The 116,078-nt window shown below is 38.2% G+C and overlaps 3 protein-coding genes across 4 annotated transcripts; 1 reads left to right on the top strand and 2 right to left on the bottom strand.

Annotated features, from left to right (window-relative positions):
- Positions 1–2,185: 2,185 nt before the first annotated feature.
- Positions 2,186–16,882, bottom strand: LOC134789934 (neuronal acetylcholine receptor subunit alpha-7). 2 transcript variants are annotated; one of them, XM_063760661.1, is made up of 11 exons: positions 16,468–16,882; positions 11,828–11,967; positions 10,972–11,016; positions 9,386–9,495; positions 8,602–8,782; positions 8,173–8,248; positions 7,737–7,931; positions 5,258–5,454; positions 4,573–4,820; positions 4,237–4,342; positions 2,186–4,160 (listed from the first exon to the last, which is right to left on the bottom strand). In XM_063760661.1, the coding sequence occupies exons 1-11, from the start codon at positions 16,544–16,546 to the stop codon at positions 4,008–4,010; spliced, it is 1,530 nt and encodes a 509-aa protein (XP_063616731.1). In that variant the 5' UTR covers positions 16,547–16,882; the 3' UTR covers positions 2,186–4,007. The 2 variants fall into 2 exon arrangements, with proteins under 2 accessions (XP_063616731.1, XP_063616732.1); XM_063760662.1 differs by having other exon boundaries at positions 4,609–4,820.
- Positions 16,883–46,457: 29,575 nt separating this feature from the next.
- LOC134789916 (uncharacterized) lies at positions 46,458–100,390 on the top strand. The gene is made up of 8 exons (XM_063760608.1): positions 46,458–46,816; positions 58,409–60,189; positions 80,373–80,440; positions 94,358–96,693; positions 97,074–97,199; positions 97,576–97,657; positions 98,296–98,466; positions 98,911–100,390. Exons 2-8 carry the CDS (start codon positions 58,463–58,465, stop codon positions 99,072–99,074), a joined length of 4,674 nt encoding a protein of 1,557 aa, XP_063616678.1. The 5' UTR covers positions 46,458–46,816; positions 58,409–58,462; the 3' UTR covers positions 99,075–100,390.
- Positions 100,391–107,455: 7,065 nt separating this feature from the next.
- LOC134789881 (inaD-like protein) lies at positions 107,456–111,396 on the bottom strand. The gene is made up of 4 exons (XM_063760555.1): positions 111,203–111,396; positions 110,221–111,056; positions 109,554–109,698; positions 107,456–107,750 (listed from the first exon to the last, which is right to left on the bottom strand). The coding sequence occupies exons 1-4, from the start codon at positions 111,360–111,362 to the stop codon at positions 107,614–107,616; spliced, it is 1,278 nt and encodes a 425-aa protein (XP_063616625.1). The 5' UTR covers positions 111,363–111,396; the 3' UTR covers positions 107,456–107,613.
- Between the last annotated feature and the right edge of the window lie 4,682 nt (positions 111,397–116,078).

The following is a 116,078-nucleotide window of genomic DNA, read 5'->3' as shown; positions in this document are numbered from 1 at the left end:
TCCGGGCTCTTATCTGGACCTGAACCCGGACCTGGACCCGGACTTGGATCTGAACTTGGACCTGGACTTGGACCTAGACCTGGACCTCGATCTGGACCTGGTCCTGGACCCGGAACTGGAACCAGACCCGGACTCGGACCTTGACCCGGAAAACCACTGATACCTAAGCTAAATAAACCACTATGATTACCTACCATAACATGTAGGTATAAAGTATAATGATGCCAAACTTACTAGCCCCTCCCGCTCAAACCCCCGTACACGGCACCGCACGCGCCGTTAGGTGGGTTAGGTTAGGTTTGAACTGCGATCCTCACAGAACCGAACAAAAGTGGGTTAGGTTAGAACTGCGAGCCTTACAGAAACGAAATGTTTTACCTCCTTTTCTACATAGTGCACCATCTATGTAAGTACAATAATCTTTCACTGGCCCCCATAGAAGTCGGTTTTTTTTCTTGAAAATTATTTTCTACTATTTTATCGAACTATACGAGTAAGTAGGTGCAATGCAACAAAGTCTATCGCTCTATGTATATAATTTTTGGCAAACGGCGAGTTCTCAGTTCGGGGCGAACTACTAGTTCTATATTTATCTATGCTTACGTTGAATTACCATATTGTTTTATCGCATTCATGTACTGCCAGGGGGCGTGGCCTAGGAACAATTAACTTGTATCATACAATACTTGTATGACGACCGGTCTGGCCTAGTGGGTAGTGACCCGGCCTGTGAAGCCGACGGTCCTGGGTTCGAATCCCGGTAAGGGCATTTGTGTGATGAACACAATTATTTGTTCCTGAGTCATGGGTGTTTTCTATGTATATAAGTATGTATTTATCTATATAAGTATGTATATCGTCGCCTAGCAGCCATAGTACAAGCTTTGCTTATAGTTTGGGACTAGGTTGATCTGTGTAAGATGTCCTCAGATATTTATTTATATGACAGTGAACGCATATTATGCGTTGGTGGCAGTGAATGAGTTATACTGCCTCCATACCTACATGTACCTACGAGTACAAAATAGGTTTATCATAGCATAGTGACAACGGGAAGATTTTGTGCTCTATATTTAACCCAATGTCGTTGATATAGGTTCCATTATACTTAACTTTCGAAAAAAAAGAGTAAATTTTTTTGTGTGTACCTACGATCTAAATGTCCGTTTCGCATTGCCTCGCTAGCTTTTTTACTTAGGTTAGGTTTGCGTAATCAGTCAAATCGGCATCCAATTTAATTTTACAGAGTTTATTTTCTTCGAGTTTCTGGTTTATAGTAGGTATTTATTTATTTTAGGGCGTCCGCTACCTGACGTGGTTGCACGAAGCGGGTTAACGGGTTAACGAAAAATTGTATGAGCAACGCTAACTGGCGCATTATTTATTCTGTGTTGGGGCGGACGCGTGCGACGGATTTTACTCGTACATGATAATACTAATTACTTATTCTGTGCTCGTACTAGGGAATGCAAATCGGTTATTTTTTGTATGGAAATAATCGGTTTTTAACCGAAACCGCGGTTATTTCCATACAAAAAATAACCGATGTGCATGCCTTAGCTCGTACGGCTCGTACCTACATCTACAGTGGCACCCGCGTGCGTGCGTCCGCTCGGTGTAACCGCGTCAGCTAGCGGACATAGGTAATCGCTGAACAATCTCCAGTTCAAATCAGAGGTTTTTTACGGTTGCCATTAATAGTGATCATTAACTAGAACTATAGGTACCTAATATACATACCTTGTACTGAAAATATAGGTTCATTAATTTAAAGTTTTTGTGACTTCAACATACTACATAATTATATTGGCGTGTTATCCTTTTATGGCATCCTGCACACCTAGAGGCATTGAGACGGAACATTTAAATTGTAATCTATAAAATAGCTTGTTCTTGGAAACATCCATAGTATTTCTTTTACCAACTAGTTTCCCATTAAAAACAGAATTGAATTCGTTATCTGCATTGCGTTAATCAGGCTGAGCAGTCGAAGGCATGCACGGGAGCTCGCCCGGCGGTGCTGAGGCCCTCTGCGCATGTGCCAACATCCCACGGGATAGCATCGATTGTCTTCAACCACGGTGCTCAATGCGTTCCCTAACCGACTGCCAGGAATAAATAGGTCAGGGTTGCTCGGTCACACAATAAAATCTACGAGGTCATCTGATAGTAATAAAACTTCACGTTCTCATTCGTTTATATTTAATAAACAAAATGCAATTCAGATTATTAACCCTAACAATTGTACAAATCATTGGGACAGAGGTCGTCCGTCGCCGTCGGAGGCCGCGTACCGCGCTGGCACCAGCGGCCGCTGGCTAGTGGCCACAGGCGCCGTGGCCGCGCTACGCGGCAGCCACCACTCGGCTCGCTCTCGTCACGCAACCGACACAGAGTGGTCGATGATACGATATTTACAACAATAAGTAAACAAGGAAACTGCGTTCCCGAACGAAAACATTGGCTTCATAATCATAGACGGTCCGCAACTTCCAATGGGCCGTTTTAGATTATATACAAGCGCTGCCTTGCAGAAGAAAAACATGAAAAGCGATGCGAGGGTACATTGCTTTCCAAACGTGTATCCGCGCACTCGCTTTGTTATGCGATGTTTTCCTCCTAAAAGGGTAACAATGTTTTGTAGAACTAAACATTAAAGTATAAACTGTATCGTTATTAACATGCCTTTTAAGGATTTTATTACATAATTCATCGAACAAAATCGTTATTGCGTCGTATCTTAAGAATAATAATGTTACTTGATGAGGTATAGCCGGTGGCAGTGAAATGGGTAAGATGGTAATACTTATGCGTTGACTCATTGTACTATGTCGTCAGTAATAGGCACGTCAGTCGTACATTAGGTAATACGACAACATAAAATGGATGTGAGTAGACTGGTTGATTTTTGACTGATTCATATGAATAAATGTTCAAATTCGTTATGTTTACTTAATTCTTAGGATAGGTAGTTTGTTTATTAATTGTCAAAAATTTAATAATGGGGAGCGCAAAAGCTAAGATCCGCAGTTTACGAACTGCTCGTTATTAAGATACGGTAACGGTATTGAAAAGATGTATAAACGTGTTATCATGTATGTTAATTTATTATTTGTATAACTCGCTCCGAAAGACCAGGTACGATTTTAATAAAATAATACTTTGTTTAACTACAACTTTTAACGAATGTTTTATTAAGCTATAAGCCATGGATATTTTACCATTTATAACAATATCGACCCGTTCACAACGAGGCATATCACAACCTGTACCAATTGAATCAACATTGTTTGTAAAGTTCTATACTAGCTACGGACACAAATACATCCGAAAATAAATAAGGGTCGTAACCACGATTCACGGAATCGAACAAGAATAAGGAAACAAAGGGCCATTGCCTTACTGCCCAAATCCTAAACTGTACAATAGATTTCAAGAATCGAGAAAGTTTTAACAAAGTTTAAATTTTAAATGCGAACCAGGTCGTTCAACGGTATGAAGGAAGACGTTTTTGTGCTAACATTTTTATAATCGGCCGCCGTATCGGCTTGCAACCATTCTCAATTGTAAGTACTCTAGCGTGGACCTCTTGGCTGCCGCCATCGCCACGGTGTCTCGGACAGGATGGTGAACTTGGGACCACTTATGTAAGAAGGGCATCGCGCTGTCGCCGTGCTATGGCGTGCACGCGCACCAGTCAGTGAAACCTTCCCCTAGCGTGACAACGATTCATAGATTCTTCAGTTAACAAGAGCAAGAGCTGCTGGTGGAAGGAAGAAAACTTGAAGGGGATTAAGATGGGCAGTATTCGGTTGAGCGCAGGGGGATGGCAGTTCGATCAGCGTTAACTTATTACTATAGGGAGGCGCGGGGGCGGAGGCGAACGGCGGCAACTTCATCGCCGCAGCGGCCGCGCCCGCGCCGACTCGCACATCACAACTTAACAAGTATTCGCGGTATCACAGAACGTTACGCACGCGCAGCCGCAGCCGCAAGCGGGCGGGTCGCTACGACACCATGATGTGGGGCGCGGACAGCAGCACGGCTAGCGTGGCGATGATTGTGAACAGGGTAAAGATAATAAGGCACAGTCTGTCCACGACCATGGCGGCGAACTTCCAGTCGCGCGAAATGTCCGCGTCTTCGTCATCTTTGCGCATCTGGAACAAAGTAGCCAATAAGTATACACTCATATTGTCAAAATTAAAGTTCATCTATAACAGCATTAACATTTACCTGATCTGTGATGACTCGAATTTCTTTGAGAATGAGCGAAAGCTCATAGTCGACACCGAAGCAGCTGTGCGCAGCTATCCCCGCCCCGTTCTCCTCTCCGCCCCCCCTGCAACAGTTATGGCTCTGTAGACAATGCGGATGCCTGCGCTCTACACTACAGGTGGGACCGAGGATTCAAGGGAGCTACAGGAATTATGCTCAAAAATTTAATGAGACCCATGACCCACAAAAGCTGATAAATTACTGATTGATGACTGATTCGACTAATAGCTATTAGGGCCAGGTGACTGCGGAACGTTCAAGGCGGGGGTAAAATATCGAAACCGTGCTATTTACGGCGGCGAGTAGTGTTCGTGTAGATCGTCGAGGGACCTGTAGTATCGGCAGCAGGGGGGCTGCTGCGCGTGCCCGTGTCGGAAGTCGTCGTCGATATCGAGCACGTTGGCGAGCAGCGACTTGGAGGAGCGCTCGCGCAGCTCCAGGTCGGGCGGCGGCGGCGCGCGCGTCGGCGGCGGCGTCGCTGCCGAGCCCGGCCGCGACATGCGCAGGACCCAAGGCAGCCAGTACAGGAATACGCATCGGATCTGCGTAAAACCACACGTATAGTTAAATACTTATTCGAGCACGGTTTTCATAATTCGTTTAGTTATTTTATGAGAAAGGGACGACAAATACCGTAGGTAATACTTATTTAATATTTTGCCAGCCCTGGCTATCGGAGACCACATTGTGTTTTATTTACATTTATGACATTGTTTTCATTTTATAAAATATGTACCAGCATGAAGATTTCAAATTTAGTACCTATCGTATCGTGAAATATAAGTTGAATGTAGAGTTCTTCTTAGTTAATTGCACCGATTTGAATATAACAAAGTTAGGGTGTGTCCTTATAGACGTCATGTTTTCATAGGAATTTGATATTAATTATGACATGTCTACATTTTGAATGCCATACAGATTGAGCTTGGTCCGACTCTACCTATAACACAAAAAAAAAGCGCAATAAAACCAGATTTACCCAATCGCTCATTTCGTGTGTGTCCGCGTGCCGATGGTGGTAGTTGAGGATGAGGATGGTGGAGACGACCGAGGAGGCCACCATGAACATGATGCAATTGAAGTACGTGCCCAGCAGCGGCACCGCGTCCGACGTCGCCGGCATCGTCTCCGCCACCATGTTCAGGAACACCGTCAGCGACAGCAGAATCGTTACACCTGAGACGAGACACTGATGTACTTATAGGTACTAAGTAAGTACTTGTAGGTATTAAAAAGGGGTATTTACTATGTATTTGATTTCGAGAGTTTCTGATATGTCGGCACGGTTGCACATGCCATCTTCTCGGAGTAGCTGATTGTTATATACTGGTAATCTAAATCACTTAGCTTGAAATCGTATAAAGTGTTGTAAAGCGTTACCCTTTAAAACGTAGTGAATAGTTTAAACTGTCCTTATTTAGCACTGTAATTATTATGTATTAATAAGGTTGTAGTTATGCCTATTGCAATTCTAAATAAATTCATCCGTTTCTTTTGCTTTTCTAAAGGGATTTTAGATATTACAATTTGTAATTTATTTATTTACTTGTTAGAATCATGGTTAACACAGATGTTACATAGAAATATTAGTCCAGCACAATTCTGCCGACTTACGGCGTGCAAATTTTACTATAGGTACATACTTAATTACTAACATGTATTTATTCTATATTTACATTTCACGGATTAATTATTATTTAGAGTGTGGCTACTGAAATATTACACAAATGTTTGGCGGGAAATTCAAAAAATCTTGGACTGGTCACTCTTTGTGTAGTACGAATTATAGTTTTGATACTAGAAAATATTTATGATTTTCTGTGCACATGTAAGGTACCTAAGGATATGAGTTAAATATACGCTGACGTGCACTTAAAGTCAGCTCACATAATTTCTACGAGTATGTAAAGTACAGTCAACGATAATAGTTATTTGTACAACAAGAGATCAAAGTTTGATATTTCTTCGAGTGCTTATTTTGAGTCCCGTGCAAGCGAAAGATTCTATTAGAATCTTGAGCGTAGTAAGGGACTCAAAAGCGCACGAGATGTAAATAACTTTGATCTCGTGTAGTACACAAAATTTTTCACCTGAGCAGTGAGAACATACCTATTATAGACAACTTGAAAAATGTAATCCTTCTTCGTCACTTAATACCTATGCACTGATGTTTACCGCAGTCGAACACAAAAACAAAACGTAATAATAAATTTTAGTAAAATAATATGGAAATAAAGAACATTAACTGACACTTGAATTGGCAACTTTTTTTTGTAAAAAAAAAACTTCGTAAGATACAGTCCGAATTGCGGATGCGTACTATTTGTCAACTATAGTAAAAAGACTTAAAAGTAAAATAATTAATTTAGCTTGATAATCTGTGTATTTTTTGAGTTCATTATTTTAATTGTACAATACAATACCTAAAATATTGTGGTTTTATCAGAATTTATCAAATCTTAAACTTTATTTTTATTAATTTATTATTAAGAATTCATACTCGTACGTGGTTTGCAACGATGCGTTCTGACGTTTTTCGGGGGTCTATTATAAACCGTCAATATACCGTTGAATGTCGTTTGAACTTTTTTTGTCTATTTCTTTTTGCTAACAGTGTGAAAGGGACAGAGATAATAGAACCCAAGTATTTCGAACTTGTATTAGACCCCGCAAGTTGAAATGACATTTGACTATAAAGGTAACTTGAATGTCATTTTGTCTCACTCAGTGAGCAAAATGCGATTTTGCTCACGTATTTAAGAAGCAAAGTACCCTTGTTCGAGCTGCTGAGTTGAAAACACATAATATATGTTAACACTTTCTCACCGTATACCATTGTAACAAGGCGAAAAATGAAATGTAGTGTAAATAAGACCTAGCTCGATAATACCGTAATATTAATCCATCACCAAAAAAAATACATAAGTACTATGCCAAATATGCTTAATGCTAATGTATCAAAAATGTCAAAATATTTATAGAGCACCAACCTCCTAATTTGTTTACATTTGTTTAGGAGTTGTAAACATTGTAGTTTTTCGTTATACAACGCTACACGTCGACTTCGCACATTGTCGTAATTATTTACGAGCTTAAATAATAGTTTGCGAACCTCACTCAGTATAGACATTATTAATATTATTTAAAATATACCCCTTATAAACCGCAAACAATTTGAATGAATGACATAAATAAAATTGAGAACTGACTTTTAGTTTTTTTTTTGAAATCATAGACAATTGGTGATACAACAACGAAATATCTGTCAACAATTTTTGGCTAGCCAGACTAATAACAATGTCAATATTTATAAACTGTTAATTACCAAAGTGAGTATATTAACGGATATCCTTCAAACTTTAGTGCTTAAGCATTTTATTTCATTGATCGATAAAAAACCCTACCACTGCGCATGACGCATACGCTGCTACAAGCTACGGTGTAGCAGACAAACTTACCTAACGAAAGTTTCTCGCCAGAGTCCGGCGGCAGCGTGAACCCGAGCAGAGCCATGGAGGCGATGAGCACGCACGGCACGATCAGATTGAAGAAGTAGTACAGCGTCTTGCGCCGGATCACCACCGCGAACGTGATGTCGATGTACGGCTCCGGGCAGCAGTTGTAGTAGATTTCGTTGCGCTTGCCCGGCACACCTGCGTTATACACAGATTTTGGTTTCTAAATTTGTCTTTACAATTTCGTATCAATATAATTTTACTAATTAATACTTTCAAATAGGTGACTTTAAAGACAGGGGTATAAGGTTGTCTCGCTTTTACCCTCAAGCCCAATTTATTCAATGTTAACCACTCACTATGGAAAAGTCAAAAGGAATTGGAGCAAAAAAAAAATCTAATATACTTACTTATACGATATATTACGCTTGACACTCACCTATAAGCTCCCATTCACCGTTCGTGACAAAACTGCTTATGTCCCCACCCGCTTCGTCTTGAAGTTGAAGGTCCAACTGTTAAGAAATGACACAACGATCAGTAAGTATTAGCGTCACATTTTTTGCAGATTTGTACTGTATTAAATACTTATTTTAAGAAATATTTATATACTCCCAACAAAAATTAAAATTGTGTCTAATCTTTGTTGTGAGTAGGTACCTAACTAAGTACATAAGTTCAATGCCAACAAAAAAATCCGTTAGTATTCCAAATGACAATGTTCCTAGGAACAAAAATGTTGATAAATGATTTCTTAGAATAACAATTTCTCATATCTTATTATGCGGTCTTCTTCCTCAGCGAGTATGCGCCTACTGTTGGCCCAAATTATGCGGTAGCAGTTTGGTATTATGTAAGAAGAACTCACTTGATATCCATCGTAGGTCCAACTGCCGAACTTCATCTCGCAGCGCTGGTCGTCGAAGGGGAACCACGTGATGTCGATCTTGCAGGTGCTCTTGAAGATGCCGGGCGGCACGTACAAGCACGAGCCGTTGTTGCGCACCACTACGTTCGTCGGGTATGTGCTGTCGAAGCCTTCGTCGGCGCTATATCATACAAAATGTACCTGTTAATTAGGTTCTTTACGCCTTATTTAAGGAATCTATATCTATCTTTTCATCTGACACTTTCTGCTCATGCTGCTAAGAGCGACTCGTAAATTTATACCTAGTTCTTGTATTAATTATTATTATTTATAAAGTTAATTACAATGACTTAGTTATAAAAGTTTCGTTAAACCAGTAAGGTTCCATTCATCTGCAGTAGATTGTTTATGAGTATGTTATGAAAGGGAAAATAGGTTGATGAACAGCAATTTGTTAGTTTAGTAAGAAAAATATTTATACACTTTTCTGTCTTGTGGTTTAACTACATAAATCCGTATGGGAGTTCTGTCAAAGTTATCAGATTAACAAGCTTAGTGGCCGTAATTTGTCTGTTTCGTAACATAACTAAGCTGACGGTTTAGACAGTATTTAGAACGTTTTAATTAACTTCAAGCCAGACAAGATATGACGGAAATGCCCTACTTACTGGTACTAAGGTTTATTATTTGTTATTGCGGTTTAGAAACCATTTTTTTTTAATAAGGGACGATTTGATTAGTATAAACAAGGAGATTTATAAAAAAAATTGTAAATGTTGTTTACCTATTGTACATGAGGACATCTGGTTTCCATAGCCTGTGGGGTGGCACTCTTAAGTCTTTGACCCCGCCGAAATCAGAAGTGTTCCATCTCAAGTTCATATCATTCCATTCCTGTACGGACAAACATATACATGTAAATAAGAAAATTAATTATTTCCTCGGGTTGTAAGTAAATAGGTACGTTTTTAACTGAGTGTCTTTACATTAGATTAATCTCTAAACTCGTGCACATTAAAGATCATCGTTCATCGTTTATCAAAATAATTAATTTGATTCAATTAAATTTTATTATTTATTTTTTAATAAGTACATGGTGTTCTTATAAAACTCCGTTAACTTCGGCGTATGGCTAAGTACCTACATTTAAGGAAACTAAATGGCGTAATACTTTATAACAAAACTCCCGTGAGACACAGACATATTAAATATATTAACGCAAGCTCCTGATGATAATCCTCGGTACGGAGTGAAACATGTCGAGCATTTTTCGACTTAAAATACGTGAGTGACCCGTTGTTAATATATTTAATATGGCATAATACTTAGTTAATTTACGTAACATTTATTTTTTATTTAACTTAATTTACCTACCTACATTAAATTTTAATTATTATATAGCGTTGTTCTAACACGGGCATTATATTTAATCCATCATGACAATTGAAAATCGATCGTTTGAGATAGTAGTCGGTTGGGCAGGCTAACGCACCATCGCCCAATTAAGCACGGAATTTTGAAGTTTCTATAAGCTTAAAAGTTTGTTGACGATAGTGACCAACTGTAGTCTCGATCTCGCATTGTAATATGTTAAAGCAGTGAAGAACCTATTCTTGGCACTCAACTTTCCGTCAAGAGAGAGAACCTATAAATGTCCCGGAGCGGGACAGTGGCAGACGAGCCGATATTCCTTCCTGGCAGTAGCGGGAGTACGGCAGAATGCGAAGCGTTATACAAACTAATTAGTGCCTTGTTAAACAGAATTATGTATATTTACTTATTACGCTATTTCAGATGTATGTAGACCCGGTTAAAAGAGGGATTAGCGAGATGGTTTTTAGGCTTCCGTACCCGAAGGGAGACAAACCCTATTACAAAGTCTCCGCAGTCCGTCCGTCTGCCTATCCGTCTATTAGCGGGCTGTATCTTTAGAACTGTGACCTAGACCGAAAATCCTGTGATGGTATGGAATCCATGGGGCGCGAGTAAGACTCCTACTTGGCCGGTTACGTAAGTAAATATCCACGATTATATCATGAGTGTTTTATTTGTGTACATTTTAAAACTATCTACCTACAATAATTAAAGCATCAACATAAATGACATGAAGTTTAATTCGATCTGCAAACATGGATACAATAGGTAGTTTAATCGTGTAAAGTGAGGGCTAGTCGTATAGGTAACTAAGTAAATTACGGCTTTTATAAGGAATAGTAACAGCACTCCATATAAGCAAATATAAGTAAACATACAACAGTTAATGGACACAATAACTAATTGCGTAATTGCTGAACAAACAGAAAAACACATTAGGTCATGTCAGGTGAAATAAAGAGTACCTATAGCTACGTATGTATATAATTCACTCACCAGTTTGAGCCAGATGTTCGTTATTAATAGCTGGTTCTTTTCATCCTGCGAACGAAATTGAATTTGCTGAATATACATGCCAAAACATATGAGCGTTTTAACCGCTGACATTACGTTAAACGATATTAAATTGCAAGCAATTACGTATCACCCCACAAACCGATCCTTAACACCCATTTTAATCAAGGCTTAACACAATTCCAACAGATTACCACGAGATTTAAATGTCAGGTAATTCACACATTGTCAGTAAATCATGCGAGTTTATATTTGTTTACCATTTTTGTAAGTCGAATCGAAAAGTGGAGACACGTTTTAATTTAATCGATTGATATAAATAATTGGTGTATACAAAAACATTTGATCAAGACGGCTCTCTATCCCTTAAAATTCAGGCTACTGGCAAATAAGATACGCGGTGATTTTCAGCTTGAAGGAAAGATAATATTGAAAATAGGGATACTTAAAAGTAATTTTCAGAATTCAATTTTGAATTTCTTGACCCTTTATTTACATTTAGCCTTCACCAAGCTAAACATAACAATTCCTAACCTCTATTAAGTGGTAAATCCATTTGACTACACGCTATGCTAAACTCAAAAGCTCTTTTATTATTTAGGAAGAAAACGGTGTAACTCAAACATGTAAATAGTCAAGTACCTACCGTTGGCGTACATTTTCAACAACTAAAATTCATCTTTGCGCTGTTATAATAGCGTCCTTAATTAAGAAGCAGGGAATGGTAAGGTAATAAGTACAACTGCAACGTCTTTAGTGGACCACGGTTTCTCCCACACGTTCTAGTGGTCAGGTGATGATAGCAGCAGTTACAATGTTAGAGGGTAGTTGTACGTACCACGTCAATGATCTGCATGAGCGTGAGGCCGAAGGAGAGCTGCAGTGGGTCGCTCTCGTTGACCACGGGCCTCTCCAGCACGTTGTAGTGGTCGAGCAGGTGGTGGAGCAGCCGCTTCTCGTGATAGCCGCCGCGCACCCCTGTACAAACAACACCTGGCTTAGAGCTTACACAACTATGTATACACCTATATGTATTATTTGCTTTATATGTAGTGGACGGTCAAGTTACTTTTAACATCACCTATTCGAAAAAGGGCTTTTTCTTCTCCGCTAGGAGGGATCAAAGTGGCACTTTTCTTCCCTGCCAGGAGGGATCAAAGTTGGACTTTTCTGTTTTAGGACACGATTTTTTCTTTCTTGCATACTATTTTTTTGGTCAAATAATACATATTTTGGAACATAACAATTTCTTCATAGTTGATGTGAAAAGCAGTATGTGTCACACGGTATCAAAAATTTCGTCTTGGGCGTTAACACTTGAATCCCTTATTACGCTCAGGATTCTATTTTAGAATCCATCGCTTCATTCAGGATTCAATGTACGCCCTTGACGGAAATATATCATTTTGATCCCTTGTAACACAATAGTAGTTTGTGTTACAAGGGATCAAAATGATATATTTCCGTCAATAATAATAATGAAGCGATGGATTCTAGAATAGAATCCCGAACGTAGTGACACATACTGCTTTTCACATCAACTATGAGGAAAATAAAAAAATCTTAGTGTTGACACAATCTGATGTTAAACAGATTATTTACGCTAAAAAAATAATGTGAATCCTCTTTTCCGAACAGGTGGTGTGAAAACTACTATTAGTGCTTTATCATAGCATTCATTAGAGATGCCACGAATATTCGGCAACTATTCGGTATTCGGCCTATTCGGCCACTTTGCCGAATATTTGGTATTCGGCCGAATGTTGTCTACTATTCGGCCGAATGCCGAATATCTGATGCGCCTATCTAAAAAGAAAAATTACACAAAAAAAAAATACCAAAAACCAAAAACTAGGTATATTTAATATATATAATGTATTCTTGGAAAGCAGTTAAATACGAAGGCACGTTTTTGAGCATTTGTTGATTACAAAATATTATATTTTTATCATGGGTCTGATTTGATTGACTCTAACTACATTCATTAATTCTGTTCAACATAAAGTATATCTTAGCAAAGGTTGTGCTTTGTTGGCGAACAGTTTTCATAATAATTGTGACTCAAAACGTTCGCATGTTATGCCGAATATTCGGTATTCGGCCGAGAGAGGGGCCGAATATTCGGTATTCGGTATTCGGCCAAATTCACTATTCGGGGCATCTCTAGCATTCATACTCGTAGGCCTTGTAGCAAACTTTACGAATTCTTCTTTATTAGAAATTGTCGATTTATCATTATGTGAAAATCCAAATAGAAAAAGGAAATATAACACAACCACTTAATGAAAACATTTGCAGGTTCTTTAATTAAACACGTCGAAAACATAAAAGATGAATATGAGGCCAATTCGAACGTACATTTTGACATCAAATTGATATATAAATAATATCATTCCTGCGTCCATTTCCCTCGTACTTGTTCGTACAATGTATTGGCGAAAGCGAGACGCACGGGCGAATTATAACAAAGTGATATCATCTTAAATTGTTTATACGACAACGGTTTCACTCACTTGAATTTTTAGTCGCTATTGGCGACATGTTTCGGGCCCGCACATGTCTCACGAAAGTTTAATATCGATGATATCATCTTGATGTCAAAATGGAAGCGGCAGACATTTTAAAGGTTTCAGTGAAATATCAAAATTTTCTATTAAGTACTTGAAATGTCGCATAATTTTACCATATCTACCTACAACGAAATCAATCTTGATTTCATTACCTGCCTTACATCAATTGATTTACACTATAAAAGCGACTGGGGTGTACCCTGACACAACAGCTCCACCTGAGTATAGCTCTTTCGATTGTGGTTAAATGAAGAAAGTTTAAGTTGTTGTAATATTGTCATACCACAACAACCATGTCATAAATTTGCGATGTAACAGTCAAACTGTCAAAACGGAATGTCGAATTATGCGCCTGACTATTCAGACTATGGAATTTGATAGACAGCTATATAAAATGTGTCACTTCAGTGATAGTACTGACAAAAACGGCCAGAAAGTTTTGCAATTATTGTGCTGGTGAAGGTAATTCCGGAGGTGTGCTTACATGATGGTCTAGGCTAGGCATATAAGGACGAAAGACATACTAATATGCTCATGAGGTAAACAGGGTAAGATAAGAGAGATAAACTTTCAAACTATTTATCTCAAGGCCCTGGTACATTTAAAATATGATTTAAAAAAGTCTAAGCAATTGAGGGATATATTTATTAACTAAATATCTTAGGTTCCTTGTACCTACACGAACACAACACGATGTAAAAAACTATACGCCATAATTTATTACTATCAATACGAAACTGCTGTCGGGCTTGAAAGTCTCGAGGTAACCACTACCCATTTCGAGAAATAATTCTTGGGTAAAAACATCAAGAATTTTTGAACAACACGTACAATATTCCGAATATCGGATTTTAATGCTGCTTTCATCTACAGATAAAATGATTCAAGAGGTAAATTGGGTGAAATATTATGATGATTAAATATCTTTATTGTACTCGTACGAAACCGGGCCGGGTCGCTAATAATTACTGATGTAGCCAAATGTAGTAGTACTTAATAGTCCATTTGATAATAAAGTTAATAAGGAGATTAAAATACGAGTCTGCAGGTAGATACTTCAATAAGTACCTACTTATGAATTGATGTGTTGAGTTTCTACGAAAATGTATGGGCACCGTTCGTTCAAACAGATTAAGTTTAAGATTAATGAAAAAAAAAACAAGGCTGAATAGAAGAATAAATAAAAGTACATACCTAAATGCAGTCTTTGGCAGCTTCATAGTTTACAATTAACAAGCATTAAGAAATAACGTCGCGCTTTGACTGATCGGTAACATCCGGTCATCGGTCAAAGATTAGAATGATGAATGATTTTTCGCTTTTCTACCATGACATTTCTGGACTAAGCCCAACAAAAAAATAAAAGGCTTTTGTTCTAAAATCCGGCTGCGGCTACTAAAGCACTTTCAGCGTCCTGTTACCCCACTATAGGCCTCTTGGGGGCGGTTAAATGCTCGTTACGTACATTATCCGAAAGACTCTTGAGGTTATTTTCATCAAGTGGAACTCAAGGCAGTCTTTTGTGGAATTACAGCTCGTAGTCGGGGCGGGACGAAAATCTTTGATGTTCCGTGCGTGACTAAGCGTTTGTTTGAAAAAATGGCAGGACATGTTGACGCACATAATAAACGATGGGATCACGATGGAATAAAAATATATTAAATTAAGCTTCAAAGTGGTTACCTATCCTGTTAACTAACAACTATTCTTAAACATATAATATACTGGAAGATACCTAGGATAGGATATCCAGAAAGGCGATTGCTCGAATGGAAATAATGTTGTCTAAATTAGAAAACAAAGGTAAAAAAAGGGTAGGGGTAAGAGTTCAAATTTAAAGTAACGCAAATTTATAATCTTTTTTATACACTGCTGTTGATGTCTGACGTGTAATCAATCTCTGTCCAAGGAATAATACCAACTTACACCTATTTATGTAATAAATTGGATATTTCGTCCAAACGCGGAGATCTGAACTATTGTAGTGTGTAACAAAGGATAAATATTGTTACCGATGAAGAACACTGAGTACTTTATGGCCCCGAAGTGAAAATAATATTAAATAAAATATTCCAAGAATATTTTTAGCAAAATCTAAGCAAAATCCGTGGAATGGGAATATTTTCTTAAAGAAATCGATGTGTAGGTACTTAGGTAGCTGAGCTGGGCCAACCCAATGCGAAGTGCTGACAAATGTTGCACCACACTTAACATTATGGTTTAAGATGTCGCGAACTAGAATAGATTACGTACGGGAGGAACTGATGGTCTGATGGGTCACAACCCCCAACATTAGGGTATCGACGCAAGGAGGAGGAGGTGGTAATGTGTTTATACAACGAATTGGGATCCGAGAGCGCAATTAACGAAGGCCTGGAAGCTGAGAATTTTCAGGATGTTAACTATAGATACGATAAGTTTTAATTTCATAAATGCGTGTTTTAATGTTCGGATAAAATATTCACTGCTGAACTGTGCTACGAGCGCTACGCCGTAGCTCGTAGCAATGCATAGCAAAAATGGTACAAACTGTGACAAAAATGTACCAAGGCCTATACGCTTTATATTTAGCTTATTGATGTAACTGACCAGGAGGCCAATTCAAACTTACATATTGACATCTACAGGATGTCATTTTGTTGTCATACGCCCTTGCGTCTCGCTCGTGCCAAATGTACGGACATCTATTATGTTTATTATACACTACGAGCGAAATGCACGTGCGGATGATAACAAAATGATATCATTAAAGATATCAATATGTACGTTAGAATTGGCCTCGATAAGACCTTAAACTTGTTTCATCCCCAAATTTTCATGTAGGTATCGCTTTCAATGAGTCTGCAAATGTGCTTCAACCGTGATTTTAGGATGACCGCTTAGGTACGGAGGTGCGCTCGTGACTCACCCCGCGGCCACAGCAGGCCCAGCAGCAGCAGCAGGCCCGCGGGCGCCGCCAGCAGAGCGCGGCGCGCGCGCCCGCCCATGTCAGCGCCGCGCCGCCGCCGCGCCGCGCGCCGCCTCCCCGCCGCGCCGCGCCATCGCCCGCCCGCGCGCCCGCGCCCGCGCCCGCTTCCGCGCGACACCCACCCTCGCGCTACGACAACTACACTCCCGACCCTCTGTTAAACACGATCAGTTTAAAATTTAATTCTTTTGCCGTTAACATAAATTAGAATGATCACGACCGCTCGCCGACGGCCTCGCTCGCCGCCCAGATCTCGAGCATCGCCGACTGCGTGACGGTGAGGTTTGTAGTTACGGTGTGTTTTAAAGCATTGTTGTTTAGCGGAGTGCGGCCGACCGTGGGGCAGCGGAGCCGCCGGTGTGCGGACTGGCGGAGCGGCGGTGGGCGCGCAGCCGCGACCCCCGCGCCGACCCCGCGCCGCTGCCGCCCATTCAAGTCGCGCCGCCGCCAGCGAGCCGCACGCAGCCTCCGACCTTGCCATCTCCCGCCAACGACGGGGTTGCCCAATACAATTTTCGCTGAAACCGATATCAACAATATCCCGATGTATTACGAGAGTAGATCTAGGCCTTGATGCATTGGCAGAACGAATAAATATCTGAAAACTGTGGTCCCTTGTTTCCTGATTAGGCACACATCACACACAATGAGATACTTCAGTTAGCCGCATTTATTAGGTACAGTTTTAAGCTTTTGCCGTTGGGTTAATAATGTAGTCAATGTTAGGCGTATGGTCCCGTGGTAATGTCTAATAAATCAAGTTAAATAAATCTCTAAATTAAAGGGCAAAAAAGCGCGCGGAGCATGACATCCCCTCCTACTAAGCTTACGCTTCACCCGCACATTGTCGAAGACCTTCCGACACTCACCACCTAAATTATGCTAATTTGCTAATAGGTATTGCTTTTCAGAGAACATTTGATTATGCTTTGCACAGTGCCAAAATATCATTACTTCAGTACGTTCAAGAATAGTATTAAAGCATAAATCACGCATTACGACTGATAGTATCACTGACCTGCATCAAGTTTTCATAAAAGTAGAGAGCTTATGTGATGGATACGGTGTGCGAGTGTGCGTATCTATTTTTAATGAGGCGGATACAATTTTGATGGGGTATGGGACTATTGGGACTACTATTGCGATTCATGTCTATTTAACGTAAAGTAATATTTTACAGTAGTTCATATCTTTAAGGTGAGGTACGCCAAGGCGCACAGTTATCCCTCGTGTATCCAGTTTTCATATTGATTTCTAGATTTATAATTAATCTAGGACAACAATACATCCAAAAACTAAATAATAATACCTTAATAAATCGAACAACCTTGATTTAATTAATACACGTTGTACTCGTATTAATTGATTTTGAAAAGCTGTTACAAAATTTTATTGTTGCTAAACTAAGAGAAGCCTTTGAATTAAGAACGTGAATGTCGCCTAAAATATGCATGAAATACGTTTGATTTGTTAGTACTGTGCGCCATTAGGAGTATTCCTAATATCCAGCAGTTCTGTTGACGTTGAGCCGAGCGCGAGCGGGGCTGCGGCGTTGCAGGCATTGCTGGCACGGGCGCGGGGCCGGGGTGGCGGGGGATGCTGCGCGGGTGCGATCAATGAGGGCCCAGCCTCCGGCCCCGCGCCGCACCGCACTGCCTTAACCCCTGCGATTGGAGTTCTCCGCACTCGCAACATTTGCCGAGAAACTTGGAGTGCCACAGATTGCTACTTTATATGTGTATGTACTTTTCGACTGGGTAAAATATGCGGCAATCTGTACGGCGTTCATTATGTATAAAACGGTGCCGTAAAAAACAGAAGGAAATTTTCGGAGTTGTAGGTACTTTCTGTTAAAATTCATACACAAAATGTTTGTTCGCCTGTTTCAAATTTTGATCCAAGCCTAATTTAAATCATTTTCTAAGAATTTGGTCTACAGATCTACTGACAATTCAGTGGGTGAGTTAGGACACACCTACGCTGTTGGAGCGATAACCATACATCTTCGACTCTATTCACGTAGTAGTTAACTTCGATGTTATCAGCTGATAAGCGTATATCATCGCCTAATGAGGGGAGGTTAACGTGATCATCTAATTACGATAGCGCGAGCTGTAGTTCCAGTTGATTCACGTCTAATACATTGGTACACTGACCTTTCAATTTATCTTAACCGCTTTTTTGTTGCCTGTCGCAAACCAAGTTCACATGACAACATTATAAATTCCGTACCTGAGAGGCATAACACTGTAAATCCATTTGTGGTGATTTTCGATTTTTTACAGTATCGTACATAATTTTTGATTCTCCATCGATCCATAAAGATGGATTTTCTGAAAATACAACCAATTCCAAGTTTTTGAAATGCATTTTACTGTAAGTGACATACAGTAAAATGCTACTAGATGTTTAATAAAATCATTATACGGTATGTTCATAGTTCAATGTTCGAAGCGCACATACAGTATAATGCTAGTCATATTGTGAAGCACTTACGGACTTACAGTATTATGCCTAGTGATGGGCAGTTCTCGGGAAGTTTCGGAAACAAGAGAATATCGCGAGAAGTTTCTCGAGAAATTTCTCTCGAAAGGAAATTTCCGAGAAAGTACTTTAAATATAATAAAAATTAGATTATTTGTTTTTTGTATGTGTTTATATTAGTAATTTAAAGGTATTCGCAATACATTTTAGTTCTTCTAAAACCTTTAAAGGCAAAATTCTCTTCGTTCTGGAGAAATTTCCGCGAAATTTCTTGAAAATGTTCTCCGGAGCACTTTCTCGGGTTCATTCAGTACCGTTTAAATGGTAAATAGTTAATAAATAAAACACATTTTTGTTAAACAGGTAATTCGCAACTCGTGTCGATTTAAAACATTCCCTTCGGTCGTGTTTTAATTATTTATCACCACTCGTTCCGAATTTTCTAATATTGCACTTCGTACTACTTTTGTATCGTAATATACTATTATGTATTAGCTACTGGAAAAACACATTAAAGGTTACCTCATTAAATGTATTCCCTGTAATATGGGCTCATCCAAAACACTCCAAATTGATTAATCACTTCAGGTTCTTTCTTTCCTAATTCGTGTTTTACTTCAACCGGACTTTTTTCGCAATTTATCATATGCCGTACCAAATCTTGTGATATTTTTGCATCTATACACTGCATCACTAAATGAACACACGTCTTTGATACATCCATCGTCCGACAAAGTTCTAAAGTACCTACTCAAACAGTTTACCTTTTTAATTTTAATTTATTAACACGTTTGATTTGTCACAACCGTCCACTTTCTTAGCATTGATGCCACTGAGAGAAAAAAGCATTTGTACCCTTCCCTATTCAACGTTAAGTTTGCTAATAATTATAAACTACCGTCTAATTTAAGTTTATTCTTTGTTGTAGTTTCCCTCTTATTGTATGACTGTATTTTGTAATCTGTGTTGAAGTGCGTGTTGTCACTCGTTTAGTTTTAGTTTTTTTAGTTTTAGTTTAGGTGTAGATTATTAGTTTTAAGTCAGGTACCCACTAAAAATCAGGGTCATGGCTTGCCGTGGCATTATGCTGAGTGGGGATCCTGTTTAGCATCTAATTAGTTTATGTAACCTGTTTTGTGTGTTATTACCCAGATGTTAAATAAATGTATTTCTTTTTCTTCTTCTTCTTCTTCTTCCTATTCAAAAATTACCTAAAGAATAAAAAAAAATCACATGCAAATAAAACAATGGAGTATTATTGGCGATAAGCGTTATGTACAGGGTACAGGAAAGTTTGGCGGCTTTCTTTTGTTTTATAAACTAACTAGGTACTTGAGATAGTTCATGACATGACCATGATTCTCTGCCAAATATTTCAAATCTGTTTTATTAAATATTTACCGTTCATTTAATTATTGAGTTGAAATTAGTCATTTTGTATTAACTCCATAATATTATATTTTATTACAGTTTGTCAAAACAGTTTTCAAGTTCTTTAATATGAAACATTTTTTCTTTTATTATTGCACAACTAGCTTCTGCCCGCGACTTCGTCTGCGTGATGATGATGATTGATAAAAACTATCCTTTCTCGGGGCCCAATCTATCTCCATACCAAATTTTGTCCAAATCGGTCCAGCGGCTTAAGCGTGAAGAGGTAACAGACAGACACAATTTCGCATTTATTTATAATAATATCGGTATGGATTGGCTGTTTTACATGAACGCCAAATGTAGTCGAGAACAATTTCAAGAAATTTCTCGGGAACAAAATTAAATTATCGCTTAGAACGTTCATTTCATTTGGCAGAAACCAACTTATCAAGCCAACAGCTGTATATAACATAAATCCAGACTATTTGAGCTTCTAAACAATAATACTCGAAATAACCAGTATTTTTTCTTAAATATTCAATCCGGAAATTTTCTCCTGGAAAGCTTCTATGGAGAACGTTCCCGAGAAATTTCTCGAGAACAAAGAGAAGTTGGCCTTTAGTATCGTCTAATTGGTTCGAATACCTTACGCATAGTTATTAATCACTAACAGTTATTTTATTAAAAAAATATGAATTTGATATTGTTTTGATTATATGTACTTTCTCAGAAATTTCCGTCCAAGAGAAATTTCTCGAGAATCGCTGAGAATTTCCAGGGGAAAGAATTCTCGAGAACGAGAAATTTCTCGCCGGCACATCACTAATTATGCCTCACATATTTTAATATGCAGAGGAAACTGGAGGGTAGATTTTCCACCATAATTCGTGAATGTTACCTTAATTCTCATAACACAATAGCATGTTCACTACAAATACGCGTTTGTGATAAAATTAATTGATACAAAATCAGTGGTTTTTCAAAAATACCTCGAACAAATCGTATTGCATGATGTGGAATGAAGTTCTAGGTGGCAGAGGTGCTAATGAAGTTGGATCTTGTGTCATAGAATGGGCAATTAATTACTTGAATCCTTTAGTGGCAGAAGTCACAATTTGGTCTGATAACTGTTCGGGACAAAATCGTAATATCATCATGGTATACTGTTACTTCTGGATTTTGGCAAACTCAAGCGGTAATTTGACGACAATCAACCACAAATTCTTACTTCGAGGGCAAACACATTCTGAGGTAGACATGATTCATTATATTATTGAGCGGAAAAAGAAAGAATTTGACATAATTATGCCTCGTGATTGGGAGCAGTTTCGGAAAATTTGTAAACCGACAAACCCTGTGATAGTTCATAGAGTCTGTTTGGAAAGAGAAGAGTCGTGGAATGTATTGGGCCCCATACATTCCACGACTCTTCTCTTTCCGCACAGACTGTAGTATGAATTTAAACAACATAAAAAATATAAAAACTCTTTCGAAACTTCTCAGCTAAAGACGCAAAAATTGCAGTGACGAATTATTTTTAATTTCAAGATGCGTGTGGCTACAAGTGAGGAAGAGTCAGCTAGGAATGTTGTTTTATAAAACGTCTTTTGATGATACCGAATTTTCAAAAATTGATTTGCGGAAGAATGTGAGGCAACAGTTACAACTGCCACAATCGATACCACAAGTAAACAAAAAAGAACGTCCTATCAGTAATCCAAAATATAAGGACTAACACAATGGATGACTGATGAGACTGTCAAAAAATACTATACTGACTTACCTCATGGCAACGTACCTACCCGATATTGTCGAATCGGATAATGAAGACTGACGTAACTATTGATAAGTAAATATGTACTCGTATTATTTCATGTAGTTTTTGGTGAAATTAGAAATAACTCTCTATTTGTTCCTCGCAAGTTAAAATGTTAATTTATAATTAGTTAGAGTCAGTTAAAATAATCATATACATTAAAACTACTTACTATTCTTATCAAAAGCATGGTCAAATAGTATTTGTATATAATTTAATATTACTGTAACTCCTCAGATTTGAAATGAGTTTAGAAGCAGAACACTGTATGAGGGGTAGTTATTTTAGTTTTTCCTTAAAAATGTACCTTAAATAACTGAATAATATCTCATAAAGTAATAATTGATAATTTCAAATATATTTACTATTGATTAATAAAAAAATCTGTGACATAAACCTCTCGTGTATCATTTTATAGCCTTCGAAAAACCTTGCAAGACAATTTTTTACACAAAATCGACTCTCCTGTAAAATTACTAAAATGGCACTTACAGTGTTATGCCTCTCAGGTACGGAATTATATTTTTTTTATACGTTTTACTGCCTCCTTCATTAATAAATAAATATTTTGTCAATTAAAGTTCAGTTGTCCGTTATTAATTTCACTATAATGAAAAGACTACTGGCTACTGGACAATACCAGAGAAAAACAATGAGAATGAAAGTAGGCAAGTGTTGGACAAGAAGTGAGATAAATAGTTAGCTGCTAAGGACAATCGAGCATTCGACAGGCATACCCGTACCCAAGTAACGAAGGTCTCCGTAGAAGGTGTCAAGTGGGTCGTAAACCTCAGCCGTCAAAAGCAACCTCACCTCACCTTCGCTATATTACGTATTTTTGCTGCTCTGTCATGGATCTTGGACGTGGGTGTACTTATAGATACGTACAGAGAAATCTTTGCTAGGGCTGAAGCTTTCTCTCTGAAACATGTATTTTCACAATAACAGTAAAAAAAAAAACTTGATCCGAACACCTTGAAAATAAAACCAATGTTGTGTGATAAAAAAAAACAATTTAGGAAAAGTGAGCTAATGAGTTTTTTTGGAAATTATGTACGAAATATAATTTGATATAATTATTCAAGTCGCTTTTCGGTGAAGGAAATTAAGCATCGCGAGGGTAAAGGACTAACCTCAAGGCAGTTTCCTCTCTGGGTTGAACGGTCTGATGGCATATGCTTTTATAAAAACTAGTAGTTACTAGCTAGGCCAATTCCTTGGGAAGAGTGACCGAGCGGACGCGGACCCAAGGTTCCCATGAGCCGTGGCGAGAAGCCGTAAAAGTAGAAGTGAAATGTGCACTGTTTAAAGTTCGCTGAGCACTCTTATGAGTTCAAGGTACAAAAAGCTTGCTAGAAAATGCGTGCTTGTGTGCGTCGCAGTGGGTTGCTTGCGTACTGTAAGTAGGTACATAGTTACATACTTATGTATGTGTTTCATTTATACATAGCCTGGTAGTTTTCCAATGGGGCATAGGCAAAAATAATTATACTGTATTTTTCTTATGCTAATACCTATTATAACCCCAAAAAATGGTTGTCTGTAAAGTTGTTTTACGGACGATAATTTTGCGTGATAATGTCATAAGAAAACGTAACGTTACCATGGAGATCTGTCCACAACGTGACACTTTTTCGTGCATGCTACCGGTGTTCATCGATTTATAAGACGTTACCACCTCAAAAGATTGATGCTGTAGTTTTTTATTCTACTGTTACTGATAACTTGCTTGCTTATAGCTTAACACTTTGAGTGCCGGGAATTCGCTCGGCGGGTTCTCTGTTCGTAGTCGCCTTCCTCTACAAAGCGGGAAAACGCTGGGATCGGCCACGAGCCTAGCACTACGAAAACGTTGGCAGTGAATGCGTTAATAACTATCTGCCATTGCTAAGAAGAAAAATCGTACAATTAAAGTGTGCGGTATCGTGAAAGCGGTAAATGTCGGGCAGCGGGCGCGGCGCGCTCGTAACGAGCGAACACCCTTCATTATCAGTTTCCGCGACATTAGCCGCGCGACATTCCGCGACTCGCTGCACTCGATCTACTGTGACTCTGCGTTTTTTTTAAACTGAAAGTTCTGACGCTAATACTTTTTTTTGCTTGAATCACGAGATAAACGTTGGACTCAAATAAACATTGGAAGGGAAAATCTTACGCTATTAAAGCTTAATATCTGGGAGATCGAGCTTTGCTCGGAAAACATATATAAACTCAAAAATGCGCGTTTTCCCAGAGATAAGACCTAGCTAGATCGATTTATCGCCCCCGAAAACCCTCCATATAGCAAATTTCATCGAAATCGTTAGAGCCGTTTCCGAGATCCCCGAAATATAATATATATACAAATAAACAAGAATTGCTCCCGTGAGACACAGACATATTAAATATATTAAAAACGGGTCACTCACGTCAAGAATTGCTCGTTCAAAGGTATTACCTAGAGTCCTACGACGTGTTAAAATCGTAACGGGAAAGTGCACCCTAAAGCAAGGAAAAAGGGTATGGTTAAGTTAATTGCACAAAGAAAAAAAAAAGTCAGACAACCTTAAGGTAGCAGGATTAAAAAAAACAGAAAGTGAACGTTCTAGAGTCAATAATTGTATACTTACGACCAAAGTGACCCTTAAGTGTATTTTTTCAGTCAATATTATTTGTATAGGTACTTTTAATTGACCGGGTGCAGAGAGTTCTTGTAGAAAATACGAAAACGATCGCAGCGCTTGATGTGGCCAAAACTGTTCAACAGTTGACGGCTCTGTTTCTGTAAAACGGCATATGTGTCCGTTATTTTCATAGCCCAGACTGTGCAAGTGTTATTTTAACCCATATAAAATATCATAGTTTTAACCATCAAACTTCTATGAAATTATGATGTTTAAATAATACTTGCACGGTCTGGACTATCAAAATCGCTGCCAACTTTGCTTGGTCTAACTCTAGCCCATTATTAACTTCATTACAGTAAATATATTGAAATAGTTTTATTATATACGACTAGTTTGGCGCGATGACCCAAATGAGTTTTTTTTTATGTTGCGTTCATTATTTCTTAGCGCCGTCAAACCCGGCCACCATGACCGTAATGAAAAAGCTTCCACTTAAATAGACTATGTAAGGGGACAACTACAAAGTTCATATGCGCGTTATGAGGGTCGTAAGGGCCGGATGCGGTATTTTGACAGCTCAAGGGATAAATCTAGGGCACTATGTACTGCGGGCACAGAGCCTAGGGGCATAGCAGCGCAGGTGTGAAATTTTGCCACAACAAGGAGGGCAATTAACTGAATTAACTTACCAGTTTCTAGTAGGTACGAGTACCTAAAACGAGTATGCGCATGACGGGACCTTTATAAAAAATGTAATGTCTCCAAAGTGATAGTTAAGCAATCAACATTGATTGGATATTATGACATTGATAACTCGAATTTGCATTCCGGGAAATAATCAGAATACTTTTATTAGACAAACAGTATTAGTCCTGATACAGGTTTTATTACTTGATCAAACAAAAAAATATTTTTCTTAAACATGGGGAAATATAGTCTTTATGTTCGTGATAATAGGCTGCAAATACCAAGCTGTAGGCATTTTAATGGATCGCCGGAGAAAAACACTATACATATATACCTCGACATGAAAAGGATTGCCGGCCTCCTATTTCTAATTAGCCGACAATACTTGTTCCCCGGCCTCGGTAGTAATGTAGGTAATGTTTATTTAATATTGTAATCACAGCAGCCTTAAAATTAGAAAATAGTTTCAGGCTATGCATTTATAAACTACATATAAAAAGATAAGGCCGACAGGTACTTACCCAAAATGGGCACAATTTAAATAGCGAAACTGTTCGTAAATGTGAATTCGCAATCAAACATGCAATTGCATCGACTAGGAACAAAAAGTGAAGGTATTTAGGTAGTTGCTAAATTAACTGTCGATGGATTATAAGGAAATGGATGCAATTGTCGAACGCAATCTTGTTGGAAGTCTTTATTAGGCGAATTGAATCAAATGGTAAATGGCAAATGCGTTCTGTGCTAGGAAGTTTGCGAAACTTGGAGAAAGCGCCTAAGGAGTAGCTAGTGAATAGCCCGCTTCGAACAAAAGCGGTTCATTTGCTGGAAACTAGGCGCAATAATGACCGTCCCATAAGTGAAATGTCAAAAGTAAAGGTTAAATGTTACGAGTGCACGGCGTGGGCTATGGACTGCGGCCTGGGGTGATATGCCATGCGCTTGCCAATTTGATCGTTTAGGCGAATTAAGTTTAAAATCACTTTTCGATCTCGAATACTTGTTATGGAAATTGAGGTCAAGTGTCTATGGTTCGTTGAAGAACTCGACTCGCCTGGGCTCGCGCAAGCAATGCGAATAGACGGCTTGGAGGCTGCAGGGCTATTGCATAGCGGCGCCGGGTGCGGGCTAAGTATTGAATACCTATGGACGAAAGCTTGGCCGGAAACTTCAAGTTAACTTACTAAATTATTATAATTCAGTCGTACGTTCTTCAAGATTAGTTTAGATCTTTTCATCATCAGCGCATGCTTAAAGTATTGCCGACAGAAACAAAATGACGAGTTAAGAAACTACGACTTAAAAATCAATAATAGTAGTGTAGTAAATAAAGGTAGTGGACCCCGCAGTAATTCCTCAGCCAGAAAAAACTTTACAGTATGATAAAGTATCAATGAATAAAAATTATTGTATAAATTTCCAAAGAATAATAATAATAGAATTAAAGTAAATACCTAAAGTCTTAAATCGTTAATATCTTTTTTCGGAAAAATGCTCCGTTCAAACTTTCTTCACCAGACATATTCATGTAACGTATTGCAACAATATATGAAATATCAAAAAAATATCCCAGCAGAAATACCAGTATTAATAAAATAAAAATTTTTGGCGTGTCTTGGACCGGAAAATTGCTCAGTCTAATTTTTTCACTGGAATGCCATTTTATTGCCGTTTTATACCTACAAAATGAAAATCTAAAAATTTTCCACTCTCAGTTTTTAATAGTTCTATAATACATACATTTCGATACGCATTTTTTTTGGATTTTTTTACCCACTGCGCCAAATTATATTCTAAGATCATCATATAAGAAGAAAAAAATGACAGAGCAATTTTCCGATGAAAATGAGCGTCAAAAAAAGGAAGTATCATAAAAAAATATTCTCATTTGACATAACTTTTAGATTTTTTTCTAGTATCACATACTGATACAAATAACTTATTTTGTAAAAAAAATTTGGACTGAGGAATTACTCGGTTCAATATATAATCAGATTTGAGTTTTTACCTAACTTAGGAGTGTTTTTTTTTGGATATTTATAATGTTAGTCTCGGCTCATACTATACAATAACCAAGCTAAATTTCATCGACTGAGAAATTAATGCATGGGTCTCCATACAACAACTTGCTTCATTTACTACACTATAGGTAAATATGCGAGTTTCTATGCGCAATATTTAATAAATTAAGAAATACACAGTTTAATTATAAATACTTAATCTAGGTTTTAAGTAGGTTTAGTACACGTAGTATTATGATTGAATAGAGCTAACACAATAAATATTTTATAATGATGTTAATTTGCAGCTATTGTGTATGTGTATCTTGTAATTCGTGTAACACGAAACAGGGTCACAGCTTTATTTCCCAGATGGGTCAGGCACGGGCACGACGACAGTGCCCAAAAACTCGGGTTTACTTTCTGATTTATAGACGTTACATTTCTCATTAGGGGTCATCCATTAATTACGTCACACGAATTTCAAGGTTTTTTGACCCCTCCCCCCTCCTTGTCACACTTGGTCACATTTGGCAAACCCCTCCCCCCCTGGTGTGACGTCACATTTTTTCAACGAAATCGGCAAATCGAATTAAGTATTATTAATTTTTTGTCAAAATATTAGTAAATGTAGGTATAACCCAAAACTGATTATGAAGAAAAATTAAACTAATAAAAACGTTTATTGTTCCAAAAACTTGTTTTTGAACCCCCCCCCCCCCCCTAAACGTGTCATGTAATTAATGGATGACCCCTTACTTAAAGGATGAAGGGTTCATGTTTTATTTTACGTTGCACTATTAGGTACCTGCACACTAAACGGGACGAACTTCTAATCTAGGAAATGTAAAAAAGAAACTTAAGTACTTAAGTTTCTTTTTCCTACTGTACTTCGTGGAAACTTTTGTTTCTAGGTAAGTAGAATCAATTATTATTAAAATATTTTCAAAAATCAACAATTTAACCATCGAAACTGCTTACAAAATTTCACCAGAATCGGTTGAGTTGATTTATTTCCCAGATGGGTCAGGCACGGGCACGACGACAGTGACCAAAAACTCGGGCTTACTTTCTGATTTATAGACGTTACATTTCTCATTACTTAAAGGATGAAGGGTTCATGTTTTATTTTACGTTTCACTATTATGTACCTACACACTAAACGGGACGAAATTCTAATCTAGGAAATGTAAAAAAGAAACTTAAGTACTTAAGTTTCTTTTTCCTACTGTACTTCGTGGAAACTTTTGTTTCTAGGTAGGTAGAATCAATTATTATTAAAATATTTTCAAAAATCAACAAAAAACAACAATTTAATCATCGAAACTGCTCACAAAATTTCACCAGAATCGGTTGAGAATTGCGACCTGTAGAGGAGAACATCCGGACATACGAAAGCATTTTTGCTCAAGCTGAAACGGAGACGTCCTTTTTTGTGAAATCTGTACAAAGGTCATTTACTTAAACTTATCTTTCATATTTAACCAAGGATAAAAATAAATTTCCAAATTCTGAAAGAAGTAGGGCTCCGATTTTCAGAACGGCCGAACTTTGTTTACGCCAGGTGGATTGTACAACACCATAGTAATAGTTTACACCAATTTATTCTCTGCCGACCACCGCAGCCGGGATAGCTTTTATTTACTTTGTTTTGCCTAGTTTCTAGTTGTGTTACCATTTGGAGCGCTAACATATTGTGGAGCTTTCTATGTCGGTGCTGGCATCTCTAGACAGCCGCGCTAGAATGTAGCTTTTAATGGGTTTGAACGGTTAAGGCAAGTAGGCAAATGTCTTAATGAGATTTTGTTCAATTTTATCCATCTTTAATAAGACTTTTACAAAAAAGGACGTCCTTAATACTACTGCATATATTACAATAAGTAATTAACTTATAATGGACATTGTAAGACAGACAGACGGACAGATATGGCGAAACTATAAGGATTTCTAGTTAACTACAGAACCCTACACTGAGCGCCCGACATGCTCTTGGCCAGTTTTTACAAAGGGATGTTTTATTGCGATAACTTAAAATGGCTTTACTGATCATGATGACATTAATAGTGATGGTGCCACACTTTATCGAGGCTAACCCCCTTATTCATAAACACGCCACAAACCTCAATTAGCTAATAATCGTTGTCTTTATCTGTCATTTTGACTTATGTATTTGTAAGAAAGGGATAAAACATAATTTAACTAAATCAGGCCCGTAAAGTTTTATGAATAACGGGGGTAAGTCTGTACAAAGTTAGCTTGGAAATGAACTCTGTCTTACCTATGAATGTACATACATATATCAAATTATACTTAGGTTTTAGTTACATTTGTTAAAAATTAATTTACTAACCTTATTAATTCATCAACCAGCTTTTTCTGTTCTGTCAGTTCACATGTATGTCAATTGTCAGTAGGAGCATCTACTACCTCGAAATTTTGGCACACGTTTCAAGTGTCACAACTAAATTAAATCTATTACAAGCACTATCTGAGAATTTTTAAGTCTAAGATTTGGGGTGTAGACATAGTTGAGTGTGCTCAGAGCATAAAAAGGTCAATCACGGCGTTGCATGAACAAGAGATTTCCTTTGGCAGGATTGGTCCTTAGGACCCAAGGATGGATTTAAGAAGTGGAGCCACCTAGATTTTTGATGCAGGTGGGGGGTGGGGGGGTTTTAAGCGTCTGCGACGTCTGAGGTTAATAATTCTTTAAGTTTAGGTTCTAAGTCAAGTTCAGTATCATTTTCAACTAAATCAAAGATGTAGACATAGATGTCATCCAAATCGGTTCAGCGTTTATTGATTTCCCATACAATCCTACAACTTACCTTTCATTTTTAAGGGACTTTTTTTGGAATAAAAACTATCCTATGTTCTTCCCCGGGACTCAAACTATCTCTAAGTATAACAAATTTTATCTAAATCCCCATACAAATTTCTAGTATTTCCACCTCCCTTTTTACACCCTTTAGGGATTATTTTTGAGATTAAAAGTACCCTATGTGCTTCCCTGGGACTCAAACCATCTCTATACCAAATTTCAACTAAATTGTTTCAGCAGTTTAAGCGTGAAGAGTGGCATCCCCGATACGAAAACGATACCAAACTTGGCCTAGTAACTAAAATGATATATATATCAAGATAAAGTTGAAAGCCCCCCCCCCCCCCCCTAAAAATCTCGTTGGCTCCACTTCTTAAATCCATCCTTGGAAAGGAAATCTTTTGTTCGTGCAACACCGTCGTCTAGTTTATTGTTACCTCAAATACATATATACGTGAAATTCGAAAATACGGAACACTCAGTAATTCATAGTGTCCGACCGAAGGTTCGGTTTCGGTTTCGGCCAGTTTCGGCCAAAAAATCATGTTTCGGCTGTAGTTTCGGTTTCGGTCAAAAAACGGCCGAACCTTTCGACCGGGCCGAAACTTACGAAATGGTACTTCGTACTATGAAACTAAACTATGTGACAAAGACCAAAAGTTGAGGAATAAGTAGGACAACAATATTATTATGTACCTACATATATACTGATTCATGTATAGGTAGGTAGGTAGAAATTAATTGGTTTATTATAAAACACAATTCCACTAATGAGGCCGCCACTAGACGGTCGACGCAGTCTTAAGAGGCTGTCAATACCTATAACGCGCACACTGTCTAATTGTATCGGAGTAAATGAGATAGCACTGGCGCATATATGTTACTGGGCCCGTGCACAGGAATAATAAGAAAACTCAACATCTTCCTCGCGTAATCCCGGAATTTTGGTCACGGCTCATGGGAGCCTGGGGTCCAATTGACAACTAATCCCAAGAATTGGCGTAGGCACTAGTTTTTACGAAAGCGACTGCCATCAGACTGACCTTTGAACCGAGAGAGTAAACTAGGCCTTATCGGGACTAGTCCGGCTTCCTCACGATGTTTTTCCTTCACCGAAAAGCAAATAGTAAATATCAAATGATATTTCGTATATAAGTTCCGAAAAATTCATTGGTACGAGCCGGGGTTGTACCTGCGACCTTCGGATTGAAAGTCGCACGCTCTTACCGCTAGGCAACCAGCGCTCAAGGAAATATCTCGTTTTTTAATACAATGGACATTGGTTGGAGTCTGTGCTCAACTACTTATCCTGAAGCCTGAAGCACGGCTTTGACTTCGCATGAAAGTTCGCATGGGGCACTTCGGACGTTTAGGCCCAGGTAAAGATCGGTACCCGGCCTTGCGATATTGTCAACAAAAAATTCGCGCTTTTTGACCCTGTATCAGTGTATCTACATGTTAGTTTGACTGGTGAATGAATAGAGTTAGACTATAAGAAAATTCTGCAATGATTTTGATAGCATACGCAGTGCAACTAGTGCAAATGTTATTTATACGTCATAATTTCATAGAAGTTTTGACGTTTAAAATAACACTTGCACTGCGTGTGCTATCAAAATCGTTGCAGAATTATCTTGGTCTAACTCTAGTAATTTTCTTCAAAAACTGCTTAAGTAACATCAATTTCAAGGACATTGTGTGTTGACAGCCCCATAATATGTGTGTAAAAGCGGTTTTATGACATTTTTTCAACGATTTTAACAAGTCTACAAAAGTTTCGGTTTCGGTTTCGGTTTCGGCCGAAACTAGAGCCAAAGCCGAACATTCGGTTTCGGTTTTGGTTTCGGCAAAAAAACATGTTTCGGTCGGACACTCTGCTATCGCGGCAGGTGCTTAAAACCCCTCGGCCAGTCGGGTCACGCCGACATGGGTCGATTTTTTCCAAGTATGTACCTATATATGCATTTTCTGAGGGTTTATAATTTATATAGCAGTGTTTCTAGTTGAAATAACACAAACTAAAATATAAAAAAAATTGTTCTAATAGAATTTATTAGTCTTTATCAAAATCATGCAGTAGGTACTATACCGGGGTATTGCAGTTCATTGCTTTCCTAGCAAACATTTTTTTTACATGACGCGTGTAGTAAAGTGACTGCGCACGCGACACACACACGAGGCTTTTCAGCTAAAGCAATTTCAACTTTATTTCCTATTAAAAACAGTTCATTAATATTGTTTTGTGTGAGGTTGAAGTCGCGTGACCGCTGAATGGCTGCCCGCAAATTGCACATTACACGCATTCACCTCTGCAACCGGTCATTAGTGCATTCCCGCTGATTACTTCATAACTAAACTGACCATAGAAAATGTTACATTTTTTGCCCTAAAGCAATATTGATTTCTACCTATGAAACGGTAAGTTATTTAAAGGACACAAGTTTCGCAAATTTTAGTGGGCTCCGAGTTATTTCGGATACTGGGAATGGGAATAGATAATTAATGCGCTTTGAAGTTAGATATCGTAGGATGGCGTTGAAGTAGTTTTTTTGTCTATAATATGTATTTTCCAAACAAATTATAGTAAACAACTAATCCCTTATCTAGTTCTAGTCTTATATAGTTAAAATGTTGATGTTAACATCGTAGGTAAGGGAGTGACCAATTTATTTTTATCGACTATCGATAACTGACGCAACACGACAGTTAAGGATGGACTGATTGCCAGTTCGCCGGACGATATCAGCCTGTTAGTTAAACATAAAATTTTACAGCTCCGAACACCTGACAGGCTAATATCGTCCGGCGAACTGGTAATCTGTGGGCCCCTTTAGAGTACCTACCTAATGGCATTTTTTAAATGTATTTTATGTTTAATACCACATATGGGGGCCTCAAATATTTTAAAGACATTTATAAAAAAAAACTTTTAACTATTCTGTATCCAAAAAACGTCAATAAACTTAGAAAAAGTTTAAAACGTTTTGGCCACTAGGCATAATCCCAAAACGCAATTAATATTCAACAAAAAACCTCGATCACTGGAAAGTTCGATAAAATGTATTTTCTGAACAGTCTGAAGAAATGAAGAATGCCTTCTATCTCATTTATTTATATTATTTTATTAAAGGTATCTACAACTTGTTAGACGTGCTGCTTTAGTTATCGAGAGAGATACGTACCTGTTTTTTCCAAATCATATATTATAATGCTACGCACGGCTACGAGATTCTTTTCCGTTTCTCTCATCCCCACCATCTAAGTAACTTAACTGGTAGGTAAATGCAGAAAATTGTACGCGTGAAACCCTGTTGTGAAAGCAAAAGCTGTGTGTATAGGTAGTTAATAACCTAAGTTGCTACTTGTTCGTTGTTCGAAAATTTTACGAGACAAATTAAAAGCTACTTTGTTCGTTTCAATGAAGGTAGACATTCCATCAAAACTGATCGTATATCGTACCTAACGTACATTGGGCGAAACGAGGCAAGAGAAAAATGCGAAAAAAGGCATCTAGGGGGAGATGTTAAACATCAATCGAAGTTATGGCTAATTATCAATAAATACCTACTCGCAACTAGGTACCTAAATATACAAAATGTCCCAACCAGAATAACTCCCGGCTGACAACAGCAGGCCAGCAACCCAATTCCATTACGGCGATTATCTAAATCGGCTGATGTGGGCTGGAAGGGTTTCATCAATATTGCATAAGCTGTGAAACATTATACGGTTTTGTCGTTATTGGCTGGCGAGTGGTGCAGGTCCCGCTGATTACTTATTGACGACTGCGGTCCGCGGCGCCGCTGAGCAATGATAAATTTGGACCAACTCTGTCATTGATTAAAGAAGAAATTTTATCATACCGACAAACCGACCGCAGGAGACGCGCGCGTGGTTTACTGCCATCCATATTGCGGGCGGAGAATGTCTTGTTAACTGTAATAGGGTCACGATCTATAGGTAAAAAACTATAAAACATATTTGGAAATTATTGACTCATCTCATTCTGTAGGTACCTGAGCACTCTGTAATGAGCCGTCAAGTGTCGGGAAAGTTACAGTGGAATTTTCTTAACAAACTTTCGGCTTGTTAGCTTTAGGTGGGTAGGTTGTGAGAATGTTCTGGAATTTGTTTTGTTTCCTAGAATAACGCTCTTGCCGGTAACCGACTGAAAACAAAGTTAGCATAGTTCATATATTTTTTTTATATTATTTAATCACTACAGCACATTCCAAGAATTGCTCGTTTAAAGTATAAGATACATGGGCGTTGGGTAATTGGCATCTTTTAAGTAAGTAGGTATACAAATATAAATGGTAGCCGAAAAGGGAAACGAGGAGTAAGGATGAATTTAACGAGAAAAAATCCTACATATTCTTAAGTTTCTTTATTTAGAAACCCAACTACCACCACAACCTATATGGTCTGGACAAGATGCACCTACTGTTTGTGGACATGTTTATCAAAATATTGATCAATTCCTGATAACCCCGTCGTGCTTCATTTATATCTTGGCTGCATAATAGTTAGTATACTTAAATGTAAAAAATAATAATAGGGTATTCATTCAGTAATAAACTACCTATTGAACTCTCAACGCCCAATATAGCCGACGATAGCAGTTGGAGAAGGTAACTGGTCTACTGGCGCCTCGCTCGAAACCGCAGTCGCCCCAGCCTACTAGATGCCCATGTGCGAAGCCCTCGACGAATATCTTCAACCGCCTCGCGATAAAGAATAAACTACACGATTTAAAAAAAACTGACTTTTATTACGCGGTACAAATATAAAAATACTCCTACAACGATTAGGCGGTACAGCTTCGGATCCCTCAGGTCTTCCTTGGTTTTCTTCCTTTGGTTTTCTTCCTTTTGGTTTTTCCTTTTCGGCTGCTCCTGGTGTACTGTACGATCCGAAGCGGTTCCGTCTTACTTTTATACGAAAAATCAAGAAAGAGAGTCACCTACGATAGGGAGATAAAATCATGTCTTAATTCGCGGAATTAATCGGCCTGTGATTGGTCGCTTACGTCATACGGTCATTTTCGGGTGAATTTTCATTATCCCGCTATCGTTCTGCGACTCATATTACATACATCCGATTAATTACTGACTTAAAACTATTACAAATAGTTAACTACGTTCATTAGTTATAAAAACAAACGATAACAAGTTCACTAGTCCTTACGACTTGGCTTACAATAGATAGGAAAGCGGCCGAAATGAATACAATGGATGGTTTATGGCCCTTTTGCCGACTCGCAGGCCTTTGTCTACCTGTGACTGCCTTATGATTCTTATCTAACTAGGTGACTAGGCTAACGACCTATAATATCTACAAATATTGTTATGATGTAACTTTAACAGGTTACGAATTAATTAATGAAACGTGTATGTTTCTAAGTGAAAATTACGCTGTATCGGAGCGCTGAGCTCGAATTTGGCCGACCAATGAGAAGCGGTCATTCAGTCCCTTTCATATTGAGACTTCCTTGTCTTGATCCGCCTTTCTTTGGTTAACCAATGACAGAGCCTACATTATTTTACTAAGTTTATAGTGATTACTTGGGAATTGGGAAATAGGTTTAACCATGTTTTTTTCCTAACTTACTGGGTGACCTAAAACTTATTACGAACCTACGAGTTAAATAACGGATATTTTGAATACTTATGACTACTGACAATCTAATCGCGGTTTTCCCTACCTATCAAATAAATCTTTATTGAGAATACAGTCTTAATCGAATTTGATCTTAATCTAACTTATAATTATCCGCGTCTTGTCGTAGCGTCGCTAACATTTTGTCCCCGCAGTCGAAGACTCCTGGTGCATGGGTTGCGACGCGATGACCGCCAGCTTGCAGCTCGGCCTGCGTAGCGTCCCGTGCCTCGTTCTGACGTCTGCGGAGCGAACCCTCCCGTCGGGTCCATGATAGACGGTCTCGACGACTCCTTTAGGCCACACGCTGCGTGGTCCGTTGGGTTCAGAAATGATGACAACATCTCCCGGCTGGATCTGTCGCCCTCCGTCGTCGGATGATTTGCGTGGTGCCAGCAGTGGAAAGTACTCCTTGGTCCAGCGCCGCCAGAAGTGGTCTGCTAGCGCCTGGGCAGCCCTCCATTGTCGCTTGTCGTTTTCCTCGTAAGCGCCAATCATAGGTAAGTTAGCGTTATGAAGTAGAAGAAAGTGCGCAGGTGTGAGACTTTCTTCGCTCTCTGGGTCGACGTTCACGTGTGTTAACGGCCTTCTGTTAACGATATTCTCGATCTCTGCCAGTAGAGTCTCGAACACTTCGGTTTTCGGTGCTCTAGTGTTGAAGGTATAGAGCATCGCTGTCTTCACGGTGCGTACCATTCGCTCCCAAGCTCCGCCTGCAGATGGGTTGCCGGGGGGAATGAATTTCCAATCCATTCGTCGCTGCACGCCGTAGTGTTGCAATTGCGGAAGCCATTGCCTGTAGGCCTCGCGCAGCTCGTTCGATGCCGCCTTGAAGCAGGTTGCGTTATCGCTATACATAACGCTCGGCCATCCTCTTCGTGCGGCGAAGCGCCTTAGCGCCAGTAGAGCGCTATCCGTAGACAGGCTATGTACAGTTTCGAGGTGAATAGCCCGAGTTACTAGGCATGTGTACAGACACACCCAGCGTTTCTCTCGTCGTCGTCCTATGGTCACGTACATAGGCCCGAGGTAGTCTTGCGCGGTGTAGGTGAATGGCCTCTGGTAAGCCTGTAGCCGCTCGGGTGGTAGATCGCCAAGGGGCTGCGCTCGCGGTGAAGCTCGACGTAGCTTACACAGCGCGCAGTCTCGCGCTACAGCTTTCACAGTAGGTCGCAGTTGTAATATCCAGTAATGTTGTCGTAGCTGATTTACCACTGCCTCGTTATGAATGTGCGCCATTCGCCTGTGTGCGCGTTGGACCATTAGTCTGGTAAATGAGTCCTTGCCGTCCAATATTACGGGTCGTACCGATGTGTACAACACTGGAGCGTTTCCTAACCTCGTCTTCATTCGCAGCACGCCGTCGTCGCACAGCTCGGGTGCTAGATTGTATATTCGCGATTTCTTGTCCAAATCGCGTCCTGCGCTTAGAGTGCGCAGCTCGTCCGGGAAACTTCTTCGTTGGCTATTCTGTAGCCACATATGCTCGGCTCGCTTTATGTGGTTCACTTGCAGCTGCAGCGTCTTGTTCTTATTTTTCATCTTATCTATGAAAAGTAGAACGTAGGCCGTCGAATTCATTAGCCTATCGTAATTACTGAAGCGTCGTATGTCAGGTAGCACGCTCGACGGATCTGACTTTGACGTAGTAGTAGATAACGTAGTCTCTACTGTGACTCCGCTTTTCCTTTCAGGAAGGTCTTCAGTCGGTCTGCCTATTTCTTGACTCGGCCACTCCACTTCTGGTCGGTGAAGAAATGACGGTCCTTTGTACCATTCGTCGTGAGCGGTGATTTTCCTCGCCGGCTTCCCTCTCGTAGCGTGGTCTGCGGGGTTCACGTCGGTTGGCACGTACATCCACGCCCGCCGGTCCGATTTTTCAGCTATTTCAGCCAAACGGTGTGACACGAACGGCTTGTAGTTTCTTGCGTCGTCTTTGATCCATCCTAGCAATACTCGAGAGTCCGTCCAGTAGATAATTTTCTTGACGTTGTATCGTTGCTCCTTTTTAATCGTCTCGGCCAATCGAACTCCGATTACTGCGGCTGTAAGCTCTAGTCGTGGTACTGACAATACTTTCAGGGGGCAAACTCTGCTTTTGCCCGCTGCTAGGCTGACTCGTACATCTTCTTTGTTCTCGATACGCCAATACGCCACGGCGCAATAGGCTTCAGTTGACGCGTCGGTAAAAACGTGTAACGTGTATCTCGTAGCTCCGCCCGGTGACTCATACCTTCTAGGTATGCGTAGCGCCGCTACGTGTTTCAGTGCGTTCTGCCACTGAAAAAAGTCTTCAGCTTCTTTATCTGGTAGCGGTGCGTCCCACGTAGTGCCTTTTGTCCAAACTCGCTGAAATATCATTTTAGCGCTGATGACGTAGTGAGCGATAAGTCCCATGGGGTCGTATATGGACATTATCGCGCTGAGAAGTTCCCCTTTTGTCGGCGGCCGTTCTTGCGTCTTCACAGCCTCGGGAACTCGCAGCATTTTCGTGTTGTAGCCCAGAGTGTCCGTCCTAGGGTCCCACGTCATGCCTAGAACTGTGGGTTGACCTTCGCCCAGATGCGTCGGTCCTTGCGCTGCGTGTAGTTCGTGCTCGACGCTTGCCAGCATTCGCGTACTGTTGCTCGCGTAGCCTCGTAGATGAAAACTGCCCTCCGCGTGCGAGTCTCGCACTTGTTGTGATACTCGTAGCAGCTCATCCTCGGTCTCGTACGATGCCACGTAATCGTCCATATAATGATTATTGTGGATGTCGTAGACCGCGTCCGGATATTTGTCCTGGTTGTCGAGCGCGTTCCTATTACGCACCGAATGCGCGAGGAAAGGCGATGACACGTTGCCAAAACAAACTCTGTTTAGTTTGTACACCTGGGGCTCCATATCTCTTCTAGTGCCGCGCCACAGGAAGAGTTGGCTCTGTTGATCTTCTTCTCGCATTTGAATTTGCAGGAACATTTCTTGTATGTCCGCGACCACCGCGAAATTCCATTCGCGGAATCGTAGCAAAATTCCTAATAGGCTTCGTAGTAGGTCTGGCCCCGATAAAATATAGTCATTCAGACTATTTCCTTGACTTTTTGCCGCGCAGTCAAAAACGGCTCTTCCTTTGCCTTTATTTAAATTAAATACATTAAAGTGCGGCAAAAACCAGGTTCGGTCGGTCTGCGGCGGCTCCATGATACGTTCCGCGTATCCTTTCTGTAGTAACTTCTGAATTTGGGCTTCGTAGTCTTCAGCGAAGTCCTTGTTGCGCCGCATTTTCATCTCCAAGTTGTGTAGCCTCGACCGCGCCATTACGTAGCTCGGTGGTAGCTTCACGTTGTCCGACGCCCACAGTTGACCGACCTCGTACCGGCCCCCTGCAGTCTTGCGTACCGTAGCGTTGAAAATGTCGATGGCTCGCTGATCGCTCGGACTGACGTTTTCTTTATTCGTTACTCCTAACGCTTCGATCGACCAATGCTTCTTAACTTGATCGATTAATTCGTCGTCCTCTGTGCGGCAATGAAGTACGGTTTGCTCGATCGTGCGAATGATGCGCGGCATTCGCCCAAAAAATACCCAACCCAAGGGTGTCTTCATTGCGCAAGGCTCGTCCTCTCCGCCCTGCCTGATCTCGATGGGAGTCTTCAGGTGGCAGAAATCGCCTCCAATCAGCATCTGCGGTACTCCTGTACCCACGTAGCATTCGTCGCCCAAATCTTCTAAGTGTTTGTGCTTCATCAATTCGGCCTTGTTGAGTGATTGCGATCGTATGCCAAGTCCTTCTACGGTCTTCATGACGATCTCGTGCACGGTGCCTCCTCGCAGCGGTCCCACTTGCGCCTTTACAGTTTGCGTGATAGATGTGTGCTTCAGGTTTCTTATCCCACGTAGACAGAGAGGTTCGTCTTCGCCTACTGCTCCGATTTCATCTGCGACGTCTTGATCTATCATGGAAAGCGTTGACCCGTCGTCGAGGAAAGCGAATATTTGAGCCGTACCCTTCGGCCCCGTGACTGTTACAGGCAGCACCTTCAGTAGCACGTTGAAGTTTGGGGTTGACGACACGTAGACGCGCGGATCGTTGTCCTCTCGTTCTGTAGGCCGCGACTCCGTTTCGGCCGCTGCCGCAAACGATGACGTCACTCTCGGTGAGGCGACCGCTCGATGCGTCGACTGAGCTACCGCTATTGTAGCCCCACTGCTGTTGTTCGCCTGTGTAGGCTCGGTGTGCAGCAAACGGTGATGCGTGTGCGGGCAGCCTGTCACGCCGCACCCTTTCGCGTTGCATTGCGACTTCAAATGTTTCGCGTCCATACATCTGAAGCATATACGATTGAGTCTTGCCCATTCCCATCTAGCGCCTATACTCTGTGCGGCCAGCTTGCGACAATCTGTAGTAATGTGATTGCCACCGCAGTACAAACACGTGCTCTTCGCTGTGATTTGTCGAGCCGCATACGTCGCCTTCTGCCCTCCGCTGCATCGATTTGCGGCCGGAGCTGGAGTGGGGATGGGATAGCGCGGCGCGGGCGCGTTCAGTCTAGCGCCAGGCGCGCGCGCGTACGGTGCTGTCATCGGTCCCTGCGCGCGCTTCGCTGGTGCGCGCGCGTGACAGAATGACATCTCTAGCTCGCTCTCTTCCATCAGAAAATCAGCCAACTGCAGGATCTCGGGGTCGTCAGTATCGCGATGTCTGTTGGCGTAGTCGCACCATCTGCTTCGTAGATGAGGCGATAATCGATCGGTTACTTCCCGTATCAGCATCGGGTTGTCGGCGTAGTGTCTTCTATCTATGTCCATGATAGTAGATACGACGTTCATAATCTTGATCGCAAACGTATTGAGGTCGTTCGCGCTCGGCCCCAACGGTGGCAGTCTTCGTAGGTCCTCGATTGCTTTATCCAAAAGCACCTCGCTTCGGCCAAACTGCTTCTTCAAAATACGTATAACCATGTCTGGACGAGTAGCTGTAGACAGGACATGTGACACGCACATCTTAGCGTCCCCGCGTAACGCCATACGCAGTCTTGCAACGTTCTCGTAGTCGGTGAACTTGTAGCGCTTCGATGTCTCGATGTAGGTATTGTAAAAGCTTCGCCATTCGCTCACATCTCCATAGAAGTGAGGTAGCTCGAAGATATCTTTAGGTGCCGGACGAGCCGCCATCTGCATCTTCTCGAACAAATGCAGCATAGACTCCGCAACTGTGCCTTCTTGCGTGTGTTGCGTACGCGCCGTGTGCGGCGTACGGGGCTCCTCCGGTGGCGATTCCGATCGCCGTTGACGTTCCACGCGGCTCGGTGAGCGGCGTCGCATATGTCGCTCGTCCCGCAGAGGCCGTCTAGGAGTCTCGTAGTCCGGTGGTGGCTCGTTGGCTAACCCCTTCTTAACTGGTTCGGTTATAGTCTTGTCATCCTGAGAGTCGTCCATCCACTTCAGGATTCGTTTCTGTTGTGGCTCGATGTCACCCGCATCTGAGACTGCGCCCGTGCTTCCTTCCGCTATAATCTGTGATTTCTGCGCCTCTAGCCTCTTCTTTATTAAGTCGGCTTCGATCCGCAACTCTTTTCGCTGAATTTCTGCTAGACGTTCGCTCGCCTCAAGCTCCACTTGAGATAGCCTTGCCTCGATGACCGTACTAGCGCATGAGTGCACGGACTGAGCAGGGGCAGGTGCATACGGAGTGCTCGACTCCATAGTGCCTCCCTGCTGCGTAGCTGCGACGTCCTTAAGTTTCGTTCTCGCCCGTCGCAGTGGTAACGGTGTGGGCCTCGCAAGTCGTCGTAACCGCTTGCGGAGCTCTCTGCTCCACAGCAGTGTATTTACTTGCGAGGGAGACCCCGGTGGCCTCGTGAAGTCGTCCGCCCTGAGGGAGTGCTGTGGTGCGGCCGCTACGCCAAACGGCTCGGCGCTAGCCGCGCGCGGACGCTCGCTGAGCGCGTCGGACGACGTTACAGGGGTGAGGAGGGGGCGCGCCGCCTCGGCGCCCTCTGACCTCTCGGCGTCCGCGCGGGCAGCCCTCTGAGCCGCTGCCGCGCCCTCCGCTAGGTAACGCCGCCTATCTTCGTCGCTCTGCATCGACGCAGCCTTTCGCGAACGCGTACCGACCATTTTATCGGTCATTTGTGACGTTTCTTCGCAGCAAGTGTAGACTTGAGCACGACGTCCCGGTGCGCTGACAGTAGATCCGGCTCGAAGGACCAGAAAATATTGAACTCTCAACGCCCAATATAGCCGACGATAGCAGTTGGAGAAGGTAACTGGTCTACTGGCGCCTCGCTCGAAACCGCAGTCGCCCCAGCCTACTAGATGCCCATGTGCGAAGCCCTCGACGAATATCTTCAACCGCCTCGCGATAAAGAATAAACTACACGATTTAAAAAAAACTGACTTTTATTACGCGGTACAAATATAAAAATACTCCTACAACGATTAGGCGGTACAGCTTCGGATCCCTCAGGTCTTCCTTGGTTTTCTTCCTTTGGTTTTCTTCCTTTTGGTTTTTCCTTTTCGGCTGCTCCTGGTGTACTGTACGATCCGAAGCGGTTCCGTCTTACTTTTATACGAAAAATCAAGAAAGAGAGTCACCTACGATAGGGAGATAAAATCATGTCTTAATTCGCGGAATTAATCGGCCTGTGATTGGTCGCTTACGTCATACGGTCATTTTCGGGTGAATTTTCATTATCCCGCTATCGTTCTGCGACTCATATTACATACATCCGATTAATTACTGACTTAAAACTATTACAAATAGTTAACTACGTTCATTAGTTATAAAAACAAACGATAACAAGTTCACTAGTCCTTACGACTTGGCTTACAATAGATAGGAAAGCGGCCGAAATGAATACAATGGATGGTTTATGGCCCTTTTGCCGACTCGCAGGCCTTTGTCTACCTGTGACTGCCTTATGATTCTTATCTAACTAGGTGACTAGGCTAACGACCTATAATATCTACAAATATTGTTATGATGTAACTTTAACAGGTTACGAATTAATTAATGAAACGTGTATGTTTCTAAGTGAAAATTACGCTGTATCGGAGCGCTGAGCTCGAATTTGGCCGACCAATGAGAAGCGGTCATTCAGTCCCTTTCATATTGAGACTTCCTTGTCTTGATCCGCCTTTCTTTGGTTAACCAATGACAGAGCCTACATTATTTTACTAAGTTTATAGTGATTACTTGGGAATTGGGAAATAGGTTTAACCATGTTTTTTCCTAACTTACTGGGTGACCTAAAACTTATTACGAACCTACGAGTTAAATAACGGATATTTTGAATACTTATGACTACTGACAATCTAATCGCGGTTTTCCCTACCTATCAAATAAATCTTTATTGAGAATACAGTCTTAATCGAATTTGATCTTAATCTAACTTATAATTATCCGCGTCTTGTCGTAGCGTCGCTAACACTACCTTTACCTAATAAAATAAAATTGTAACATACCCAGGTTTTAGTTAACTATGTGCAATTAAAACAAATCTCCGATTTCACGAGAGGGGAACTTAACTAAAATCTATGAATATAGACAACACTACATCATGGTTAATTCAAATTTATACTCTTAGTTAATTAAACACTATGTTAACAACAAATTTCAAGAGAAATTGCGTTTTTAAATGCAATTCGCAAACATTAACAAGAGTTAATGTTTGTGAATTGCATTTAAAAACGCAATGCTTCGGTGTAGCGAGCTGTCCTCGGCAGATGCGTTACGACAGCGTCCTCGCACAGACTTTCCATCATTGTAATTATGTTGTATATTTATTGCAACTGTTCGTTTATCTTTATAATAAAGTTATAAATAAGAATCATGACTGGTTTCACCAGATGTCCTACTTCCCTTGGAGTCAGACTGTGAAAGGGCCTTTTTACAGGCACTTTCTTGAAGAATCCATTTTGACTTTTAACTGAAATTTACGTTTAATTTACGATTGAAATTTTGATTCTTCTTAACTTGACAATAAATGAAAAAAAAAAAAGACTTTTTAAAATTGATTCAAAGAATAAAGTGAATGTCTGATATAAAATGGTAAGAAGGAAATTTATTGATGATAAAGTAGCGCCTACGTTATGCAGATTTTACGAGAGTACAGTTAGGGCCGGTTTATGTGTAAACACACACACCTTCCGCAGACGGTCGCTTGAGTCTCATTGACTGCATTTGAGTAAATCTCACTCGCCCGGTACGGCAAGTCGACGATATTTATTAACCTGAAATGAGAAAAATGCCGATAGCCTCGTTCACTCCCCGTTTAGAAGGGGATTACTTGCTTACCAGTCGATAATGTAGGACGTTTGCGTATATGGCGCTGTAACATTCAAGTAGATTTCGTATGAGACATAAATGCCGGACTGCCTAAACTTTGCGTGTACACTGAGTTTACAAAAAAGTATTACCTTCCACAGTTTTTTCTTTAAAACTTCGTGCAATAAGGTAGTCGGTTGGAAAAAAATACTTATACCGGGTGTGGCCTGTAACATGAGCAAAAAATATATTAAACTGTAGGCTGTACTCCTCATACCGACCAACGTTTGTTCAGCGACTTTTAAAAATAACTTGTGGTTTGATTTTTAATACACTTTAAAGTTTATTCTAAGACGCAATGTATTGCGAATTTTGTTACGTTTGAGGCGTGACAAGTAATGTCAATCACAATGATATGGCGTGGCGATGGCGTCCATTAAAGATAATATTTATTTTGTATGAAAAATAGGGAGTCTAAATACTTCATAATTTTTAAAAGTTGTTGAACAAAAGTGTCACGGTTTGAGGAGTATCTATGTTTTAATTCTTTGCTCGTGTTACAGGCCACACCCGGTATACGTAATAAATAATCAATGTTACAAACGGGTCTAAATTAAATAATGCAATATAATCGCGTTAGACCCGTTAGTAACATTAATTATATGTACAAAGCGCGAGAGTTTAAAGTGTTAGGTAATAACTATTCTATCGGCCCATATAAATAAAGAGTAGGCATGCTGGTGCCTAATCCAATCTGAATTTTAACTGCGACCAACTTCTGTTTCCTGTATGTCAAAATCAGGCCTTAGCTGGCGTTTTCGTTACAAGTAATTCACAAGGTCATTCACCTTTAAAATAAATTGCTTACAATGATACCGAACAGCGGGCAGTGCTTTGTTACGGCCTGAGGACCTGTCGGCGTGACAGCCTGTGCCGATGCAGTCCCATTCACGGAACTGATTTGACTGACAGCTTTATATTATAATAATTGTATTAGATATCTAGTATTCAATATGTAGGTACGTCCAGCTGTAAAAGTGCATACCATCCACTTTTGATTTTTTAAGCTTATAGTACCTACTTGTGACAATAAAAACAAATATTTACCGCTTACATGAGTTACAAGGCAATAAGTACTTATACTACATACCTATATTCGGCAAATCGTGACAAAATATCAGTGTGACCGAGAAAACTCTGTACTTACCTAAGTATACAGGATTTTTCAAATAATGTATCCGTATTGTAAATTTCTTTATTAATACAAATATTGTTAATTGATAACTACTCATTGTAGGATGGAAATAACATTTTAGAAACTTTCTATACTTATGTATAACTATAATTAGTACCCAGGTGATCAACTTGATCAAGCCGTAAAATCTGAGGAATCGATGTAGACTATTTATTATTGTTAGAATCTTTAAATAATATGTAGGTACGTATGCGTGACAATGTCGAGATGAATTTTAAGCCCCGTGAGAATGACTCTTGATTTGAAAGCTAAATCTTTACCTAATTAAACACCTACCCATTACAAAAGATCCAAATTAACGCGTCATTATGATACGCCGAAGAGAAATTTAAAACAAAACTACGATGGTTTGTTACGTTAGGAACCCGTTACGTACGATTAGATTATGCTCGTAGTCAGGTAATGGAATCTACTATTCTGTTTATTTTTTGTTTTAGAGGTGTATTAGCACTTAGAGCGTTGAATGATTAAATTAGCAATTGATTGGTCGACACGACAAAAAGAAAGAGTGAATACAAAGTTATCTTTCATGTTATCTTTGCGAGAGAATGCTTTGTATTGTACTTGTACTATCTACTTTCACTGTTTCAGTTCCTCAACACCTCGGAGCACCTCGGTCTAAAGCCGCAGGACGGGAGCAATGCGGAATATTCTAGTCGTGGCGTACAGTTCGATGCATGTAAATATGCAATAGATGTATTTATACCAAGAACAGCGAAGCCAACCCAATAGGTAAGTGTTACGGAATTACCTAATTCAATTAGAGTTGTTGAGTCGGCTTCGAAACGAAGGTAAGTTACGCCTCGTTAGTCGGGTGAGCAAGATCGTGAGGAAAAAGTGTTGATTTACTGATATAGAAAAACGCCGGGTATATTGTTGCCCTACTTGAGCTAACTATATTAGAAGAAAACTTAGGTTTACCTCTGAAATCTCATCTCATCACAAGGGGATTATAGTGTACCAAAGAAAGATGAATAGAGAAAATGAAGTTAGTCAACCATCTCTCGTCGGGTCGGGTTAAAGTGACATAGAGAAATGCGAAACTTTCATTAAGATTGCGCGCTGCACGGTGTCAAGTGCGATTATAAGCAACTTTGTGGCAGGGCGCGCGGTGAGAGCGCGGCCCGGTTGCGACCGGTCGGCCCCTCCAGCGGCGTACGCGCACACGCCGCTCTGCGCCGCCGACGTCGCGACGCTCGCTCGCTGCGCACCCGTGTGCGCTACACACTTACCACCGCGATTCCCGGATTTTCTTCGCTAATGTGTGAAGTCTGACCGACAAGTGATTCGGAACGTTGTTGAGTGATATTCTGAAATTTACATTTGGAACAAGAAATAGGGTGAGTATTCGACACTTCCAGTAGTTGTTAAGGGAAGCAGAACGTAAACAAAACAGGTACGGGTTGCTGCGGCTCGGGAAGCGGGCTAAGGTCACCGAGGCGTGTACGGCTGTGCGGTAATGAGATTAGGGCGGGCGAGCGAGCCTGTGATCCCGCTCGAGCCCGCAGCGCCGGGCGCGCGAGGGCGACACGTCGCCCGGGTATCGTATACGCGGTATACGCCGTGCCCGTATCTCCCGACTCCTATAACTACACAAGTATATATATGGCCCAGCGACGCAGCCTCCGTTTTCTCTTCGAATTTTCCCTCGTCGCATTTTACGTGACTTATATTGGCGAAAAATGCCCTTAAATTAATTGTTTTCACTTAATGACATAACTCTTCTCGCAATATAAATTTGGTTCATAATATTATTTATATTTGTAAGTGACAATAATCTCTATGCACTAACTTTATAAGTCTAGGTTGGGTTCTGTAGTTGCCAGGTAAATAATGGTTTTTGAATGAAGACCGCTATTTACCAAAATATTTATATTTATCTACATATTTATTTCTATTACTTGTTATAACATTAATTTAATCAGTGAAGCATTGTTTCGGCATTGTTGTAAATGAGCATTGTTTATTTTGTTGATGTTTGCCTTACCAAGTATAGGTATGTTAGAAGGATTTTTCTTGTTGCACGCAAGAAGCAAAACAAGTAATTACCTTCTATGATACAAAAAAATATAAACAAAATGTTATATTGTAAATGTCTTATGCTGAGTCGCAAATAAACCGTGCCAAGGTAATAAATGCCGATGACATGTCTTTAAACACGCAATAAATGACATCATGTTCAAGATATTCACTGTATTTAGGCAAATATTCCACAATATCCGTCTGCGGCACTTCTCTCATATGCCACTGTCCAGTTGTTCGACGTTCTTGGCCTTTTATTCAATTGTCTAGATGACAAGTGATGTTTAATTCTTATTGCAATCCTCGCATAATGACAGAGGTTCTCACGGTATGTTATTATTAACTAGTCGTCGATCTACTAACTGCATATATGTATAGCAAAAACTGGTGCGATAACTACCAGTTTGGCAGACCTTTTTACAACAAAGCGTATAAATTAGTACTAACTATAATTAGTCAAAAGCATGGAAGTCCTGTTGCCATATTGTCTGTTTACAGTTTGTTTTGTACTCGTTGTATCGGTTACAGGTTTCCTCTTTAGGCAGCGAATCAGCTTTTTGTTTTGGAATAAGAGGTACTTTGCTAACAATGTACTTACCTACATAACTGTTTACAACAGCTATATTCACTGTATAAGTCATAGAAGTAATTCACAAAATATAAAAGTAGACTAATGAGTTGCTACCTACATTTCAAAACAAACTTTAAACACAGGTTCTTTCATCCGTTGTTATTTTTATTTATATGTTTATGTTCTTAAGCATACAACGCGAGATTCAATTATCAATCGCGATCCAACTACTTAGGAGGAAGAAAAGTTTCCTCGTTATATTACCAACACAAACTCGTTATCATGTTTCGAATAAAAAAAAATAAGTAAAAGAAATAGGTACCTAATAGTTCAGTCATTATAGATTTTGACCTGTGAATAATCAGTTCTTGGATTTTTTGAAGCGACAAATTCAAAATATTTTCATCATCTCGTTTATTTTCAACTTTACGGCATAAATGAAGAGGACTAAACTTGTAGAGAATTAAATTTTAATATAATAATATTTTGAATTTGTCGCTTTTTTCAAATTTAATTTCCAAAATATCGATCCTAGAAGAAAAATTGTAAGGACCAAACTTGTAGAGAATCAAATTTCCTACAATTTTTGTCCTCACGGTTTTACTGTAAAATCAAAAATGGCCGAGTTATTCAAGAAAAACCGGTTTTCGAATATACACAGGAGCCTGATTCAGTCTACTTTTTGAATTTACACTCCCAGTGACCCCCCCTGAGGGACCTACGAAAAAAAAATCCAAGAACTGATTATTCACGGGTAGGGTCGGTGTTTTGGATATAATGACTGGTCTATAAATGCACTTGTTTTTAAGTAGGTACGAAATACTGTTTTTCTTTTGAAATACATATATAATTACATTGTTTTGTATTCCGTCTGCTAATACATAACAATCAAGATGCCGCTATAAAAAATGTTAACAATTCATTCAAGTCGCCCGTCTAGTTCAGTTACAGACGGCGTGTTTTTTGCGAGTTTGTGAGAAAACTTGTTAGCTAAAAACGGGCTGTCGAAAGACAGGCTTTTTTGGTGTTTGCCTTTGATTCGAGCTCATTGGTCAAGCACGGATACTAGTAGGATGTTAACCCCTGGAGGATTCGCACAGCCGCCGCGAGCGTCTGATGTCATGCCAATACGCCCACTTTGGCAAACCATTCAGCTGTCACTTAATTGCCATTTACATTTTAGAATAATCCGTAAAAACTTTTTATTGATTGCACGGTGTGAATATAATTTTAGAACACACTAACGATCCTAGTCTACTTCCCTAATATGTACCGTTATTGTAAACACTGCCTAGAAAAATATACCTAGTAAATACATACTGAGGTAGGTCGAAGCCGATGTAAAATTTTCGATTCGTGTTTAACGAGTGAACTTTACAATCGTTCAACCGCATAATATCCTAATGGCCACACTACCTTAAAAAAATAACGATACCGGCTTTTCAGTTACAATTAGGTAGTGGATGAAATATATAAAACACAACACAAGCTATCTTAATTAAGATGATAGACAGGATAGAGGGCGACCGCTTCTCCATACAAACGTAGTCCCCGTTTTCCACCCTAGGATGTTGATATTATGGGCAATATTTTTATACAAATTTATTTTATACTAGTAGTTCGCCCCGAACTGAGAACTCGCGCTTAACCAAAAATTATATAGCGATTGACTTTGTTGCACCTACTTAGGTACTCGTATAGTGCGACATAAAATAATAGAAAATAAATGAGGGCGCCACTTTCTACGTAACTGTCACATTTTTGACGTAAAATGCTTACACATGGGAACAATTTAGTATGGACATTTTTGAGTTCCATTTTATTTAATTTCTACTATTTTATGTCGCTCTATAGGCGGCAATGGATCAAAGATCGCGTGGATTTATTGCAAGGTCTGTGGAACCCTTAACTGATAGATTTAAGCAAAGAGTAGTATGTATAATATAGTTGGCCAAGCAGATCTTGTCAGTAGAAAAAATATAGGCGCGAAGGGATATGGTCTCAAAGAAAATTTGAGTTTCGCGCCTTTTTCTACTGACAAGATTTGCTTTTTTGCATCAATTTTGAAGCGCCATTTACAAGTTTAGCGTTAAGTAATATAGATGGCGCTATTTTTTCGAATAACGGGCTTCGTATACGGCTGTCCCTCCCCTGGATTTAAGTCACCACCATAGAGATTAAAATAAGTTGTATCTGTGCTAAGCCGAAATATTTCCTGTCAAATGTCAAATACATATATTATGTTTATTCTATTTAATTTTTATCTTGCTAATTATTTTAAAATGGTAAATTTGAAAACGATATTATAAAAGTGTAAGTCGAGCACTTTCATTTGATACTAAACTCGACCATGTTTCTTGCAAAAAAATGACCAGAATAGCAAGACCTCTCACAAACAGCTTTTTGGCCTTCTAAGCTCTTCTAGCTCAATAACCCCTTGATCGGGCCTGCTCATAATTTAATGACTAAAATATAATGCCCTCGACTACACGTTTACCCAATTTCATTTAAATTAGAACAAATTTACTTAAGTTATTGAGTATCAAACTATCTTCTGACAGTTCAGCTTAAAAACATCGAAATACCGGGACGTGCCGCTAGCCAGCAGCGTGTTCAAAGTCGAATGTAAGAACTTCGCTTCGCTTCGCTTCGCTTCGCTCGCTCGTTCGATTAACCATTGTTATGCCCCTTCATTAGATTTTTTTTCGATTTTGATTATTACAAGAGTTAGGGGCGTGAAACTAAAAGAACTACGCGTTATTGTATAGTGAAGAAGTCGTCCCCTTTCGTCTTAAAGTCTTGTCGTTTCTCTAGTTAACATATGTATCGGCCCGATTCGAGCTTTAAGATACGTCAAATATTACGTCTAGATACGATATGGATTAGATATGCGAGTGTCAAAAGTGACGTTTCTTCAAACAAAAACATATCGTAACACTGACACATCTAGACGTAATATTTGACGTAAGTATCTTAAAGTTCGAATCGGGCAAAAAAAAGACTACATATTCCGTAATATAGGTATAACTATAATGATTTCTTTAATATGGGGTCCCTTTGTTTCCCTTAAAGTTTTAAATCATAATGTATTGTTTGTCATATTATCGTTAGTCATAAAACTGAAACCGTTAACTTTTCTGGATTTTCGTAAGGTTGTTCTATAGATAGGTTAGGTTAGGTTAGGTTAGGTTTGTTTTATGGCAATCCTGAAAAGTTACGCGTTTCAGAGAAAAACCAATTATGACTAACGAAAATTCGGACAAACAATACATTATGACTTAAAACTATTTGGGAAACAATAGAGACCCCTTTAATATGTGTATAACTTAGCATAGTACCTTATTGTTTTGACGAAAGGTTCCTTTTTTCAGTATAATAGGTATTATGTAGTAGGAAGTAGTCTAATCGCTCGATGATGTTTTTATGCTTATAATTTAGTTGGCAGTCTCGTGGGCGATATTGCGCCGCGGGATACCTGCTTATTAACTTTTTCGTTTTGTATTCGACCAAAACAGTAAACTCAACTTTTATATTAGTCTTGGCCTGATGCTCGTGTCCCACGTCTTACACGAAAGCCATTTTAAGGAGCTTGCTCTTCCTAATGTACGGCAGCGGTGACAAATGTTAGGCACTTTGAAACTTTTCCCGCCTTTCCTATGTAAAATTTATGGCGAAATTCAATCTCGCATTAAATGCACAATTCACCTCGAATTTTCAGACGAAAGGTTTAATGTTCAAGCCTTTGAGAAACGCGTTTTAAATTTAAGAAAGGCTCAAAAGGTTATCGTGGACGGGATCGGTTGTTATGCCTCTGAACTCGCTGTTTTTGGCGACACATCTCGATAACGTCTGGACCACTCGTCTCGAGGCGGGTTCTCACCGAGATATATTATCTAACTTATTTCAATTTCGTTGGAGATAAATGCGGGGGAGGGCGCTGCGTGATGAGATGAACTTAGAGACGCTGACATATTGCCGACTTGCGGCTTGTGACGCGCCGACTGGCCCCGCTGCTATGTAAATGTCGAATACCGATGGAGTCATAGGTTGTCTCAATATGAATAAAACGGCGAATTTGTATAGAAAATCTCGTTTTTACATAATTTTAACGGGTTTTTGAGATGCGGTTACGATTTCGCGCATCATACTTAAAAATAGATTTAAGCACTTTCTAAACAAGAGAAAATAAATAGCTATACGATTTTACACATAAGTAATTAACCATGAAACCTACACTGTACAAGTCTAAACTCTGTATAAATAGGACGGCCGTCATCGGTTAGTGCATTGCTATGAGTAGGTACTAAGACACGACCTACAGCGATAAATAAGCAGAGCAATCAGTTACCTAGCGAGCGAATTCCATGGGCTGTTACTGCATGTAGCTTGCACAAGCGAGGATCGCCTAATTAGATGTAGATAGCGATTGCCAACAGAAACAAGTCAGTAGCAACAAACTTGTAGGTATTGCATGTTTCGTTTTTTATGCACCCATCGTGGAAGGTGAAATAGCTAAACGCCAGCGCAATCGGCTGGCGCTGTGGCTAATCGTAGAAAGCGCATAAGTTTTCAAATAATTGGTTATTCAATATCCTAACAACGAATCTTTGTTTCGATGCTATTGCAGGTGAAAGTTCAATGACCTATCAATTGTTATGTTACATTGTGTGGGTAGTTTATGGTGGCAGATAAAAAGACAAATTGTGCTGTCGTGTCGGTATAGCCGTATAGATACATATTTATGAATGTAATACATAGTTAAATAAACATTATTAAAATTACACCGGCCTAATCTAAAGCTACTCAGTATCACTTAAATTAAGTATGTCTCATTTTATGATAATGACTTTTATTAAAGTGCCACAATGGGTAGGTATAGGTACTCAATTACTCATCTAAATATTGTCAAGAAAGCACCCAAGAATGAGGTAAGCCGCTATAATTAGATTCTTGGACAATTGTGATAATGAGAAAATTTCAAAGTCTGATAAAGTTTGTTTGCTGGATAAAGTGATAAAGTTAAGTGGAATGATAATGAAGCACAGGTACTTGATTCCATTGTTGATAAACAAGCGTAAGTCGCACGCGTGAGAACATAAAATGTTTAATGCAATTGCAACTGGTTAAAATTTTTGAAACAAATTAACATTACTGCTTTCTCAACACACTTTGAATCAAAACAAACATAGACAGTTATGTTTAAAATTTCAAACTTATCAGACCATAAAAGAGTAATGTATTAACCTCATTTTGCTCCATATATACAATACAATATTCTTACAATTTTGATAACCTGCCTGCCACCTAGATACGCAGGTGCTGTGTAATTGGCAATGTTTAAAATGATGCGCGTACACTCGACACTTGATGAATATTCATGCTGGCGCTAGCAGCGTCACCGCGCCCGTTGTATCGGTGCCGCTGCCGTCCGAAATAGGGTTAAATTAATGGCACGAATGCAGCTTTTTCAGATTTACTGTTGATGATGCTCAAAAAAAAAAGAATAGACAGGAATAAACAGGAGGACTGGTTTGATGAGAATGACGAGACGTTCACTGGGGCCTTTAACAAACACAGAGAGCTTCTCAAAAGGCAAAGTTTTGGTATCGGACAAGTAGGAGTTTCAGATAGCATTAAAGAGAGCAGCGCTAGAATTTACTACTATAACTACTATGAATACTTAAATATGGCATGGTAATCGAATTAAAAACAAATGTTACTAATATGAATTTAATCTCAATGCATTACTTTCGTAGTATAGAGGCATAGGTAGAGCGACGATTAGGTATCCGAATTTCGGAACTATGGAGTGTCGTTTTTGAAGCTTGCTTTACATATCCGCCTGTTTCATTTTAAATATTTTAAATTTACATTTTGTCCATTCTGATGCAAATTAAGCATCAATAAAATGGTTTCCGGACGTCGTATAATTTATGTTTGTAAAATATCGATATAGTTTTCTAGTGCTAGTTTGGATTTGTGGCGTGGGTGGGCGTAAATTTATAATAACCGATGGTATTATTCAGAGTTGCATAAAATACGTAGCAATAATAAATATGAATACTAGTGTCTATATCAAGGTTAATGGTTAAAGATTACACTGCCATCAACCCATCACGAACAATTTTCCATACACGGTCGAAAGTAGGCAACGGGTCTCAAATTGTAAAACACTTTATGCTGCGAGTAAAGATTCAATTATGAGATATCGGCAAACAATACCATGTATGATAGCGCAATGTTTCTTTGTATACGATAACAACAGAAGTGACGGTGCTGACTGTGCTGCTCTCTATTGGCAAATCGAATGCGAACCAAGATTAATCACGTACGAATTACATGAAACCATCAATTAGTAATTTTATACGTGAGAAATGTTTTTCGCACAGACTCACGAATTTTCTGCAATATGTGTATATTCAATTTCATCTTTTATTATCTGCTTTGTCTCTTGATAACTTAAGAAATATTGTTCAGATATCAGTGAATGGATGAATGAATGAATGAATCTTTATTTGCATCAAACAAGCGTTACCTATATATAGGTCGCAGTACGATAGATAAAGCCGTTATATAGTTATAACCCTAGGGATATAATTATATGTCGTAACATAGTTATACGAAAGCGATTCATTACTATCTTACTAGGAATATAACTATAATACGTCTTTAGTTTAGTGATATTGATATAGTTATATTACTGGATTAAGTTTAGTGAAATAATTGTAGGTAGGAGTGCGGCGGTGCGGCGGAGGTATAGTAATATCCCTAGGGATATAGTTATATGCCGTATAATACGTATTATAATCATATTCCTAGTAAGATAGTAATATCTTACTAGGAATATGATTATAATACGGTATTTGACTAAACTAATGTGGTTAAATGGTTATAAATCTGCCAGGGAATCAAAGGAAACAGTAAGTATATTTACCCCCCCGCCGCCGACTCCGCCGCACCCCCGCACTACATTGCTACAATTATAATACTCAACATAATCCAGTAATATAACTATATTACTAAACTAGAAACGAATTATAGTTATATTCCTAGTAAGATATTACTATCTTACTAGGAATATGATTTTAATACGTACTATACGGCATATAACTATATCCCTAGGGATATAACTAGACCTCCGCCGCACCGCTGGACTCCTACCTACAATTACTATCTTACTAGGAATATGATTATAATACGTACTATACGGCATATAACTATATCCCTAGGGATATAACTAGACCTCCGCCGCACCGCTGCACTCCTACCTACAATTACTATCTTACTAGGAATATGATTATAATACGTACTATACGGCATATAACTATATCCCTAGGGATATAACTATACCTCCGCCGCACCGCCGCACTCCTACCTACAATTATTTCACTAAACTTAATCCAGTAATATAACTATATCACTAAACTAAAGACGTATTATAGTTATATTCCTAGTAAGATAGTAATGAATCGCTTTCGTATAACTATGTTACGACATATAATTATATCCCTAGGGTTATAACTATATAACGGCTTTATCTATCGTACTGCGACATATACACAGCGTTTTGTGTTTTGAACGGTCCTTGTTTTGCCATGACTGGCAATTTGAATTTGGTAATACTTAGCATATTTAAATTGAAACAAATTTTCCTTTACTTAGCTTTTTAAGATATCTCTTTTTCTATAATAGGAGCTTCTTTTTTTATTTAAAATGTACCTATATCACATGTGGTAATTCTGTACCTCAGGCACATCATTAATATATTTTTAAAAATAACGTCACACAAAACATGAAATTCCCAAAATTTAAAACCTTTTTCCGGTAAACGATACCTAACTACTTGTTTACAGTATTTGTAACAAGAGAAATAAAATATGCCAACAACACGCAAACAAATGCAAATGTGGTACCAAAAGGCGAGTCAATTTCATGCAATTATGGGAAAGGCCAACACATTGCACAGGTCAAACTGGCAGCATTAGAGTTGCGTAGTCAAACTAGAGACAATAATACAAATAGGTATATATAAATGCGTTAGTAATTCTCTTGACTGATCCAGACTACTTAAATGTGGCACGTAGGAAGCTTAAATGGCATCCGAGGATAGAGTTAAGCTACTTAATTTTTAAACTTTTCCCCGGAGAAGTGGAAGGACGTCGGAAAAGGGCGAAATGCAAATTTTTAAAATACGAGCGATAGAAATTGGAAATCTAGTGGTATTGTATTGACCACTCGTTTTCAATTCTATTTGTAGAATTTAAATGGCTAGCAGTACACGAAATCGGGCGGTCGAATTTCAAAAATCGGCCCCCTGCTGTAAGATATTTTATATGTAACATCTGACAGTATCTTACCTACTTTATGGAGTTACCTACCAGTTATAGACGAATGTTAAAAAATGTTAAGTTACAAAAATAGACAAAACGAATTTACGCAATCTTTATTATTACATACCTATAGAAAGGATAGCCATCGCTTTTTTAAATGTTCTGTTACAATGTATGGTAATGGTGACATGAGAAGCAACAAGACCACGGAACCGTACATACATATTCCGAACTAGTACACTTATGTTTTTATATACCTGCCTTTCTTATTCTTATTACGCAATGTTTATATCTAAAATACCTGTCTGTAATATGTAGTTTCACTTTTGTATTCATATAGTGGTCAATCCCGAGTATTGTTGCAAGCCAATAGATGGAATATTTTCATTGTGGCTCAACATATGCCCATTAATCATCATTAGCTGCCATATTGTGGTATCTAGTACAGATTTGTTACTTATAGCCAAGAGGTTATTGACATCTTGGTGTCTGATACAGGGACTTAGTATCGTTGATTCATGTGTATACCATTTTACATACGTATTGCAATTTGATTGCGCAATACCTAAAAGTACAAATGGTCTACCGCTGATTAAGGTCACCATTTATAAATAATTATTTTTTCATCTCCACTAGTTAATTCATTCGGTCAAGTTAATTATGTTCTAATGTATGGGGAAGACAAATTATAGTCGGCATAATATGATATGAATGTATATGATACCTTGGGGTATCCTTAAAAAAAAACTGTAAACCGGGACATATTTCATGCTAAAGGGGAGGGGGGGTTGCGTGAGGGGGAGGGGATGGGACACTAGTGTGCGCAAAGCACCATACTCAAAGGTATCATACTACATTAATTTCAAGCTGGCTATAATTTGTTTTAAAAAAACACAATTTGACCGAATCAAAGACCGAAAATGGTTGGGTTACATAGAAATATTGTTTGGTGCATGCAGTATCTAAACATAAGCAACAATAAATCGAATCAAATAATTATGTATTTTAGAGAGAAAAAACCGTCCCTATTTATTGTTTCGGGTTAAGGTTAAAATGGAAGGATTTCAATTTTGATAGTTATCGCAAAATTGCCGAGAGCCGTGAGAATGAGCGGCCCTTCGGAACGGGACCCGGGATAACGGACCGGACCGGCCAGCCCCGGGCAATATGCTAATGCTGCTCCGCGAACAGCAGCGCGCGCGCCGCGCCGCCTCCGGTGCTACTAACCCACATCTCGCTATGATGAGACTGCTTGTGGTCAGCGCATTCCCAAATAAGCTCGTTATACTTTCGCATCGATCGACGAAAGTTTTAAACGATCGGACATGTGGGAAGTAGGTACCTAGTTACCTACATCATTATTTATTAACAAATCTCGTCATGACGCTATAATGTTACCAAATTGGTGATTGGAAGATTGTAGGAATATTTTATTCCCTCTCTTCTCCGGGCAATTTTTTTAAACATTACCACTTCTTATCTTATTGAGAAAAAATACATCAGCACTGTACAGGCTGGAGTTTTGAAATAACTGAGTAAGAGCAACTATAAGATTACGTTTCGCTATGAAATAAATATCTTAGAAGAACTTGAATGAGTTAAAAAATATGTAGATACAATCAGCCAATACATTTTATGTTCGTATAGCAACAAGAGATCTTAGTAAGATAGCTAATAGTGACATATTTAAACATCCATCCTGTATATGTAGGTAATAATTAGGTACTTGAATTATAATTAATAGATATTTATATTTTATCCCTCCGCGACACGGTACCGTAGATACCTTTCATATTTACGTCGCCATTGAGTATTCGGCAAAGTGCAGACGTTTAATGGAGTTTATTTCCGATCTTAGCTCATCTTGTACCTACCGTACCGTTCAAGTGCAGCAACAGTGAAAGAGAGAGGCCAGGCGTGCCAGTCCTCGCGTGCCATCCAATGCGAACGCAACTCCAACCATTCATGCATTTTTGTTACGCAAGTTCATGAATATTTTTTGCCTACAGATTCGAGTCTGAGAGCGGTGTTCGATAACAGCGCCGTCGCGCGTTGTACGCGGCATGGCAGCGGACGTGGTTGGCGAGGACTTTGTCACCATAGTTCCAGTGGGCGAGAGTCGGCCCGCTCCCAAGGAGTCTCCAGAGTCAAGAAGTACTTTTGTCACCGTGTTGACGGTGGGAGCAGCGGCGGGCGCGGCGGATGTGGTCGTGCGCCGGCCGCGAGGCGCGCGCCTTGGGCTAGGACTCAAGTTTGAAGGAGGATCTGCTGCAGCGGAAAAGGTCAGAAGACTTCTAGTTCAGTCATGCGCCGAAGACAGCCCAGCAGCTAACGCTATCGCACCATGGGGTAAACTAATACCGGGTGACGAAATACTTGCGATCGATGGCATCTCCGTCGCAGAATTGACTAGAATAGACTGTGTTCGCAGACTAAAAGATTCTGACGAAAAGCTGACCTTACTCGTACGACACTTTGAAACCACGAACGAATCTGAAAAAGATATGACAATGGTGGACTCGATAGCATCAGGCAAACAACCGATAGAAATAACAAGACCTACAACTTTGCCGCCACCAGTTCCACCAAGAAAATTGGGCAAGAAAAACTCATTTAAAGACAAACCAACTCTTCAAACTGTTGGTGAACAGAATGCAATTTTGTACACTGGGGGACATGACAAAGACAATATAATAAATGGACAACAGAATGGAGCTACTTCTAATTTCACAAAATTATCAAGAAAATCTTCTTTTGATAGCCATATACATCGGCAAGGCAAAGAGGGAATAGCTTACTTAAAAAAAGGTTCCCCGGAAGAAGCTAGACGCCTTGTGCGTCGTCTGTCCGACGGTAAAACAATGCCTCCAGATGCCGAGGTCTACATAGACTTACTTTCAACAGAATGGGAACGCTGTCTAGCACTCGCAGATGCAGAGTCAGATGATACAGGCAGTTCAATCTCAACGGTGGTAGACCGACTGGGATCTATGGCTAACTCTGTAGAAAACAGTATTCCGTCCACTCCTACTATGCAACCGAAGACCATAGATATACAAAAAGTCTTAAACTGCATTGAAAACATTGATTCTAATATTTTAAACGATATATCAAGTACGAGGTTCCTAGAAAAGGACAAATTCGATATTAAGGAAGAATCTAAATTCAACGATAAAAATGCAAATATCAAAAGTTTTAGTAACCACGAGACTTTGAGACAAATTACTCAGTTGTCAGATGATACGACTACACCGGTTAAAAAACTTGAGTCTAATGATAAAAATAACAACAACACTATTCTCCACAGTACTGTAGAACACAGTGAAACCTGTAAGACGACAGAAAAAATGGAAATCAAGACTGAAACCATAGTTGAAAAGCCTAAACCAATGCCAAGAAATACTAAAATTGAGCGTTCTGTGAGTGAAAAGAAGCCGAGACCTATTCCTATTCCAGAAATTCCTCCGCCGCCAGTACTGGAGCCACTTTTAACACCAACAAAGAAAAATTGTATCGAAACGTGGTTGCAACGATCCGAAGCCGAGATGAAAAATAAGCCACCTGTAAAAATGGAAGAGGCTCCACCGCCTGAAGCCTTACCTCGATTGATAGACTTTGTTCCCAAGACCCATTATAAAGAATGTGGCACCGACTCGGCGCCATCGCTGCCGAGACCGACCACGGCGCCGCCGCCGCCGCCTCCACCGGCGGACCCACGGGAGGACGGCTCCGGCGCTTCTCTCGACACCATTGGCGACTTCGACGAGAGCTGCGATGTCACTGATAATGCGTAAGTACAAATAGCTATTTTTAACCGATTTCCAATAAGGAGGAGGTTAACAATTCTATTGTATTCTTTTTTGTTAAATAACACAGTACCTAAAGTAATTTAACAAAAAATAATAATGTATTAATGCATGTGTATTTGCATTGTATCTATGAGCTTTATCAAACATGACTAAATTATTTTTAACACTTCTTTATGATTCCGTGGTAATGTAACCATTACATTACCTACATCACTTATTCAAAACTATAGCGAACATGATCAGTTAAGCCGTTTTTAAGTTATCGCAATGTAAGCCTTTCCCTCTTAGTGAAAGACGCATTAAGCGCTGTGAACTCCCTTTGGCTTATTATATGTAATCGTACATAGACATGATACCCACAAAATATTAGCCCCTGCTCAAGGTAGCCTCTTATGACGGACGGTTAACTACAGAACCCTACACTGAGCATGGCCCGACTTGCTCTTGGCCGTTATTTTAATACAGTGGACAACTGGACATCTTATATAATATGGTTCATTTAAGATATTTAGGTACTAAATTAGTCAACTCCTATTTCTCCTAGAAACAATGAATTCTTTCATGTACGATAAATGTAGCTACAAAATGTTTGCTCCGGCGTATCTGTCACCGGCTTCGCTTGCTTGTTAAATAAATACGAGCCATTCAGATATAAACCTGCCTATTCGTCCTCGCGAACCGCCGCTCGTCGTAAAACGTTCTTCGTTCAGGTTTAACTGTATTCGTACACAGAGGCACCTAACCCGTAGGGGAGAGGACCCTAAAACTGATACCCCGCCTAGTGCTTCACTGCTTTATTGCAAAATTAAGTGCGAATGTCAAATAATGCATATTATTATCTAATGATTGTTTGAACACTCCTTAGTTTTTGTAAGTTCCGATCGGGCACCAGAGTTAAGATATAATTGTATGATTTAAGGGAAATTGATCAGTTTGTTATAATAATGAAAGAAATGTGTCATCGATTAATTCTAAAACTAGTATATCTACCATAAAGCTCATAACTCCATAATATATTTGGTACTATTGAACTCCAAAAGATGATAACAGTTGGAGTTGTTCTTTGCGTTTTTAATTTTGTTGTTTTTTAACTAAAAAACGTGCTCGGGTAGGGTAAAACGGTTACTCGTCACTACTTGCTTGTTCTGCTTTAATACAATTCTACGCTTATTTTTTCATACCTATCATTCAACAAATGACAAAAAAAATGGAAATATAATCTTGAACGAGACGTTATTGCGAGTTTCCCTTAATTTGCTCCAAACTGATAAAATAGGTATAAAATTATTATTTGAATAAATATAAATAATTATTCGAATAAATATAAACACAACTAAAGTATCAAAATTTATAAAACATTTATTTACATACAATATATATGTAAATACAGTATCAAAATTAGTTTTGTGATTATATTCTTCTCGTTTGTGATTACCAGCTTTAGGCTAAGGGGTAGAGCAAAACGGGTTTTTGGGAGTCTATTTTTTTAAATAAATAATTATTAGATACTTACAACATGACAGTCTTTTTTTGTCTTATATATCGAAGTTCGATAATAATGTCGAATGGAATGAAAATTCATTTGTGAAAACTAATACTATAGGCGAGGGCCTATGGGTAAGCTAAGGGAGAGGTCCCTTAGCTTTCCCATAGGCCCATTTTAGGCCTCCCTCCCCTAACTACTTGTAATTTGTAATCATATCAACCATTACCGAAAATTGCTTCAATTTATTCATATTTACTTACCATCTGATACAGTTTGCCTTTCAAATAATTTGACTTGGTAATTCATTACTTAGAGTGGTTATGTTTAAACTGCTAGAGAAATCTTAATTATACTGGGCCGTTTAAAGGGCGACTCGAGATAAGTAGTTAGAGTTAGGTATTATAATTAGCAAGTCGTTGTTGTGGAAACAGTGCTTGCGGCTATAAACTAATCTCTACCCGCTGCCTGCGCCCCTCCACTTCCACTAATTATCCATACTGTTGTGAGCAAAGGGGTTTGCAGGTCGGTAGTTCTTCGATTCGATGGTCCTAATATTGATTTTCCTTGCACTTTCCTGTACTGAACACACATTTTACGTAGGTTTCAAATTTACAACACAAATCTTGTAAATATAGGAGAAGTTTCTTTTTAACTACTAGGTGCAAAGTAGTAAGCATAGGAAAGTCGCTTTTCACCTTGGGCGAAGTAATCGCTGGTGTGCAATTGAAACCGTCCGTTTACCGAGTAAAGCCAATTTCTAGAAATGTTAGGTACTTTCGCTACCAGTTATTAAAAATATAATACATGTACAATATTGTTTATTAATAAGGTAAAAATCCCAAATTTTATTTCAACAATTGGGTCTTCTTATGCATTACCTACTTGAATATTATGGGTAACGCAGAAATTTTATAGAGATTTAAGGTGACGTTCGGACATCCGGATGATACATTTAGGTTATAAAATATGCTTGGGTACCTACTCGTATAATTAGGTCAAAAGTCTAGTGTTCATAATCGAATAGATAAGTGACAAAGAAATGCAGTAAGCACCGGACTATAATTGATACCATGTGTTTATATTGGTTGTAAAAAAACAATAGTTGTTTTCACTAATTGTTTGTAGTGGCTGTTCATTGATTTGAAAGCGAACTCTTTGTAGAATTTCAGTAGGAATGTGACTCAGCCGATAGAACATAATTGTTAGTTATTATCGTGTTGGTTTCTAGCTCATAGCTACGAGTCATAACTAACGTTCAGTAGGTAATATGCGCCTCAGATTAAACCATCCTTATTTATGTCTTAGTTGCTAAATGGCGGCTTTCATTTATTTAATTTAAAAAATTGAATTATCTAATGAGAAAGTAAAAAAATATGGTTGTCTGTAAAGTCGGTTTACGGACGATAATTTTGAGTGATAACGTCATAAGAAAACATTAGCATTACAGTACGTAACGTTACCATGGAGATCTGTCCACAACGTGACACTTTTTCGTGCATGCTACCGGTGTTCAATTATTCATCGATTTATAAGACGTTATCACGTCAAAAAAACTTGCCGAACGGGCAGGCTTCAAAAAAGTTTTATTATTTAAACGCTAATCGCCAATGCAACAATATGTTCATTGTTTTTTTCCGCAAACAATACTTTTCCCAGTTGCACAGGAACAAAGCCTGAAAGAAAGACGTGTATATTTTATTCGGAACGGTTACACACATGGAAAGTTTTCTCTATTTTCATGCAAACTAGTGGCAACAATGGCGGTGGTGTGGCACGGCACGGGCGCACCCGGTGCGCCCTCGTAACTCACTCCGCAAATGCATTGCGAATACTGAATATTGCGTATATATGTATATACATCCTCGTACTTATACCATACCAATTTTAAACTAGCTCGCTCGCCTAAAATCGTCATGAAATTGAGCAAAAGAGTTCTTTACCTTTATGGTATCTAAGTATGATTGGTATTTTTAGTGATATTTAACGATTATTTTACTTTACTCATATTTTATACTTATTTCTGAAATTAAGTATAGGCACTTAAAAATAAAATCTAACCAGATGCAGACAATTTTAAGTAAGTACTCTGGAATTGAATAATTAGCAGAGACTTCAGATGAAGTGCCCAAATTATAAGCAAATTCGAAAATTTAGATTGAGTGGGTCAACGAGGGTTGTGAAATTTAGGTCAGCACAATGTAAATTGAGTCATGTTAGATTCGCTCGCGGACTTGATTGAAATACGGCTTGAAAACTTATTGCAGAAAAGATTTATTCTAAACCCTTAATTCTATAAACGCCTATTTATTGTAATAGGTGCAATATAATGAAATGATATGTATATAATATTACGGGTTGTCGAGTTAGACACAACTTTTCACTCCAATAAACCAACAGATTTACAAACAGGTCGCATTTGAATAATATTGCATTTTGGAGGGATAATAGAATATTAGGGACGAATTTATTATCGGAAGTATCTTGGTCGGGCACAGCAGTGCGCGAAGTCCTTTATATCAAATGTATTTTTGTTAGGTACAGATTTAATAAAATGCTAATATTGTGTCAAGTGGGAATGTTGCATAAGAAAGAACCCCTTGATTTGTTGTTTCGTACAAACATGCTGAGTAATATTGTTAAACACTGATTTAAACTTTCACGATTATTAAACATTATCAAACTGCACAACGGGACTTAATCGCGTATTTAAGTTTACCACCACCACCACCACGGGGACAACGCCGTCCTCGAAACGTCGGAGGTAAATCTTAAAACTTAAATACGCGATTAAGTACAGTTGTGCAGTTTGATAATGAGTAATATTGGTTATAATAACCAACTATAAAACAGAAATTAGACGCACCCTTATTATAATACCCACTCTATAATACCGAAATGTATGTTACAGACGTTACAGTTCATCTAAATATAAAAAAAAAAACACTTTAAGACTGGTTAGAGGTCTGCATTCTGAGAAAGTAAAACGTTTTTCACAAGCTCAAGAATTTAAACTCAGGAACGGTCACGGGTTTGGAGCAAGAAATAGAAAGTCAATTGTGATAATTCTCTGACCGCTCGCGTAGCTGATTCGTGATCACTTGTCAATCATTGGATTTTTATCAATTATTTTATGTTCATAATGATAAGAATCAAGAGTATATGTCGTTTGTTAATTTAAAAAAAACAAGCCTGGCGTACCTATACAATTTAATGTAGGTAGGTGCTTAATAGGTTGTTAATCTTTTACTTTGCATTCAAACGATTGAAATTAAATGTAACATTATTAGGGGTGTGCTCAAATGCTCACAATTCAAAATAATTGAAGGAAGCTTGAAATATGTATTTTGTGTTAAACCTGTGTAATAATTATATTTTATAGGTACACATTGAAAAAAAGTCGGTTTGATTAAGTCAGTGTTATTTTAACACCGGTCTGGTTTGATTAAGGCGGTATCTATTATTTTAACACCCGGTTGACCTAATCGCAATCATTATTTATACTTTGGCCCGAGGAACCTTATCGTAATTATAATCAGTCACAGTCATTCTTAGGCCGACTAGTAACATTTACAAATGACGAACAGTTACCTACCTAAATTAGTCATACTAACGTTTTTTTTAAACATTTTACAACAATTTTAGATTTGGCAAAAAATAATAATTTTATGTTAAGAAATGAAACGCTTTCTGGGTGTAATTTACAAATTCAATTAATTTAGCATTTGCTCTGATGACTGTAGTCATGAAAATTATAAGGAATCTCAAAATAATTCATTTTTAATAGTGAGTATCGTTAATCTAGGAAGTAATTATATTGTATTAAAATATAAAATAAATAAATATTATAGGACAATTTTACACAGATCGACCTAGTCCCACAGTAAGCTCAATAAGGCTTGTGTTGTGGGTACCTACTAGACGACGATATATATAAAATACACATTTATATAAATACTTATATATATAAAAAAACATCCATAACTCAGGAACATATATTTGTGATGAACACACAAATAAATGCCCTTACCAGGATTCGAACCCGGGACCTCCTGCTTCGTAGACAGGGTCACTACCGACTAGGCTAGGAGGCTGTTTAAAATATAATTATAATAACATCAACTCTAAAGCCATGATTCAAGACGCAGGTAAAATAATTTGAGACTAAGTTCCGCAAACAAGTGCTGAGGAGAAATTTCAGTTTGTTCACACCGCAGTGAATGGTAAATCAGTAGCCAAATACAGAATGCGGCACCGGCATTTATAATTGCCACTGTGTTACACCCACGGAGCAGCTGCATAACTGTACATTTATAACTACTTACGGTTTACTTCTAATAACTTTATACTTACCTATTTAAATTGTTTTTGAATACATTTTAATAATTTGTGCCAGTTAGGTTTTGGTATGAAATACCTACATTACTTAAATTGAATTTTCTGCAAAGTTTGATACAATTATGTATATAGAGTAAATATAATACCAATCCAGTATACGTTCGACTTTAATAAACGCTATTAGGTTTCTTGTAGGTTATAAGGATTATAAAAGTGGGCAATTAAATTAACTATCTTATGTTCAACAGTACACATCATAATTGAAATGACTAATAAAATAACAATTAAATACAAATAAAGATAATTAACCTGGCTATAATTTCACCTAAATTACACAGCTTCTTGACGACTAACCAGTACCTATCCTAGGCTACACGTAGTGCCTACTAACAACAGCACTCAAGTCTTACGTCCGTCGGTAGACCTTATGTTTTATGCAATAAGGTTTACGATTTGTCAATTTACAGCGTTGACGAGAGTACATAGGGCCTTATTAAGTTTCTCAATTTGACAGAGTTAAATCTGAAATGGCAAATTTACAACCTCTCTTCAAGGTTAAATATGAATAATTTAAATCAAAAACCGTTTCCATTGCCATCGCAATCCAGCGCGGGAATGCTGCCTGCGTGTTGGGCACCCTCCCGAAGGCACCAAATTTTGATAGGTATTTTTAATTTTTAGTTTTAGTTATTTTAATTGTAGTTAGTTTTAGTTTTATATTCCTGTTTATGTCTTTTAGTAATTTGAATGTATATTAATAAATTCTTACTTGTTTCCATTGGACTTGAATAAACTAAAAATTGTGTGTAGCGTGTTCGGTCCGATTCCATTGGGTACACATATATGATTAGCGTAGGTATTTGAAACAAGATTCACTGGGTCAAGTAAATATGCACAGATTACTCAGCAATAATTGCCGAGTAAATCGGCTAGCAGGCAACATTCCGCGATTAGCGCTACTACTGGGTCAAAACCATAAACCGAATGAGATGCAAATTTAAATTTGCTAATATATATAACTCTAAAGTGAGATGATCACATTTGAAAGCCGTTGCGAATCATAATGAATAAAGTGATAAATTCTTATCGCTGAAAAGAAGATCCGAAAGAGAAATTTAAATTCGTTTTCCCTATTTCGCAACAAGCATACTGACATACCTGTAAGACAGCTACGTTACGTAAAATATTCGTATTATTTGTAAGTAGATATTCATTGTTTACTTAACAAAGAAATTAATTGTTTACAGTTTAAAAGGTCAAGCGTAGGTACAAAGTCATGGCATTGCGTAAAACTGCGATCATTGTCTGATTAATGATGAATCCTTAGTTTTCAACTGTGAAAGTACGTATTACCTACATAAGTACAAGTACGAGTATGTGTATCATCAATATCATCATAATTAAGTGTTTTCGTCCTAATTCGGGCCTGACACAATATTGCAACAAACAATGCTCTCTTCGATTAAATCAAAGCAGTAACGTTCACGACTCGACCCACATATCCGAGAGAGAAAACATGACCAATAACGAATACGGGGCATTTTGATACGGACTTTCAGTGCTTTCGATTGATCTTCCGGTAATGGATAGGTACAGAATGTAATTGACAGTTAGTGTATACAATGTTGACTTGTCCTAGAATGCGACGGGGTGTGGTTGCATGTAATCTATTAGTGCGCTGTTTTGTTTCGTATTAATGTGCAAGTCACTGACAAGACGACAACATCACAATGTTCGAGTCGAGGTCATGCATGTTCTGTAACGGGCCATCTTCGGTATTAGCGGCATATTCTATGAGCGGATTGAGTGGCCGTAGAAAGGTGATTAGTCAGGCTCCTTTGACAAAGGCTTCGGCTAGCGTCAATCTAGTTGCATTTGCGTTTCGTAAAGTGCTGTCATATCCATGACTCGAATAGCCAGTACGCTGTCAGCTAGCTTATTGTCCGTATATGTTGGATTTGTTTTTGCTTTCGTACAATACTCCGTTTTATGAACTTATAATCTTCAATATATAGTGATTATCGAAGTATGTAAATATGATGGTAAAGTCATTAATTTCTATTTGGGTATGTGTAACAAAGGACCTAGGTGTTAAAACTACTCTACCAAAGTTGTTGTTGGATTGCAGAAATCAAGTAGTTTAAGATACAAGATCAATTCAATTAAGCAGACAATTCTACCCAGTTACATTTCGGGAATTACATATATAATTACTCAATAACGGTGGCATATTGTACAAATACACCTACATGAGATCCTAGAATAGAATGGTGTCTATTTAAAGATTATTAAAGATTCTAATCTACTTGACATTTAGCAGATGTTTACTTGCGTTTAATAGGCTGAGCTTTGATCTGATATGATTAGTGTAACATGTGGTGAGAAGTAGGTTAGGTCGTCTCTCGTGTCGACCGCCGCCGCTGAGCGGCCGTGGCGCCGTGAGTTCGCTGTGCCATGTACTTTACCATATAATAGACCACTTCGCCTCAAGCAGACCAGTGTACGTCTGATCTCCAACCGCTCATAGTCGTTGAAATACTTGAGATCAGGTTATACTAGAGATTACCCACAGTCGAGTGAAAACTGTCTATTGAATCGGTGGTGCGGCAGCCGGCGGCCACTCGCGCGGTAACGGTACTCTCGCCGCATCGGCCCTGCAACCCAGACGTTGCTCTCCGTCTCTGCAATCCAATACATCTAATACTGTTATTAAATTTATGTGTGTACCTTGTCGTACTTTCTCTCAGGTGTGATGGTAATCGCCAACATCGATCACGCCGATTTTACTACAGAGGTTCCCTTTCTGCTAGGCTCTGCACGGTTTAATAATTCAACACCCACATTTATAATGCTGCTTTTGATTGCCGTTTCGTTTACTAAGATAGAAATAATTAAACTGCGGAGTTTAAGAACCTCGGCAAACGCCAAGACAAAAGCCATTAATCGCCAATAACTATCGTCAACGTGTTATAGTTTTTTTATTTCCTGTTGGCATCGCAATATCACCAAGCAATTTTCTTAACTTCTTAGTCACCAGTACGGAGCTTTTCTCCCGCGTAATTAGCATTCATAGTTGGTTTCCACGTCAATTGCTTGGCCAAATTGAACTAGCTGAAAATATATTTTAAACAGAAAATTTACTCACGGTTTATAAACTGTATTGGAACGGATGAGCACTGAAAGGACGGGAAATGCGGGCATAGGCAAGGGGCATTCATTAAAGTAATTAAAGAATATCGAAGTAATTTTCATGAGAGTGTGGAATTCCTGGCACGAGAGGCGGAAGCGGCGACCGCGGCGAGCGCCTTGATCTTGCACATTGTGCTATGTGTCACATACACACACAGATCACCCATCCTCTAGAAAGAACACACTACATGTTATAACAACACATAGGTGCTCCCATACTAGTTTACGTTAGATAATGAGAACGATTGTGCTAGTGCGTAATTTTTTATACCTACCTACCTCTGAGTGTCTCAATTCATCATTCTTTGAAAAGTGAAAACCTATATAAAAAGCATTAAATCAAAGTATGTACCTACGTTTATTTTAGATAACCAGGATCCATACATGAAAAAAATAATTTAATGTAATTTTAAATTAATTAGAAATATTAAAACAAAAAAAGAAACATTAAAATTATAATCACAGTAATTAATTAAATGACACAGACACACACTGTTTTTATATATATTACAGCCGTTTTGGTTTTCTAAAAGCGTGTAAATAAGTGGTCCGTGTAAGTAAATAGTAAGAGAACATAATGATATTGTACTTAAGATGCTAAATGCGGTGCAATTACTGTACTCTACAAGTAGGTATTATGCGCCTGTATTGTGATCATGAGTCTTCCTATATCCTTCATATTATGTTATCTAAAGGAGGTAGTCTATGACCACATAATAGTGCACATACATGGAAACGTACTGGTGGTGCAGCGACAATACTACGTCGACCTTATTCACACGTTTCCCCTCGTTTCTCCCTTGATTGTAGGCAGTGAACTATTTACTCTTACCCAAATGAAAATGTTAGCACCTAAATTGCGAATGTTGAATATTGTAGCGCTGCTAAGTGCTGACCGAATTCTCAAGCCTAAAATGTCACTGTCAGTATTTTATTAATTGAAAACCATTAAAAGCTTTTAAAATGAAAACGAGGTTTTAGATAGTTATCATCACCGACGTGGCTATAATTTTCCTAACTCGTTATTTATTAACTTTCAGAGTCGCAGAACTAAAGTTATAAATAAAATATGGGTCGACGTGTAAAACAAATTGCTAATGCAACTGCGGTCAAAACTATTGATTGAACACCACCTTTTACCCTTATACTTTTCTATTTAAATTATTGACACAATTAAAAACAACTAGGTATATATTAACTACTTACATAAAAATTTCTATGTATATATAAGCGTCTTCATTTTCACTAGGTATGCGCTATCTGAGAAACATATTAAAACGTTCATATAACATTTCTAGTTTTGTTGAAAAAAAGGCGTAAAGGCGGAGTGTTTCATACTGTACCTACATGACATGTGTTTGTGTGGTGTTTCGGCGGTTCCGGGGCAACCTGCCGAATCCTACGCCGAGTCAGACCAATGTTTAATTTGTACCTATATAATTTTTGTATAGACACAATGTTATCTTTGTCTCCTTGTTTTTTTAATTTGTAGTTTCACAGTGCCTTGGTTTTACTGTAATGCTGTGTTACTTATTTGATCAATAAATAAATAAATAAATGCCTTCCGAACCTTGAGTACCTACCTTCTCCCATTTTCCAAGTCGGTTAAATATTGAACCACTTATATTGACGGACGTAGATTAGCCGTGTACCCTTGTGATCATAATATCGATTACGGTAGTAGATAGTAAGGCGTCCGTTAGAACACGTAAGTGCACATAATGTGTGGTATTTCAGTAAGGCTGCTCATGAGATGAGAGAGACTACTCCCAACATAACATTTAGCTATCTATCTAGGTAAAGTATTAACGGTTCATCGCATTTAGTTATTTTGCTGCCACTTAGAAGTCATATTTGAGAATCATTTTCATCACGTGTTGTGGGTCAAAATAGGCAACGTGAAAATACACGTTGTAATGAAGCGATGGACAATATTATGTCTCTTTTAAAGAGGTAGATATAATATTGAATTACCCTTTTAAATACCTATTAATGCCTGCATTACAATACATTAGGTGTCTAATTTCTACATTTAAACATTACAAGACATAAGTATTTGGAATCGGCAAAGCACGCTAAATTCTGCCATAAGGTGCATAGTTGCAATTTCGGGTTAGGAATTTGGGGTTGGGCTTGTCACTTCGATTTTGTATAAATTAAAAAAAAATACTATTATGAAACCGCGCCAATCATGAAACATTTAAAAGTCAATTTTTAGTTGGTAGGCATTTTTGATATTTCAACAAGGACAATTTTACGGTAGGTAATGTATTCGAAAAGAAACAAAATACGTAAGTATACCAAATGCAAGAGTGAATGATTTTTCGCATTTGATGGCCACTACCGAGAGTTTTGGTTATCATAGTCGTCACATGAATGTGTTAATAGTTAAAACAACTCGAATTGTGTCATACGTTTAATGTTACGGTCCATGTCACGAGGCAAACCTTCCTACTCCCCTTCACCACTCACCCTCCCGCACCCTCCACGTTTCGACAGCACCAATAACATTTTATTAATCTCGTTACTTTTTATTTTAACGAACCCATTTCGCTCTTTCTCTTTTTATTTAACGTAACTTTACATAAGGTTTTTAATTAGTATTATGAAAAAGTTCTGCTGCAGTATTTTGAACGGTTTTTCTACCGTTAATGAATGTCATAATTTTATTAAGTATATTCATACGATGTTGACAAAATGTATGCTCGTGTGGCATGGTCAAGTATTTACCCCTGTAGTGCATGCTATTACTTATTTTAAATATTATACACTTACGACTTGTCACCACGCCACGGAGCAATTTGCTAGTTAGATTAGTTACTTCTAAAATTACTCTACAGTAGGTGTACTTTTAATATATTTACCTCACTGTAACATTAGCTTTTTTTGTAATAAAAAATAGAGTCATTAAAATCTCCTTTTAAATATACGTGGAAGTACCATTCATTAATAAATAATTTTTCAACAGTCAGAGATAGGTACCTACTCGTGTAGACAGCAGCTGTGATCTTCACGGATGCAATATGTGTCCATCAAACTTTTGCAATATCTTTGTGATAGATAGCTCTTCTGGCAGCAATTTTGATTTGATTTGCCGTTTCGTATTCCCGGCGATTTTTCCAGTGAGCGATTCGGACAGATGGAACGGAGATAAAAACTTGAATGTTAAGTTTTGCTATTCGTTTTTGGATGCGATATCGAGAATGTTTTATTAACAATATCGAGAATGTTTTACTTATCTAGAAAAAAAAAAATACATATACTTATATACAATTGCCCTTCTATGAACACATGTCTCCAGTTGCGTCTACTTCTCACCGCTGTTTACCAATATTATGTACTTTAATTAACCCCTTATTTATAGAACTTAGCAGCCTCTTACATGCCTTTGTTAAATTTTGTCTCTTTTTAACAAACAGAAATGTTTAAATGACGCATAGGGACAAACTATTATCAACGGTTATTTATATTTGACAGACGATTGGGTATGAATAACGCAATTAAGTTTCACTGTCATTAGATTCTTCATCATTGCCTATTATGTAGGTACAGGAACGTTTTTACCCCTTTATAATGACAATAAATTTTATACTACGCGATGTTTTGCACTTTTTCTATGGAAAACAACGGCTCATCGTTTAGGTACTTATATGTAGTTTCGTATATGTTATACACTAGTTCTTGTACAATGCAAGTCTGTCTCGCAGTTAAGCAAAAAATAATTTCACGAAAGAAGGCTAACGTAACTCAATACTACTTAACTACCTATAGCATTAACATTCTTCTGTCGATCTGATCAGATTCCGCTCCAATAGGTTTGACCTTAGTACTAGTTTAATTGAATAAAGGGAAGGGAAGGTTCCTGAGCACTGGTTGACTAACCGGTTCAGCGAAGGAAGGTTTAAGTATGTAGTAATGAGACACGTACTTTCGATGTGTAACTGAATAGTGACGTGAAGGCTTAAAGAAGTCGGCGCGCGCGCCGCTTGGCGACTTGCAAGGCGATGCATTCACTAGCAACACAATATTTTTCGAAAGCATAGTTTTCCTAATTTTATTACGATTTAGGCTTTGAAGAGTCAAAGTTTAAAAAAATAATAATTATTATTATACTGTTTATTCCACACATTAACAATAAAGTTTACAAACAAAACTCTTAATCTATTATTATTTAGATTTTAATTGAGTTGAGTCCAAGTAGATCTCATGCATTCATTACATTTACATATATTTATGCTTAAATCTATTAATTAATTATGTCCATTGGAAGACTTAGATAAATTATTCAGTAACATTTATATGACTTTACTATTTGCTTATCCGATCTATTTTCTTTATTGATGCATATGGAAATCTATTCAAGGTGCGTGGTAGAGCACCTGTCCAAACTCTTTTGCCACATTCGTTAGTACAAGTCGGAAGTACAAAAGTTGAGAGATTAGTTAAGTTACGTAAATTCTCGTGTCTGCTTCTTTTTGATAATTCAGGAATTTTACAATTATATTGATTCACAATAGCTAGACTAACTTTGTCATAAACCGGCAGGCCATCAAAGCATTGAAGTCATCAAAGCAATATGTTCGTTATATCAGTTATCATCATAACTAGTTTACATAAATATTAACATTGATTGATTGACGAAGTTAATTGCAGAAAGTTGACGGTAGGAGTACCTACCCCATTTGATTGTTGTGGATCAGTATTGTGTTGTGGGCATAATATGTATCACCAATGTTCTTAACTTTCGGGTACAGAAACGGAACATGTGACACAATGTGAACACTATTCTATGTATGTAGGTATGCCTCTATGGACTTGGATCCTGGACTCATTTATTAATTATAAAACAGCAACATTAAAAAAAAATCTCACCGAGAGCGGGATGCCTATGTATGTACCGGTCTACCTATGATCATTTTTCCGTTTAATGCTTTCGAGGTCATTTAGTATAAGGCTTCGAAGCATAGTTGAATAACGTAACAACGATACTTCCACATCACCACTATCACTATGGTGCGAAAGTGCTGATGTTAATATGTATGTAGGAACTAATGTACATACAGTTTCCAGACTATTTCCGTACTTCGAGTCTTCCGTAAGTTCTAGTCTTCGAGTTGTTAGTCTGCAAGTATTCCATATTTTGTAGGTATACATATTTGTACTGGACATTGCATGGCAGGCCTCTCACAAAGGGCCGCGGGGCGAGGGGCGGGGTGGACGGTCACGACGCGGTTAGCCTAGGTTAGGCTTCGGCTCGCGTCCAGCGAGATGCTCTCAATTCTGCCTTTTGATTAAACACGGCGTGCCTCGTTGTTGGTGTATTGTGCATCGGAAATATGCTCCAAGGCACTTACAACCGTCATTAAAAGGCCGGTTGGCTTATTGGGTGTCTAAAACGCATGTTCTGCATACACAATATCATAGTTTTTACACTTTTTACAAGTAAAAAGAACAATAGCTTTAAGTTAGAATATATATCAGAGTATCGACGAACAATTACCTAACACAACAATCTGGCAAATGTATTTCGCCAGGGCACCTAGAACGCAGACGTTCAGGTTACACGTGTAAATAGGTATAAGGTAAATAAATACTAAATAGGTACCTTATTCGATGTCTGTCGGATAATCCGAACTTCGTTCAAACTTCATCCACTAAGGGCATGTTGTGTGTACTTGACATGCATTCATACAATCAATCAATCAATCATTTATTTGCAGATAAAACATAGTAGGTACAATGCATGCAAATACAATTATATTAACATTACACCACCGGTAATGTCAAAATTAATTACAAAAATCAAAAGAATAAAAATCCATTACAATTAAAACCATAGTAAGAAATAAATTATACGTAAGTATATTAAATGTCAGTTAATTCGTGATTACCAATAAAATTAAGAAAATAAGAAAATAAGTTAAAACAGAAGAAATACAAAAGAGAACACATAATCAGAGTTAAAATATAAATGTCAAATATTAATTTAATCTAAAGCTCTAGCAAAGTATTCTTTAATGGAATAATAGGGCTTACTAATAAAATATTGTTTCAGTTTTCTTTCAAATGTTTTTAAATCCTGGCATACCTTTATATCTTTATCTAATGCAGACAGATGCTAATGGAAAATGTTTTATCCTGAATTAGCCTTAAGGCTAATTCAGGCTGCCGCAAGCGAGGTACTAGAGAATTAGAGATTGTAACTCCTGGGTGCTTAATCAACGTGACAATCGTTAACGCTCCGTGGCGTAGCGTAGTCATCTCTCTCTCTATCGCTCTTCCATATTAGTGCGACAGACAGTTGCGTTTCATTCGCTACGGAGCGTTAACGATTGGCATGTTGGCTACGCAGCCTGTAGTGCAACATTTCCGAACCGAATGGTTGTTTACAAATACAGTCGCGGAAAAACACGGTACTAAATGGGAATTCGTACCCCGGTGTTGTTGGAATGTATTTAAGAGTATGTTTTAAAGGTATGTAGTAAAGATTGATATGAATGTTCTTCTTCCAGAAGATATTAATTAGTTTTAGCCGTAGTATCTACAATCTACATAATAGGTAGTAATATGAATATGTCAGCGAACGGTCTCATAGCGAAGAGTCTCGACCAACACCTAGAGAGACTCTCGCTGGGTGGTTGGATCAAGGGTCAGATGCAGAAGGCGGTAATTTTGGACACGGCGCGTATAGTACGTCGGTTCCTCACCCTGCGGCCCTGACCACCGGCAGCTTGGGCCAAGCCCCGCTGCCGGCGGCACCCTAGGTTAGGTTTTTTATAATATATGTATTTTTTATTGTTTTGTGTTTTTATATTTTACTTTTATGTTCATATTATAAATCACCTAGCCGAAGAGTTCACATAAATAAAGAAATATGAATATTAAAGGTCGTATAACTGTATCTAAAATTAAGGAATCATGCTAAAACAGAGTACAAAGACTCGGAGCTAATTATAGTCCTACCCAGCAGCAGTGTTTAGGTAAAGTATACACATTATGTTCGTTCCTATCCTACCTCAAAGCATAAAATTGCCTATAAAGTGCTTATTTCTCTCGGAGAGTAGCAGGCTGTAGCTTCCAAGAATAGGCACCTCTAACGTGCATCAACATAAACGAAGTAGAGCAGAACATGACGATACAACACAATCCTTTTGGCCTTCGTCCCAACGCGCGTATAAAATAACTTTGCAAGCAAAAACCTACACTCTGTAAAGTTGGTTCTAAATTAAAACATGAACAGAACATTTAACATGAATTAAAAATTAAAGTTTGTTTTTGTTGTGTTATGATTGTTAATAGGAAAGTGGCATCAATAAATGAACGATTAAGCGATTACACCAACTTAAGATTTTATTAAATATACCTAAGTATTTTAGAATGCGTTTCCAGTAACTTTAAAACTGACGCGCGTAATTCGGTACCTATATGATATTTAAGCTTAATGTGCACAAAATCATAAAAAAATGTTTTATGTAACAATAATTTACGGCTATATTTATACTACTACTACGGCTATATACTAGTCGTAATGGTTCACCCCTTGGGGTAACTACGAAAATATTTGGAATGATAAAAATATTTTAAATAGGCACTTACAGGAAGATGATATTTACCTACATTTATTTTATGTATTTAAAATAAATACAGACCTATTTACTGCCAACGTCTACCCGCCTTTATCACGCCAGTCGTGAAGCGGTAAGTCGGCGTCGGCACACAGTGTTGTGAGACAAGCAAGGTGAGCGACATTGGCCAGTGCGCTGTGTTCAGGCGAAGTCCGATGCCTTTCTGAAACTAGCCTAACAACGAGCAGGCGGTCCCTGACATTTCGAGCACTAGCAGTTTTGCTTGCATTTTACGTAATAGCCTGCTCTGTATGTTATTGTTTGGCGGAATTTTAGTTTGAAATAGATCTTGGAGGATAATTATATTCATGCCAGTACGTATGTCCGTAAACGTGACTCAAATGTTGTCAATTTGCATAAATTTACCTGCGCTTTTTAAGATTTCATGAAATGGCATGAGCGTCACGATTATCCTAGGTGGAGTCAAGCTGGCAGTTGACTTTATGTTATACACCATTACTATCTAAAACTGATTGTAGAAATTGTGGCTCAGGTATTTTATTACTTATCCTAGATTTAAGTGCAGTAGTAAACTATTCTGAGATCCATTATGCACGATCGATCGCACATAACTGGCAAACGGGGTTACGACTGAGCATAGCACTCACTCTCAAAACCTAAAACCTCAAACACGTTCTAGGCTTTAGGGAATTGGGACATAGTTGACTTAATACCTGCACAAAACCAAAACGTGAGCAATTCACCATCAATCCTCAGTTAGCCACTTTTTGTACAAGGCTTTAAAATTATTGAAGACAAGAATGCGGACGAATCGCATAAAACCGTCGATAATTTAAATCGACATCAATAAATAATCTTTTCGATTCGTGGGAAAGTCTACTTTAAGTATGTTTTCGTGACAAGTAGGTATAATTGCCAATGAAACTCCATTATTGCCATGTTCTTTCGCTATTAAGGTAGGAACCCAGGTTTAGTAACAATTCTGGTAAAGCGCGCAGCAACCACTAAAACCGGATTCTTTCTATAGGATCGAAAAGCTTGATCTTTCTTGTTGACTTGAAATAAATAATTCCGACATTTCCAACGAATATAAGAGGCAGGTGTCTTTAATAAGGAGTAGCCTGTCATTGTAATGAAGCTCTTAGCCTTGATGCGATGTAAATCGCCGTAAAGTATGGTTTTTGTGAAGCTCTAATAAATGTGTAAATAGTGGTGGTGAAGTGCAGATAATGGAAGGGCGGTGTGTCGACCGGCCGCAGGCTTGACAAAGCGGTACCTACAGTAGGCCAACTGCAACAACAACTGAGCATAGAGTTTCAAGACTAGCTAATAGCTACTGCCTGAGCAGAATGGTTAAGCAACGATTTTGATGACATGACAACAAAATTTTACAATATTTTTTTACAATGTTTTGAATATAAATATGTTTTTAGAGACCGCTAAATGCGAATTATAAGCTAGACAATTATCAATCAATCATGATGGCACTTTCGGTGGAAAGTCCGGGCCGAAACCCAAATTGGTTGTCATGCCATTATGACGTTATTCTTAAATGATCGGGAAAACTTAATATAAGGAGGAGGTCTAGATTGGAGAGAGAGAATTATCCAAACCCGAAAATATATGGAAGTTTTTAACTTTTACTCCTCGTAAAAAATACTGAATAGATGTAGGTAAGTGGAATTTAGCACACAGATCGGGTGATCTGTGTGCTAAATTCCACTTCGTCCCACGTCGTACCACGTACCTAATGGCTATTAGGTACGTGGTACTTGAATGCGGTTTGTCTCGAAAGCCTTTTTGTACAGGGTATAAATGGGGTGGAGTTTTTATTAGGAGCCCGGGAAGTGCAATTATTGACTGACTTCCGCACGTACGATATCAATGAAAATACAAAATAGGTACTTATATTATTTTTATCGAGGTAATTCTGTTATCGCAAAAAGTTAATTAATACGCCTTTATGGAGGTAGGCCTACTGTAGCAGAGTGCGCTCGCGCACTCGCAGCAGCGGCGCGCCACCGCCGCCCGCTAATTGTCGCTATTACAGAAATTGGACACTTACACACAATTGCTATAAATCACTGCAATGCAGGATTAAAAGCGCGCCTCCGTCGTTTTGCGCGACTAGGCGTCTAAATAACTATACTTTAAGTAACTTCGCTACTGTTAATAATGTCTCTTTACAAAATATCCGTGCCGAATACATTATAAAGTAGGTACCTAATTGACATGTGAAATAATGCACTCGTGATGACCAGGGTTTTAAATTGATTACTACTTTATAACATCATACAGTCAGTCTTAAAATAACCGTAATGTATTGCTACACGTTGTAACACACCTATTAATTATAGATAAAGACGAGTAAAAAAGTTGATAGATATGTATGTTTCTTATATATTATGTTATACAATACTATTATATCGTATAAGGTATGTGATATGTAAAATTTTACTAAAAATTTAGATAATTTAACCTTCGTTTATGAAGGTTCCAAAGTATATTTATATAAGTAGTAGTCTTCTTATTATACCTCGTCTGTTCATAAGCCATGAGACGAATGCAAACTCAAATAGTTCGATTATTGAAATGTGATACGATTAGGTACATTAATATTTTTATTTAACAACTACACTATAATATATTTAATTAAATTGAGATTATTTAAAATGGCGCTATGTTTACTGGCGGGAAAGTAAAAGAAAATTGTAATAGATGAAATATCAAATTATACATCGAAATATTGAAAAATGCTTCGACTATTATGCTGAATAAGCAATATTTAATTACCTATATAAGAAGGTAGTATTTTTCTTCTACGTGTTGGGTCTACCTATATATCACCACGCAAGCCATCAAAAGACCGCAAGCCTATCAAAAGACTGGAATTTCTAGACCCGTGGAATCCAAGGATATACAAATAATATGACACATTTCGTAAAATATTTAATCGACTATCGTTACGTTTATGAAATTTTGTGTCGTCTCAAAACTTATGAACAGACGAGGTACGATTTCCTGGAGTAGATAGGTCGAGCAACTCGGACAGGGTACAGTCATCAGTTATTAGCGGATAGAACAACGTGTCAAAATAATCTGTACCTATCCTATATAGTTTTGCACATAGATATACGGTTCGCGTTCTAAAACATCTGCCACACTCTTGACTGAAGTTGATTGTAGTCGTACGATTAGCTCCTGCTGGTAAAAAATTAACAATTAAATTAATCACTAAGTCGAGATGTGTAACATCTGATCTATGAACGTGCTTAGTAGCTAAGCGCAGTATCTAGTAGGTATTTATTAGTCACGTACCGATGTATGATGTAAGGTATCATTTTATATCATTAAAGTTTTATCGTTAGTAATAGTAGTAGTAATTTGATACAATAACACTGATTTTTTAGTAGGTACATATTTACATGCAATCGTCGTTTGCTCCTGTGCCTAAGTATGAGACTTTGAGCGAATATTGAATACACATTTAAATATTTTTTCTAGTTTTATCGTTTTTCAAAGCCATTTATTTTACAAAAAAATCATAGTTATTTTGCTTTTGTTCCAGAAAACCAGCCGTAATAGAAAACGAAACACGCGATCGAAAATCAACATTCGACAGCAGCTTTTGGGAAGGTATGTTAATTTAAATAGTAAATAAGGGTACAGAGACTACAGAGTATTAGTGTAGTGGGGCCACACAGCAGATCTGTAGTACGGCCACACAGTTGATCACAGCTGATCAGCTGTTATCCATAAAATATACATTTAATTTATAATTTGTGTGGCCCCATTACATTAGGTGTATCAAACGTAAAGCGGTGGTAGCCAAGTGGTTCAGGCGTGGGAGAGGAGATGACTTGAAGTAGAGGCAAGTTTTCAACCCAGTGGTTGTGGGTTTAAATCTTACTAATCGATATATTCTTCACAATTTGAGTATCTACAAATTATCGAGTCGAAACGTACATAATACGTCTGAAAATAAATTGGACGGTACCTATTATAGACTGGTCTTATTTTTGTAAAATTCGATTTCGACTGGCAAATCATATTACTTTTTGGCAACCGGGTTTTTTAACCTAATTAGACCCCGCTGAATCCGATTTTGGCACTTCTAAGGCCCCTTTTTTTAGTTTTTCGTAAATAACTCGTAAACGGTGGCTAATATCAAAAAATCTTGTTAAAGTTTAAGAGTTAAGTATTTAAGAAACCTAAAAAAAGAGACCTTTAATATCAAATATCTCACTTCCGGTCAAGAATTCGATCAAGCAACCGGCAAATTCGGATTCAGCTGGGTCTAATTAGGTTAAAAAACCCGGTTGCCAAAAAGTAATATGATTTGCCAGTCGAATCAAGAAGGAGAGCGATTTTGAATTTTTATGTCTAGTCTATTATGTAAAGTTTTCAGGTCACACTACACTAGGCTAGAGGACAGCCCAATACCTCTCGTTTAGAAGAGAAGGTTTGTCTAATAGAAGTGAAGTGGGATGAATGGAAAGATAGAATAAGCAGTTTTGGGTAGACAAAACCCATCCAACTTATACTTTCGGCTACACGCAAGGTCTCTTGCTAAAGACAACGATGCCATACCGCTAATTTGCCGCTTCCTCTTCATTTTGATAACGTTAAAATCCCGGATGCATCCCCAAAGGAATCCAGTTAGTGATTCAGTTTTTTCAGTTAGGGTATCATGTATACGGGTGTAATACATTCGCTACTACCTACTGGTAGAATAAAATTAGAGTGTACCTAAGTTATCCAGGAATACACTGTAAATGGCCTTACCTTACAAGCACTTATCGAACGCGATATACGAGGACCACCTATCTGACATACAATTTGTATAAAATTTGCATGTTAGATAGGGGGTTCGCCGCATATAGTCGTTATTCCAATACATGCACAGTGTCGTGTCCTCTCAACAAAACCCATCATTGATATAGGTACCAGTATTTTAGGTATTCTGATGTGTAACCCTTTTAAACACAACAAATAAAAAAATACCCTAATTTTTCCAATATTTTCTCTTAGCGTCGTAATACAATGTACTTATATACCTAAAGTGTAAAATTTTCTATTATGATCTAAAAAACTTGTAATTTTATGTAAAATATATGTAACATAATATACCGGAAGTCTAAATAAATATGAGTACAATTTTTAGGGCAGCTCAGCATTAAACCCATCTCAACCATCCATTGTTTCATTTGTTACACATTTGAAGGAAATTAATTGACGCTAACCGTTGCAAATGGAAGAAGACAAAGGATTGCCATGAGTAGATTTGTTTATATTATGAACGTTCGTTCGTTAGCGCTGTGAAAAGCGTGACTTGTTTTTGTCACTGCAGGGTAGAGTCCGGTATTCTTTACTGGTTCAACGTATCCTTCTTATCAAGTAGTAACTCCTGTTTAGTACTTTGTCATTAATATACTAATCGATTAAGGTTACCTCATAGATCAAGGAGTATGAGAGAATTGAGAGATTGCTTGTATTTTTTTTGTAATATAAACTTTTTGGTCCACTACCGTACAAAGGTTTTTATGGATTTGACTTGATTTGACTGGTCAAATCTACTGCCCATCTGGTTGGAGGCTTCTCATCCTGGTCTACCGGTTGCGACCGTCACTAATGTATTTTTCTGCCTAAAGGTTACAAGTAATTTGCCAACTACCACTTCTCTGTCGACTTTCCAAGCAAGTAGGAAAACCGTTTTATGCAGAACATTTTTTTATATTCTTTCAACGCCTACATATGTAGCATTCTTCTTAGCAGAGATATATATAACTCCGTATAAGATAAACAAAGTCTAAGAAAAAAACGTGCCTCGGAAATCAAGAAAAAGTCATTCTCGAATAGATGGCGCCATACCTTTGGCCTATTCTCGGCTAGATGGCGTTGACGACACCGTTAGATAACTATTTAACAATTTTAACACATATCAGTGAAAGAACATGGGTCAGTATGGAACAATAAAAATTAAAAATCATTTATCCGTAAACATATTTTGATTAATTTATACATTTTCAATTTTATTTTAAGTTTTAATAATGTGTCGATAGATGGCAGTAAATGTACCGTGACTACAAAATTTACTTTGGCAATAGCCCTCTCTATACTATCTATTCTCTTTGCTTCTTAGTAAATTAATTATAGTTTGTAAATGTCGATAAGAGTACACAGTGACGGTGTTTATGCGAGTTTGTCCGATTATCATTTATGTGTTCAAGTACCTATCACATTGTTTCTTGACAGAATAACACTAACTCGCCACGCCTATGCCTCGTGCTCCAAACGCCCATACAAATACCTACATAATCATTGCAAAATCGTGTTTATGTAAATTTCTTAATCGGTGATGCTGTTGAACCCATAGAGAAATTTTATATTTATTGTATTCCAGGCGGTTGTATAATATTCATTTTATAGCTGAGTAGGAATCCTTGCGTGTGCGGGGTCGTGAAAGTGCACCTTGCGAGGGGCCGCCCGCATTGTCGCACCTGTCCGCGTATTCTCATCGGTTGCGAATCACTGAAACGTGATCTTGAGCTCCGCTACATGCGTAATCGAAGAGTCGATTAATACTGGTTCTCTTGAGCTTTCGACACGCCCATGCTCGGTAGGCGTATTTAATGACACTCCTGCTCATTCTTTGCACATGCTGTAATGCAGTTTCGGTGCAAGGCTTGGACTGCATTGCGAGAATGCCGTAAACTTTCGAACCTTATAAGTACCGTGGCCAAACTGGATACTCGCACGAAAATATAATTAATATTGAGCTACATTTTAAATATTTCTCTTCCGTGAATGTACCTAGAAGGCGTTTACCCCTTCCATTTTAGGCTTTTGCTTACGTCCGTGTACCTACAATAAATAAGGTAAACGACCCAATTAGCACTGTAAAGTACCAACAGTCATTGGCACTTCTTTATGTAGGAATGTCACTGTCGTAGTCAGATCGTATAATCCGCCGTATTACATTACGGCTAGCCGTTTTCAAAAACAGGGGCGTTTTGAAATGCGGCGGTTCGACGATTAGCCGGCTTGTCATTGCGACACGTTCTTCAATAAGGCGGCCTACGTTTAGCCGCATCGTACTACTATTTTAGATTGTAGAGTGACCAGTTCTTTCGGTCGCCTACGTAACCGGAGTTTGACAAATGTTTGCAATTTAATTTATTTTTACCATGGTCCCACCGCACTACATGTGTTTCTTTTCCAAAACATTTCCTTCACAACTTAGCGGGGCTCCTATTTCTGGGCCGTTTGCCCCTCGGGCATCTGAAGCTACCTAACGAACCTAACCTACTTACCTACCTACGCTTTTTTCCCCAAAGTGTAATGTTTTCACGGACGTCTCACTAAATCAATAGGTAGGTAGGTTAGGTTCGTTAGGTAGCTTCAGATGCCCGAAGGGCAAACCGCTCAGAAATAGGAGCCCCGCGAAGCGGGGCTCCGTCTAGTTAAGTTGCGAAGGAAATGTTTTTTGTAAAGAAACAGTCCGACGAACTTCAGATTTGATGGACACCCCAGCGTTTGTCAGGCAGCGCCACGAGTGTTAAAAATGGGAACTAAAAACTGTCAAAGCGGCGGCTAATGACTCGCTGTATTACATTACGGCTAGCCGTGTTGAAGAACGTATGGCGTCGAATACATTCCGGCGGATTCTCATTCAGCCGCATTCAATCCGGCTAATCGTTAAACCGCCGCATTTCAAAACGCCCCTGTTTTTGAAAACGGCTAGCCGTAATGTAATACGGCGGATTATACGATCCGACTGCGACATCACCACTCCGTTCGTATGGTCGAAGGTGCCAATCGGTGTAGGCATTGCCCGTTTGGCAATATATATTGCGGATTTTTTTTTTAAATGTTTCGTTTTAAAATAAATATAAATAAATAAATAAATATTATAGGGCCATTCTTACACAAATTGACTAAGTCCCACGGTAATAAGCTCAAGAAGGCTTGTGTTGTGGGTACTCAGACAACGATATATATAATATACAAATACTTAAATACATAGAAAACATCCATGACTCAGGAACAAATATCTGTGTCCATCACACAAATAAATGCCCTTACTGGGATTCGAACCCAGGACCATCGGCTTCACAGGCAGGGTCACTACCCACTAGGCCAGACCGGTCGTCAAAACTAGTACATGTAAACCAGTATTGTAATGTATAGGTTTTATAAAAAATCTTTCTGTATTAGGTATTACGTAGTGAAATTACGTAAGGTGTCAAGTATGTATTTCAGCTGTCAGAGAAACATATTGAAGTGAAGGTAGGTATCCATAGCATACATAAAACAGTTAAGTAAGTTGATATTTATCGGTACCTGTATCTATAAGCGCAAATATAGCTCGACTTGGCCGTGCTTACTTTATAAGTATGCTTATAAGGAAAGTTGTGTTCTGATATCCCGCTGGCTGATCATTAAATTGACAACCACGATCCACCCGTCAACTTTCATTGTTAACCGGCACTTTTGCATCCCAGAAATTCGATTTCGAATGCTTATCGCTATGATTGATAGCCATTGTCGGTGGGTAGTTACGTTAAATCGATACGATCACAATAGGAAGAGATTAGCAGTTTTATAGTGCACCTGAGCCATGGATTACACTCGCACTACTTGAGTGTCTTGAAAACTTGTTCCTTGGGCTACTTATTAGTTATTATTTTTAAAAATTGGTCTCTCAATAACAAATTAAATTAAACGGCTATATACTACACATTGTCCTGCCAAGTCCCGACTTATCGATAAATAATGTCTTGTATACATTACAGGGTTGCAGTGTACTCTCCAACATTACTTACCTTTTAATGTTGAAATAACTTAACAATTTCACACTATATATTATGTAGTTACTTACCTGTATAATTGTATATGTTAAAGACTGAAACACACCAAACTAGTAAATAATTTTGTTCCTTTTCAACGTAGGTATTAAACTTTACATTTTCATTATTATATTATCAGGTAAATAGTGATTAAAAAGAAAGGATACATTTCATATTACATAATTACAAACGTAAATAGATATAACTTTTTAAGCGATGACTCCCGAAAGTTGTTTTATTGTGGTCGGAAACGCTGAGCCTCGGAATCCATTAATACCTTGAACCAAAAAACTTTGATGGGCTTAACTTATCCGGTTGCCATTTTAAATTGGAAGTCCTGGAATTTTCTCGAGTGAAGGCTTTAGCAAAAAGCGTTTATATTTTGTACGCAATGTATCAGATTCTAATGTAGTACATTTTAAGGTTGACTTTCGAAAAGCTAGCTAAGGTGCAGATGTTGTAACGTTTGGCGGATTCCTGGCGTGCCCGGTTTGATTCGCAGCAGTCAGCTCGCTCGGTCGTCGGTCGCATACCGCAATCGAAGCGATATTTATTCGACTGAAATGTCGTGAACGCCGCCCGCAAAATGTCGCATTAATTATCCTTTCTAATTAAATATCATTTCACAAATGCATTTTTATCATAGGTATGACAAAAAAGAAGTAGATACCTACCTAACGATAGTGTTAGCTTACATATTGTGTGTCGTGTACTCTAGCTTGCGAACGCTCTCCAATTCACCTTGCACACCACTAAGTATTATACAATAGTAAATTTCAACCAAGGGTGGAAAGTGAACCATTTCATCCGAGGGTTACATATCAGAATACCGAAATTTATTTTACCTAATGTCGAATCACCTATGCTCGATTCACCTATTTTTAAATTACCTAACGATCATTTTACCTAAATATTGAATGACCTAAGTTTATAATACCTAATCTCAATTAACCTAATGGATGAAACACCTAATGAACGTTTTACCTAATGCACATTTTACCCAACGCACGTTTTACCTAAAGCTATTATACCTAATGCATGAAACTCCTAAAGCTGACATACCTAATGGACGTTCCACCTAAAGCTGATATACCTAATGAATGATATACCTAAAGTCGATTTACCTAATGGATAAAATACCTAAAACTGTTATACCTAACAAACGAAATACCTAAAGTCGATATACCTAAGGGACGGAATACCTATAATCGATATACCTAATGCATGTTATACCGAAAGTCGATATACCTAATGGACGATATGCCTAAAGTTGATTTACCTATTGAACGAAATACCTAGAGCTAATATACCTAACGCACGTAACACCTAAAGTCGATATACCTAATGCACGAAATACCTAAGGCTGGTATATGTTTTAACGAACGAAATACCTATAGCTAATTTTTACCCGACTACGGCAACGCAAAAGGAGGGTTATGATTTTGACCGGTATGTATGTGGGTATGTATGTATGTATGTATGTATGTATGTATGTATGTTCATCTGTTTCCTCATAACTTCTAAAGTACTCATTATATCTATTAATATTATGCCTAACTACCTTCAAACAGGTAGGGTACCTACATTATTGCAGGTACCAAAAATCTAGGTACCTACATTCCAAATTTGGGCCATAATAAACTCGAATATCTTTAATCACGTGTGATTTCGACGTTACGGCGCCGCAACGTGACACGACGTCGTAAAATGTCCAGACACGACGTCGTACTGTGCCGCAACACGACGTCGTATCGCGACACGATACGACGTCGTAACGTTACACGACGTCGCAACGTGAGACGATGTCGCGTCGTCTCACGATACGGCGTCGTATCGTGGGTATGGGTGCCGGCCCTAAGTAGATAACTTATTCAAAAATATGTCCCATAGTTCTTAATTCGCTGACATAAGAGCTATGGGACATATTTTTGAGATGATTTGTGCACCCATATCTTTACAGTTGACTGTACCTAATAGGTATATCAACTTTATGTGTTATGTGCATTAGGTATATTAACTTTAAGTATTGCGTTCAATAGGTAGATCAACTTTAGGGATATCGTACATTAGGTATATCGACTTTCGGTATTACGTGGATTAGGTATATCGACTTTAGGTATTCCGTGCATTAGGTATATCGACATTAGGTGTTTGGTTCGTTAGGTGTAACAGCTTTAGGTAATTCATGCAGTCGGTATGTCAGCTTTAGGTAATTCGTGCATTAGGTATATCAAAATTAGGTGTTTCGTGTATTAGGTATATTAACTTTAGGTATTTCATGTATTAGGCAAATCGGTTTTAGGTGCTTCAAGCATTAGGTGTATCAAGTTTAGGTAGATCGACCATAGGTATTCTGAGCTTAGGTAAAACAATTATAGGTGAAACGTGCATTAGGTAATTCGTTCATTAGGTGTTATGAGCTTAGGTTAATAAACCATTAGGTGTTTAAAAAAATAGGTGAATCGAGAATAGGTGATTTGACATTAGGTTAATCAACTTTCGGTATTCTGATATGTAACCCACCCGAGATATTTTGGCGCTCGAACGAAGAGAGAGCGCCAATAGTTCGAGGGTGAGATGGTTACTTTTACCCGAGTTAAACACTCTACTTTTCATTTCGACTATGAGGAAAGTCAAACACAATGTTGGTTCATTATTTAATTGGTAAGTATATTTCTTTAGAACAAATTATTAACAGATACATAGGTAAACCACATAACTATAAGTCACTCGAATCACATGAAAAATCCATTTTGAACCATAGCAAGTAATATCTCAACAGTTTATTTAGTACCAATACCTATTCCCGCCTTTTCCTAATTATTCTTTTTTCTATTTTATTATTTTCATAAAAATAAAAATGTTGCTACTGCGAAAATATTGTTTATTGTGTGTAAAAATAATACTACTTGTATTTAATATTTAAATGTATAAAATAAACATGTATATTTGTTAATAAATTAATATAAATGACAATTAATGTTTATTAAAATATTATCATTACATTACATTCATATATTCAGTTTCACTTTTTTTAATTTAAGATCGGATTGTCTATGGTTTTAGATTTTTTTTCGATCACAATGTAAACGGCGCCAATTTCAGTCATGCGGAAGCTAATATGAGAGCTTTTAACTGAATAATATGGCATATATGGCTGTTAGCCGTTGCTCGAAGTAAAAAAAAAAAAAAAAACTTTCCACCTTAGGGTGGGAAATGCAATTTTCCACCCGGTTATCAGCCTATGAAAGGTGAACTTTCCGAACAGGAGAGATGAAAAGACATGTTTACCTACCAATCCTACATATAGGTTCTTGATGGAGAAACAAGACATTTGGAATTTAAATAGTTAACCTGTAGCAATGAAGAAGAGATAGAGCTCCATAGCTCCGTACAGTATTTACTATAAAGATGAAGGTAGTAAGGTAATGTGGTATAATCATATCTCATATTATTAGTGTACGCAGATAGGCACTCGCTTCTGAAAGACTGTCAGAAGTTTAACCATGAAACAAAAAAGAATTTCAATATAACTAAATGCATATTGCGAATACTAGAAGTAGCTAGCGCTCATGGAGTGAGTCCTGTAAAGCTTTTGTCCTCTGCTTGCCCTTTTTATAATAATTTGCAAAAGAGAATCATTATGCACTGTTAACCTGCAGTTCATACGTCAGCCCTGGTGCTGAATTTGTCCATCACTCACTGTTGTGTGTCGTTGCCATACCAGATCGTTATGTCAGATGGATCACTCGACTAATAAACACAAGTAAGCGTTTTGAATTAATAAAAGAGTCGCAAGACGACCTTTTTGAGATACAAATGTTGCGGTTATGACTCTTGTCTCGTTGAGATTACATAAGACATGTCATTGGAGAAAGTTAATTTAGTTTTGAAAGTGAAATCGATTACACTTTCATTCACTTACCTATCTTGTATTTTAAAGTTCGCTGCTGGAACCCATCAGTCATTCGAATTTTAAGCCGTTTTACTTGACTCTTTGTGACTTTGCCTATTGTCTCAGGAATCTCTCTCTTTTATGGCGAATTGGCGACGGACGGGCTTTCAAAAAAATACCTAAAGATTATTAACTAAATGAAATACCTACATACATTATTACCTGGTGGCTTCCCAACTCAAAAATATAATAAAATAAGCTTTACACATACATATAAGAGTAAATACGACATGCAGATATGGAAGTAGTCAATATGCCAACAGCTCGGTAACAGGTAGGTAATTCTGGTTGAGCTTTTAGCGCCATGTTTGTCGATATAAGTACATCAATGTTCTGATCTATATTGAGGCTATTATTATAAAAAGGTTTAATAAAAGGACGGGAATGTAAAAAAATGTGCAAACAACTCTGCAAACACGTCGGAGCGGTTTAAAGGCCGCGTCCGGATTGCGAGGGGCGGCGGCACGGCGGGCACAGGCGGCATTCCAACCTCCCGTGGCCATGGCGACGTCACCTCTATGTACCTAGATGGCATGGCGCATTCCGTGATGCCACACTTATTCCCTCCTCTCAGTACTGATAAAAAGAAAGTGCACTCGTGAGATCGGTCCGGCCGCATTTTCTAAGCCTAATCCAACTTGCAAGTTGCTGTAGAAGGCAAGTCATATAATCGGAAGTGGAGCGGCGCTCAGGGTGCGCGGCGGCGGTTGCGCGGGGCGCCTGCGCGACCCTGACATCTGTTGTGCGCGCGAGTGCCGTCTGCGCTCGCGCTCACGGTCGCCGCCCTCCAATGCCTCTCTTCGCTAAAAATAGCTCGGTTTTACAGATTCATGCTTACTTTAAAGTTAGAGCTCCGACTAGAGAGAGCGATTATAAGTTCTATGATATTAGGTGTGCTGTGTTTTTGTTTTGTGGATATTGCTGTAGGTTGTGTTGTGTTATCGAAAGTGCTGTCTTTTCAGTGACTAGTGTTTGTAGTGGTATGTGATGTGTGACGTTTTCAAGGCTTATACATTCGCGAGCGGGATGCGGGGGAGAGTCGCGTGCGCACTCAGTGTCCGTCCCTGGCTCGGAGCAACGCCCCCGTCAAGGGCGGCGACGCTGCAAATTTGTGCAAGCCCGCCGCGACTCAGTGCATCTCGCCCCGCCGCGGCGGCACAGCGCTCGCCGCCCGTGCTCGCCGCTCGCTCGTCCTGCGCCGACCGGCGCCCGCGCACCGGCCCGTGGGCACTCACTGCACGCACCGCCCTATGTTAAATAACTGTTATTTCGGTCGTCAATGAGCTGGTTCCGCATTCTTAACTCGATCCTCTTTCTTTGGACCGAGAGATTCGCGGCATTGATGTTTTAATGCCGAATAAATAAAGTGCACAGCTTTTTGTTCTCTGTGCGAAATTGGGTGTAATGTTTTTGTGGTTTTCCCCGTTCTCGCAACGAAAGCATGTTTTCTGAATGAACTGGAATATGAAACTGGTTTATTATTAAATGAAAGTGTGTGGTTATGAATTAGTTCACGTGAACATCCTTTAAGTGCGATAGTTCACGATGTTGGAGATGAGGAAGCTGCCGCGGCGGTCCATGTCCCTCTACGGTCAGTGTATATGATACTTTTCTGTATTGACAGCATGCTTGCAATATTTTATTAAGTTATTATTATTTGTATGTCTTTCCTATCACAACAATAGTGTTCCGGAAGTTATTATTATTATTTAACGGCCTGCCTACCTGCAATTAAAATATACTTACTCAAGTTCAAGACTGTTATTTACTGTATTTAATCTGTATTTACTGGTGAGAACCTGTAATTGGCTTTTTGTATCACATTTATAAAACCTATTAACATGTTAACAGCTGTTGGATCTCCGAATAATAATAAATAAATAAATAAAAATGAAATAAAAATAAATTAATTTATTACTGTAGGTTTCTCAGGAAATCCTCAACCTTTTTTTTAAATTTATTTTTTTATAGCAAATGAGCTTAATTGTGTCAATCAAATTACATCCATAAATAGCATTTTGAGGAATTAATTCCCAGCAAGCTTTAAATCGTTTAAATTTTTAATACTTTCATTTGGTCCTAAATGCGTGTAGGTAATCCGAGTTTGCTCCATCCCAGGAGGTGTGCATAATTTTTAGGAGCCTTAAGATGTATCTCTTAAGGCTTTTTCCTTAGATTGCCAAACCACTCGATGTAGAAGGAACCCACCATCAATTACAATGGCACTACCAGCAAGGATTGGTGGAACAGACACTGGTAAAAAGGCGCTTTCGGATTTTTAACATGATTATACCACAAAAAAAAGTGCTACGAGTTCATATTAAAGTACCTTTCGGATCCTCAGATATCAATTTTCATCATGAGTAGAACAAATTTTCCGCCGGACTAAGATGGAGCGAACTCGGATAACATATTTAGGACCAAATGAAGGTATTAAAACGATTTCTAGCTTGCTGGGAATTAATTATTAGAAAAATCTAAGTTGATTGTTCATAGTCTATATCGTGAATTGCTCAAAATATGCTAAAAGTGCTTTTTTTAAATCTAGTTGCACTGCATGCAGTATCTTTATTATACCTAGGTATGTATGTACTATCAGAGAACTTGATTCCTGACCTGACCCACTGTGAAACCTCTTCAGATTTACTGCACCATTCGGCATTACCTACATTAATTAATTTATTTAAAAAGTAAAATTATTATGATAGTGTGAAAACGTGGTCAGTGGTCAAAAATGAAAATGGTGATGGGTCACAATCAGTTTGTTTGATTGTACATTCAGCGTGCGGTACGCTTGTTTACAGCACACAGCAGTGTTGAAAAAATGTAATAATACAAAAAATGTCAGTTCGATAATATGAAATACCTACCTATGTACACCTAAACTTGGCAAATTTCTTACACATCTCTTTTGTTAACTAATTTTAGAAACAGGGCTATAACCGCGAAAACCGAAATTCGCAAATTGCGGGCATTTTTCTCTGTCACTCTTAGGTATTACGCCTTCATTGGAGTAAAAGAGAAAGATCCCCGCAATTTGCGAATTTCGGTTTTCGCGGTAGCCCCTCAGGTACGTATTGTATTGTAACTTTAACTCGCGCGTATTTAACGCAAAATACGCGCATTTCCGTTTTAGATTGAAATGCAAAACATTTCTTTTGATTTCTTTTAATCATTTAATTTTAGGGATAGTAAGTAAGTATTCCCAACAGAATATGAAAGCTAATTTTCAGTAACAATTTAAAGGCAAGTTTATCTTTGGTAGGTATTGGGACTATGGGGGTGACTTTATGCATTCCTTTTTTTGTATTATTATACAAAATATATGATTTTTGTACCTACTAGTGCCCTATAAATAGGTACAAAAAAATAAGAATGATATATACATATGTAGTCCACTGTAGTAAAGTAGCCTATATACCTACAGTGACGTACGTACGTAAGAGTACGTATATAAATATATGCCCATTTAATAAAAACGTTTAAATAAGTACTTTGACTGTGAAATGGTAACAGATAGATAGAGTTGGACCAAGAAAAGTCTGCAGAGATTTTGATAGCCCACGCAGTGCAAGTGTTATTGCAAACGTCAAACTTCTATGAAATTATGACGTATAAATAACACTTGCACTGCGTGGGCTATCAAAATCGCTGCAGACTTTTCTTGGTCTAACTCTAATAAACAACTCCGGAATCACTTGCTTTTTCATTTAACTACATAATATTAGTATAGATATGTATATCTAAGTAGGTGGGTGCATTTGGTCGGGTGCTACACATGTGCATCCGCTCGCGACTCCTTTGGTCACAGTAACCCTACACATTATTATTATAATTATGTACTAATTTTGCGCAACTGATTAAATTCGTCCAGTGAGTTTCTTTGTTCCGGTGTGATGACGAAAACATCGACTGCGCCGAACCCTTGAAGTGGTCCACAATGCTGAATTTCAGTGCGCACGAAACATTTGTTCAAACAAATTGAAGCGTGCCATGTCCGCAAAATAAATAAGACATGTAGATATTAATCGCGTTTACGTATGTAATGCTTTTACGTATTTATTGGAAAAAACATCAGTTGAAACGCGAACCTCATTATAAACGCACATATTTCAAATTTAATAAAATTTTACACGAGATGTATACACAAAGGGTTATAGTGTTAGATACTCAATCTTATAGTGTTGTTAAAATCAGACATTCGCGATGCTTGCATCCAATTCAAGAAGAAAGAGAAGGTAGATTTTGTACTTTAATGTTAACATGCTTACTGCGACTGTTTGGTACTGACTAATGACAATAATTATGGCATATCGGGGATTGGTTGTAATAGAAGTTATGACGTGACGCATCATCTGAGCTAATAGGTTGGTCAACTGTAAAGTGACACCACTGGTGATTCATCATATCGTCTCAGAATACTGGTTTTCCATTTTGCCTTAGTCTGTCCACACGTCGCATTCAAGGCCTTGTCTCAAATGTATAAATATTATCGCACCCGTATGACATACGGTCAGTGCTTCGAAACAAGTTAGTGCATAACAAATTTTACGATCAAAGAAGAGTGTTCAATAATAATAGATGCTTTTTGAACGGAGAGGTACGTGGTTGCATTGCAATAGTCTTCTTTGTAAATGGTAGTTTACTCCCTTTATTAAAAAAAAATCAAAGAATTTTATGACGCATGTCTCGCACACAAAATAGCTTCTTATCATTACTGGAACTAAGAGTTTTTTTTCTTCTTTACAGATCGGGTCAATAAAAGCGATGCCGAAGACAAAAGTCTCTCTAATGATGAGACTCCCCTGCCGACGTGCCCTCGGCAGCCACCCGATGGGGTAGAAACGCCAGCGGACGCCGTAGAGAATGCTCCCGAGCTTCCGTCACGGCTACCACCCCGACTACCCGCCGGCTGGCCAACCACGCGCACCCGCTACTCATACACTTCGAGGACGCAGGATGCGAGAAGTGAAGCCAGTGTGAAAGACAAGATAGCTATGTTTTCAAATGATCGTGCTCCTTCATCAGATCAATTGGATAGCTGTGGGACTTTACCAAAAAATTTAACAGTCCCCAGAAAAAGCACGACGTCGTACACAAACACCTACAACGAAGTCTCATCTCTGGATAGACGATTGACCAAGTCTCAAGATAATCTCGATGAAGTACCAAGGTCATATAAAAGACATTCGGAGCGTCCAGAGGTACTAGGAGCCATAGAAAGCAAGGTTAGGACGTCGAGTAAGGAAACTGCTCAAACCTTGAGTCCTCGACCAATGGACAATAAACCTCTGTTTTATGGCAGTACAACTACTTTACCATCGAATGTAGAAAAAACGTTTAGCCAGCCAGTGTATCATGCTCGCAGTATAAGTGATGACAATGGTGATAAAAGTGTACACAAATCCAATCTAGAATATTTAATTGAACAAAGAAAAAAATCTTTGTCTAAGCTCAGGGGGTTGGTAATACCTGAAGTGCAATCGCCAATAGTAGATTTACCTGAAATTAAAGTGCAGGATAATATATCGAAATCGTTTATATACAAGTCAAATCTGAATACGAGTATAAGCAATAAGGAGACCACAACAAGTCACAAGAAGATAATTGATTTAAATGAAAGTAATTGGAAAACGAATCTTTTACCAAATAATCTACCCAAGTATTCACCAGCTTTTAAAAGAAAGTCTTTACAGGTGTATACACCTTCTTCATTGTCGAAAGAGTCTACGCCTGAAAGGAAATTCAACGAAAAAGTCGATGCTCTTAATAAGCTTAATAGTAAAACTTTTGCACCAAGACCTGCTCGGACAACATCTGATGTAAAAAATGGAACGTTACCGGCTAAATTCTCTATGATCAATCTTAATAAGGGCTCCAGTACCGACTACAAATCCATTTTGAACAATAATCGGGATTACAAAAATGTCGAAATAAAAATATGTACTGCCACTGAAATCGTAGATAGTGATAATGATTCTGCCATGAGCTCAACACAATCTAGCTACCGGTCGTCAGCATCATCACCTTTACACAATTTAGACAGCATAGAGTCCGATAGCTCTCGCCTTTCACCTAGAATATCACATTATACGACATACTCACTAGTAAAAGCTGAAATTCCTGCAAAATCAGTAATTTCAGAAAAAACCTGCGAGGAATACGTTAAACGTAATGTATGTCGCTCGGTATCATCTGATACAAATGTTTCACTCAGTTCTTCAGCGGGATCGGCAGCTACTTCAGGGTCGCAAGCTAGTTGCAGCTCTTTAGAAAGTTCTGTTGCTGACTCAGATAAAAGAAAAGTTTCGAAATCCTGTAATATAGATACCATCAACAGGCGAAATATTTTGGCTTCGGCTAAATGTAGGAGCGGTCGCGATGCTACGCTGAAGTCACCCGTAGTGGAAACAAAGTTTTCGCACGAGTCGTACGAGAAATCACCCAGCCCAACGCGCAATGCGTCTGAGCGCCTTTCTACACTCACGTCTTCCGTGAGTGCTATTTCGAATAAAGGCGATACCAGACGTCGCAATAAGGTGATCGCTGAAACTGATTCTGACAGCGACCAAGAGGTGAACGTGCGACAAAGAAAAGCTGACTTTAAGAATTCCAGACTTAAGAGAAATTCGAGTTCAGCGAATAAGACCAAGCCGAGCGAAGTTGTCGTAGAAACAGCAAAAGTCGAAGATCCGCCTAAAGTGATTTCAGAAACCATAATTAAAGAAATAAAAAAATCGGGCCTTAACAGCTTTAATAATGATAATAATAAAGTTCTAAAACAAGTAGAAAAATCTAGTGTACAAGATAAGAAACATGATATAGTACCGACTTTGCGAGAAAAGACCATATTGAAATCAACAGTTTCACCTTGTTCACTCAATGTTCGAACAAATCTACCAATGAAAGAAAACATTACTTATAAAATCAGCAATGGGAATGGATGTTTGAGTGATAAGAGTGATCTAAGCTCTTTGGAGGAGAGTAAATTACCGACGCAATTAGTTCGGCTACAAAAAGGTGTCAGTTCCGGAGTGGGCCTCATTTTAGCCGGCGGCATTGACTGCGAAGCGAAAGATGTCACGGTAAGTAATACAAGTGTTTATGTAATTGTTTTGTTACAGATTGGTGTCCTTACATTTCGTAGACAAACGGTCGAAGGAATGTTTTTACTGAATTTAACTTTCATTTATTTATGGAATCTCAAATTTTTCTCATGTTTTTGGAGATGTAGTCTTCTGTTGTATTTTACTTAGTATTATAATATAAACAATCTTAGAGATTGGCCAAATTAGGTGCACAAAAAAATTATATGTTTTTTTCTACAACACAGTAGGGGTAAATGGTCGGTCAATAAAAGTGGAATTCGTAAAATAATGAAATCGATAGACATTTACGTTATAAATTGTCTTTAAATCAATTATTCTCTCGTTCCTTTTAAATGTAACCACTTTGTGTTTCTCAGGTACACAGAGTTTTAGCAGACAGCGTGGCAGCGAAAGCTGGATTAAAAAGAGGAGCGAAGATTCGCAGCATTAACAACTGTAGTATGGTGGGCTTGACCCACGCGCAAACTGTTGCTATCCTAAAGGTTATTTCCTATTCCTATTCACTTTTGCAATTATGCATATATTATCTTACCTTAAATACAATTATAATAATTAATAATGTTTGTAAACATTGAGCATGGATTCAATGAAATCAGTCAAAATGGTCATTTTATTTACCAAAATACTACTAGGCTACCTAGTTGGCGGTATTAGGAACTATTTCACACAAACTTTCTTTTTTACTAATTACGTTTTTTATATACTATTACTACTATTTGCGATGGCTCTTATGATCAAATAAATCCATTTCTTATAGTTCCTGATATTTCTTCACTGTCACATTTGTAGGAAACACCCCGTTTAAATAATAATTTGCTTCAGGTAATGTATGTAATGTAGGTAATGGTTTGTTTTCAGGAACAACGTGCGGAGGTTGTGATTGAAATTGAGAACGATATCCAAGATAACACGAGTAGCGTAACATGCGGCTCTGACAATGGTAAGATACTTGTTTTAATTATCACATCACAAATTTATTCATAATGTTGATATAGTTTATAAGAAAGACATACTTATTCATATTCGCATAATATGTACAAATAATAATGCAAATCCATTGGTGTGTAAATGTCGATAATATATTTAAGGCATCTAGGTCAATTAAATATTGCATATAATCGTGTCGCTATCGTAAAATAAATTATGTAGGTATTTTGTAAAATCACATGAAACCGGTGATTTTGTTTTGTTAATCACGCATGAATTATATATGAATTAACAATTATTACGCCAATAAATAAATAAATAAATAACGTTTGTTAACCAAATTATAAGTTTGAAGTAATATGTATATTTTCGCATTAGCGCTACCTTTTTTTTTCATAAAAGACCGTGTTGCGATTGCTTTGTTCTCATTTCTCATTCATCAATATTTGAATTTTCAGAAACTAAGTTTGTGATAGGTACCTAATAAATAATAAAGCCTGTGGTCCGATTAAAAATGGCTGCAATATATAGGGGTTTAATCGTATAGGCGCTACTTATATTGCACATACCTACATGATCAATGCGCCTTTAGATGCAAACATGTATGATGAACCAAAAGTTTATAATGATTGATACGTTGTTACTATCTAGCGGAGTCGAAGGCTCGTTATGAGGGCGAGACGGAGAGCGCAGAGCGAGGGTCCGTGGTGACCGTGCTGCTGGACAAGGCCGGCGGCGGCGCCGGGCTCGGCTTCGGCCTCGACGGCGGCCGGGACTCGCCGCAAGGCGACCGCCCATTAACAGTCAAGAAACTTTTTGCAGGTACCATTTTTATTACAAAAGTGGAGCATTCCACGGGCTGTCCCGTACAAACGCATTTTATTTCCTCTGTTCCGACTTTTTTTTCGGCATTTAAAGCAGGCAATTATTTTTCTGTGCCTATTTTTGACCATTTGTCATAGACAAGGAAACTCTTATACCTGCAAATCTTCAGAAAATTCGCGTTTGTACGGGACAAACGGTAGACAATTTCATGGAATGCTCCAAGTATATACATGTATATCAATATCCTAGCAGGCCAAAAAAGGGGTATGGGATTTCTATGCACACGGGAAAAATTTAAATTTGCTTTCGATAACATAATAGGGTTAACTGGTAGAAAATGCCTTCTGGCATTAAGTACAACGCCTTAAAGTACGCCTTTTATACAATTTTACTGTGCAATAAAGTTTACATAAATAAATAATTCTTATTTCAATTTTCCAGGCGGAGCGGCAGCACAAAGTGGACGTATTCTAGTCGGTGCTGAACTTCTTTCAGCTGGAGGAATGTCGATGGAGGGATTCACGCGTACTCAGGCCTGGGCAGCGCTCAAGGCGCTTCCAGCCGGTCCCGTCACTTTGGTGTTGAGAAACCCCGTAGGGAAATAACCTACATTTACTTAAACGCCTGATTAGGCGAATACGTAAGAAAATGAGACTTGTGTGGCCTATTTAAATTCATTATTGGAGTATTTTGCTGAAAATAGGCAGTGCGGGGAAATTGGAAGGCCTTGGGCTGAATTAATTAGGCGACGCTTGCGCGCGAGATCCGGTTAGCACTCAGCCTAACGAGAGCCGTTTATCTGAACGTTTACTGAACGGGAGAATAAAAAGATGCTAACTGACACCATTCAATTTAGCGAAGTGCGTCGGATGCGAGGGCCCGGCCCGCTCCTTGTACAAACACAATTTACTCCCTTCATTTAGTCAGTAGATTCGATGTACATAACGTTGTGCCAATTTGTCCCTAAACTAAATGGAAAGATTACTTTTTATCGTTTTAGGACCTCTTCGAAGACTGTTTCGTTATTTTAAAATATTTAAACTTTATTGGTTCAAGCTAATAGGAATGTATTTGCTAGTCTAGACAGTGGAATGGCAAGCGGAGATGCTCATTGCCTGCATTTTGGCGCAGTACTTAAAGGTATAAGTGTTTGCAGTTATCCGATCTTGTAGAGTGCCATGTTTGGATCTGAAATTTACCTAATCATCATCAGAATGATATCCACTTACAGTATGTATAGTCTGGACAAAAAATTGAGTCACTAAAATAACTCACATTCAGATTTTGAATTTCTCGCATTTCTTTAGTGAGTTACGTACTTGTATGGTTGAGCAGACTACAGATATGTATTTAATACTACTTTTTAATATATTCTTTCTGGCCAATCATTATTAAAATTAAAGTTAAATATAACTACCTAATATATACGTGTCCTTTCTATGCCTCCTATATGTATACTGTATATTTACTTATTATGACTTTAAAAGTCTTTGTTAGTAATATTCGTCCACTGAGTAGATTTACTTTAATACCTAGTAAAGAAATCCTCCTCAACATTTTTTACTATATTACCTATTCTACAATATATAGCGGTACTTGCCATCGTTTAGGCTATTTAAGTCTTACTTTACCACTAATTTGTAGCAATTAGTCTTAGAATATGTTGTACATAACTAAGAACATACTTAACTACTTGTTGTCATTAGTATTTTTCTAAATAAATATTATACAATTTATTCGCTATTGTTCATACTCCTATCTCTGTTAGCCCTTCGTCTATATTGTTAAAGCCTAAATTGCCTTATTTATTGATTTGATAAGCGTAAGGAAAATAATGTTGCAGACCGTTAATTTATATTTGTACCTAATTATGTTATTATTTTCTTGTAATGATAATAATAATAAACTACTTACTTTCGTCTACTGTCTACTTTATTATATTAGTCGCATGCATCGCAAAAACTTGTTAGACTTTACTTGTCATGGAATTCTATGCCTCATTAATGAATGTGCTGAATGTGAAAGTGAGGTAGGATTACTAGGATCTACACAGTCGCAGGTTTAATTTCATCGTTGTCTTATGAATTTTTAAAGATTTACTAGGAGGTAAGTATTTAGAAATACATGGCTAAAAAATTGGGTCTAAATTATTTCCACGATCTACAAGTAGACTTTACAAATACCTATTAGTCAAATTGATGTTGGGTACCTAACCTATTTTGTGGAGATGTTACTTTTTGCCCCAATTGACATGATTGGGGCTTCATTCTTCATTATAATATTTTCGTTTAAATGATACTTTCGATGGTAGTTACTGTCAGCTTTCATGATACGGGTTCCTGCTTTGAAGATTTTACACAGACCACACATTACGTGTAAGTATAGGTATTTACTTGTAAAATGCTACGCTTCCAGCAGTAATACGGTGTAGAACTAGAATTTGTTAGATATTCATAAAAATCATAAAAATGTATGCTTTTCGTACTTACGGTAGATTGATGGTGCCGGCGTAGAATGTCACCACCCCATATCCTCCAGTGGGTGTCGTAAGAGGCGACTAATGGATCTTACGTGATATGCCATAAGACACACGCTCACTTGAGCGTTGGCAAGTCACTGCATTCCCTGTCTGTCAGTCGTATCGGTTACACGGTCCACTGGCGCCAGGAGGCTGGGAACGAGAGAGTGGGCTTGTAGGAGCGCAACTATTTGCCCACTATAATCTAGTCACGCGCAGATGACCCTGGCAAAGTTCTATATATGATCTTTGATCTTTTCCATGCCCAGCACATACAAAAACTATTTAAAAAAAATTGTCACGTACACTGTTGAGCCAGAGCAAACAATTGGATTTAGCATTATTTATTAATATTATTAATTACATAATCATAACACCGATGTCAAAAGGATACCTATTTCTTGACTAGGTACTGAGAACGAGTGACAGGAAAAAGTCATTTTAGTGACATTTTAGTGATTTTGACATATTATTGAAAACACGAAGAAGTTTAGAATACTTATATAAAAAGGTTGTCTAAGTTTACTTTACAGAGACAAATTGTGGTTGTGCCATACAACGTCATATTTTTATAGGAGTTTGACGCTTAATGGTGGCACTTTGTACACTCTGCCCCTTGCCAAATTAGGAAAAGTGTGTTTTACCATTGGTTTTACCATAGAGAAATATAGTAAGACAAGAGTGCTTACTCCATACATCAGTTTTGGTACCAAAAAGACTAATATTTTCATAGTCGACATCTAGCATCAAGTAGCGAAATTATCAGTACTTTAAGTAGCAGTAGTAGTACTGTCAAGTGACAATATATGTAGCACCGACCGGAAAGTCTTATGTTGTTGAGCATTATCCTTTTGGTACCAAAACTGATGTATGGAGTGAGCAATCTATGTATTTTTTCTCTATGGTTTTACCTACATCAACTGTTAACAATATTTGTCTTATTTGTTCGAGTTAGACCAAGAAAAGCCTGCAGCTATTTTGATAGCACACGCAGTGTAAGTGTTATTTTAAACGTCAAACTTCTATGAAATGATGTGTAAATAACACTAAATCCTGTAATAAAACTACTTAGAAACTAACGACGTTATTGTGAGATTGTAATATTTTGCTGCGATAATTTTGCTAGGGGCTGAAACGGCGCCGTTGGTTCATACCTATTAGTCGGGACTGCACATTTCGAAAATCGAAATTACCTAAATGTATGATTATAATATTCTTTAAACTCGAAGGGTAGACACCAGGGCTGTAACCGCGAAAATCGAAGTTCGCAAATTGCGGGCATTTTTCTCTGTCACTCTTATTACGCCTTCATTGGAGTAAAAGAGAAAGATCCCCGCAATTTGCGAATATCGGTTTTCGCGGTAGCCCCTCTGTTCTCCATATAATTTATAACCTAAAAATGCCAAATCTCGCAAAATTGTATTGTAATGACAGGTGTCATCCTACCCTTCGAGTTTGAAAATATTATATATACCTACATGTTTTCTTCGGGGTTTTTATAGTACGGTAAGATTAAAGTGAGTTATGGAGTCGATATTAAATTCATACTCATCCTCATTCAGTAATTTCGCATTTTTATCGCTTGTCACCATGCCTGTCACGTTCTAACAAGTATGTAAGTGCGAAAGTGACAAGCATAGTGACAGGCGATAAAAATTGATCCATGCTGCGCCCGCTGAAAAGCTTTGGTAGACATAATATTTATATTTGCTAATAAATACCAAATGATGACTAACACGGGACTTAATCGCCCCGATTAAGACCCGTGTTATTTATTAAATTAGGTATGAGTGAAAATCGTGTTAGTTTAAAATTAAATCAATAAATAACAAATTATTCAAAGCTGTCACTTAATTCCAGTTTCAGATACTAATTACTAATTGAAGTATTTCACTTAGGGGAGAGGGGGTAGCCTGGTACACTTTTTACATTAATTGTCATAGTTCAAAATATTACCTATTGAAACCAGTTTTAAGCCTCTACACAACAACCTACGTTATTAACCTATGTAATTACTGCATTTGCACATATATAAAGCTAAAGATAACAGTACAAATTAGATTTTTGCAACTCAGGGAATAATGTTCGATACTGCCCCGATAGTGGGTAGCTTTGAACTTACATGGGGCAGATTTGAAAAATGGGCTGTAACGGCAATAATATCCAGATATACGCATTTTTTTTATCTGTACTTGGTACAATTTGCCACTAGAAATAATCGTGTTAACAGTTTACTCGTATAATTTGGAGTTACAACAAAGATGGGGTAGTTTTGTACATTCGTGTTTTTTGGAGTGTTCATAGGTGCCTCAGTGGGGGTACCTTTGAAAAGTATTGAAATCTTACTAAAGCTACCCCCTTGAGGCAGTTTTGCACATACCATTTTTCAAAACTACCCCAATAATGTTTTAACAGCGGATTATATGAGTATTTATTATATTTTGGTTCTCTGTGATTCTCTTTATTTTTATAATTCCTTACCATTTTTACCTCATTTATTTATAGAATACTAATTTAATATTTTTTAATATTGTACCTAAATACAAAATTCTAATAAATATTATATTAAACATGACTAAACATAATAAGTACTGGACCACTTAGTTCATGGAATTTAGGTAAATGCATTATGAGCATACTAAAATAACTAAAATATTATTACGATTTCAATTTACATACCTAAATGCCAGTCAATATCGGGGCAGATATGAACATTTCTTATGGCTGGGGTAGTTTTGAACAGACTGCTAATCAAAACTGCCTCCCATTTATTTTTCATAACTACCCCAACACCTACTTAAAAAAATAAACGTCGTTATTTTGTAGAAACATTGCAAATTTTGATTATTCATCCTTCGTCACTAAACATAATAGATGGTTCTATCTAATAAATTAAGTTTCAATAACCACTTCCTTCAAATACAGCCTGAGAAACCTTACAAATCTGCACAAATATCGCTAACGGGTAGCATCGAAAACAAACTAAGCCACTGGTTCGTTCATGTTCTGTCAAACTTCAAATATGTCAGGTGACAGTTGTGTGGGTCGATGTTGCAACCCCAAAATATGGATTTGGATTAACACATCAAAAATACATTTTTAATCGCATTTGTTCTAAGCTGCCTCCAGTGATAGCTACCCCCCTCTCCCCTACGCTCAAAATATGTCATACATAGGTATATATGTAAGTACTTAACAACAACAACAACAAAATATGTTAACAAGATTGCCACATCCTCCACCCAAGGCCCGGTGACGTCATCTTTTCAGACTCGTATTTTTATTCCACTTTAAGACGCGGGGCCTCAGGAGGTTATTCACCTCATAAAAAATGTTTAGAATCGGAGTATTTAGTTGGAAAGTACAACGCACCTACCTGCTTAATCTTCCATGGCAATTTCATTTCAAAGGATACTAATTGTAGCTCTAAATGTCAGTTATAAATTTATAATTTATAAAAAAAATCGATGATCGAGTACTTAATATTAATATTTTTAACACTGAATGGGTATTCTACATTACTACTAAATTCTTGTAAATGGCAAATACATGGGAATGATACACACAAGACATTATTTTATACTGTTTTATTTTGTATAAAGCACTACGCATGATCTATTTTAAAAATGTACAAAAATACGTTACATTATGATTATTGCAGTAATATATTTTTAACATATTTATCTCTACGTTTTAAAATCGTACATAAATAATTATTATAAGAATTATAAAACGCTACTGTTATATTTTATAAGCGCACCTAATGGACTTTTAAATAGTATCTATAAAAATAAGTTAGTACTTAGCCTATTTAAGTTTGTAATGAGCACTGTAAAGTGCAAATACATTTTTCAACTCGGTGTAGAGTCAATATCACAGACAATTTTAAAAATTGTGTCAATGTTTGGGCGTAATTCTTTGTTTAGCTTTTATCTTTAGTTTCATATACTAAAACCTTGCCTAACAAGGTCACTAATGTCACTATAGACTTAATCCAACACTAATATCTTTACAAACTTTGCTTAACTAATCTGTGAGCCATAAAATTATCCTTCAGGTTTTAGTAGATGTACCTAACATACAATATGCTACCAAAATACCTGCATACGTCAAAAAAGTGTTAATTTTGGTTCTACTTCATTTATAATAGACTCGGTAATAAGTTACTAAAGCAAAAGAGCGTTCTTCATAAATATATTATGGAAAGCACATCCTTGCCAATTCTTTAGAACCCTGCAGGGAGGACTTTTTACATATCAAGGACTATTTATTATCTTCTCAACCAAACGAATCAATAGCCAGGTAAATGTGTATATTTTAATGATTACAGGTATCACTATCATCTTTTTACGATGACCGATGACATAATCGTTAACTCAATAAAACAATTTATCTGAAATTTACCTACACATAAATTATTTCAAATAACTTGTTTGACATACCGTTGGTTTGATTTTACCAATGGGTCTAGATAACTCGATGCAATTTGCCACATAATATACATAGGAAGTTCTGTACTTATGTATTTCCAAATATGGTCCATTCTTACATCTAGAACATACGTCTGCAATTGTATAGGTATATTATAAAAAAAAATATACATAAAATTATAATTGTATAGGTACTTGCCGTTACATTAATATTTTAAAGCTTACTCAAAGCTGCATCCAAATTCTATCAATATATTAAATAACAAATAACTTATTCAATCCTAAAATATGCGTACAATTTGTCAATTTTATTGCCAGCTCATGTAAAAATTGAGCACTCCAAGAACCTTTTCTATTTGATTTAAGAACTCTACTTCGATGAATTAAATTGAGGTCAAGTTTGAGTAATAAGAACAAATTACTAAAATACTTATTTTGTCTATATCGAAGTACTTACACTAGGTACCTATGTGTAATTTGTATATACAGGGTGTAATCGTTAAGTGTAGCCAGGCGATAATTCCGTAAACATAACAGATATCAGAAAACTTCCAATTGATATCGAAAGTGCGTTACCCAATGAGTAAAATAACATTTATAACTTTTTTTTTTAATAAAAGCAGAAATATCCCAAACATTAACTTCAAACCCTCCCATACATTTAGTACGACGACTCACCCCTCAAAGAACGTCGGTGTCGTAAGACATAAAACTGCTTGAGATTCATTATTTGCGATAATAAACTGTAATAAAATACCGTGTATGAAATAATAAATCTAACATTTATTTTTTATGGGAGTAAATTTTTTGATTACAGTAGTTGCTCGAAGTGACGCCCTTCTTGTGCGATACATTGACGGGCCCTCTTAAATGTTTCTAAATGAAGTTTTCTTAAAATTTTCGGTGTAATTAAAAATAAATGTTACATTTATTATTTCATAAACGGTAGTTTTATAATTAGGGGTGAGTCAAGTTAATATTTGGAATATTACTGCTTTTATTTAAAAAAGTTATAAATGTAATTTTATTCATTGGGTAACGCACTTTCGATACGCAATTATCGCCTGGCTACACTTAACGATTATACCCTGTATAACTGTTCGTTCCATATTTAATTTAGAGGCTCTTTGATCTACACGTTACACTTTCAGTTTATTTTAAGCAACGCTTGCTTTTAGCGTAAGGCTTTTACTATTATTAGTAACTAACATTGCATTCTAACAAATCCTTCTTTAGGTGTACGGAAAATAGCCAGTAGCAGGACGCTTTTAGAAAGATTTAGGTATACCTACCTACTCAATTCTTAATAGCGGGAAAATTTATTTTTAGGATTGCCAACTTTTTATGTTATGTATAGTTTATGGCCATGATGGTTTAGTTAAGTAGATTCTAATCATCTAACACGAACAATTCTGTATTGATGATCAATGCCCAAACCAAAGCCGCAAACTAAATGTGTAAGACATTCTTGAGATGGCCAGCTCTACCATCGAATTATAGGGATGACTCATTGAAAACATTTTCCTCGAGTCATTCTCCTGACTTTAGTCAAGCTTAGGATAAAACAGAAAAATAATGTTTAAGAAGTTCTTTAATAGTGTACAGTACCTACATAAGAACTGCAGCAGTATCATGGTCGCATTTTTATCACCTGTCATGCCATGCGTCACTTTCGCACTTACATATTTATTAGAACGTGACAGGCATGGTGACAAATGATAAAGAGCCAACCATCTTAGCCCTACAGAACTGTTCAAGTATTTTTTTATATGGAATTTGAACCTATCATTAAGGCGTTTAATCTCATAAATATGTCACATAGTGCCTATTCTTTCATGATTTTCAATGTAGATTTAGGTACGCCAGATAGCTGACTAGTGTTAATTAAACAAGGGTGTGTAATTTACTGCTAGTTAGTTACTCAGCTAAGGTAAACGTACTAGTGCTCGACATGCTAATGCCCAATATATGACACCTTGATGTCACCTCTATTGACAATGACTTAAGTTTCAAGATGACATGTACTGGGACCGCGTCGAGCACCAGTACGTTTACCTTATTTCATCTCAGATTAATTTCATTTTTGTTTGGCGAAATCAAGCAGACCTTTTTAGGCCGAAAGTAGGTAAGTATTTACAAGGTAGAGTAAGAGTCAGTTTGCGCCTGGTGCGGTGGGCCGCAGCAGGCGCAGGGCAGTCAGCGCATTGGCGCCGGCGCACGCCGCGCGACGCGCAGCAGCACCGGGCCCGCGCGCACGTCCTTGAACAGTCGGATGGCCTCGCCGTGCGTCAGGCCCGCCGTGCCGCGCCCGTTTACTGATACGATCTCGTCTCCTGAAATTAAAATTATAAATTCAAATTCAAAATGTTTTATTTGCAAATATAGGTAGGTACAGTGATGGTAATCTTACAATGTGGTGTCGCTATATTTGACCAACAGACATGCAAAAAACATATGTACATATGTAGAAATGATTGCAATTTTAAACATATTGAATGTTTAAGATTAAAATCACTCCAAGATATAGGTTGACTTAAATCTAAATTAATATAATGTGCTGAAAATATGAATAGAAATCAATATCAAGGAATGATGAGTAATCCGTTCTGCGGTGTACCATCACACTATACCTCCACCATGTATGTTATATTATACGGGACAGCACTTCGTATAGGGTATGATTGGATTGCTGCCGTCAAACAGCGTCCTTTATTTCACAAAGAATACCTACCTACATTATGAGAGAAAGTAGAACATTTGTCGCTGATGCCAAATTTCTAGCACCTATGCAATAAATACATCATACAATGAATAAATAATTAATGAAATCTTATCTAGAATGTAACGTCATTTCAATCATTTGCGGTTGCTCTGGTTTAGACGAATACACACGAATTTGTAATGAAGGCAGAACTAGTTCCGCATTTTGATGAGGTAGTTTGAATGTTAATCGATTTATTTAGATCTGTTACAAATATGGAGCACAGCAAGTGGCTAGAGGTAGGTAGGTACACCCACATAATGAATATACAATATTAGTGTATAAAATTGCCATGTTGTGACTTAACATAACAGTAATACCAGGATTTACCACTGACATTTTCAGTATAAGCATTTTGTAAAAGTGAGCGACATTTGAAATAATCGAATAGATACGTTTCTGGAAAATTTTAATACATGTAAGGTGACTGCTATATAGTTAATGGCCACTACATAGTAATTGGCCATTCCTAACAATAAAACTTCTATTGACTTGTTTCTTTCTGATTTGTTTAGGAGTGGCCAATTACTATGCACCTAGTGGGCGATAACTATAGCAGTCACCCTAATACAGTTACCTCAGAATGATATTTTAAGTACACACGTATAAATAGTTATGTAGATTTTATGAATTAAATTGTAAATACCAGGTTAACGAGTTTTTAATACTAGTACTTATAAAGTATTCATATTACTTAATCGTAAGAATAGTTTCTCCTTATCTTAAACGTTGTTGCTGTTGGCCTTGGGCACGGGCCGTATGCGAGTGTCCGCTGTGCCCGAGTGGCCTCCAGTCCATCACGACTACACCTACACTGCATGCGTGTAAAAGGAAACACCTACTAGTTTTCCATTAGCCACCTTGTCACTGGCTACAAGTAATAATTACGCACACTGGTATCTAATTAGGTGCCGATAATTGAGATGGCTCGCTGACTATACATACAAGTACCTATACCTATACACATACATAATCACGTAAATACTGGCAGACCTTCGTTAAATTCTACTTAGTTTAAATCAAGATTTATCCTCCTTCACCTTTCCGATGACGTAACCTTTTATATCGACATTTATATCGCGTACAGGCAGGTGTATGTAGGACGAACCTCACTTAAGCGACTGTAACTCAGGGGCAAGAAATACCAATAAATTGCAGCTGTCGATTAACCGTTTCCAAGGAATGTGTACTGCAATGAAAGGTTCTTGCACCACGTTCAACGTACGTTACCATGTTGCTTCTTAATCTTAAAGTGATAAGAGCGTTGAGAGTGAAGCGATAAGAACTGTATCAAATAGGTTGTTCGTCAAGGAGATTACAATTTTAAATCAACGTTTTTCTTTAGCTTAAAGGAATTCTCTAAACGGTAACTAACCTTCGCGCAGTAAGCCCGATTCGGCAGCTTGTCCGTTATTGAAGATAGTCTTGACGAAGATGCCCATGTTGCCTCGCGGAGAATCCCGACCACCCACGATGCTGAACCCGAGGCCTTTCCCTCCTGCTGATTTGGTGAACCGAACCTGAAATATGTCAATTGATTTTTATATTTATTTTATGAGTATTTATTTATATATGTATATATAATTACATATATAAATAAATACAATTTACGTTATCAACGGTTTACCATTAACATACCTATATATTTTTACATGCTTTTATTTAACATGCAATGGGGCATAGTGAAATAAGTAACCTGACTTATTTATCTGTGGTTCGGGTCAAATCTTGCAAGCTTGACCCACTTGACCCACTTCCCATTATTCGATTGAACTGAACCTTCACATACCTACATACCTAATCTAAGTTGGGTAACAATGCAATATTATGGTGCCATCGAGCTGATTTGATGATTAACACAGGAGGTGGCTATTGGAAGTATGGAAACTCTCAATAAAACAACACAAACTTAATTGTGTTTGGGTTTGTTAGAATTGCCTCAATGAAAACTTATTAGTTGCCTGTTGAAAGAAAAGTACAGTCAACGATAAAAGCTTGTAACAAAACTGAATATTTTGCCAAAATATTTATTTGATACTGACCTCAAAGGAGTGTACCCCGTCGCGTGGTTCTGGCGGTGGCGGTCGTTTGGTCTGTTGTCCTGAAGTAGGAGGGGCAGGTGGCGGGCGCGCGCTTCTAGGCGTCGCACTCACGCGCAACTCGGCCACGCCGTTGCGCAGCGGTTGCATGGGGTCCTGTCGAGCCTGCACTCGCGGCAAGCGGTAAGGCTCTTCCCACAACCTTTGGGCGGGCTCTGGCGTTAAGCGACTGTACCCATTTCTATACACTGGAGCATCTAATTCAACGTTTTCACTGTAAGGCCTTCGCGTTCTTGATTCACTACTCTTTCTACGTTCAGGTATATAATTAAAGTCTACCACGTCCCGATTTTCGTCGTCCGGACAGATTAAGGGAGCACGATCGCGAGGAGCAGGCGAAGCTTTAGGGCGGTATACGTTTGGAGAGCTACATCGCCGACGCAGAGTACTTTGCCGCGGAGGAGAAGGCGATGGTGGTGATCTCACAGCAGTTGGGCTAGGAACGTAGAAGGTAGCAGGTTGTTGCTGCGGTTGCGGGGCAAGGACGTCATGTGCAGATAGAGCCCGTCGTCGAAGACCTCCACCGAGTTTGCCTAAGGCACGAAGGAGATCAGGCGCTCCATTAGTCACTCGTAGAGATGCCGTGGTGTAAACCTTGCCACGATGTCTGAAGGATAGCTTAGCCGGCGGCGCCGGCGAGCAGTGTGGAGGCGGGCGCGGCGGAGAAGGCGAGCATCGCACGGGGCTCGGCTCTCGGTTGCCAGATCCAGGTCGTAGCCGCGAGCAACGGCGGCGCAACTTTCTCCATCTTTGTGACAGGTTGGCGTTCCAACTTTCTTCTGAAAATTAATTTTATCGTTTAAAACAAGTGTTATTCACATATGCGATATTAGTCGAGCTACGAAAGGTCGGACTTTTACTAATGTAAAAGGTACACAATCTGTGTTAGAGTTTGTCTGGTTGCAATTGTAAAGTAGGAAGTTACCTTTCTTATTAGTATCGGCGTCGGAGGCGTAGTCGTGGGAGCGCGGGGGCGGTTGTGCGGGCGGCGAGGCGGGCGCCGCGAAGCTGTGCCGCAGCGGGGTCATGCGGAGCAGCCGCGGCCGGTCGCCGCCGCCGCGCGAGCCCCAAGCCGGCGCACCCATGGCTCACCAAGCCCTGGAACGGTTAAGTGTTCGTTGTGAACGAAGCCATGTGTGATTCGGATAGTGACGTCACTATAGTTCTTGATGCTATAATAATATGTACATACAAAATGTTTTTATAGAAGTTCGTTAATTTCGGGGTAGAAGCGAGAGGGCCCGCCTAGCTGGTGGCTGGCAGTGAATTTGTTAAGGAAACTGAGTAACATACTTAGATAGTTTTCGTAAATTCGGATGTGTGTTTTTATTTATTTATATTTAAAACAATAGTACATTGTAGGAGAGGATGGAAAACCGCTAAAAGATGGACGAGTCCGTTTGAGGGCCGACATGTTAGTGGAGGCCCTCAAATAATACGATCCATCTTTAGCGTTTACATAGTGATTTTCACGACTACTGCGAGGAAATAAGAAAACAAATTGCATAACTATTAGTAGCAAATTACTAGCCACTGCCTGTGCTGTCTCTTGAATTTCGGTAGGCGTAAGAATATCATTTTCTTCACTAAAAGAACTCATTTTTATAGCGAGCGTAGATACGTTTCTTGTATTTTTAGTCAAACACAATTTACACTATTCAATTCAGTAAGTATTTTCCGATCCCGCCTATTTACTTTTTTTATCACTTTTAAGAGGCGTTTTTCTGTTATTTGCTTCAAATGGACTCTAAACTTAGAAGCATTTTTGCTACAAAAAAACCACAAACAGCTACAAAAGTAAAAAACGCCTTAAGCGTGAACTGAATGGATAATTGTTAAAAAAAATAACTGAATGGTTTTGACATTTATTTTTTTTAAACAAGAAATTGGTCCTAATTTTTTTTATTTTATTTATAAAAAAAAAAATAACCTAAGTAATTTTATTTTTGAAGGAAAAAGTTGCGCCAAAAAAGACCTTTTATTGATTTTTATGTTTTAAATGATTCTCATTGCTGTAGCGAACTGTCACCAATGACAGAGTTGTTATCACAATGAAACATTGTAGTAGTGGTGGTTCAGGTGCGACAGCTATTGCCTACTTTCCAGCTTGGTATTAGACCATCTATTGCCACATTTCCGAACAGTGGCGTGAAAAATAATTAAATGCTGGTAGCATAAATCTACCGCTGTTGTAAAACAGGCCTTTTAATTAACTCAAACAAATAACTGAAAACTACGACATTGACATGTTATAAAACTTATAAATTAAGACATGTCATACGGTCTAATACAAGATATATGATGTCACTATAATTATGATTAGGACTCTTCGATCTTTTCCTGCTCTTTTTGTTAAAATATTTGCAAATATATATTTATTTTATTATTACTTTTTACAACATGCTCATTCAGACGGTCTAGCATGAGTTGCGTTCTCGCGCGCGACTCCATACATCAAGCGCGACTTCAAGTGTGGACTCGCGCGCGTGAACGCAACTTATGCTAGACCGCCAGAAGTTATTAAAACATCGTTACAGTATACAGTTCGTTATACTTAAATCTTCTGTACTACTAACTAATACCCTCGGCACTTATCAACGCATCGCTAAATATAGGAACAACTTGTACTCAAGTGGAGATTTTGGCCTTAGCTTAGCGGACCGATTCGAACAATCCTTATAAAATGTCACACCGATATGATACTTATCTGTCAGTGTCAAAGGTGACGTTTTTGGTTGAAGAATTGTCACCTTTGACACTGACACATCAGTATCATATCGGTGTGACATCTTATAAATATTGTTGGAATCGGGCCGTAAAGATAGTTGGTCTTAACAGCTCTCAGATAATGTTTTTGCCATAAGCGCTTTTGGGTAAATAGATTAAAGACTTTATCTACGCTGTGTTTATAAACATCGTTGGAATGAATCCGGATTTGAGTACCCCACAAGCCCACGGATTGACATTAACGCCCACACCGACCCATGGGTTTGAATCAGCAAACAACTGGCTTCCGCTGTGTGTTTGGGAAGCAGCGTTGACTTAGTTCTAGTAAATACTATGTTTGCAACCATCTATGTACAGTCGAGGTCAAAAATATGTTTACACTTTTGCACCTTACTCCTTTGTAATAAGGCAAAAAGTGTAAACATATCTTTGACGTCGACTGTACGTCTCACGGCCCAGCTGGTAAACAATACACGGAGTCATTGCTTTGTTTAGCGGTGACTTACTAGGACTGCTAGCTAAAGTGCCTGTAAGGGTGTAAGGTCATAAATATGTGTGAAACATTGGAATATACTTCAACACATGTAAAAAATCAAAGCGGAGAGGATAAAACCACAAATGGAATTTATTAATTAAATTAAATTAAATGAAATATAATTACTGTAACTTATTTTGTACTTAAATCAGTTGCGGTCTCAGTGGTGAAGGCTTGAATCGGAGTATAATTTCTTGAACACGTGATGACTTCATTAATCTTCACATTATACATAGATTTAATAATACCTACTAATATATTAATTACATGCGTGTACAGTGAGTGCCCATATAACCATTCCAGTCGCAGAATCACAAAGTGGTAACTAAATGTCAGATGTGTCGTAACAGAGTCCACACAATGTGTCTAGAATTGTTTCGAAACAAAGTGTCGTCGCCGTGTCTACACTTTTCCGTAACAAGGTGTCGACACATTTGTGTGCACTTTGCGTGCGGTTTGCGACTAAATCTGACAGCAAATTTGTGACAGCAAATGTCAATATAAAATACCTCTTGAAAACCAAGGTTTGTCAAACTACTATTAGTGTCTCGTGTGCTCGTAATTCTAGTAAGTCATCATGGGCAATGCAAATGATAATAATCGACCGAAACCATATAAACACCCAACACCCGTCAACCTTTTACAGAAAAGTTTTTAAAGAAATGCAATAAGCTACTTAGGTCAGGCAACGAATGCTCCAAAAGTTGTAGAGGGAAATGCTCGGAACACAATTTTTGACTCCGTAACTCGGTTTCACAAGTTAGGAGGTGAACATATCAAAAGTCCCCGGCCGTAGCCCTTGAGCGGGGGGGGAGAGAGGGGGCTTTGAAGGTCCCATTTTCCGGTTTTTCGATTATATCTCGGAAACTATGCATCTCAGCGACATGGCCACTTATACAAAATGAAAGTTAATTTAATTTGTTACAAGTTTATTCAGTCAATTTTTTCGATATGTTGAATAGTTTTTGAGATATCCGCTCTTGAAAGTTTATTTAGGGCTCTCAATTTTATCTTGATATATCTATATCAGTGAAGGTGCTAGGCCGTGTTTGGTATCGTTTTCGTATAAATCTGGGGTGCTGAATTCAATTAAGGTATCACATTGACACCATTCCACAAAATAAAAAAAAACCTTTTTAGGGTTCCGTACCTCAAAAGGAAAAAACGGAACCCTTATAGGATCACTCGTGCGTCTGTATGTATGTCCGTCTGAATACACAAAATAGTTCTTTACCTATAGATGACAGGAAAACCTATTAGAAATGTGCAGTCAAGCGCGAGTCGGACTTAATGTACGGAACCCTTAATACGCGAGTCCGACTCGCACTTGGCCGGTTTTTTTGAAACTCCTCTTGACGCTTAACCGCTGAACCGATTTCGTTGAAATTTGGTATAGAAATAGTTTGCGTCCCGGAACAGGACATAGGATAGATCTTATAACCAAAATCATCTTTTGAAGGTGTGAAAAGTGGCGTGGAAATTTGTACGGGAAATCAATAACCGCTGAACCGATTTATATGAAATTTGGGATGGTCTACATCTTTGATTTAGTTAAAAATGATAAAAAAAACATGACTTCAAACCTAAACTTAAACAGTATTAACTTCAAGAAGTCAATTCTGAATTCCCCCCCTACACCTCATTTCACACCTTTAAAGGATGATTTTTGAGATAACTTATTATGTCCTGTCTCGGGACTCAAAATATATGTGTACCAAATTTAAATTAAAACTGTTCAGCAGTTTAAGCGTGAAGAGAAGTTTAAAAGAAAGTATTTTAATAAGTTTATATGTTTTTACTTCGGAATGGTGTCGATGTGATACCTTAACTAAATTTGGTACTGCGAATTTATACGAAAACGATACCAAACATGGCCTCGTAGCTTTACTGTTGTAGAAGTCAAAATAAAATTGAGAGCCCTAAATTCTTATTACTTGGCCAAACCTGTGTAGAAGGAAAAGGTAAAATAAAAGTCTTCGGCAGGAATATAAGACACAAATATATATTTTTTTGCGTTACTATTTCAATCATCAAATATCAACATACCTTGATTATATTATTCTAGTGAGATCCTCATAGATAAACAAAAACATTGACTTTAAAAATTACAAGGTCGAAATGTCACGGAACTTGTGAGAGTAATATGTGAAAAATAAAAACTTTTATGACAAAAAAATCTGGACACAATTTAAGAATCACCCAATTGCGTCGAGGAATCATCTGTATTTTTGCTTGTTTCATTACCTCCTCGCTTCTTTTTTGTCCTTTGTATTCTGTAGCAATTTGTTAGATCTGAAAATAAAGATAACTTGCGTCGTCACGGATGTCGATTTATAGGTTTTAGGGAGTGCAGAATTCGAAAACGATGATCATTTTATAATCCAAGATGGCGGCTACGTATTTTGTCATAAAAGTCGTCATGAATATCGTTTTATAGGTTTTAGGAAGTGCCGATTTCGAAAATGCTGACCAGTTTGGAATCCAAGATAACTGCCGTGCACTTTGTCATAAAAGTCGTCATGGATATCGTTTTATAGAT

This window comes from Cydia splendana, chromosome 4, assembly GCF_910591565.1.
Source record: "Cydia splendana chromosome 4, ilCydSple1.2, whole genome shotgun sequence".
NCBI classification, from domain to species: Eukaryota; Metazoa; Arthropoda; class Insecta; order Lepidoptera; family Tortricidae; genus Cydia; species Cydia splendana.
The sequence above is the reverse complement of the archived record's forward strand: the minus strand, read 5'-3'. Positions and strand labels throughout refer to the sequence as shown.

Excerpts from the sequence above, each read along its gene's own strand:
- LOC134789881 (XM_063760555.1), bottom strand. The coding sequence starts at position 111,362 with ATGGGTGCGCCGGCTTGGGGCTCGCGCGGCGGCGGCGACCGGCCGCGG. Across the intron at positions 109,699-110,220 it reads ACGGGGTACACTCCTTTGAG|GTTCGGTTCACCAAATCAGC; the intron begins GTCAGTATCAAA and ends GACATATTTCAG. Across the intron at positions 107,751-109,553 it reads ATCGGGCTTACTGCGCGAAG|GAGACGAGATCGTATCAGTA; the intron begins GTTAGTTACCGT and ends TTTTAATTTCAG.
- LOC134789916 (XM_063760608.1), top strand. The coding sequence starts at position 58,463 with ATGGCAGCGGACGTGGTTGGCGAGGACTTTGTCACCATAGTTCCAGTG. Across the intron at positions 80,441-94,357 it reads CGACAGCAGCTTTTGGGAAG|ATCGGGTCAATAAAAGCGAT; the intron begins GTATGTTAATTT and ends TCTTCTTTACAG. Across the intron at positions 96,694-97,073 it reads GCGAAGCGAAAGATGTCACG|GTACACAGAGTTTTAGCAGA; the intron begins GTAAGTAATACA and ends TGTGTTTCTCAG.
- LOC134789934 (XM_063760661.1), bottom strand. The coding sequence starts at position 16,546 with ATGGGCGGGCGCGCGCGCCGCGCTCTGCTGGCGGCGCCCGCGGGCCTG. Across the intron at positions 11,968-16,467 it reads GGGCCTGCTGTGGCCGCGGG|GGGTGCGCGGCGGCTATCAC; the intron begins GTGAGTCACGAG and ends TTGTTTGTACAG. Across the intron at positions 8,249-8,601 it reads GGACCTACGATGGATATCAA|TTGGACCTTCAACTTCAAGA; the intron begins GTGAGTTCTTCT and ends ATTTCTTAACAG.